This window comes from Vanellus vanellus (assembly GCF_965231255.1).
Source record: "Vanellus vanellus genome assembly, chromosome: 1".
Classification (NCBI taxonomy): domain Eukaryota; kingdom Metazoa; phylum Chordata; class Aves; order Charadriiformes; family Charadriidae; genus Vanellus; species Vanellus vanellus.
In genome coordinates this window covers 142053285-142161247 of record NC_138905.1, presented here as the reverse complement: position 1 = coordinate 142161247, position 107963 = coordinate 142053285, and the positions used below count along the sequence as shown (strand labels likewise).

Genomic DNA, 107963 nt, shown 5'->3' with positions numbered 1-107963 from the left:
CCCTTCCTCCCTTCCAAAATGCCTTCAAGGACCTAGACCTACAAGATTATTTCCCCTAGATTTCTTGTTTTCTTCAGATATGTGTTTCAGTGGATTTCTGAGCTACATCTGGGAGCACAGAAAATTACTATGTCTATTGAAGTTCCTGATGCCCGAGACCTTTGTTGCAACATGCTCCAAAACGTCATTCAAAAATAAGCTCTGTGACCTCCACTGGTCATAAATTGCTCTCTGCCTGACAAATGGAATAGCTACTTATTTGAAATGTTTTAAAAGTTCCTGTCATTCTACTTGTTTTTGCAATTAAGGTAGGTCTACAGATCTTTTGGTTCAAAGGTACTCCCCCTCTACTCATATATAAAACTTGTATATCTGATGCTAAAACATACTGTCGGCTATTGTGGCACTCCAGTTAGGTGAAGAGAAAAGAGTGGCCCTTTTTCACATTTATTGCTATTTGTTTGAAACTCTCCTGGCATTTTACAGGCAATAGAGAAAGTAATGAACCTTATTTTCTGACAGATCTGCAGCTTTAGGGGCTTTGTTTGTTTAAAAGATAGGTTAGTCCTTTGTAAAAGAAATTATAATCATACATCTTTTCTACTCTATTCTGGCTCTCCATTCTGACATACACGATGAAGAATCGAGATGTGGCAGAAACTTGCAAGTTACTAAAATTTTTCTTTTGAATTAAACCTTGCATTTTAATACATCACTCTTTGATGAAACTCAGGAACTGTTGGTCAATCAATAGATACATCATATCAAGCAGGAAACATTTTAGGAAATGTTATATACTAATAAAGTCATGGGATGTGTATGTTTCCAGAAGATGTTTGGATCAGAAAAAAATGCCATCCTCCAAGCAAGTCTTAAAACAATCTTATCTTGCCAGATGTCCTCCATCCAACCCTGGATATTTAAAACTCCTTTAGGAACCTAGGTTTTTTCAACTGAGAACTGGTGAAATTACAGAGTAGAAAGCTCTTAATTTATTAAATACCTGATAATTTTATCTCATCTGATTAGGCGCCGTTGATTCACGGTTCTGTATCCCATTTTCAGTTTATAATATGGTCAATGAAGTCCTCTTTTAAAATTATTTGCAATATCGACAAAAAATTGAAAAACACATTGTCTCAGAACTGGATGAAAATATATTAGTTTAAAGACACGGGAAATATGAGAAGAGGGAGCGGAGGAGTGACAAAGTTGACCAGGCACAGTTCAGTTGTTAATGCTGTATTTAATAGCACTCTCAGTTATTAAATTCTGGCAACCAAAGAGTCTACCTGTAAGTCAGCTGTGATCTTAAATGTGAAAAAATATAAAGAGGACCAGGTCTAAGTTCAAAAGTAGATCAGTACTATTTACCTGGAGCTGGCAGAAAATAGCATCAATAAATCTTATACTTCAGTTGAGTTAGCATCATGCCTTTCTTTGTGTCAAAAGGAAATGAGCTTTGTGAGCTACTTGGATTTTAAGGTATTTGGACATAAGCTTTGTTTCCCTGTTTTTGTTTTGTCTTCAGAAAAAGTTTTATTGTGTGTGTAAGTGTCTCCATATGAATTAAGTCAGGCAGAAAGTACAAATCAGTGACTTTGAAAGAGCAGCAGTCTCTCCTGAAAATGACAAGACCTGGGGACATATAAGTCTCTAAAGACACACAGTCATCTTCAAGCACTGCACAGAATTCTTTAATGATTGTTCACTGCAGTTATCATATCATGATGACTCAAAAGAATAATTTGGTGAATGGAAGAGTAGACTCGCTAAATAGACTGATAACGTCAGAAAATCGTAAGTTCCAAGGGAGAACATCTAAAATTGACTTGAAAGTTATTTGGCATGTTTCCTAGTACCATACACTCATGTAGGATATTAAAGAAATTAAAGCAGGGCAATTCATAAAATAGATTGTGAGTTTAAAAAAAAAAATCACAGAATTGTTGGGATTCTTGGCATTATGAAATCAATGTAAGCTATTCCAACACAAGAACTGCCCCAAACCTTTCAAACTCAGGGTGCATTGTGGGTATTCTCAGAGCATCCAGTGAGATTTTACCTTCTCAATAAATTGAAACATTATTAAAGCTCCACTAATTATCTTATGCTTTCTCTTGCATATGATTATACTCTTTAAAGCAAAATAGCAAAAAGGACACTTTGCTGTGTCAGGATAATAAAGTCTTCATTACGCTCAACTCTAGTCCAATTCTTTTTTTTTTTTTTTTTAATGGTGAAAGCTATAGCAATCTTTGCTAATGTTAATAGGCAGCAGAGAGACTTAAAATAAGCATGTACCCTAAGGATATGCATTAAAGAACAAGCTCATGCATTTTTTACCCTGGAGGAGGTGTTAAGTTTGTGGGTCACTGATTCAGCAAGACTGAGATAGAAACAGGTGACCTGGACACTGACTCTTGGAATAGCTAGAGAGAGAAGTTAAAGCGGAGATGGTTAACCTTTACAACACTAACTACTATATACAAATTGCTTTAACAAAACTCTGCTTTCTGAAGCTGATAGCATTCACTGCCTTTCCCATACCAGGGCATTCTCCTTCCCTGAAAAGCTGGAATTTTGGTCTCCAGCAATGGCTCAGAATTATTTTTTTTTCTTTTTTTTTCTTTTTTTTTCTTTTTTTTTTCTGCCTAAAGGCTGGTTTAAAAGGCTAACAAGAGGGAACAACCACCACATTGCTGCCAAGAATATTAATTGACTATTTATGGTTGAAGTGAGCACTGGGGCCTTCATGTCCTGGGCATGCTTCCCACAGCTTGCTTCTGTTTCTGAGGGTAAAAAAGCAGGGTTTTACTCACAAGTGTTTCCATGAATTCTACAGATTCCAGTGAGGATAAAGTTAAAAGCATTTCTTTTTGCCCCCTTTTATGTTAAGCTTCCTTTCCACTTGAGAAATTCACTTTTCTTCCCTTGTCCATTAACTTCCTCGGGTTTCCGAAAAGATGCTGGTGAATATATGACCGCAAGCTCTCCCCTCATTCCCTTATGGCCTTACGTGATATGTGAGAACGTATGTGGATGGTCTTGTGAGATATTCCTTCCTTAATGTCTCTGCTTTGGGGGCAGACAGACAATAAATAAAACTGAAATCTACCTATAGCTATTTTAGGTTCTTGAAGCCTCTAAATCAACATACACAATGGTCTGGACAATGCTTTTCAAGTAAAACTGGCTATTTACTCATTATGATCTTCATTTTTTCAGAAGAAAAAAATGGCTGGAAAATAAGTGAAGAAAAACCTTCCTGTCTTTTTCTGATCTTGACATCATAATACCAGGGGTGCTAACTTACTTGTCCCAGAGCAAAAAACAGTGGTTGGGGTACCATTTTGGAAGTCCTCACCTCTGAAGTACTGAAGATCTCTCTGAAGAGCCACAAGAACTGACTCAGAATCCCCTTGACTGTAGTCATCAGCAAATTATTTGTTGACAGAGCTTATACTGGAAAACTGGTTAAAAAACCCAACCCAACCCAACTCAAACCACTCTGCTGGTTGTGAGGAATTCAAGCAATAGTTTTGAATACCTAAAACATAAAAGGGTAAAAAGAGAAACATCTAAATAGATCATTCTGGTAGCTCCAAAATACTGTTTTTCATCTGTATAGAAGTGAAATGACAAAGTGAAATTACAATACTAGGAAATCTTATTAACCAATCTCGTCTCATCTTCTCCACTTACCTAACTCAAAAGAGGTGCTTTGACCAATTTTTCTCACTGTCTCAATGATTTCTTTTAATAGTAGTCTATACACAATTTTATATGAAGTAAATCCATCTCAACATAAGCTGTGCAAACAACTCAGTATCTCTTACAGCCCAATGGGTAGTTGCTGTAAGGAAGAAGAAGGCTTCAGACACAAGACAGAAAGATAGGCTTTGTACTGGGTCTAATAATAATCATTCTAATAAGATAATTGGTTAGAAGCAGAAAGACATATCAGCTCCATATTTCTGGCATGCGGTCTATAGCATTAAAATTTAACCATGTGGACCTCAACTTTTGCTTTTGCTAGAAATTCCTGGGGAAAAAAATTGCCATAAATCATCAGCTTTTACATGAGTTGATGATCAAGAAACAAAGTTTGGACTGAACCTGAACTGGTCTTGTTTTCTCTTTCATTCTTCTTATGTCTTCCTGAAAAATTTTACCATAAACCTAACTTATACCACCAGTAGTGATCATTCTAATTTTCCAGAAAGAAAAAAAAATCGATTATTTTCCTGTATAAAATTAACATATATTAAATCTGAAATTTTTAGGTCAATTTTACTTAAATATTGATACAGCTTCAACTTGTTTTATCATGGGAAACCTCAAAATACTGGGCTGTACATTTGGACTAGAAAGTGGTGAATCTTATGGTCTTTCTCAGTTTCTCCAGGCAGTGAATTCCATTATTTTATTTTAATCTCCAAAACTATGATGACTCACCTCTTTTCTCATGGAGTTAGGTAGTTAAATTCTGAAGGTCAGAGTAACCCTGGGCCTGCTCAGTCAGAGACTGGAAAACACTAGATGAAACACTAAATGTGACTCAGTGTTCTTTCTATAAGGAGCTAGTGCCAAGAGCAGAGCAGTGGGTGTAGGTACTTACCGTGTTCAGGCTTCAGTAAGCTTCGTCATGATAATTAATTCATGATATAAGGAAGGTATACATGATTAAGGTCATTTGATCACCAAACAAAAAGTGAGAAGTCGTCTCTTAGTCCTTGTGTTCGCGTATAGGTTGCTATTTATAAGTCCAGGTTCAGAGGGGAGTCTAGAAACCAAAGGCTGTTTCGATGATTTGTGCGACATGTCTTCAAATGAAGAAGCGAATATGATGGAAAGCTCCCTAGGGTTTTTCTTCTGCCTGCAGGCATAACCTCTTTCTTACTTGGATTTAGTTTCAATTAACTCCTTGTCAGCTATGTGCTGAGCTCAGCCAGGCACCAAACCAGTCATCAGCCTTCATAAGTTGTGACAAATAAATAGATTTAAATATAATCCGAATAATGTACTAGAGTGCATCATGTCCTAGCCTTTGTTTCATGTTTGGTTGCTAACCATGGGTATGCTGATTCAGCATGAGTCTGCATTTTTGCATGGTTATTTGTGCTCCCACACAGTGTCTGCAAAAAGGTACCTTCTCTAATCTGATCATATTTTGCATCCCTTTTTTCAATGGCAGTGAATGGATCTCTAGAAATTTGGATTATATGTTTTTATGGTCTACATTGTTGTACTTTCTACCTTTCTTTAGGTTTGCCAAGTAACATTTAACTCAGTGTATCCCCAAGATGTGTAAATCACTTATTACCTGTACAGTCAGCAACTATATCTATATTTATTGTTGTAAAAGGGTTTGACCCAGATGACTAATTTAAATGCATCCATAAAAAATGTTTATCCAGAACAAGGTACCTCTTAGAATGTGTTTGTAAACTGCCTGGAGCTGACCTGACAAAAGGAACATCTTTAAATATTATCTCTAGTCATGATCTGATATTAAAATGCATTTTATGTACTATCACTTGAAAGCCAGCTTCTGTTTTACTTTCATTGGGTTTTTTGGTATGTCAGAAACTGTGATAAAAGACATTGCCTAGGTCAAAGCTATCTGCCAAAAAAATCGGCATCTTATTCAAGAAGAACATAATGATGAGTCAAACTTTTTAAAAACAAGCCCAAAACTCTCATCAGGAGGGTGCCCTAGGCTACCTTGGTGATCCGGACTTATTCTAACTGCTTAATGGAGTGGGAATCTAGGCAGATATATACATATATATCATAATATAGAAAAGAGATCTATGTCAGAAATTACTTCAGTACTTCACTACTTTATTAGTGCTCAGTATTTTCATTAATAACCAGGACAGTCAAATAAAGTTATGAGAAAATGGTAAAATGACATTGGTCAGGAAAGCAACTCGGGCCCTTTGGCAGACAGTCACGGAGTTAAAAAGGATCTCTGCATTTTGCCATGTTCATCAGTTGTAAAGCCCTGGCGCTAATGATAATACCAAACGGACAGTACTTACTAGGTAGACAAGCGAAGGAGAGCGAGATTGCACTAAGAGGCAACTAATGAGCACTAGTGGTAATGGAAAGGTCTCTGCTGGGTATTATACATTGATTTCACAATGTCACTTAGGAAAAATTTGGAATCAAGATGACACCATCAAAATCACCAAAAAAAAATTTAGAAAATTTGAATGTGAAGACTGATTAAAGGAATTTGCCTCTGATTAGAAAAGGCTGCAACTGAATTTTCCAGTATAAAAGGTTGCTATTAATGAGCATGATCAATTGTTCTTTATGCCCCCTGAGTGCAGTACATTAAGTATTCAGCTTAATTTACAGCAAAGAAAATTTGGGTAGATCAGGAAAACACGCTTCTAACGATAAGGATAGCTAAAAGTCAGAACAGGCTGTTTAATAGGCTGTAGAAACAGTATAATTTCAAGCTTTAAAAGAAGTCACACAAGCTTCTGTTAGGGTCTGCCCAGCTGTACTTGAATTGTCTCAAAGAAAGGACATAAACGATCTTTTAAGGTGAGGGTTGGTTTGGTTCTTTTTCCATTTCTATACTTTTCCTCTTTAGGAAGGTTTGTACTTAACAAATAAAATTTACTTTTCTGCTTAATGTGTTTTTCCCACAAGCCCATGATGATTCCTCAGGTTCAAAACATCACATCCATTTTATCAAGCAATCTGGGATCTATTAGGCTTGTAGAAAATTCCCTCTATCTGGCTTAGCTATTCCTGACGCAGCAGTAATAATGAAGCCAACATGTTAAGCCAGGTTTCCGCTAGACCAGCTACTGGTAATCACTAATACATATAAAGATTCTAAATAAAAATATTAAAACAAAGCATACAGATGATAAATTGTAGAAATGGAGGCAAAAATTACTAGTTACTGGTATATTACTGTAAGAGACGACTTGTAAATTCCCTGAAACAAATGGTGAGAGACAAAAGCACTGGACAGAGCACTGGCACAGGCTGCCCAGGGAGGTTGTGGAGTCCCCTTCTCTGGAGATTTTCAAGACCCGCCTGGATGCAGTCCTGAGTAATGTGCTCTAGGCAATCCTGCTTTAGCAGGGGAGTTGGACTAGATGATCTCTAGAGGTCCCTTCCAACTCTGATAATTCTGTGATTCTGTGAAAAGACGGGGGAGGCCCTGAGGAATGTCTCAAACCCTCCCAAGGACTTTGAGATATGGCTGTAGCCAAGGGGTGGATACTGTGGAGTCTGGACTAAGTAGGCCTTGTGCTCAAAGAACTGACAAGGCTAACACCTTCTTATCTCGTGTGTGATCCAGGAGAGAAAACTCATCTGGACAGCACAGGATGCGTCGGGGGGGGACACGGGGGGGGGGGGGACACGGGGGGAGGGAGACAAGGTTTTCTGCTCAACTTGTGAAGCTTGTTAGTTTCTTTGTTTTCGAGGCCACCGTGTCCGATAATGACCTTTGCCTCATTATCCACGAAATGCATATTAAAGTTCACACCCCTGCATATGCTAATGAAGATTATCGAGATCATGCTAAACATACATGACTATAGGACTCGTCTCTCCACCCAAATCATGCTACACGTCACCTGGGGGGGAGAGGAACCTGAGCAGCATAACAGTGGGGCAGGTCGTACTGATACTGTGAACATAAAAGGGGAAAATAAGTGCCCCTGCAGACCGCTTTTTTCCCTGGAGAGAGACTTGTTTCCCTGGAGATCCACAGAGGAGCACTCCTACGAACCAGAAACCTCTGTTGGCTGGACCAACGCTGGAACCAGGACCAGTGATCTTTCTCTCTCTCTCTCTCTTTCTTTATCCCTCTGTTTCTCTTTCTTCTCTCTTTTTCTTTTAAAGTTAAGTATGTAACGCAAGGCATACCTTACCACTCGCTATAATTCATGGTATAATTTGTTCTCTATCTGTTGCGAAGTAACACAAGGTGTACTTTATCACTTGTCATACTTTGTTTTACCGTTTGCCATAATTTGTTATATACCTAACCAATTATCGTGGACGTAGTTAATACATATATTAATCACTGTGGGAATCTAATAAATGCTTTTGTACGGACCTTGAGAGTTCTCTTACCTTCGTCTACACTGTTGGGGATTTGCAAATCCGAGTCACTTCCCCCCCTCTCTTGTGAGTGGGGCGTGACAATTAGAAGCATTGAAGTGAATCTTAATGTAAAGATAATGTAGGATTGAGTGAAAAAGCTTTAGAAAACTATTTAAAAACTCTATGAGAACTACAGAACAAAAGATGTCAGCCTTTGAAACATTACCCGAGGAGGAATTATGTAGCCAGGACATCATGTAGCCAGAAGGTTATCAACAAAACCTGAAGGACATATCCAAGACAGAAACAAAGAAGCTTTAGAATGGCATGCAATTCTTACTTAAACCATGGGTTATGGTGAAGTTGTCAGAGACACCAGAAGAAAATGCAGATAGAGAAGAAACTATGAGTCTTCCATAATGAAAGGTAAAAAAAGAAAAGAAAATACATATTATCTCAAACGTGAGCAGATCAGTAGAATACTACAGATCAGTAGAATCTCTTCCATGGATGTACGATCTATGATATTTTCCCCAAATTATCCAAACCAGAGAAAATAACTGAAACCATTCAGATATACATTGCGTAAGCTGAAGTCAGTGTCAATTCTCCTTTCTCCTCTTACAAAAGACAACTAAGACCTCCTGTGGTATATTGTATTCAATTTTCATTTTCTTGCACTAAAAATGATTGAGATATTCTGCAGTTAAAGCATCCCCATTAATCTGGATATTATAGGAGGTTACTTGTGATGAGTGTTCAGAGGAGCTGTAGAGTGGAATTCTGTGAGACTGAGAAACTACCTAAATGTGCTATAGGGTTAAAAATAATGTTTTTTCATTATTTAAGGAACAGAAAACTGTATTTGGAAAGTCAGGATGCCAATAAATTTGACAGAATGCTAACGTCACGTGGAGCACTGCTGAGAACACAAGCATTCAGAGAAGTTAGTGAAACAATAGTAAAATATAGGCATGGACAAGTGTTTTGAGTTCACAAGAACTCTGAACCTAGACAATGTAGGCTGACAGGTATAATTATTGCTATGATAATTTATGAGTACTTTAAATGTTGTACCCGATCACATTGGCAAATATAAGTATAAGGAAGTAGATAGTGCTATACCAAAATCCACTTCCGAATAAATATTTTCTTCTAAATCACAGTATTGGAACATGGAAGAAGAATTTTTTTAATCTGTCTTGATTTTTTTCCACAGGTGTATACTGCTGAAATGCTAAAATTTCATATTTTGCAATAAAAATACATGAAAACAAAAGAAACTGAACTGATCTACTTAACTACATTTTCTTGAAAAACAATCTCTGTGACATTTTCTCAGAAAATCGCTTGCTTAAGTTTCTGTCCTATCATAGATCCAACTTGCCTCTTATTGTGCCACAACTATTACATTTTAAGGAACTGTGCCTATGTTTTAACATCCATCATTCTTTTATTGTTTTGGAAAAAAAACCTATATACAGAGCCTAAATTTTCAGTTCTTGCAGAAAAAACAGTGAGGACAAACTTAACAGAGAAACAAGATCCTCGAAGACAGCTACTGTAAACTGCAGGAAAGAAGGAAATGAAGAAAAAATTGTACAGCTACTTTTGGGTGTCTGAATTGAGAAAAAAATGAGCATATTTTTACATCAGAAAAATGCTCAGCACTCTCTGAAACATACGATATCTTCAGCTGAGCAGCAAGAAATCCTCATTGTTTTTGAATTGTGAAAAAAAAAGATTTTCTGCAGAAAAACTTGCACTTCTCCTTATCACATTTAAACAAGTCTTATAAAAATGCACATGGGCATCTGCAAAGGAGCAGAGCATTTCCTATCTACAACCTGAGTTCATCAACTTAGTTTAATATCAGAAGAGTACCATCTAATTACACTAGCTCCAGTCTAGGCAATAATTTAAGCCTATTTAACAAAAACAAAAATCTTGGGCTTTTTACTTTTTTTTCTACTTAAAATACAGGTGTTTTTTTTTATTATATTTAATAGACTTGTGTTTTTTATTTATTCTACCTAGTACGAGGATTAGATCACTCCTGTTGCTCCCCTCACAAGCTATTTTAGTATAAACTGGAAATGCGTAATAGCAAAGCAGTCCCGTTGTTGCTTTTTCATATAGGTGTATCCTTTGAATACGAACTGTAATCTTTCCGTATTCTCAGTCTTTTAATTTTATCATTTAACATCACTGAAATTCAATATGTAAATTAAAGGTATTAGCCACAGGAGAAAAGATGAAGCCAGCCAAACTCGGACTTAAAGCTTGAGGGAAAGAACCGGAAACATTGCACTTCATCTTTCTATAGGGCCTTACACGTTCAAAGTGCTGTATGAGCACTCATTAGCAAAAAATGTCTCCTTTCATCCTCTCATGCTAATTACTGAGAGAAGCAGCAAAATGGCAGCAGTGGTAATACGCATATACACTGCACAATATAGCACTCTGCCATATATTAGTTAGCATGAGAGTAGGAGAGAAAAATTTTATTGGAAATATTCCAGGAATGCAAAAGCAGCGGGAAGGGAAAATGCTCTTCCAAAGCACTTGAAGGTTACAAGATACAAAAGCCAAATAAAATAAGATAATCTGAAGAAAATAGCTGTCTGCAGTGTTTTGGGGTGCTTTTATTTGTCATAGTGAAAGGGGAAGTTACCTTTTTAATGATGAATCTCCATTCATTCTCGTTCAACCTGTTGCCTGTATTCACAGAAAAGAGTAACTGCCTGTTGACTGAATGTCAATTAAATATTATTAGTAAGTCATCTTCCATTATAGCCCTGTTTTTTCCTCATAGTGAGCTTGTAAATCATACAATTTGAGCACTGTGCCTTTCTCAGATGCTGTGCAGACTGTGATCTCTCAAACATTTATTGGAATTTCTCTCTTCCCCTAGGCAGTCTCTAACTGGAATTTTAATGTGATTTTCCACTGATTTGTTTTATTTTAGAAGTCTGTGGCAACATTTCTTTTTTGTTTTAATCAATTTTCCCACTAATTTTCTGTTTCAATGAGAAATGCAAAATTTCATAATACTTTTAAGAATAACATCTGTTCATTTCCATGGAGAAAATCTCATTTTGTCTGTTGTTTTCTCATTCCATTAGCAAATAACATGTGAGAAAAATTGAACTATCTTCTGGCAGTAGGGAGGGAAATAAGAATTATTTTTTCTCTCTATGTATATTAATCTAAAGTTACACAGTTGTTTAAAATTCTACCAGAGAAGTTGTATTTAAATACTTTGAAATAAACAAACAAACCCAAGAAATTATGACTGTTCAAAGATAATGGTCTAAATACTACCAAATATTTGGCTTCAAAGCAAGCATTTTCATTAAATAAAAATATTCATTAAGTAAAAACATCAATTCTTATATCCTTCAAAGCCACACATGGAAGATGCAGTTAAATTGTTCAATAACACGAATGCTTAGTCCAGTAGGAGGTGGCTTTTCTCCCCCCACCTTCTTTGAGGTTTGAAGTCTTTATAGTATGGAATACTACTTAAAAATGTAATTCACATTGGGCTTCTAAAGTTTTTAGGCACATGAGGGAAAACAGAATACGCTAGCAAAAGTCAGAGTTGATTAAGAGAAGAATGCAGCCATGTGGAAAATCTTATTACCACATGTGATTTAAAAATATAGATGAGGACTTAAAAAATGGAGTAATAATTTGAAATTTATTCACCCGCAGATGCAGAGTATACCTGAACATTGCAAACTGATTCACTGGATTAATATACTGTAGGTATTAGTTATGCACACTCCTTCCCACTGATTTGTCTGAAGACTTCTTCCCTGCCAAAAAAAGTTTCTCTTTTTCTATTTTCTATTTTAAACAGAGTCCATTTCAGCCTCCTTCACGTCTTTGTCAGCAAAAGGGTTAATTTCTGTCAATTGCTCTGATATGTTTTTCCCATAAGTACCTCATATTCTGTCTTTTATGTGCTGTCCTAACACCACAAATACACGGTATATTTTGGACAACCAAAGAGTTAACAAGCACAGTTCGTTCTCTGCAAAGCCCCATTACTTATCTATGATATTACATAAACAACTGATAAAAAGCAGATTTCACTAATAAATGCTGTTGAGCAATATCTCTATGCATTTCAAATAACTGAACTTAGGATGAAGGTCTCTGTGTTCTACAACTCCTAGGACTTTTTTTTCCCCTGCTAATTATGTCTTTCCCAAGAGAATGAAGAATTCATCTCCATTTTAGAAAAATACCAGATTTCATAGCAGAACAATACGATGAATTTAGAATTTAATATTCTACTTTTAAGTTTAATTCATCACACAAATCTTACACATTTTGCCTTCAATAATTAAAAAAAAAAAAGTCCCCTTTTAGACTTGCAGGTAGCAAATATTGAATTATATTTGAAAGTAGAAGAAAATTCTCAATAACAACAACAACAAAAATGTCAATTTGCAAGTAATTTTTTTCTATATAAGTAATTGAAATTGTGAATGATTCGTGAATATGTTTTGTTCTGAGAGATTAAAAACTAGTTATAACCTTCTAAAATCTCAGGTTTGTAATTCTCAGTTTTCTGCCTGCAAGGTGTACTGGTATGCTGCACTGACCTCTACGACTACTGTAGCAGAGTCATATTTTGCATGCAAGTGAAGCTATTTATTTACAGTACTTCAGACACTTTGTCAACAGTCAACTTTAGAGCTTGGAAGACACCAAAAGAAACAAATAAATGGAAATATTTAGAGGCCATAACTGTCTTCATTTACATCATATATTCTATACTCACTTGTATCTTATCAATACTACTAGTATGACAAAGCTCAAAATCATTTTCTTACCTGAAAGTGGACATTAAAAAGGGCCAGCCATAAATCAGGTAAAACACTAAAGATTTCTTCCTTGTTCATATGTTCAAATAAGAGAACTGTACAATGTAACTCTCTTGTGAAGGCATTGTTGGCTTGTTTGTTTTTATTTCCTCTTTTGGTACTTTAAGAACATTGTTTCAAAGCAAAGAAATAATAAAATAGATAGATAGATTTTATTCCCTGGTGTTTTCAGAGAAGTTTATTTAAAAATATATGTACACTATGAGAATATGGATACTGTTTTAAGAAGACTCAAGAGACACATTTAGGACTTCATGTAACCATCAGTCTTACTGCCCAAAGTATTAAAACCTGGACATTTTTATCTTTTGAAGGTGATTTTACTTTCATTGTTTCCACATTGACTTTCTCGGACTACGGCATTTATTCTATATGGATGATTCTGCAAAATACTACAGTTTAAAATACTTGCAAGGCACGGATAACCAGACACAACAGATGCCAACTAAAAGAAGCATCACCCATAAGAAATTGTCAGACAGGGAAATTGTCTGGAAACTAATATCATAAAAATCCACACAATTTTTATCACAAAGCCATTGAGATCTTCCGTGCATCATCCTTGGGATTCCAGCATCTGGAATAAAGCCAGTAGAAAAACCCACAGACCCAGAAATCATTAGTGTATTCTCCGTTACTGGAGACATTAGCTAGCAGTGACTTTGCTCCAGTTCTGTGCTGTGCCTTGTGCCAGGGTTTCTTTGCTCTATTTATTAAGCTGGCGACACAGGCAATGCTAACTCTGGCATTGAAATGCTGTTTGCAGTCAAAATTGGTTGTTCCGGTCAGAAAAGCCAAGCTGAGAAAGCGGCAGCATACTGATCATGTCTCAATAACTTTCCATCCAAACTTCCGTGGGGAATGTGAGGGAGGAAGTGGATTTTTCAGCATATAGCCGGTGATGAACTGTCAAACCAGAAAACCAAGCTTCATTCAGCTAAGTCTTACCACCTCCTTTTAACCTGGGGCTCTGGCAGGTCTAGTGTGCTGAGGTAACGAAGAAGCGGTGGCTACGGAAAGCTGCCTGTGGTGGGGAGAGGGGATGCTCAAAAAACCAAGCAGGCTGAGGTCCTGGCAGCGGAACTCTCCATGTTGCTATCGTGCTTCCATGTCCCCTTATGCTGTATGCAACTATGCAGAGAACTAAGGCGTTGCTCAGGATCCACTCAGGCTGTCCTAGGCAGGAGCAGTAGTTAATTTAGAGTTGTAGAAAACATGTAAATAGAGATATTTGGATGTCATCTAGGCCACTTCCTGGCCCAAAGGCAGGGTCTTCTGAGAGGATTCAACAGGTGGAGCTGATGTTGGCAATACTGAGCTGCAGTCAGCACGGCATGTATCTTCTCTGATATGAGGAGCTGAGACATAAAGGTCTAATCCCCCCCCCCCAAAAAAAAAATCAAAACCCAAACAAACAAACAAACAAAAAACCAAAACCCCCATTCCTGCTTTTCCTATGTTTTGCCCTTTGTTGAAAAGTCCAGTCCCTCAGCATATTGGTGAAACTCACTGTCACGACGGTTCATTGTTATTTACACCTATACCAGCAAATTAAATCTGGCTAAAGGCACGGTCTGAAGTACGGGCGTGAGAGCATCTCTCCTATGCAGAGGTGAACTTGCTTTAGGGCACGGCGGTGGCTTCTGCCAAATAACCCACTCCTCAACCCTGTTCAAGGGATAGCACAAGCCAGTAGACGCTTCCCAGTGTGCAGACAGCAGACCCTGGGGAAAGACGAGACTTTAGTTGCACAGGTGTGGGCTGTGCTGTGCCAGGGCCACCAAACAGGATGTGGCCGGGTTTTTTTTTCACTATTAGTACAGTTATAGCCACTAGGAAAATGAACCACAAATCTAATTCTCGTTCAACTTTTCTTATATTTAATGGTCAATCACTTCTTTCTTTTGGTTCAGATTTCCGTACTTCCTGTTGCAGAAGCAGGGATGCATCCTTGTCCATCTGCAAACGCCTATTTCCAGCATCACAGAATTCAGCAGTCATGGACTTTCAGTACTCAGACCAGACGAAAGGGAGGTTCACAGCAGGACCTGAGGCCGGGTCCATATTTTTGGAATTCTATCCCAAAGACTGAATCTCGGCACCCTGCTCTGTGCTGCCCAGCAAGCATTTACTGCTTCACCCTATCTTCGGGCATTTTGGTGAAAAGGTGATGTTACAGTCATATCCCAAATACTTTAGTGCCCTCTGAAATCTGTCAAATCAGTCATGTTTTCACATTCACAGCATTTCACAAACAACCCAGGGCAGTGTGGCTGCATGAATTACAAGCCAAAAAGGCACAGTGTAGTCACCACAGCGTGGACGTAGCAGTACTCCCAAGGTTACCTGTGACAACTGGATGCAAGTATAGGGAGGTGCTTATATCTTTTTCAGGAGAAAAGAAGATTATGCATTACAATAAGGAGACTGGGCATTACGTATACCTGTGCAATACCTAATTTTTAAACTATTATTAACCATTTCTATTCTGTTCCAAGCAGTTCCATAACATGCTTGAAAAACTCCTTTAAGTCTGCCAAAGGCCCTCTGAATACTACGTAATGTTGACTTACTCAAAAATCACATAAGCCACCCCACCATCAATATGCAATTATACAGTATTCCTATGGCAACTACAGCAACTGCTTACATGGAAAACTAATATTAAGAGACTAACATATTTTTAGCTATCTCCTGATATTGCTATCTTGATGCTGGAAATATCAGAGGAATGGTACGACTGTGAGATGGTGCAACTCCTTGTAGCACATCAAGGACTGCTCTTTGAAACTGAGGACTGCTATGCTAAGTGGGTGCTAGGAGCCTAATTAACATTTTCATTTAGTACTACTCTCCTAATCTGAGAGCCAAAACAGATTTGTATTCCAAGGCATTGTTTCTAAAACAATACATCAAACTGAAATATTCCTTGGCCATCTTCCAATAAGCTGCTAAAAGCTAGCTGCCTCCAAAAACTAGAAATCAGCATCGCTATCAATGCAGAAGAAAAAATAATAAAGCATAAACTGTAGTGTGTGAGTATATTGTCTCTACGTATCTACATTTTCCATTCTCTCTTACTGTCAGAGGCATTTTCAAATGTTCTGAAGCACTGTCGAAGAACAAGAGACAGACGAAGATCCCTTGTAATCTTAATTTAAAAGAAATCACTATTTTTCAGCGATTTCAAGACCTTAGTCCTAACACAAAACCCTATGGCAGCAACCAATGAGATTCTCTAGGTGCTGATTTGGCAGTGGTATGTCAATTTGCACTAACTGACACCTTCTGCACTACATTTTGCAAACTGTAGGTGCAAAATTCGGGTGCGTGCTAGCCAGGATGTTGAGTAGGCAAATATATGTTCCATATAACAAACTGTTGTCTGCCTGTATGGTTGTTTTTTTATTGCCTAGTAGCTAGGCAGGTCAGAAACTCAAGCATCTACACTATTATTTAGGAACAGCTTTTGAATTTGCTACAGTCCCTAGAGGATTTTGGGCCTTCTAAACTAATCAAGGATTTATGAGACATAAATACTATATTATGTCTATGATAGATGAATTTTTCTCCCCACTAATGATCCTCTGGCCAGTCTAAGAACTGAGGAATGTTGTTGGATGAAAAATAGATATCGTAATACTTTGCCTGAAGGGAGTTATACCAGAAAGAGAAATGAGGGAGGACCTTTTCCGCGGGTGGTCATACAACTGTAAAACAGACATGTGTTTAGATACTGTGATTGTGGAAGCTTATTTGTTTTGAATATTACTTGGATTTTAATGAACACAAAAACATTTTATGTCCAATAACTTTGTTAATTGCACAAAATTGCGCAGAATGTCTAAGGAAAAGATGAAGAGCTTAAATTAATATAAGAAAGCTCCACTGGCACGGATGAAGCCGCAGTGGTTTGTCTCAACTGAGAAGCTATCACAAAAATGAGATGTGGCTAATGGTTGTGAAGTGCACTTCTTTTTGTAAATTGTGGAAGACAAAAATGTGATATTTTTAGAAGCAATATTGTAAGAGACAACTTATGCATACATGATATTAATGGCATAAGACATTAAGCTCTGAATGATTGCTTTTCCCTGTTTGCATACCAATGCATTATTTTATATTTAACTGATATCTCAGATGCGTATCTGTTCTTTCACCTCCTTTATTTATGTTAAGATGTTTTCTCCTTTTTCTCTTTTACGCGTTTTGTTTGTCTGCTTTGATATTTTTAGGGTCTGCACATTTATTCTGGGAATAGGTTTTGTTTCTCAGAATGAGTCATGCTCACCCTCTTTCTCTCATCCGTACAAGCACACAAGCAGAACTGAAATATCCCTTATGTCTTCAGAGCAGGAAGGCATTCTCTTGATAGCATGTAATTTATTTTGTCTAATAGAGCTCTTATCATAGGTGTACAGTGAACAAGAGCTACTTTTGACTCCACTCCTTTACAGGTGGGTTTGGTTTCAGCTTGTTTTCTTATCAAACCCAATGGAAATAACCTTTACTAGATTCCCACTTCTTTTATGACCTGTGGGCAAATGCAAAAGCTGTTGGGTTCCTTACTGTTTAGTAACATACATATTTATTCCTACATAATTTTCCCCTGCTTCTCAGATTGAGGTATTAATATTCAGTGCATAACCATACATTGCTTTATAGACAATCTTATATGTCTCCTTTGAGAATTTTATCTTGCATGATTTTTGTAATAATACTGAAGTTTTTAGTACTATTGTGCATTTGTTTTGTATGCAAGAAATTTCCTTCAGTTGCATCCCTCATTATTTCCTTTGAACTGAAATGTATGCGTGATTGCTATCAGTTATCATAACAGTAATACCTCTTGCACTTAGGAGAGTGGTACTTTTGCTTCCTTGACATATGCACACGTATGGGATGCTTGCATGTAATGGACAGGAAAGTGGCTATTCCTAAAGACATTATATTGGAAATACATCTTGTTTTATAAGTATGAGTACCTATCTTAATCAGCATTTTTGCTTTTTTTTTTTTTCACAGATATATTTATGGACAAAACCTCATGTTAAAACTGTAGCTATTGACTAGAATTAGAAAGTAGGTTTCTTTGGATAATTAAATCAGTATAACCACAGTAAGCATAACTTACTATTTTTTTTTATTTCAGTCCTGGTCACAATATGTAAGATAACCTTTTTGTTCCACTTTCAACTCCCACGTTTCACTCAATTTTTCTTCTTAAATTGGATTAGAATCTCTTGAGTGGAAGCAATTATCCTGATTCCTTAAATTCTCTGACAACGAAATAAGGTCTCTGAAACAGAGTGGAAGGAACCATCTTCAGGTTTATCTGTCCTTTGTTGAGAAATCTGCTAACAGTTTTTCAGAGAGGATGTGAAAGAAGGAGGAGGTCATAAGGAGTAAAACAAACAAAACATCAGAAAAACACATATATTTCTGTTTGTATTTTACTTTTCTAGCTTCATGGTCATAAGACCAAAGCTATAATTGTTTTAAATTTGGGTAATTTGCAATCTTTTAGTCCTTTCTGTTTGTCTGCACTGCTCTTTGTGAGGTAGAATTACAAGGACATTATCCTCAGCTAACGTAAATCACAACAGCCCCGTGGTGGATGTATGAAGTTTGTAAACAATTATATTTTTAACCTTCAGAGTCACAGGCATGGAAATCACAGGCATACACAGAAATGTAGCTTGCAGCCTTCTTATCGTCTTCAGATTTGTTCACTGATTCTAACTGAACTTGAGAGACTGAGCTTGCATGAATTGCATGTGGAAGGATCGAGAGAGAGAGATGTAGAAGGGAAAGCAAACGTATAATGCATATGCATCAGTTCAAGTTCTGATCACAAGTGATCTGGTGAATACTTTATAAGCCTAATTTATAAGTGTGCCCTGATTCCCTCAGTGTGCATTGTTTACATTCAAAGTTTGTACATCCTTTATGGCACACTCAGATTGTATCAACATTTCAGAGTGTTTTGTCTCATTCCCAGCAATGGAATGTTCTTCTTGTACACATTTTGCAGAGCAAAATGAGCCCCAATGCTAAGACACACAAAGAGGATATTGCTGTGAACTTCCAAAGTGTCTTGGCTCATTTCCTTCAATTCTTCTCATTGCTTAAAAATCAAATACAGAAATGAATTTTTGTCATCTTAGTTACAGTGTTACTGTAAATCGCTTGATGGAAAATTGCAGATCTCATGCACGGCTAATGTAGGCCAAGACAGAGCAGCTCAGTTACAGGGACTACATCAGTGGATATATTATAATTTACACTTCCACTGCCTTCTTAAACCATTGTTCCTGCAATGTAAAGAGAAGGATGGAGATGAACTGCTTTCTTTAAGAAGTGACAGGGAGAACATGGGTCTTTATGGAAGAGTGATACTTTCAAAAGTGTAACTTAAAAATAGCTCCCTTAGGAATGGCATCTTCTAACCTCAGAGGAAGCCATCCCTCCTCATCCACAGATTACACCAACAAAAAAGCTTAAGCAGTGCCTGGAAACATACAGGGACAAAACCTTTAGCAGGCATGAGATTCTTAAGCGAATCAGTTGCATTCATTTTCAGGTCCAAAAGAATTAACTGCGTACTGAGAAGGATTCTTGTATGCTCAAGTAATGGTTAGCTGATTTGTAACTACTGTCTTCACAAATGCATAAAGTTAAGGACACAAAATATTATGGGCAAGTCTATGGAGCTGCACATTTGTCCAATGCCTGACTTTAGCTCCAGACATGTAGTCAAGGGAAAAACATCCATTAAAACTAAAAGATTACCATTAAAGGTAAGTAGTGTGTACACAAAAGCATGTATCCTGATCTGTCTAACAAGACATTCTACCAGCAAGAATTATCAACAAAAGTAATGACTTTTATTCATTGAAGAATATATTTTCCCAGATCTTTTCCAAATCAAATACGTCCTTACAATTTATTTTAGATTTACATTTTTTACGTCTCTAAGCTTGGGCATATTGAAAACCTAATTTCATTTAGCTTTCCGGTCAAATTACTTTTTAAAGTTTTCATGCCTTAGTTACGCTTTTGCTGTAAACTCTAAAAGGAAATCTTTATCTTAAGAAAACCTCAAACCCCAGGTTATCATTTTTACATTATTAAAAAAGTTTCACAGCAGGATTTTTTTCTTCCTCTTACAAAGTCTGTCTTCAACTAAATTTGGCCACAGAGTCTCTTATTTAAGGAAACATTAAGAAATATATATTTAATGGGCAAGATACTATAAACTCAAGCTCATATAATTACAATCAAGTATGTTTGACTGTAAATCCACATTGTTTTTTTCATAAAGTACCTGTAGAATTGTCCAGATTAAAAAAACAAACAAACAAACAAAACAAAACAAACCCAAAAAACAACAAACCAACAAAATTTAACTTTCTTGGATCAGAGTAAAGAGTAAAAAATTATGATAGCTATACCAGCTGTTGTATCTTTTAATGGCAACAAATGATCCTTTTTTTCCTCTCTCTTCACTTTGAAAAAATGAATAGCATTCCAATAAAGGGTTCTGTGTTTACATAGGGAATGTGACATGAGGATCCGATAAAATTATTTTAATCACTGAAACACTGTCTAACTAGTGGATATTTAACTGAAGGTTTAGTTAAATCAGAGGTATCGGGATCTATATCCTTCACCAGCAAGGGTGAATCTAGTGGCGGTGTTGCTAGAATGCTCTAAAAGAGTAAGCAAAAAAATGTCTGTAGGGAAAAGGAATAACAAACAAGAGGCAAATGTAAGGACATTTGCCGCTGTCGTCGTAAGTATTAAAAGCCTATAAAGGGAGACATTTGACACCATTCTGTGGCCACTTTTTGGATAGCACAGAGAATGAAATAAACCTTGAGCAGTGAGTTGATAAAGCTCCTACCAAGCAAAGGTACAGCCTGGGTCCTCACACCTGTGCAGGGTAACTTACCTGATTGCCAACACACAGCTTCAGATGTCAGGTCTCTCAGCTTAGGGAGCTGCCAGCAATGAAGGCCCTGTAACTGTTTTGGACCTATGAAAACTAAACCTGCAAATTCAAGTATCTGAAAAGCTGTACATCTTAGAAGATCCACCACAGAAAGTTCAATTTTCTGTTTCTATCGGTGAGGGCAGAAGCAATACTTTCTATTTTATCAAAATGAGGAGAAGCATCTCTCAACAGAGTATTTTGGAATCCACAGCCCTTTGGAAGAGAATGACATTTTCTATGGAACAACTGTGCTACACTATTAGGAGAATATACAAATTAAATTACATGAGGCAGGTACATACTCAATACCGCAATATATGCATGATGGAATAAAAAAGAAATGTCACTGTAGCACAAAGAAGTTAGCAGAGGTGATTCTCCTAAAATCTTTCAGATCTGAGGGAGGTGTGGAGGAAGGCTTCTTTTATACGAGAAGGTCATTTTTGTCTAGCAGGACAGAGCTATTCTGCTAGACAATCAGTTTTGCCCCCTACATTTTTTCCATTATTTCAATTCAATGTCTTTAGCACTCAAAACCAGGTGGAAGGAAATGTTTACTTTGGAATGTTAAGTGATTGTTTTTTTCATTCTTTTTCTTACAAAAAAGCGCCATAAATAGATATGTTATGAAAACGTACAGGTATATAATGTACACACATATGCACACAACATATTTCTTATGTTGACTTATAAGCTATTTAAAATAATGGTATATTAGTTTGATTAATTTGAAATCAACATGATGAAACTGATAAAATTTAGAAACAATAGTCCCCACTCATCAAACTTTTAAATATCATTATAGATGAGCTAGACAAAATATTTTCCCCTTCTCATCAACTCTGTTATGAGCATCTAATGCACTTTTTTAATTACATGCACTTTAATAGAAATAAAGGTTTGGGAGATTATTTTTAAGCAAAATATAGAAAATTATTCCTTGAATCCTTGTCTCCCCTCCTCATCATCACCCTTTTTTTTGTTTTTTTGTTAGTATCCTATTGTCATGGTTTCAGCTGGGATGGAGTTGACGTCCTTGCTGGCAGCTGGTATAGTGTTGTGTTTTGGGTTTGGGGTGAGAATGGTGTTGATAGCACAGTGGTGTTTTTGGTTCTTGCTGAGCAGTCAAGGCCTTTTCTGCTCCTCCCACCACCCCACCAGCGAGTGGGCTGGGGGTACACAAGAAGTTGGGAGGAGACACAGCCGGGACAGCTGACCCCAACCGACCAGAGGGATATTCCACATCATATGACATCATGCTCAGTATATAAAGCTGGGGGAAGAAGAAGGAAGGGGGGACGTTCAGAGTGATGGTGTTTGTCTTCTCAAGAAACTGTTAGGTGTGATGGAGCCCTGCTTTCCTGGGGGTGGCTGAACACCTGCCTGCCCATGGGAAGTGGTGAATGAATTCCTTGTTTTGCTTTGCTCACACACGTGCCTTTTGCTTTACCTATTAAACTGTTTTTATCTCAACCCACGAATTTTCCTTATTTTTTCTGATTCTTCTCCTTGTCCCACTGTTGGGGGGAGGAAGTGAGTGAGTGGCTGTGTGGTCATTGCTGCTGGCTGGGGTTCACCCCCGACACCTATTAAAAGCAACTGCAAAAGGATTAATATTTTCATAGAGTCAGCACTTGCATGAGATCACTATGTGGGCAACCCTTTCATTTACCTTGTTATTTCTTTCTCCAAACTGAAAAATGATGGCTTGTCTTTTCCTGAGGGAAGTAAAGTTGATGGCTGTATTGCCACCACTGTTCTCAACATTCTTGTGAGCAGAGGCATTTCTGAAATTTGTATTTGGATAAAAAAAAAAACCCAAACCCAAAACCCAAACCCATGAAAATTCGTTGTCAAGGCATTTCCTGAGATATTATGTTTTACATAGTCTACCTTTCTACCTTAAGAGATTCAAAGCCAAATCTAATTTGGAAAAGTGAGATTGCATTTTATAGTGAAATTTTCACAATACAGCCATGTATCTCTAATGCCCATTAAGAATGATGGTTATCCAGATAGCTATACTATTATTTTTAAAAATTAATTCATATATCTGGTACTAAAAATGCAAGAAATATTAAGACTGGCTGTTTTTTGTTAGTAAAAAACCTTCACTTAGCAGACTTGGACATTGCTGGAGCGCGTCCAGAGAAGGGCAACAAAGCTGCTGAGGGATCTAAAGAATAATTCTTATGAGAAGTGGCTGAGGGAACTGGGGTTGTTTAGCCTGGAGAAAAGGAGGCTGAAGGGAGAACTTATCAGTCTCTACAACTACCTGAAGGGAGGTTGTAGCAAGGTGGGGGTCAGTCTTCTCGCCAGTAACAAGTGATGGGACAGGAGGAAATGGCCTCAAGTTGCACCAGGAGAGATTCAGATTGGATATTAAGAAAAATTTCTTCACCGAAAGGGTTGTGAAGTATTGGACCAGGCTGCCCAGGGAAGTGGTGGAATCACCATCCCTGGAGATATTTAAAAGACAGGTAGACATGATGCTTAGAGACATGGTTTAGTGGTGGTTCTGGTTAATGGTTGGACTTGATGATCTTCAAGGTCTCTTCCAACACAGACAATTCTATGATTCTATGACTTAAAAGGAAGCTTCAGCTCAATGTTTCAATGGAATAAAAGACTGGAAACATTTTTCAGCAAGGACTAAAGATCTCCTTAAGCCCACTTTCACAGATTATGAGGCAAAGTAAAATTATGATCTTCAGATCTGACCTACTCCTTGACAGACAATGAACTATTTCCCTGCATTAGGTCTTGCATGAATTAAGCATACATTAAAAAAAAAAAAAAAAAAAAAAAAAAAACCAAAAAAAACCAATCCAAAACAAAAAAACAAACCTAAACCAAAAAAACTTCCTAGCTCTGATTTCAACATTTTGAGAAATAGTGAATTCAATACATCCATTGGCAAGTTGTCCAAGCAACAACATCCTGTTCCAAACATACTTTCTAATATTAATTTATCTAGCTTCAAATTTAAGACTTCTAGCTTACAAAAACCCTGTTAAACTTAAGAGCTTCTTAAAGTTTCCTTTCTCATAGTGGTGGCACCAGTACCGAACCCAGAGGCTACTCGGCTCCTGCTTGACATTTCTCTGGGCACGTGCTCAAGACTGGCTACAGCCCATCTGCTCATGGTGGCCCTGCTTCTTGTGCAAGCCAGGGGTGCACAAGGGACCCCCCTGAGCACGGGTGTCCTTCTGGACAGGGGAGCCAGCATGGCAAGTGCCTTCCAGCCTGGGGGCCAAGGATGTCTTTGCTGGAAATGGGGGCGCATGCAGGGGTAGATGGTGCGTTCCCAGTTCTGGCTTGAAACTTAATGTGTTGCTGGGTCCCAGAGCATGGATATTGTCTGACTGTGTGATAAAAACTCTTCTGGGGAGACTGGCTGTCTGAGCCCAGCTGCTGGAGGGATCCACATCATACATGTATACATATGTATTCTCGGTAGCCAACCCCCACCCTGCTGGGGCAGAAGGAGACAGGGCGAGTCCCTTGGTGCCACCTGTGGTTGTGGGAGTGCTCCGTGTGTCCACCTGTGTTATCTGTGCAGCTGGCGATTTACTGAACTACACTATACTGAACAACGTAGGTCATGCATACATGTGATCTGTGAGCAAGTGTTTCTGGAGCTGTGGCTTACCTGGACAGAGTTCTCCATCCCCTAGGAACAGGCTGCATTCATAAACACTTTGCTGAGAGGCGCAGTTAGTGACCTGTGAATATTTGTCCTGACCAGTACCCAGTCAGTCTTCTGCCTCCACGTGCTTGTTACCTCCTTCTGTAATTTGTGCATCATTTGAAGACTGTATCAGTAACTGTTTCCCTCAAGACATTCATAACCTCATTAAATAGCTTAAAGCCAAAAGCCGATCCCTGTGTATCAACCTCTGTAGTCAGTAACAGAGTCCTGCTCATAAGTACACTGCGCTATTATTCAGATAACTTTTACCAGACTTTATGTATAGCATGTACATGTAGACTTTTTTTATTGTTTCACATTATTTGTCAAGATACTGTGCCATATCAGGTCAGAATAGAAATCCAAGAGTATTACAGCAACAATACCTTTGCAAGTCAAATTTGTATATGTCAAAAAAGCCCACAAGTTACTTTGACAAGATCTGTTTTCTAGAAACCTGTGTTGATTTGCATTAATTAAATTACTCTCCTTTAATTCTCTATAAACTGAGTCCCATATTAGATGGTTCTTTTTTTTTTTTCTCAGACTGATTTTATGATGACAAGCTTATAACTAAATAGGTTATTCTACTTATTCTTTTTTAAATATTGGCACAACATTCATTTTTCTTCCAGATGTTTCCTGAATGTCCTCCACGTTTCAATACTTTTGAAAATTAACCTTGACAGTGTAGAGAACTCCTCTGACACTTATGTTATAATTCTTTGATGCAAATTACATAGACACGCTGATGGTACATCCAAGTGAGAGGGAGAAAGAGCTTAACATCCTTCAGAGTAACTTTTGTAATGGAAATTTTTTTATCATCGACTATGATGGGACTATATTGTCTGGATGTTTCCCAAAAGATACCAGAAATACCAAATGTCCAATAATAATCATTGTGGATTCATTATACTTTATTTTATTCCATGTTCAAACAGAAAGAAGACGAAACAGAGAATTAGCCACATATTTTCTGTGCCGGTTTGCTACCCTGGAAGCTTTGGGTCCATGACTTAGGACCTAGGACTAGGACCTAGGATTAGACCTTAGGACTTAGTATGTTGAAACATCTTTGCCGTGACGGGCATGGATGGGAGCGTTCCCAGGAGGCCTCCTGAACCTCCACAGTCACATTAGCCCACAGCCACCACATAGCAGGGAAAGGCACAGAAATATTAATTTCACTAAGCAGCTGAAGGGTTGCAATTACATTCAGCTCACTTCACTATTTCTTTGCTTTTACATTGTGGTTGGTCACATTTGCACTGGAACAAAACTGAAAAGGAAGCTGAATCAACAATCTAAACAAAATCCACCCAATGGGTATCTTAACCCTTCTCCATCCGCCCTAGACCTGAACTATGCATTACTCCTGCCCACAGCGTGGAACGACAGCTCAACTGCATTGCTTCCAGTTACCCTGACTTTACATAGGGAAACAGAGTTGTTTGTGTTTTTTTTTTTTTTTTTTCCTCAGTCTTTAATACTTTTTATTATTCTGAGATGCTAACTTCTTATTGTGTTGATCAGAGGAAGTACACATAGTAATCCCGGGTGATTAAGCTCCATATTTGAAGGGATAAAAGAGAAAGAGGGATAAAGAAAAAAGGGATAAAAGAGCTGTCTCTTCTCTTTGTAAAGAGAATGGATAGCTAGGGATTTATGTGTATTCTAGATTTAGAAGCCATTTTTTGTTTGCTATTACAGGTTTTACTTTATTTTATGTTAGTTTTTAATGTTAATCAGAAGTTCATCCTGAGAAATTTACAGCTATAATTAAAAATGAAATTATTTGGAATATGGGTAAAATACAGCATTTGGGTAAATTCGACATTTTCCTTTCAATGGTCAGTAAGTTGTGCAGTTACAGTTACAATATTCCTGGTCTTTTAAAAAACTAATTACAAACTGTTTGCTTAAAATATTATATAATAATATTAAAGCAAATTTCCTGTTAAAAAATCCAGATGCATCACTAATATTTTCCCAGTATTTCAAATCCCTGTTTGCATTCTGGCTTACCAGCTTTTAACTTTTATGACGCAGAATTATATTTTTGTGTGTGTGTTCTGTGATGAATTGCATCTGCAAAGCTCATGTCTGCTGATTGTTTACATCTGTAATCACCTGTGCAATCAGACAACTAAAGGAGTTGAATAACTCAACTAGTTTACACGCACTTCCAAAAAAACCCTGCAAGTACAAGAGGAGAAAAGTATCGTGTTATCATTACTGAACATAATCAAAGAGCTCACGGCTATGCTTGGGACTTTAGAAAGGGGTGCAACTCTGTAATGGTGACGATTCTCACCTCAAGCATTTTGGACACACAGACAATTCTGCTTTTCTGGTGTAAGGAGCTCTGTGCACTGAAGGTGGCTACTGATACCGAAGGGGGTTCAGCAAGGTCTGAATTGCCATCTGGCCGCTCTCCAGCCATCAGTCGATCACTGACCGTATGCACATTTTGCTCATGGCTGGTGATAACTTTTTCCCGACTCTCCCTTCAGAGAGCATGATTAACGGCTGCTCTCTTATCGTGAAGAAGCTCTTCTACCATATCATAGTCCAGTTTTTCACCCCGACCGCACACGGAAAATGTGGCCCACACAACGGGTTGGCTTTGTATTTCCAGGAGTCCCGGTGCAGTAGTTTTAATCTTCAACATGAAAAGTGATTTATGTTCAGATCACTAGGGATAACTATGCCAGCATGCCGGGCTGTAAACCGAGAAATCTGAGGATGAGATTCACTGTAAAGCAAAGATTTAGGCAGTGTTTCCCCAAAAGACCCCTTGATGAGGTGACAAATTTTACCTTTTGACAAATAATCCCAGGTGGTTTTTCATTCAATTAGTGGAATGTGCTTTTTCCCATTTCACATTTGAAATTGCTTGTGTTTTCCCTGGGTACCTTTTAGCTCAGAATCTGATATGAAATACAAGGTCTCTGTCTAACGCGTAAGCGCAAACAACTGTGGTTACTTGGAATTCTTGGAATCCTTAGTTTTGCATGGATTGTCTAAAATTTTATCAGACATTTCTTTGAACATTTTACTTACAAAGACATGATTTACTGAATAAAACAGACAAGAACAATAAATTTTTACTTTTTATACAGGTGCAAACCTCAAATATTACAAAAATAAGAATAATCTGGCAAGAATAGTTGAAGGGTTTTTAATTATCAAGGCAGGTAGGATATCTATCTGGATGAACATCCATACATTTGAGGAGAGCATTTATTGTAACACTTTTGATGTAAACCTAACAGAACTGAAAAATACCGTACCCAGGAATGATACCTCAGCTGTAGAACCCAGAAGGGAACATGGCATTTAATCACTAGTATTAGAATCACATATATGTTGATGACTTCTTACCTTCAATGATGAATTCATACGAGCCATAATGATCAATCATGTCAAAAGTATTGATCTACTGTTAGAAATTTAAAACTTATTTTAATCTTTGCATTTAACTTCTAGCACATACTAAACCCAAATGTTTATATGTGGCAGGGGGAGGGGAAGAAGAAGGTAACAGGGGAGAGAGGGAGATGGGTTAAAAGGAAATTGCCTGCGTGTACTTGTGTGATGTACAGCCCATTTAACAGAGGATTTTATGAGCTGCAATTACATGTACCTCTCATGAGAGATATTTTTCTTTCATTCTAGCCATCACAGTCAAACAAGAAATGTGTTGTGCGCTCTTTTAAGTCTTATCACTACCACTGATCCAGGTAGGAAGACAGTATCATGATTTTGCATAAATCGTCAGAGTATGCTGCATTGTTTTTAAATTTTCTATAGAATTGTATGAACAATTCTACAGTACATGCTAATTTACATCAAGTAAGTGTTGATGAAGTTTGCCTAGCATCATGGCACAAAGTGGATTAGACATTTAGCTATAGAACAAATTCAGTGCAAAGCAGTGTTGGAAGTCTTCCAGTAAAACTCAGCCCTCCTGGAGTCAGAGGTTTGTCTAGTCTCTGATGTTCACCTGCCCCTAACCGGGGCTTAGAACCACCATGTCTGAGAAAATACATTTTACTGTCACTTCTCTGAAGTCACTGCTTTGTTCTGCAGTTACTTAGCTCTTATAAAAAAGAAACACCAGAAAACAAAAACCAAAACCCATCCAAACCCCAAGCCCAAACCAAACCAAACCAAACAAAAAAACCTAATACTCTTGTGCAAAGATATCTCAATAACAACCAACAAGACCAATATTGTGGTAGTAACTTCAGACGGCTTAATGGAAGGGTGTAAGCAGAAAGGTTTATAAATTATTGAACTAAGAACGCAGGGAGTTGTATAGAAATCATAGGCAGACTAGAAAAAATAACTATGATAGTTCCCAATGGACGGTCTTGGTCCCCTTTGTGAGAGGATATCTCAGATACTCAGTGTGTAATCATTCACAGATACACTCTTCAAATCTGCAATCTCTGGTGTGGTCATTAATTTTTAAAAGCTGATATAATACACATCCAGATTATCTACAGAATAGCTAGACTGGGTACAGATACTACCACAGAAACACAGAGCTAGAGGTAGCTGTAAATCTTAGACCACAATTGAGGTAAATATTAATGCAGTTAGCTTGCTCTGAAAGGAAGGCTTCATGTTAGGTGCTGTTATTTGCTAAACATCAGACTAGGTAGTCTATGCCTGGTTCAGCGTTGCTGGAAAAGGGAATGTAAGCCTCCCTGCGGGGTGCTCGTACTGAGTGCATAGTCCTTTAAGCAGTCTCTCTCTTTAAAGCAGAATTTATGGTGATAAGGGTTTACTTCCATTTCCTGGGGAAGGCTGGTAATCTAAGTAAATGTCATTGAGAAATATCCTGTATTTTTAAAGCCCATGGAGTCTCAGCTTGAAAGAAGAAGAGCCAAACAAATCTCATAATCATAAATGTCTTCCACATCCAAACTGATGATTCATTTGACTGAGAAGGCTTGAGTCAACTAAGTGGGCAGTGTGCCATTCTGCTCCTCCCTTCTGCCCTCCCGTATTCCTTTCCTTCCTTCCTTCTTTCCTTCTTTCCTTCCTTCCTTCCTTCCTTTCCTTCCTTCTTTCCTTCCTTCCTTCCTTCCTTTCCTTCCTTCCTTCCTTCCTTCCTTCCTTCCTTCCTTCCTTCCTTCCTTCCTTCCTTCCTTCCTTCCTTCCTTCCTCCCTTCCTTCCTCCCTTCCTCCCTTCCTCCCTCCCTTCCTCCCTTCCTTCCTTCCTTCCTTCCTTCCTTCCTTCCTTCCTTCCTTCCTTCCTTCCTTCCTTCCTTCCTCCCTTCCTCCCTAGAGCTGGATTTCGCTGTTCACTTCCCTTCAGCAAAATTTCACACAGGTGTTAACATCACTAAAAATAAATCACTATTAATACTCTAAGGAGTATTAATTTCTTATCAGATAAGGCAATGGTTTTAAGCAGTTCGCAGATGACAGCTCCTTTCATCCAGATATCAAAAAGTCCTTTGTGTAGGAAGAGGTTTACAAGCTGTTCTTAAGACAGTTGTGTCTTTACTAGGAAATCAGAGCTGAAAGGACCTATGCCCTATATACCATTTCACAAACCCTCTTCCTTCAACCATTCCCACAAAAAATTAACAGTAATTTGATAAGATAGCTATGGAACTTGTTTAGTACACTCTAGAAAAAAAAAAAAAATAATCATTTCCAGCCACAAATTTCAGTTATGTATGTGCTCTGTAACTTTGATAAAATCATTACTAACCAGAGTTACATAACATAGGCTAAGGGAATATGACAAGATTAAATGATATGATTAATAAATTTCCTTACAGTGATACTTGCCTTAGACAGGGGAAAAAATCCACCATCTTTTCCTGCCTCATATTGCACTGAAGTCACTTTCCTAATGTATTTGGTCTGAAGAAAGTGAACGCCATGGGTTTTACAACGTTTCAGATGAAGCCATCAATAAGAACAACGTTGAGGGCCATAATCGATAAGTTTACAAGGCTGCAGTCATAGGCCACCAGGAAATCCATTTTGACTTAATCAGCTTTCCAATTTTTCAGGTAAAATATAGCCCTTTTGGATCATATCCAAGCAATGAAGACACAGTAATAAAATGATTCAATACAGTTTGCACAGTCTTCACAATTTTTAAATCAAGATGGTATTTTAGCAAAGATTAACACTTGGTTTCCCCCATCTTGTGTACCCCATTCCTCCCCCTTTTTTGGTACTGTAATGAAAACTGCTCTCCCTAGTTAAAACAGGCTTATGACGTCTATGCGTCTGTGGATATTTTGCAGAAGGTTACATGTGTGAAATATTCCTCTATGATAAAACTACCATTTGCTGAAATGACATTCTGCTACAGCAAAAAGACATTTCACAAGGTACAACACTATTGACTGACTTTCAGCATTTTCATTCCTTCCTTTCTTCTTTTTTTTTATTTTTTTTCTTGACTTTTTTTTCCCCAGCGTAGCACTTACCTTCTCTTTCTTGAGCTTAACTGCCATGGTCCAGTGCTTGAGGCGCTGAGTTTCTCAGCTAATTAAAGAGCATGAGAAGCTGCAGTCGGGGCAACCCCCGAGAACAGCGGTTGTACTGGCATGTTATAGAGATTCTCGCTTGCATTTCTGGCAACGTATACAGAGAATATTCTGCAACTGAAGCCTAACTGCCTTTCACAAATTTTTGTTTACCTCTAAAGTTCATATGCAATAGAGAAAACTGTGAGAACAGAGGTAAAATTTGCGTATCTGAATTTGTTATGCCAAAGCAATGCTTTCGTTAACAGATAGAAGAACTCCTCTCCTTTCCTTGGTCTTGGGCACCCTCGGGGACAACCAAAGGAGGCTCAGAATGGTTGATCTGTGTGTGTCTTCCTCTTGGCCCTGCACAGTTCTACCCTGCTTTTGGAAAAAGTCAATAGGAATAAAACTATTCTGTGGAACTATCATATTTACATTCTTCCCCAAACAAGCTGCACCTTTGTACGTGGAGCCTGTGGCGAGTGTGTTTTTCTGACTACCAGTTGTAGAACTACATGATCCCCTACTAAACACTTCCTTTTCTCAGAAAGTAGGAGGATGATGTGGACAATGAAACTCCAGTTTGAAGCTCCTAATTCTTTGATTTTATCACATTTGAGTGTAAGTTAGCAGTTTTTCCTGCAGTCATACAGTGATTTGGATTGGGTACTGTTACTATTAGACACACTGCCCACACCCTAGGTATGTAGGCAGTAGTAATCAACTAAATTAACAGCAAGACATCCAGATGATACAGTGGAAACTGCTTTGTCAAATCTACAGGAACTTAATTAAACCTCTATTCTCCAGCTTCCAAAGTTCTCTAAATGAGGACGAGTTGCTGGCTATATAGTGTTGTTTCTCTTTAAGACATGAGGGGTAAATGACACCACCACAATACACTTTTTTAAAGTAACCATGATATCATGGACAAAAGACAGTTAAAAGTACATTTCCAATATCCCCTTCTATGAGCAAATTGCTCTCGTTGACACAGGGGTGTTTTTGACTTCAAAGACATTAAGAATTCACTCAATCAATACACAGTTTGAGCTAAAGACGATGGAGAAAACTGGTATGCAGGATTTTTTTTCCAGTTGTCTTCAAGCTGATGGCATGCTCTTCCAGTTTTGTAGTTGTAGTTTTGTAGTAGCTCAACAAATCCAAAATTTTGAAGTCAAAACAACCAATTTCACTATCATCTGAACTGAGGCACCTACTGATATATTTTCTACATTTATTTGTCCTCTGAGGCTCATCATAGGTGACTTACACATCTTGATTTTCAATTCCAACTGCTTCATTTGCTTTGGACCTTGGTTTTAAGAAACGTGCTTCAGGAGGTTGACTCTTATCTCTATAAATCTATAAATCTCAGTGCCTCATAACAGAATGTCTTTGAACATGTTTTTGACCTGAGTTTTGCTTCTCTTAATGCAAAGATTTTTCATCCATAATTACTGGTCTAGCATAATCACTTTTGCTAAGGACAAGGACAAGTGGAAGGCTTGACTCTTCTGTTTCCTTGTCCTTCATTTCATTGGAGTGTTTGGTTCTAGATGGTTTATACGATGGGTTGCTTCCTTGACTCAGCTCTTTTCTTCTACCATTTCGTTTTTCTCCATTAAATAATGCCCTCTCTGCTATTTTTTGAATCAAAGAAACCTTGGATATTGACAATGATCCTGTTAATATTTCACTTCATGTTCCAGTTTCACATTGCAGACATTCTGGGAAAAGAGCTGCAAAGAGAGGGGTGAGAGCCGAAATGCTTTCTCCCTGCTGAAGCTTACTTTTAATCAAGCGAGCCAACTCCTAAAATTTTGAGTATGATGGCTTAGAGCACATAGGTCATAAGGCCGAAGAACAAAAGAGACCAACAGCCTTACTCATGCTATCTCCTGCCATCTAAAATCTATTATTTTTGTTGTACTGAGCTACCTGGTGTGGACACCACCACCAGCACTCAGTGAGCCCTGCTGCAGGGCAGGCTCCTCAGCTCTTGGAAGTTCTGGTAAGGGCTTTAGTTTGAGTTCTCATCTTTCTCCTATTCCCTACTTTAATAAGGTGATTAGACCCACAATTTGTGAAGTGTCAACCAAAGGGAAGGTTAACTTAAAGTGTGGATGACGGTCATGTTTCTCTTGGGACAGAGAAGTGTTCTGAGAGAGCTCCTTTTTCTCCACTCCAGTCTTTCCATTTATTTCCACTGATTTGGCAAAAAAACAGTTCCACCTTCTCAATGTCAAAACACAGGAAGTTTAGTGAAGCTACAAAGTGGTAAATTAGTAACAAATAAATGGAAACAAATTCATTAGAACAAAGGTCTCTGTTTTTTTTTTGTTTTATTTTATTATTGTTTAATGTTATTCTAATATTAAAATATTAGAAACAAATTTTTCATGTAGACTATGGAATTATGGAATTTAATGTCTAGCGAGTGGTTTTGGAGTTTAAATTTATCAAGATTAAAAAAAAAAAAAACAAAAGTGGATTTCTGTATGGATAACCAATATCTGGAGCCAGTAATAAAGCAGAAAATGTCAAGCTTCATTCTCTAATTGTTAAAGATATGGATGAATCTTAATGCAATGGAAAATCACTTCATTTTGTCTTACTATGAAGCTTCTTGCAGCTTTTTCTGATTTATGCAGTTTAGCTTCTGCTGAAGACATTTTTTGGAATATATGCAACGTGATGCTTGATTCTGGGTAGAGGCTTCTATGGTTTAACGACAGCATTCTTTAGAAAGACATATAATCCAAATGAGGAATGAACACCTCAGCTTTTTCTGATCTTTATTTGCAGAAGGCAAATGCCAAGCTTCACAGAAGTTGGACTGCATTTTGAAACGAATCCTGAACCAATGCAATGAATTTTCACCCGAATATATTTGATGAAACTCTTGTTTATGTATATCTTTCAACCTGGAAATTCTATCAAGATTATCCCCATTGGAGTTCCAGTAAAATGTAAAACCTAATTCACTTATGAGGCAGAAAGGAGTTTAACTTCCAGTACACCACCTCACACATCACTAACTTGCCTTTTCCTTTTTTTTCTTTTAATATCTGTATTTTCATGGTTCAGTTTAGCTCCATCTTGCTGCACTTACCCTATATTCCAATGGTAAAAACTTGGTCATGAAATTTTGCCTGTATTTTGTGGAGGCTGGAATTCTTCTCAGGATATGCCTGAAGCACATGTTCTACATTAAGCCAAATAAAACGAAACATACCCTTAAAATTAAGCTGGTGCTTACTTTCTGTGCTTAATAAAAATGAATGAAAAATGCGCTTCAGTATTTGTTGGGACTGAAGTCTGTTTGCTGAGTTAGAGGATAGAGTTTTTGGATTAGTTTTTAACAGTCCTCTTCATGCAAACACAGATGGAGCATTCAAACGTCCTGATTGCTCACATGTCCTCATGATCTGTAGCCAGGATCTGGTATGGATTTTTTTTAGTTCAGTCAGAACAGGACTTCATCTGCAAAGCAGCAGATGGAAGGAAGGGATCCAAGTATTTAATCTTTCTTTTTTTTTCTTTTTGAACAGATGTTGTTGAGATGATCGAGCTACAGAGCCACAAATCCAACCAAAAAGTGGGTAAAGAAATTCATACAAACATATGTTGATATTTGGTATATGGTTAATCAGGCCACCTACTGCTGACATGAATATCCACCTCTCACATGATGGAGATGACAGGATTTTTAAGATTACTATAGAAGAAGAATTTAATTTTGCACATTCTTTTGATTTCTCATTCAGTCAACAGAAAAGCTAACCACAACACCGACGCTTACTTTAATAACAGTCAAATGGTTCAGCACAGGACCAGGAAGTTGGTCAACAGCAAGCAGTAGAGTACATGGAAGGGAATGTTACTAAAAGGAGGGGAAGGTTATACCATATGGCCCAGGTTCACAGATTTCAGTTTGGGGCAATAATCTCACCGACAACTGTCAGGTGGAATACTAAATGCATGAAAGAATATTTGTATGGGATAGCATTTACTATTGAGTTAAGAAGTGATAGTTTTCTGACTATTAATTCTCAGAACAAGATAAGGCTACCTAATTAGAATTGCAGGTTATGCTGATCTCATCATGGTAGTCATGATGAAGTAATTCTGATTTTGTCAGTGAAATATTTATTAATGTCTCTACATCTTTAAAAAGAAAATTCAAGACTTTGCTGACAGTTCCTTCGCAGTAAACTGTAAATGAGACACGCTTAATTTTTACTTTTTGTAAAACTCCTCAGTTAAATTAAATATATGCAAAACTTTTTCAAAGTTACTAATTACAGCTTATTACAGCATGTTCTACCTAGTAGCTTCCCTGTTGGAATTCAGTAATTATGAACGAAGGGGATCCCAACAGGCACCTGTTTTACACTTGAAAGCTCAGAATTATTGCTCCACAGTAACACTTTGTGTTATGTAACATAAGTCAAAGGAGGAATTATACAGCCAAATTCCTGTTATCTTGTCTGGAAAGACCAGAAATGGAATCCATATTGCATGGGACAAGTTGTTGTCACTGTACAAACACTACTGCAATATCCATGGGCCTAAAGAAGTAATATTATATGCAAAATACCTACACTGAAACAATATTTACCCTTTCTTCAAAAAAAATGTTTCCAGATCCTTAGATGAAAAGCATTTCACTGTAAAACATTATATTATATGTAATAAAAATCTTCTGGTACCATCTAGGTCCGATTTGACTGACCATATGGAGTAACATTTTCTTATTTTTGGAGGTATGAATAGACTACAGTAACAGAAAATAATAACAGTCTACATAGAAGATGTAAAATTTTGGGTTTTTTTAAATCCAGGAGCAAAGAAATGTAAGGAAACTCACCGTGAATACTGAAGAATCTATGATTCATTATTTTTTGTTCCTGACCAAAAAAACCCTTCTACCTAAAACAGTTAAACACCAGCAATGCCTAGAAGAGATTTTGTGAGGAACATCAAAGATAAACAGATGACATTAAAAAAAAAAGGACAGAGGACTATTCTCTTAATACACGGAAATTCTCTTATTTGACATATTTCACGTTCCTTGACTTTATGGAGTTTGATATTTTACCAAGATTTTGGAGTATCTTACGGACACTCGATTAGAAACTTTTTTTTTAAATGCTGAACACAATCATTCATTTTATAAAGCAGTCATAAACCCTGCATAATACAGTTTTCTTTAGACAAAGTAAAGGACATTGCTTCCACCATGTCGTACAAGTACTTGTGGATTCCACCAAAACCTGTCTACATGTCTAGCATTTTCTAAAGAGACCACTATGCTTTTCTTGATGAGATGCCAGAAACAGACAGAAGTAAGAGAGACAGATGGCAACATAAACATTTTGTGGAAATTATGGTAGCCAGGAAAATGAATTTTAAGTATTTAAATAAACCAACACTACAATTTCCCTACTGTCTCTAGGTAATGTGGCAAAAAAAGGGCTCAAGAAAGAGGTAAGAATAGAAAAGTCAGGATGGCCTAGAGAAAGCCATTTGGATACAAAGGAGTTAAGGCCATAACTTTATCAGAATTGAAGCAGTGAGGCAGAATGGCTTCATTTTACAAGAACAAAAATGAAGGCTACATGGCAACACGGAAAATGAGAAGAATATAAGGAAATGAAAGAAGGAAGATGCAAAGCATTTTGGTTAAACTGTTGGATCACATAACCTTGTATAGCTCCTAGCAAGTGTTCACCGTGCCAAAAAAGATAATGACAAAATTACAGAATAATGGAGGTTGTAAGGGACCTCTGGAAGTTGTCTTATTCAACCTCCAAGAAGAAAATAAAATAAGAAAACACAGAAAGTACAACAGGAGCCCTGCAAATAACTTGGAAAAAAAAAAAAAAGACAACAGGATACAAAGGGGAATAGATGGGCAATTACAGGATGAGGAAATGGATAAACATGTTGATAGCAATAACTGCATTAAAAAAAAATGTAATGGGATAAAAGCCAATCCAGAACAGATTTCTGGTTAAGATCTAAACAGTAAGTCATTGAAGTGGAAAAAGAACAAGAAGCTTCTGTGATGTGCAGATGTATTGGGTTTGCATGGCAAGGTTTTGGTAGCGGGGTAGGGGCTACAGGGGTGGCTTCTGTGAGAAGCTGATAGAAGTTTCTCTGTATGTGTCGTAGAGCCAATGCCAGCTGGCTCCAAGATGGACCTGCCACTGGCCAAGGCCAAGCCCATCAGTGATGGTGGTAGCACCTCTATGATAATGTATTTAAGAGGAAAAAAACCTGGGCAACAGGAATAGCAGCTGGAGAGAGGAGTGAGAATATGTGGGAGAAACAACTCTGCAGACAGTAAGGTCAGTGAAGAAGCAGGGGGAGGAGGTGCTCCAGGTGCTGGTGCAGAGATTCCCCTGCAGCCTGTGGTGAAGTCCATGGTGAAGCAGGCTGTCCCTCTGCAGCTCATGAAGGTTAACAGTGGAGCAGATATCCACCTGCAGCTCGTGGAGGACCTCACACTGTAGCAGGTGGATGCCCCTGAAGGAGGCTGGTAGGCTCCTGGTAGGACCTGTGGACCCATGGAGAGAGGAGCGTACACTGAAACAGGTTAGCTGGCAGGACTTGTAACCCCCTAGGGGACCCACACTGGACCAGTCTGTTCCTGAAGGACTGCACCCTGTGGAAAGGACCCATGCTGGAGCAGTTGATGAAGAACTGCAGCCCATGGGAAGGACCCATGCTAGAGAAGTTCATGAAGAACTGTCTCCCATGGGAGGGACCCCATGCTGGAGCAGGGGAAGAGTATGATGAGTCCTCCCCCTGAGGAGGAAAGAGCGGCAGAGACAATGTGTGATGAACTGACTGCAACCCCCATTCCCTGTCCCCTTGCACCACTGTGGGAGAGGAGGTAGAGAATCTGGGAGTAAAGTTAAGCCTGAGAAGAAGGGAGGGGTGGGGTTGTTTGAAGGGGTGGTTTAAGATTTTGTTTCTCATTATCCTACTCTGATTTGATTGGTAAGAAATAAATTAATTTCCCCAAGTCAAGTCTGTTTTGCCTGTGACAGTAACTAGTGAATGAGCTCTCCCTGTCTTTATCTCAACCCATGAGCCTTTTGTTATATTTTCTCTCCCCTGTCCAGTTGAGGAGGGGGAGTGACACAGAGTGGCTTTGGTGGGCACCTGGCACCCAGCCAGCATCAGCCCACCACAGCAGAGAACAAGGTTGGATTCACTTCACAAGATGAAACGCTGCTTTAATTTATCATTTATCATGAGGACAAATCATAAACATTCCAGTCAACTTTCAAAGGTACTGTGTGGAAGACTTGGTGTTAACAGGATTTTTGTGCTCTAATTTTGAGGAAGAGAGGAAAAGATGCAAATCAATCATAAAACCGTAACAAAATTTCATTCCACTTTGCCGATCTGCAGTCAAGTGCATGTTCATAGACATTAGGCATTAATCATATGCTGGTAAACCAAACAGTTCTGGTTTGAAATCCTCCATGGAGTTCAGCAGTAGTGTTGCCTCCTTTTTAAGATCTGGATTTAATTTTTCATCTGGAATCATAACCACTTGCATTCCTGCTGCCAGGGCTCCTTTGACTCCAAGGGGTGAATCTTCAAACACAAGACACTGAGAAACAAGGAGGTGAAGGGAAAAAATTAAAGAATAATGTTACTATGAACTTTTAATCTTTTGATTTAAAATAGAGAATGATCCCAAATAAAACTTAGTAGGAAAGCTAAATTCAATTCCTGGCTTAGACAACCCTAATGAAAACAAGGGCTAACTTGTCAATTTGAACATCTGCCTGGTAATTAACCTTAAATTCATTTAAATTAAAAAAAACATCAACACGCATACTTAAATCCCAGCGAGTGGTTATCCAGATGTTCCTAGGTGATTTGCTTCATAGGCATGGGTTTAAGCACAAGCTTAAAGTAAAGTTAAGCAAGTGCCTAAATATCTTTATAAGCAGGCAATTTAATTCTTCAAGACCAACTTTACAAGCCGCAAAATGGCAAAAGCAGTGCTTTCACTTACAGATGTGGCATTTCCTACATACACGAGAGGGGGAAGACTACATTACATAGGTCAATATTAGGACTTTGGATGTGTAGAGAGTGAGACAGAAGTCACTTGTCAGAAGAGTCCTGTCAAATTCACGCTCTATTTGCTTAATTCTTCCAAAGCAATGGTAAGGAAGAAAATAAGTGATCATATGGGAATGCTACTTTTAGAGAAGAGACAGTTTAGTCAGGTAAAAGTTCCACGTCTTACAATAGTCACAATCATTCAAGATCACAGTTTGGAAGCAAAGGTTTTAAAAATAATTAATACATTATTTATGTGAATTTTGTAGTTTAACATCAGAATATTGAATAATAAGTATGTACAAATCATCTAGTCCGAACTTTTATATAATAAGAGATAATGCTTCTGGAGCTGATTTCAGAATGCGTATAATAAAATATCTCTTCCTGACATTACTCGATCCTGAGTTTGAGTTTCTGGTTGTGGACAATCCAAAGGAACCCTTGGCATTTAAGCATCCAAAAAATTCTGACCCACACTGACAAGTGGTTTCTAACACTTCTGCAATTCAGACTGCATTTATTATCAATATTATTAGCACTGCTACTACTACTAATACCAAAATTACTGCCACAAATAATTCCAGTAATTCCTCATAGATGTTGGGATGGTTGGTCCAATTTTCCCCACACCCTTCAGACAGTGCAACTCTGCCTTATCACAAATTTGTCCCTTATGCATTAGGCCCTTCTCTATAGTCATTACTGATCAACCAAATCCCTTTCTACATCCCCAGGATGGATCTTCTTATCTTCTTCATAATGCAATAGGCTGTGGCAATTAATATCAAAAGGGTGAGAGCAATGATTTGCTAAACTTAGTCTGAATCCAGATACAACACACTGGGAGAACATACAATATCATACTGCACCTTTTAGGCTCTCTAACACACAACTGTTTCACCAGGGAAGCTCAGGGATACACAACATTTGTACATTCTGGTTGTGCTCTAAGAGAACCAAGCTGTAACCTCCAAAACTTTATTATGTTCAAAGAAAACATTTTTGCAAGATGTATTAAATGTCCGCTCTGTATATACCCATCTGTATCAGAGACTGGAAGAAGAGTGAATGAACCTTTTCTTTCTGCTTTGTTTTCTTTTTAAAATATTGATTCTTGCCCGTCAACATGCCAGCAACCACTGGGAGACTGCCAAGAGAAAGTAAGAGGTGCTTTCTACCTTGCATGTAACAAAGTAAAACTTAATTCATGTTTTTTAGTGAGCCAGTGGAATCACACCGATCTATTTTGTGCTCATTTCCTTTACACAGCCACTAAATTCCAGTTTGAACAGTGTTATATTTTCAAATGTTGATCATTATCACTATTACTAACTACAATATGTTATCAGCAGATCCTGCAAAGCTTGGAACAATTGCTATTAGAACGGAAGCACAGTTCTGCCTCTAGGTTTTATTCTTAACAGTACCTTAGTTTGTGACCCTAAGCACTGTGAGGATAGTAAACGAAACCCTGACAGGCTTTGCCTTTTGAAGAGTAAGCTTAAATGTTGCACAGAACAGCATTATCAAGGTCTTTCAGAAACCTTTTCTAATCCAGCCCATACAAAGAAATGTACTTCACTGCTCTGCCTTGAAAGACCTAATCGACTTCCATGATGTCACAAAGCTTACTGTACGAGAGGAGCCGATGATTATGGAAGGCAATATGCATAATGAAAAGCTTAACAAATTCCCTGGAACTAGAAGCAATTAAAACTCTGAATTACCAAAGAAGCAAATGACCCATAATTACAGTGGCTTTAATATTACAGGAAATAAGTGTACGAGGTCTTCCTCCAGTCTTTCTTGCTACTGATGCTTATTGTCAACAGCACAGCAACATTTTTAATGGATGATGAAAGGTTTACAGAGGTTCACATACAAAATGGATTTACTAACTTTGCTGCACCGAGATGTTATAAACTGTTCACTGTCCTGGCCCACCCACATACTAAATTTAGAGATATGAAAGCAGCCAAGTTCTTCCCATTTTGCATAAGTATTGCAATATCAGCACCACTCCAACTGAGAGAGACAGATGAGATTTATACAGACTTCAGCTGCTTCTCTGCATTATTTCTAAAACTTGTGTCACTGATCAATACTGCTGTATGAGATCTCTCAAAAGGTCATACTAATATAAGACAGTTTTCACTTTGGAATGAACTAGATGCTTAAAAAAGTAAAGTAGTAAAGCGTATTAATTAATATTTCACTCTGAATCTAGAAAAGAAAAATTAATCACTTAATCAAAGGAAGAAATAATAAAATCATTGCAGCACCTCATTACCTCATCTTCTTACATGAAATTTAAGAACATCAGAAAAAAGCGTTAGGTACCCTTGGTATGTACAGTAGACCCTCTCCAACCTACATACTAAAAATGTCTGGATGGAATATTTATGTAATTAACAGGGATATCCATAAGTGTTATTGCTTTTAGTGATAACCAAGAAGTATGGAAGGATAAAAGATTAAAATCAGTTTTGAAATTAAGATTTTGAAAAACCCGCATAGATAATATATATGCACAGGGAGTGCTTATCAAATTAATATCCTTGACCACATATGACACTACCGTATCGATTCTAAAACAGAATGATGAGACTAAAGATGGTGTAATTGATACACATAGAACTCCTCTGCACATTAAACACTACAACCTATTGTTCTATATAGAAAAAATGAAATTAAAATTTTCATTGTCTTTAAAATGGGTAAACATAGCCTCAAATTCTTGCATATTATAGTAGAATCACAGAATCACAGAGTCAGAATGGTTTGGGTTGGAAGGGACCTTAATGATCATCTAGTTCCAACCCCCCTGCCGTGGGCAGGGACACCTCCCACTAGACCAGGTTATTCAAAGTCCCATCCAACCCAGCCTTGAACACTTCCAGGGATGAGGCATCCACAACTTTTCTGGGCAAAAAGATTTTTCTTAGAAAAATCTTCTTTTTGCTGGTTCTGGTCCGGTCTGTTTAGGCCCTTAATCTCAGTGAAAACATTTGCAGACATGGTGACTAAACCACACGTTTTAGCACTTTGTCTTTGAACCAGAGTCTTATTGGTAAGAGTATTGAGTATTTCATTCCTTTTGACAAAAAGGAGAAGAAAAGGAACTGAATATTTGTTCCTTGTGGTCTGTTCAAACTGAAGCCAACATGGTTAAGTCTTTCACTGGGCAAAATATACTTAAAAAATCCTAAAGTCCTATTAAGCCTTACAGAGAATTAAGTTAAAACCACCCTGTCTTCTGAGGAACTACTGACAGAATCACTCTCCCACCGTACATAAAACCCCACTTCAAAACCACTGCATGTATGTACCCTTACTTAAAAAAAAAAAAAAACCAACCAAAAAATCCAATCAAAGGCATTCTGGGGAAGAAGTGGTTAAAAATTAAAGACTAATAATTCATTTTATTCTTCCTTTCTGCTGAATGAAAGCAAAAAGGGAAAACAGTGGAATTTAGAGGTTTCAAAAAGGGCTGGAAAGAACCCTGAGAGGTCATCTTTGTGTTCATTCTCCAGATTCTGAACAGGACCAGTCTCTTCTCAGAGCTTGGTGAGAAGGGACAGTAGAAGATTATTGTATCTTCTGTCGTCCTCAAATGACAGAGAAACGTGACATATTATGTTTGGGCCTGCTTATAGATTGCATATTATACTTCTGTAACTTCTTTATTTATCACTGATTTTTTTCCCACGTTGAAATCCACTGATCAAAAGTGTGACGTGTTATTTGTAAAATTTGCACTCTGGAAAAATTTGGGAATCATACATTAATTTACGTACGTATACATGCACAATGCAGTCTTCTATAAGCATTTAAGGTCTAATCCAAATTCCATCATATCACTAAAAAAATCCCCATTGATTTCAATAGGCATCACAGTGAGCCTCAAATCAGGCTGCAGGAAGAAATCCATCAAGTACAGCCAGCTCACGTTGAGCAACATTGTACATCTCTGAGAACCAGCAGGTGGTCAGACCTTTCATTTCTACAGGTAACTTGTTGACTGTTCACTTGCAAAAGTATTTTTACTTTCCTCATTGTGAAATATAGCTCATACTCTGTGGTCATAATTAAAAACTAAGTAGTATCTAAGAAATAAATTATCAGTCTGAAAGATACTACTACTGCAATCATGGGTTTTGCTTTGTTCAAGAACTTTTACCTCTTTTTCCTTGCCAACTCAATTTTTTCAGATTTTCAGATTTTCAAAATAATTCCACTACTGACCAACTGTGTTACTAGTGTGAGTTACCCAGGAATTTTCAAGAAAAATAATATAATTCAGAATACAACACAGAGCCATCTATATAGTTTACAAAATGATGGGATGCTGAAAAGACGCTGTTTATCATTTACGGGGGGTTGTGGAAAGTCATAAAAAGAGACACGACACAGATACTGGGCTATTTTGTAAGTAACTTGCGTTTTCTTTTTTCCTACACTTTGATATACCAAGTATCTAGGAACAAGGGGAAAATGTATTTCTGGGTCACCCATTTACCACCAGAGTTAGTTAAACATTACAGAATAAATACATTTTAAGCAGCTACAGTATTTGCAATTTTGGCCTCCCACTGTGTTAACTCTCTGAAGAATTAACAAAAAACAATAATGAAATAACTTTATTAATGTTTCTCTCTTAATCTTTGGACTTACACTCTTTCCAGAAATAGTTGGGAAAAGTGTCAGTAGCAATAATGAATTACACTTCACTTTATTTTAAGAACACATGCCAATTTGACGAGCCAGGGGTAGCAGAATCATACTAAATATGCTGTTTAAGAAAGTCACGCAGCTTACAGTCCCATGACTTAGTTCCATTAAGGAAAATGAGGAGTAAGCCAAGATGTTTTTAAATCGTATAACAAATGAACAAACAAGCTGGAAACTTATAATCAAATGAATTACGCATCAGAGTATCCAGAATACTAACTACCGGCCACCATTCTTTATGATCCAATGATACATATGAGAACTGTTTGGAAACTATACGCAAATATGCTTTTTAATTCAATTTTTTATTAACTCACTACTAGGAGTACATTGCAGACCAGTACAAGAATCAAATTATTTACCAGAAGACCTGTAAGATAAAGCCAAAAATCACTACCATAACTAAAAAAAAGGGGGAAAAAAAGGAAGTGTGTTACATCTGCACTTTCCAGCTTTTGCCTAAAGGTCACTTTACATTTCAGCCTACGGCAGCTGCTACTCTCTCAGAAACCAGTTCACAGGATGTTATCTTAAGGTGGGCCAGAAGGAGTAAAACGGTTTGGATGGGGAAGAAGGAGGAGAATTTTCTAATTTCTTGCTTGTTTTCAAGACTCGATCAAGTGAAAGAAAGTGCTTCTGTGAGTGACAGTCGGACCCAGACACAGCGGCTCTGTGAGGCAGAGAGAAGGTCACATTTACATGCGGGGTTACTCTGATCATTCCGGATGGCTGGAGCACCCTTTTCACAGAGGACTGTGTGTTTAGAGGACAGCACACTGGAACTTTGTAACTTGTGTTACAGGCCTCAAGAAATTCCCAGGCCTTTCTGAAACAGCATCCGATTATCCTGGCAGCAGAAATCTAACTCAATCAACTGCGGCTTGGATTAGCCATAGAAGAGTATTGTTCTTTCACGGAGGACACAATGCAAATACTCAAGATGCTCTCTACTGCGACTACTCATACTGCGTAACATGCTGGGGTTTTATGCCTCTTATCTCTAAAAGTGGCCTAAAAAGGAATGCTGTGCAATGAAATAGTTAATCTGTGCTGCCTTCCCTTCCACACAGAAGTACCTTTACTAAAACCACTGACTTTCTTGATCTGTAACACACAACGCATTCAAGTAACTGGACCTTGCATGCAGGGCTCAGAACTGTAGGATAATTTACACTTGAAGGGATCCCTGGAGGCCACTTAGAAACACCCCTACTCAACACACATCCAGCAAGAGCAGGCTGAGCAGCCTTGACCAGGTGAGCTTCGAGTATCTTCAAGGATGGAGATTCCACATACCTCCTGCGCAACCTGTTTCCATATTTCACTATCCCTATGATGAAAATGGTTTTCCGAGCATCTAAGCAGGAGTTTCTTCTGTTCCAGATTGTGCCTGCTGCCTACTGCACGATCACTCTGCACCTCGGAGAAGAGGCTGGCCCCATCTCATGAGCAAACACATCAGAGATATGAACCAGGTATACCCAAAGCAGGAGCTGTTTTGATGAATCCAAATTCTAATTCTCAGATTGAAAGTGGAAGTAGGTATTTCCGTAATAAATAGTATTTCCGTAATAAATGCAACAAATGTTTTGCCACAGGGAATGTCTACGAAGTCGCAGGCACAGGACAGCAGGCTGAGGATGGCAGGTACCCTGCCTGGTTTGTGTAACTGGACGCCACCACTCGCCTGTAATCAACCCAGCAGGTGCTGCAGAAGGCAGCTGATTCTCATGGAGCCACTCAATTTTTTCAAGCGACATAATTTTTTGGCAATAGTTACTTTTTGTTCTATAATGTCTCCTTGACCAGTGTTATTTTCCCGCACAGAAAGATCAGGCTGCATACTGAAATGTACCTTAATCTGATCTAAACATCATCTTAATTATTGTATAATCTTTGACACAAGTATTAATACTAACCCACATATGCTTCAGACATAAAAGTAATTTCCTAATTTTTCAGTAAAGAAAGGAAGGATGAGAAAAGGCATTCACCTTTAAACAGGTTTTCATTGGGAATGAAAAAAAGTCATGGAAAAGGTCTTTTTTTTTCTATTCAGTACAAGCTTCTCATTGAACTGTACACAACACAGTGTCACCGGTCTGGAGTGACCTGGTGAGATGTAGCTGTGTTACACTTTAACTCTTCTTGATCAGGAAGAAGAACATTTTTCTTTCAAACTTCGAACAGTTGAAAGTTATTTTTTAGAGAATATTTAATATTAATAGCTCCAAGCACAAAGCCACAAACCAGCATATTTAAGTAAACCAAACAAAACACTAAAAAAGTTTTAATTATAATTTTCTACATATTTCAACTACAGGAAACAAATACTTATATTAAAAATGGCAATCTTCTGCTCTGAATATAAATTTCCTAAGAGGAAGGTGGACTATAAAGTACAAAAGTGAGGTGGAAAAAATATTAACTCCTTGCTTATTGAATTTCTGTATTTCAATCAGAAATAATGTCCAGATGTCAACAGGGTATAAAGCTGACAGATGGCAGACTAATTTAAAAGGAAAATTACCACCTATTTACCTATAAATCAACCTCTCATGGGCAAAGTCCTCCAAACACTGCAACAGGCCATATGCTTAAGTGAAAACTACTTGCCCATCCAACACAATAATGATTTTATATTAAAAGTAAGAATCACCACTTACCTAATGAATCCACTGATCTGAAGTATCCTGTACTAGATGACCTTCAACAGTTTGAGTGAGTCTTTGGAAGAGGGATGAGGGTTGATTTCCCATTTAAACTGAACATGTTCATATCTCTGTGGCTGTTGGAATTGTTACTCAGAAGCTTGCTGCCATGTTACTGTGCTACTACGATACGTATTACAGATGCTCACACGTAGTATACACACATGCTCACACAGAAAATAAGAAAATGCTACATAAATCTCACATGAACTCACAGAATCCCAGAATGCCAGGATGACTGAGGTTGGAAGGGAACTCTGGAAGCCACCTGGTCCACCCCCATGCTCAAGCAGGAACACCTACAGCCTGTTGCCCAGGACCAGCTCCAGACAGTGTTTGAATACCTCCAAGGAGGGAGACACTGCCACCTCTCTAGGCAATCTACACCAGTGCTCATTCAGCCTGATAGTAAAAAATTGTTTCCTACTGCTCAGAAGGAACCTCCTGTGTTTCAGTTTGTGCTCATTGCCTCTGGTCCTGTCACTGGACACCTGTGACAAGGTGAGAGCCTGGCCCCATCCTCTTTGCACCATCCCTGCAGGTATTTATATACATCTCCCCCTAAGCCTTCACTTCTCCAAGCTAAACAGTGCCAGCTTGCTCAGCCTTTCCTCATACAAGAGATTCTCCAGTCCCTTAATTATCTCTGGCCTTTTGCTGGTCTCCCTCCAGTAGCACCATATGTCTCTTGTATTGGTGAGCCCAGAACTGGACACAGTACTCCAGGTATGGGCTCACCAGTGCTGAGGGACAGGATCAGGTCCCTCGACCTGCTGGCAACACTACTCATCATCAACTGCCTTTGCTGCAGTGGCACATTGCTGGCTCACGGTCAACTCGGTCTCCACCAGCCATCATAATTATCTTTTTTTTCTGAAAGCATTAAATCAATTTGCTTTTCTTTCCTGTTCAAAAGTGTGCAACCACACTCACTGGTGCAGAGACAGATGGCACCGTAATGGAACTTCTAAATTTAAAGGTTTGAATGACAAATGTGCAAAAAATAAAGACAAAACATATTGCTAAGTGACCATTAGAGAACCTATGATAAGAATATAAAACACTCCATTAGGAAGCGTCTCAGTCACCCCAATACTGATGCAAACACATTTCTTCACAGTTAAGTCAAAGGCAAATTGCCTTCTCTACAAATGCTTGTAGCTAACTAACAAACAAGCACCTGAATGAGAGTTAATGGGCTTACAACACATCCTTGTTTTGGGAAAAAAACTAAGTCGTCTCTGCCTAAGCACAGGCCATCCCTCTTTTATTCTTTTTAAAATCAAATTGTGTGTATTTATATATTAGTAAGACTACCACGGCATACCACTAACACTGATTTTACATTGCTCTAACCATCACAACACATGACCTGAAAGAAACCACCTCTAACGCAGCAACAAAATCAGTTCAGAAATAGACGCTGCCACAGGTATTGCCAAGAATCCGGATAAATTGACAGGCAGCTGAGTGCTACAAGCAGCGTTTTGCTGATAACTTGGAAGCTTCAGCTCCCAGACAGTATATATAAGGATTCCCTGGGGAAACCAGACTGCAGCAGGTATGTCAAGGTGACAAAGTATCACTGCCACACAATCCACTGAAAGAAATGTTCTGGCTACCAGGTAAAATATGCTGTGACTACAAAAAAAAAGGACAGGCTGTCAGGTGAAGAAGTAAAAGAGAACCTCAAACACCATGATTCAGTATACAGGAAATATCTCAAGTACTTTTTCCTCCATTTTGGGGAAGTTGTAGTGTGTTCTCTCTATTCTGTTTAAAAACTCTGCTAATTGATTTCAACTACTTCTAGTGAGATACAAGTAGGATGCATTATTGAATAAATAAAATTTATAAATCAGATGGAAAATATGACTAAAGAGTGAGGACTGAAATTTCTCATCCATACATAAGGATTGTCTTGGGGATATATGTTCCAGGTTTGCAGGTCTTGAAGGTGTAAAACCTAAACACATCTGTTTTGTATTCTTCAAAGGTTCATAAGTTCTAGTCTTAGCAAGGAAAACAATGTGAGAAAAGACACTAAAACTTCTATCTTCTCCATTGACACTGCATCTGCAGATAAAACACTTCAGTATTTTCAAAGCCACAGAGAAGAGTCTCCTCATTGACAAATAAAGCAGTAATTTAACAAGTAGTTCTATGGAATATCAAGAGATAAAGAGTTAAAACTAGAAAGAAACAACTATTCTATCTAGGACTACTGTTGTTATAATCTCAACCAGGTCAAGTTTTAACTTTGTTAACAAAAGAAACAGGAAAAACATCTTACAAAATCAAGTGACAATTGGTGTTTTGAGCTTCTTCAGACTACCAGCATCTCACATCTAGATGGAAAGCAAAGATGTTGCTCATGACACTCTAAATGCTTTTCTCAATCAAATGTTCCTGCGCTCAGCAGTGGCAGTGCTGCAGGCTGTCAGCTGAGGTTCTTCACTCCTACGTGTTCTCCTACTTCCCTATCAACTAAAAAAGTTTTTCTCCCTGCTTTGGGTGCCTTCCTAACTACTCTTCTTGGAGAAAAGGAGGACAGCTTAGGTAGACAGTTTTTAATTAGTAAGAATCTTTCCTTCCCAATCTTCTGTGGTTATGAAACATCACATTACTAAGAAGTCCAAAGAGCATCTATGGAGCATTAACAGTTAAAATTGCCAAGTATGTTTCTGCAGAGAGACATCTATACATTTTCATATATAGAAATACATATATATATATACACATACAGACACACACACGTTAGTTTATGGGATAGGAGTGCTTGTCTTTGTCCAGAGGAAGAAGCATGGCAGGAGCAACAAGGGCATGTGGGGGAGCCTGAATCACACCATGTCCGGCTGCTCGCAGGCCCACCACAGCAGCCTACTGGAAGCTCATCCTTGTGCTGCCTGATGGGGCAGGAGGCCCAGGGAAACAGGGAGCCCAGCAGTCCTGGGAGGGCAGTGTAGTCCCCTGGCCCAGCCACTCCAGGTGGCACCCAGGACAGGGCCAGACTCACCTGGACATGCCAGCAGGAGAGGCTCCACAGGTCAGGGCACCTGGTGGGAATGGGGGACAGAAGGGGCTGGTGGGGCATGAGCATGGTTCACCAGTCCACATGCCCATCCTGCCAGCCAGCGCAGTCTGTCCTGTCTCCTCTAATTAAACCCCATTTCTGATGGTTCTGCTAGGCGAGGGCTTACTATTGTGCATACAGACATGTGTGGAGGTCTCAGTGCCGGCCCTGCCATGGGAGCAGGGGTACCACATGCCCACAGTGCAGCACCTGCACCGAGGGTGGGTGTGCAAGTGTGCATGTGAGCACTACTGAAGGGCACGCTGGACTAGCTGGCAAGCAGGTGAAGTGGCCTGGGAGTGGGGCGTGTCTGTACAGGCGAGAGCACAGGCAGCGCTGGCTCTTGTGAAACAGGGTACGCATAGGTCACCATGGCCAGCTGCTGTAGAGACCATGGCCTCCAGGGCTGTCTAAGACACCCGCATGTGTGTGCACGAGAAACTCTCTGTGGGAGGTGAGTGGGGGGAACACAAGATCCAGGACCACCAAATGGGCCGTGTCTAAGCCATCCACTGCAGAGGTGTGGGTGAGAGGAAGGGAAAGGGAAGGGGAAAAGGATCTGCACTGAGGACCAGAGTGGGGCTGTGGCCTTGGGGGCTCATGCCTCCAGGTGCCAACAACTGGGGAGACTGAGATCCGGGACCAGCAGAGTGCCTAAATCCAGCTGCTGGAGGGATCCTCATTGGACATACATATACATTTTGCACTAACAGACCTTCATCCTGATCAGCCAGAGAGCGGAACAGGATGAGGCTGTCAGTGCTCTATGTGCTTGTGTGAGTGCTCAGCGCTTCTGCTGTGCTGTTCTGTGGTGCTGGCACATGTATGTGCATATGTACACACGGTATATCCTGTGGGAGCTTGTGTGAGTACTGGAAATATGTTCTCAGCCTCACTACTGGCTGGATTTGGGGCCACGGAGCTGCAGCAGCCTTGCTGCTACCAGGCTCCTGGTTTCAATGCATTTACGTAGTATATATAGTTTAAAATATGTATCTGCATATATCTCGATACAGATATATATCTCTACATATACAGATATAAAACTACATGCATTTATAAACTTAACATCAAATGCAGTAAAATGTCAAGAACAGTAACTCAGGAAGGGCTGGGGAGAAAAACCCAACTTCCACAATGCTTTGTCAGGACTGATTCAAACTCCCAGGATGACGGGGAATTGACAGGAACAAAAAAATGTTCTTCAATTCAACATAAAAGTGCCACCAGCACAGCATCAAACATATTTTGGGAAGCCATTGATAAACCAAAGTTAATAGTCTTAAATTCTGTATTATCTGATATTTCATTGTCATTAAATGTTCAATCTAATTCAAACATATGCAATGACACTTTGACTGTCTGAATGATATCTAATTGGAAAATGCAGTGGGTAGCAAAATAAGCAGTGATTCATATCCCACACTTCTATGTGACATTGCTGATAGATACTAAAGTATCTCCAACATGACTGAATTTATGTATCAGACACAGTACACTGTACCATTGACATTTGTGTCCAGTTTCTTATTGTCTCCAATTGCTTCCATCCCAGAAACTGTTGCTGAGTCTGAAGAAGGCACAGAGGAAAAAATAAGACAAATTTTTTTTTTTATTCATCCCAGTGTCCCTCTGCATTCTACTAAAAATCTGTTTCTAAACAACTTATAAATAATTTTCCAGTTTTTAAATTAACCATGACATCAATAGCCAAGCCCTAAATACTTTTACGATACTGCTTCCCAAGCCTTTTATCAAAAGATACCCTAGTCAACTGTTGTTGCAGTTAGAATATATGGTAGATTTGTCTTGCATGTCTCTGCATGAAAATGACAAAACAGATAAATCCACAAGATCAACAGAGGTGTAGGTTTGAAAAGACAGATTCAAGTTCTCTAAAATTCATAAGCTTATTGATACTAGCAAAAGCTTATGAAGTCAACAGATGGTTTGTCACTGCATTGTCTGCACCATGAACATATCTATTTGTTGAAGAACCACAGCATTTTTAACTTTTTGCCAATTAAGGTGGGTTTTGGTTATGCTTTCCAGAAAAAAAAAAAAACAAAAAAAAAAACAACAAACCAAAACCCTAAACTAACTGTGTGGAAGACCCATAAATAGAGGCATTACAAATAAAACGAGAGCCACAGTCAACTGGAACAGTACTGAGACCTTTGCTGTATTCATAAAGAAATGCAAGAAAGTGGTTGGTTTCTTTGTTTTTGTCAGGCAACACAAGCTTTTAATATCTCTAGTCATTCAGACCTTCGATTGAGATTTATTAACCTGTCAAACAAAAGAAATTTTACAACATATACAATTGCAGTTCATTTCAGAACATTTATTGCTCTGTAAACAGAAAATCCAGATTCTCCTTAAACAATCTGTCCCTTTTCTTCGCCTTGAAGCAAGAAGGAAGGCATAGCAGAGAAAGAAATTTTAAGTGAAACAGAAACATTCACGAACTTATTTACAGGGAGATAAAAAAGCATAAAGTTAGAAATTAAAACAGACTTACAGTGACTACCTCTACTGAAAAAAAAATAAAATCTTTGATGTCAGTAACTTACATCAAATAAAAACAAATAGTGGAACAGGAACGAGAAACAGCTTAAATTAAAGGTGGCCACAATACTGTAGGAGAATGGCCTCTGCTCAGGAGATGATGTAGAACTCCCCTCCACATTTGGTCAATGTGAATGAGAGGGGAAGGGGAAACAGCACAGCTCCCGTGTTTACTTTGTGTATTTTGTGCTATGCAACTCCCTAGCCATGAGTTAAAGCTAAAAAGTGTCAGGTTTCTATATGCTCTTCAAATCTCTAAACACAGAACAAAAGGACAACTCCAATGAAATTAAATACTTGTGGAAGGCTATTTGGCTCATAATTTAAGTTAATCGTATCTGTAGAGCAGAAGCTCGACTATAAAATTCTGTTACTATTTAGTATCATAATTCTCAAACATGCAAGGATTATGTTTGAAAAGTTCACTAGTCATGAAAATTAGGAAAGAAGTAAAAACAGAAGGATGATGATAAACTTCAGGTAGACCAGCAGAGGGTCACCAAGATGGTTGGGGTTGTAGCAACTTGCCCTATAAGGAAATGCTGAAGGAGAGCTTGGCTTGTTCAGCCCAGAGAAGACTTCAGGAGGGCCAAACAGCAGCTGCCCAGTATCTCTGAGGTCATTACTGAAAAGATGGAAACAGTCTCTTTACCAGGGTGTGTAGTATGAAAACGAGATGATGGTCCTAAGCTGAAATAGCGTAAGTTCTGTCTGACTAGACATCAGGCGAGAAGGGGGGGGGGAAGGAAAACAACAACAAAAAAAATCACAGCAAGAATTAAGCACTGGAAAATGTTTCCCAGAGAAGCTGTGTGGTCTTCACCCTTGGAGGCTTTTAAGACCTGACTGGACAAGCCTGGAGCAATCTGGTCTGAATTCAGTATTGACCTGCTCTCAGAAGGCTGGATTAGTTACTTTGCAAGGTTCATTCCAACCAGAATGACTCTATGGAAGAGTTAAAACAATGTACTAAGTATCATTAAGCATTCCTCTGCTTCAGTTTTCAGTCCTTCAAAGCATTAAGAATAATTTCTAGAATACTACCAGTACACTGGATACTGACCTTTTGTACCTACTGCATCTTAGAGCAATTATTACTGAAAAGAAGCCCTTCCTGCCTGGCCAAAGGGAAATATCTTCTTTCTCATACACTCCACTTCCTGGAAACTCCGCAATACAAAGCAAAATCAACAGACAGCTGAACGACTGAAAGATTGTTCCTACCATAAACTGATTCTAGGATAATATAATCGATATTAACTTTAGACATTTTTTGATCTCTTAGTCTATGTCTAGATTATGAGAACATCCCATTTCCTGAGTCAGGGGGTGGGGACAGTAGGTAGAATAAGGTGATGTTCCCAGATGAGAACAAATGGGGTAAGACTTGTCCAAGCAGAACTGCAATAGAAAATATGGGAGAAGATACGATATTATAAATCTACTGTAGATCCAACGGTAGAAGCCAGGAAACTAGGGTGGAATAGCTCAAACAGCTCCGAGAGGTGTTTAGAAAGGAGAGGGGTTTATTAGGAGACTGGAAGAGGACTAAGATACCTACCTGGAGCACCCACATCTGAACAGGTTATCTAGTCTCCCTTTATGGGGAGAAACGTGATCCCAGGGAATGGGGTTACTGCTGTTTGGGAATAGGGCCTGATCTGGTAGCCTGACAGAGGGGAGGCAGCCGCAGCTCTGTGCCCCTGGTCCAAACAGTAGTGAGGCTGAACGAGTATCCCCAGCAGGCACATGTGCACAAACACATTCATAAATATACGTATATACACACAAGCGATCAATGCCGTTGCATTCGGCACTCACATGAACCCATGGGCTGGTGCAGCTAGCTCTTCACTAGCATGTGCACACTCGCCCGCACTCAGTCTGGTCACTGGCACTGCAGATGCACGGGCCAGGCCCCCGGGACCCGCAGTCCCACCCTAGGGGCTGGCACTTGGTTTCGTCTCACTGCTGGCACCCAGACCCTCGCTCGCTCCAGCCTCTGGCACCACGGGCACGTGGGCCTCTGCCCCGGGGTCTGACTCCAGTTGCTGGCCACACTCACACACACAGAACAGATGCCCTTCAGTCAGGAAAGAGTTAGAAGTGGAATCTGATACAATTGCACAGACTGCACTGGTCAGGAGCAGGGCATGGCCAGTCAAGCGTGTCACCTATTTACATACATCCAGCCCTTTGCGTTCCCTTACCCCTCTATTTCCCTGGAATGAATTCTGAGCAATCCCCCAATGCCCTTCTCTGCATCCCATACTATGTGCCATGCCCCAAGCAGCATCTCCCCTCAGTCCAAAAGGGGATCCGGTGTTGATTCACCCTGATGGGTCTCATGGCTGGATGATTCACTTTGATGGCTCTCCTGGGACAGCCCTGGGAGGGCCCAGACAGGCCGTCCCTCTCTCTGAGTCCTTTATCTGGGCTCCTATCTGCCTTTGGGAGTGTGTGCTCCCCGGCCTTGTGGAGGTGGGCCCCTGATGGGCTGGTAGCTTCTGTGGTGGGCCTGGGAGCAGCTGGGCAGGGTGTGATTTGGGAACCCCACCTGTCATTGCTTCTCTGAGCTCTTTGACGGGTCTGCAGATGAGCTTTTATCACACAACCTAACACTGCATCCTGTGGCAGATCTTCCTCAGGATCTATCCAATTCTATGCAAGTTTATGCATCACAAGCTGCTTGATTTCTAACATGCAAGACCAGGAATCCAAGTAGTTTATTTCACAGGACTTTATAACTAGGGCCTTGAATACCACACACTACACTAAATATAGAAATCAATAAGAGAAAAAGAAATGCTCAAATCATACATCCTATTTTTCTTTTCTTCTTGATGCCGCTGTTATTCCAATGTTCAGTCTGATCCTAAAGCAATACAGCACAGCACGTCACAAGCATTATTATTTCTTCATACTGCCGAGTAACTGAAATCCTTTTATTAAAATACAGCATTCTGTGATGGATTTCTTCATCCTTGGACTGACATTGAGCCTGAAGCTCTTACCTAGTAATCACTTTACACAAAGCCAGATCACATACTCAACTCAGACAGAGAAACTAAGGACTCAATTCACAGATTTTTAAAAAATAGTGTGAAAGCTGGTGAGACTGAATTGTTCCTGCAAAGAAAGGATACATTTCAAAATTTCTAAGAGAAACTACACTGAAGGCCTTTTCTGAATAATCGACTTAAGGAACATTTTACTTATCCTTCATTACCATTGTATTATTAAAACAAAACCAGTTCCCCAAAACACCCAACAAACAAGAAGAAAGTTATTCCACTGAATATTAATCATCTTAAAGAAATTTAACGCTCTCATGTACTAACACCGCAGCTGTAAAGAAGAGCTGTAAATAGTAAGGTATCAGTAAAACAGTCTTCCACGATCCTACTCAAAGTCAACCATCATCTTTCATGCATACTTCCTCTTCAACTGATTGCTAAGACAAGAAATTCAAGTGACAGGAGAAAGGGACAGTAATAAATTGTCCAAATGCCTTAGAATTACTAGTTAATGCAAGACAGAATAGAATATGAAACTGACATCAGCGTTTCTAAAGAAAACCTCTTTGCTTTGAGAGACATGCCAAAACACACATTTGCAGCTGACTCTTCTTTCCACTATCTTCATGAGGTTTTAAATTTAGACATGTAGCATCCTAAATGTTTGAAGAGTTTCTGCTGTAATGTTAGCCCTGTCACATCATCTACCAATCCTCTTGAGACAGAATGCATAGCCACAAAACAGTAAATGCTTTTACTATTTCAGTATATACATCATTAACTTATCTACTGTTTCCTGACTCTTCATCTACACTCCCTAAAAAATGTCTGGGAAAGCGTTAAGGACAAATGGGCTACTGCACACTATTAACTCTTCATCATTTATAATGACGCTATATAGATTACTTAATGCAGTCACAAATTCAAGTTTTCATTTTCACCTTCAAGGCCTTATATTATCTTACCCACAATTACTGTATGGCTTGCTTTTATTTCCCTCTACTCCCTAGACATCTTCTATCCTTTCACTTAATTGCATTCTTTATCTCCTTCTCCCACTTTCAGCTGTATGTCTTATATCATGCTGACCTCTGTGCCTTGTACAATCTCCATGCCTACACTCTTCATCCTTCTTCAGCAGTATCTTTAAAAATACACTCTTTCAGGAATCACTGGTACATTCTCTTCTTCCTACCCTTCTTATTGCTGAGCTATTAACTGAAATTTGTCTTGCTTAAACCGCTGTTGCTCCTTTCTGGACCAGGGCAGCAGAGAATACAGCTGAAAGCTAATGCAGAGCTGGCTGATCCACTTCTTAATTCTATCAGAAATGACTTCTGTTAACTCTAACTCTGAGGAAATTTGAGGGGCAATACTTGTCTGCCATCTAAAATAGGAACTTGGAACCTTGTTCACTAAAAAAATCACAACATTCATTAAATAAATGCCAACCTTGTGTGTGTGTGTGTGTGTGTGTGGTGAATAGTTTTTACTTCTTATAGTCTTAGATAAACCCATAGAGTTTATCGTGTACTTAAATATAACACACAAAAACATCAGGAAACTCAGGAGCATTCCCAGGTCTAGTAATGATCACAGTACGGTAGAGTCATAGCATTATTCCTGACTCCTAGAACACCTGACTGCAAGACTCTCAGCTTCCCAAACTTCAACACTTGCTTTGCAAAATATAATGTTTCATGGAAGTTACCACATGACCATTGTAACAGTTATTACTATAGTTCAAAAATATTATTGTCTTCTGAGGAAAACATTAAAATAATTGCAAACACTTGCTGAAGTTTAAGAAAAAAAAAAAAATCTTCTCAATGAAAATTTTCTGCCTGGAAAGTTAAAAACTCACAGCAGAAAGCAGTCTTCAAAGCATATATCATAGCTAATCTTAAAACTGCAAATGCATTCTACCTAAGATACGTGATCGTTCTTCGTAGAATAAAAGGTTCTGTTGGCATTCTCTTGGGATAACTGCATTATTGAAAGTGGAAAGCAGTAAGATAAGTTACATACTATTGTGCTCTCTGCCCATGGCACTTTTTTTGAATCAGTAATATTTTGAGCCTGTACTAGCTTTGAAGCTCCGGACAATAGGCTGCAACCTCTAATGTTTCCACTCTTCAGTCTCAAGCTGCAGAATGCAATAATGTGTTCTGGAGACAGCAACTGAATGGATCACTGTGACGAGGTAAAAAAGAGGACAATTTGCTAATGGAGGAAAACATGTTCTGTAACAGAAGATATTTTCAGTAATGGATGAAATCTCATCAGCTAGTCTTTGCTAGTCATCAAGACCCCGAGTCTTTGAAGCAACTAAACTATGAAGTGAAGCAGTTACTAACATTAAAAACCATTTCTCATTAACATGCTAATAGTTTAGAAAGTAGTTGTAGACACATTTTAAAAGAACTCTGGTGTTACTCAGGGAATTATTGACTGGCAAGCCCTATCTCTATACTTGGTAAAATCTGCTGATGACACAAATTTATGTAGGTTAGCTGGGATAAGAAACAGCTGTAAGAAACTTGGAGTGACAAGGTAGTCTACTGGGCAATCAAGTGTCAAATGAAATAAAATGGTCAAGAAGTGTAAGCAATACACATTAGCTGGAAAAAAATAAACGACATGTACATCTTGTAACATTCAGTTTAAGTATTGGACATCACTGTAGACAGGTCAGTGAAAAGTCAGAGCTTGGGTGATATTGTATATATTCATAGACATATATAATGCTGCCTCATCTGGAATAGTCTATGTACTGTATGCCACAGACATTATTCTGTGTTAAAATGTTTTTGACAGGAAGGGTCTGAAGAAATGGAATCAGAATGCTTATGAAGAAAAAAAACAACAACCAAACAACATGCCCCACCACCCCCCAGAAAATCCCAAACACAACCCTTTCAGATGGTGAGAGTCTGAACAGATTGTGAAGTGTTTTACTTAGGGACCAAGAAATAGAGAGGGATGTGAGGAGTAGTACTTAAAATACTGAGTGGCAGATCAATTACTTCTTATCTTTCTCACTCATAAGATAAAAAAAGCTGATATTCAAAGAAGTTAAAAGGTGAGAAATTCAGAACACATGCAAAAGATTTACAGAATTCATTGTCCCAGGTAGTCATTAGCATCAAGAAAAAAAAAACAAATACTGTGTAAGAGTTACTAAAACCCTTTTTTTTGTTAAAAAAGAGCCTTCAATTACTTGATACGGAAGCAACAGAATTTAAGTGGATAAATTAATGCGCTCTAGCTAAAAGGTGATCATATTGAGCCTCTGGTATTAGCTACCATCAGAGATGGTACCGAATAACATGGACATTGAATCTGAGCGTGAACAGCAATTCCTGTATTCAGTACTACTTAGATAAAAACAAAAAGCTTGCTTTGATCGAAAAGGAGGACAGCATTTCTACCACTGATTGGAATTGTTTTCTACTTTAAATCAGAATCACTTCAGTCTTACTGAAGCTTAACTTGAACCATTTCCTTCTTGGCTTTGAATCACACTATTATTGTAAGATAAAGAGATGCTGGAATGGAAATGTTAAGCATCCTTTTTTTAGCAGATAAAGCTGTCGCATCTTCAGCTCTTGTGTGTGCTACAAGGTCTTTTATCTTTATACCACCAGTCTATCACAATAATAACAAAAAAAAAAATCTCAAACATTGCTTTATGGAGTACACTTTGTAATCATCTTGTAAGTGCACTTATTTTGTGATACAGCAATCAGCCTGAGCAAAATGCTTTGCCCTGTTTAGACTATAAACAATTTGTCAGTGTTAATTGATGGTCCTGTATGTAGGTTTTCTGCAACCGTGCCAAAAAAACCCCAGTCTCTTATAAATTCCTTGCCACACAACAGAATAAGCAGAACCCTACCACGAATACCAGCTCTCTGTACCTACAACCACATCTCCACAAAGAGCAAGCAACTTAATAAAGAAGCAAACAAATGAACTCTCCCTCCTCCACCCTTAGTGCATTAAAACAACGCATAGTTGACCTTAGTCTTCCAAAGGTTTCAGGAGGTCTCCCCATGACAATAACTTACAAAGAAGCAACCAAAAAATAATGCTAACAATGCAATTCCTTGTTTCATTCTTCATTCTTTGTCCTGAAACTGTTGAAAATAATTGTTACAACAAGCTCTGGGGTGATTACAAAGGTAACTTGAGATACAGAGAGGATCAGTGCACTAGATCTTTTTAAAAGAGGATTTATTCATGCTTTCTATAACCAAAAGACATTAAAAACATTTTTTTTGGGGGGGAAATTCTTGTTAATTAAAATCTAATTATTCAGTGACTGCTCTGTTTCACATCTCAAAAAAAAATGCTCAAGGTCTTGAAAGAAAGAAAAGATAACTCAGTGAGCAATTTATCATAAAAGAAGGATTTCCCCCCCTCTTTTTTACTACTCACCATGCATAATTAATATGTGATAATACCCATAATGAGTTCCCTAAAACAATTAGCAACGCATCTCCAGTGACCTGCTAATCTGAATATAATGCTTTTAGAATTTGGAGGTGTACCAGTCTCTTCATGCTTACACACTCACCTCACGTAGAAGCAAGGAAAGCTGCAGAACATAATTTATTATTCTGCATCACATTTCATCAAGTCCCTTAGCAGCTACTTGATACATTATCAAGACAAATGCAAGGAAAAAAAAATATATTTCTTCCTCCCCATCCCCCAAGTAGGGTACCCCAAAGACTAAGAACAAATTATAATCCTTCTTTCCTCTTCCAATCAGATAGATTAAGTGAAAGCAAACCTTGACCAGGTTATTTTTTGCATGGAATTTCAATAACTTTTTTCATCTCCATAAGACAAATACATCCATAAATAAACATGCACTGCAGTAACAAGGGCAATGTCTGGAACACTTAAGAGCTAAATTACTTTCAAGTCATGCAACATCTCATTTTTCTTCCACAAATATATAATAAAGACTGCCAGCATAAGGGGGAGGGGGTTGTGCACGTAAGCACACATGCCTCAGGAAAAGAGGGAAGAAGAAAATCAACCATGTGAACTGAGAGCATGATAATTGAGAACAAAACAATACAAACAACTTTACAACTGTCTCCTTCTTTTCATTGTCTTGTAAATATAAAATAGTGGCCTATTATGGATTTAGGGAAAAGGTGCATGAGTATAGCAGATCTTCAGAAGTCCTGGATCATTAGATGTGGAGAAATATCTCATGTTCTTCTCTTTACAGCCATGTCCATTACACTTAAGCTGGAAGTTGAGCTTCATAATCACAGACTTCATCCAGCCTGGGAGACACAAGTAAGGGCTACATGCTCAGACAATTTAGAAGCTGAGGAAGGTGCAGGATTCAGCAAACAGACTGTCCAGCAGCATATCACATAAAAAGTACATTCCACTACAGTGCTGAGATCTTTGTATCCCAAGCTGTAAAATTCTAGCAGTATTTCAAGATGGAGCTCTTGACACATAAAACTCTACATTGTTCAAAAACTACTTACTTTAAATTGCCTAATAGGAAATTTCAACGTATAATTTATCAATAATTTATTCCTCTAAATTTCTCCTGTGTCTATCTGAAATCAATAGCTTCTCCAGCCAGGGTGGAGGGGAAAGGTAAAAAAGAAAGTTATGCTGTTTATCATTTTGTAGTTCCCCACAGTAGCAGGAATTCAAGAGCTAGGCCAGCAACACATACTAAATACTCAAATCACAACTTGCCATCTAGAAATAAGTCTTCAGTCACACTGCAGAGCAAGAATAGTAAAGGCTTTACGAATTCACGAAAAAGTTCTAGTCAAGAACCTTCCTGAGCAAACAGCTGGTATACTGTGTAGTAACTAGGACAATCCCCAAGGAAACCCAAAAACTGGAAGACTGAACTCCTCAGGTCGAAAAGTGCTCAGAAAGCTGTTTTCCCCAATTTCTTGAGGAAGTATTCCACACAGTGGACAAGATAAGGACAACCCTCTCTTCTGATCTGATTTAAAAAGAAAAGAGAAGTCCCAGATTGCTGTTGTGTTTTCCATGGACCCAATTTTTCTCGGTATCTTAGGAATATGCTGGAACTACTCTTCCAATGATGCTTTACAAAAGATTAACTGCAAGTGATGTTTAGTTCCTGAGAAACAGACACAAGCTGTTGAGATTGGGCGATTTTGGATGCACACATGAAAGCAAAAAACACATTTCTCAAAAAACTATAAAGTCAGAAAGGGAGGTTCCTACTGAACTCGGCACCTCATCTTGGTTAGAAAGAAGGCAGACCCTTTCAGATTTCACTTGCTACCCACTCTTAGCGCTTAAGGGTATGTCTGCATGGAACAACTAAACAAATCTGTGTACACACAAATGATGCGACATACATCATTCACCTCCCAATCACCCCATGTACAGTAACAGTAAAATCTTCCATTTGTAATCTAAATTCATCAAGGTGAACTCTGTTTTTGTTGCACGCTTAAGCACGCCATCTATACACAGGACCAGTGGTTTCAAGCTCCTGTGGCACTGAACCAGTTGCTCAGCAGTCCCACCACCTCCCAGGGAGCACCATCTCCACCACACAACACACTTCTGCCAAGGAATAGTCTTCTCTGCTCCGTCTGGAAGCTGGCCACAGCACAGGATGTGAGGCTAACAGGAACACTGAGGGAGCACAACCTTGAAGATAAGGGACTCCAAAGGAGCACCCTGTGCATGTAGAAAGGAAATTATCGCCCAAAATCCCAACAAGAAACCACACACACCAGAAACACTCAAACATCCCAGACCTTCAGTCAGTGTACTAACCACCTGACTACACAGGAGCTGGAACCAACAAACCAGATGACACAGGAAGTTCCTTATTGGCTTTAACCAATCAACTGCATAATTTGAATTACTTAATGAACTGTAATTACATCCATCCGTACAAACAAGAAAGTCAAGTGGCTTCTGAAAAGAAAGCCCAAATTCTGCCTTCTACCTCCAAATGCACCAGCAGCTGTGAAAAGTTGCGGAGCAACACTGATCCCTCTTCAGACAGTACGGGGCCGCTGGCAGGGGCTGTATCTGCTTCTGTACAGACCACAGTGTGTGTGAACAGTGATCTGCTACACACTCTTCTTCGTCTGCCCCACTGACTGCAGCTAACGCTTTAAAAGTCAGGTGTACCGTGACGATTACGATTGCAGGCTATACCACCAGGAGAAGCAAATACCTAGAAATATGCTAAAATAACTGGTAAAAATTGAAAGTCCAAGGAGATAAGACAGCAAAGCATGGGTAAATTAGGATGGTTTATACCATGAACAGCTGTTTCAAAGGGTTTCTCAGCTGAGGAAAAATTGGGAATGTAAGCCTATCCAAAAGACAGACTAGAGCTAAGGTTGAAGAGACAGTCATTGATGTAGGTTTGAACTAAGTTGAAAAATGTCTATGTATTTTTACATTTAATGCTTTTGTTATTTCTAAAATAAAATGTCTGATTTGTGAATTGTAAACATTCAGTAAAGACTGCAAGTCAATTTATTTATAAAATGGAAAAGAGGCATATTTATGATGACTAAAACACATGATTTCAACAGCAGGGATTCCAATTTACAGCTCAGTACACCACCTAGAACGGCTGTTCATGCCTTTGTAATTTCTGTACCTTATTTAAAGTACTCCTAATAAATTCAACCTCCAGGTATACATAAAGAGTAACAGAAACATCACAAATAAAATAACTGCGTATCTGAAAACCATAGTAAGTAAAATACCTACACTACATGCGTATGCTAACAGTGGTGAAATTGAAGGGGGGGGGGGGAGGTAGAAAAAGGAAAAAAATGAGAGGAGATAAGAAATAAAAACTAGATTTCGGCATCCTTTTTACATAAACACACAATAGCGATGGTCACGTTAAGTGCTAAATCAGCCTTCTTCACCCAGTTTTCCTTGTACAAGATAGACTAAAACTACAAAATGGTCATAATGTTCTGAATCTCTGCTACTCTCACTACATCTTTTGTAGCAAAAAAGTCTCAGAAATTTTCTCTTTGAACTTCTCTTTTCTGTGACATAAAAAGTCCGCTGAGACTCATAAATCCTAATGCCATTTAATCAGTATGAAAAATTTTAATGAGCTCTCACTAGATTTGGTACAGAGATTATTCGTAACTATGGGATCAATTAATTAATTAGAAATGGAAGAAACGGCAAAGAAATAGTGTTTTAAATTAAGGTGATATTTTACATCACTTGGAACTTCTTAAATAGAACAGATTGAATATTCACAAAGAGTTACAATCATTTGTATTATTAGAACCTTTTCCTCTTTTTAAACAATGGATATAAATTGTATTTATTTGTTTTTAAATTACAGTATCACTAAGGTCCTTTATTTTACAGAAAAGCTTCAGGCAAAACGACTGAAATACTGGAAAGAAAGGCCTTGACCTGCCACATTCTATAGTAGGTAAATAATTAATTCATGTGTTTTTAATTAAATGAGTATATTGGAAGTATGTATAAATGTTTGCATGGGAAGGTCTGAAACAGTGAGAGTCATATTTGAAATAAATTGAGTAGCATAACATTTCTGTTACTATGAAACAAAATTGCTTCAAGATAACACTGAAAAGTTATAGTTGATATATATCTTGTATACAAATACATACAGAAACACACAAACAAGGTCTTTATGAACTCCTTTAAAGAAAAAATTAACATTCCAATATTTATAAATTCCAAAATAATGATTTTAAATAATTTGAGACCTTTAAATCAAAATGGAACAGAAAAATACTGTTTAGCAAAAGCACTTTTGTTTCCTTATTTTTTTCCCAGATTAAATCTGAGAAACGTATCACTACATCACTGGATGATTGAGGTTGGAAGGAACCTCTGGAGCTCATCTGGTCCAACTCCCCTGCTCTACTAGAGCCACCTACAGCCTGTTGCCCAGCACCATGTCCAGATGGCTTTTGAACATCTCCAACATGGGAGACTCCACCACCTCTCCGGGCAATCTCTGCCAGTGCTCGGTCACCCTCACAGTAAAAAAGTGCTTCCCTGTGCTCAGACAGAACCTCCTATGTTTGTTTGTGCCCATGTCCTCTGGTTCTGTCACTAGGCACCACTGCAGAGACTCTGTCTCTGTCTTCTTTACGCTTGCCCCCTAGGTATTTATATACATTAATAAGATCCCCTTGAGCATTCTCTCCTCTTCATCGGCAAACTGCCCCAACAATCAGGTCATTAATGAAGATATTAAATAGAACTGGACCCAGTACTGACTTCTGGGGCACACCACTAGTCACTGGCATCCAACCAGACTTTGCACTGGTGATCACCACCCTCTGGGCTCAGCTGTTCAGATAGTTTTCAACCCACCTCGCTGCTCATCCGGCCCATACATCAACAGCTTCTCTATGAGGATCTTATGAGACAGAATGTCAAAGGCCTTACTCTAGTCCTGGTAGACAACAGCCACTGCTCTCTCCTCATCTGCCAGTCTAGTCATTTCATCATAGAAATTTATTCAAATTGGTCAAGCAAGCCTTCCCCTTAGTGAAGCCATGCTGACTACTCCTGATGATTTGCTTGTCCTTACTGTGCCTGGAAATCGTTTTCAGGATTAGTTGGTTCACCACCTTTCAAGGGATTGAGGTGAAGTTGAGCAGCCTATAGTTCACTGGGTCCTCCGTCGTGCCCTTCTTCCAGGTAGGAGTGACACTTGCTTTCCTCCAGTCTTCAGGCACTTCTCCCAATGGCCATGATCAATCAAAGATTATCAAAAGTGGCCTCGCAATGACAACTCAGCTCCCTCATCACTCAAGGATGAATCCCATCAAGTTCCATGGACTCACTCATGTCCAGTTTGCTTATATATCCTCTTCCACCAAGGGCACATCTTCCCCCGGTCTCTGGGACCTGACTTTCCTGACTTGCTACATTCAGTACTGCAGCCTTTTTCACGTCCTGTGTAACCAAGTCCCCCATCCCATTCAAGAATGGGCACACATGTTCCCTAGTTCTCCTTTGTCTCCTATGTACTTACAGAAGCCCTTCTTGTTGCCTTTTACATTCCTTGGCATATATAGCTGAATTTACCAAATTTCACAGTAGTGACATCAGTGAAACTCTGATTTTGCCTCTGCAGAGCATTTTAAAGGTTCCCTTAAGAGGAATTCCCGTTGTAAAAATTTGAAACATAGCAAAATACACATAACTAATTCTAGAAAAACATGAAACAACTTATCTGCCAAATTATGATCATACAAAGATAGAAAAATAATTGAAAATCCCAAACAAAATAATAATTTGATTTTTTTTCCCCAATTGTCTAAATAAAACATATGGTAAAGAAGACAGTTGTCCTGGTTCCGGCAAGGATGGGGTTAATTTCCCCAAGGAGCCGGCAGGGGAGGCAAGTATTCCATACCACGTGACCCATGCCCAGCTAAAGGAGCTAGCCGGGGAGCGGGAATCAGTCGCCACTCGGGGGCGGGCTGCGGCGGTGCGGGTCTGGTCGGTGCGCTTCGCGGCGGTACTGTAATCGCGTTCTTGTATTCCTTTACCGGTGTTATTGTTTTTCTTTTTTTTCTTCCCTTTATCTGTTCTGTTAAATTATAATATTTCAACCCACGAGTTTTGCCCTTTTCTGCTGATTTTTCCCACGGCTGTGGGAGTCGTGCGAGCGGCTGCGTGGTTCTCTGTTGCTGGCTGAGGCCAAACCACGACAACAGTGTTTTGAACATTGTGGCCTGAAATGTCTATAATATTCAAGCACACAGTTTCTACATATGTACAGCTCCAGCTGGTTTTCATACAAGTTGTATCTCTGTATTTGAGAGCAGAATTTGGCATATATTAAAAAAGAAAATATTGAATTTTAGTAAAGACAAAATTTCTAGTTTTCAATCTGCAGATCACAGTTTTATTACCTGACTGATATAATTAATTACTCATATGATAGTGCATTGTTACTAGTGTTGGAAATTTATATGAAATTTCATGCATCACAAGATAGTAAGACCTAGGATGAGTTTGCAGGGTGTATCTTCTTTGAAATTCCTGTGCTGGGGTTTCATCATTATGCTTATTAAGTTCCTAGTTAACCAGAGACTGCAAACCAAAAGGTCAACATTTAAGAAATTCCCAGATGCACAATAATGACATCCTTCAATAATAGTAAAGCAGATATCATATGCAGTTTTAGATCATTTTAGAACTGCCTACTTGTAGACATATGCGACAGGCTGGTATGCCACTACAGCTTAAATTCTGGATTTGGCCTTCTATGGCTACATTGTATCTTTTGCTTGAAGCAGCAGTGAAATTTTGAAGCAAATCTGACAGTCCTCAGTTGCTACTAAGTAGTTTTGCTGTGTACCAGGTTGCTTTAGCAGGGCACTAAAGTGGAAGTCCTCTCCAGGTGCATGTCAAGCGACCTCCAAACATAAAGCTCCAAAGAACCTTACACAGCTTGCAGCCAGGGATCAGAGTAAATCTAATCCAACAGCAAACATTCAAATCACATATAGCATAGATATATGGGCCTAAGGACTAAACACATTGCTCTAATTACCCTGTTTCTCTTGAGTCCAATTGCTTCCTTATACAGACATTGCCTACACCTCCTGGTATTTTGCTGCAAACTTGCACGTTACTGACTTTTAGCATGCAATCCAAAACTGTAGCTCTATCAATTCACCGCCTGGGACTACACACTGCAGGTGCCATCACTACACCATGGCCATGGACATTTCAGGTAGTTTCGCATGTGAGATCATGAAGTCATAGAGTTCAACTCTTCAAGAACCAAGGAGGGGGGTCAGGAGAACTGCCACCTTGGACTTCTAGAGGGTAGAAGACCAAAGTCCCTTGGGAGGCAGTTCTGAAGGGCAAAGGAGTCGAGGAAAGCTGGACATTCTTCAAGAAGGAAATCTTTCAGGTGCAAGAGCAGGCTGTCCCCATGTGCCAAAAGATGAGCCGGAGGGGAAGAAGACCAACCTTGCTGAACAGAGAGCTATGGTTGCAACGCAGGGAAAAAAAGGAGAATTTACAGCCTTTGGAAGAAAGGGCAGGCCACTCATGAGGACTACAAAGATGTTGTGAGGCTATGTAGGGAGGAAATTAGAAGGGCCAAAGCCCAACTAGAACTTAATCTGGCTTCTGATGTTAAGGACAACAAAACAAGTTTCTATAAATACATCAGCAATAAAAGAAGGACAGAGGATAATCTCCATCCTTTATTAGACGAGGGCAGAAATATGGTGACAAAGGATGAGAAAAAAAGCTGAGGTACTTAATGCCTTCTATGCCTCAGTCTTTAGTAGTAGGACCAGTTGTTCCCCAAGTACTCAGCCCCCTGAGCTAGTAGACAGGAGTGGGGAGCAGAATAAAGCCCCTATAATCCACAGGAAATGGTGAGGGACCTGCTACAGCACTTAGACACACACTAGTCTATGGGGCCAGGGCTGGCAGAAGTGCTCACCAAGACACTTTCAGTCATTTATCAGCACTCTTGGCTAACCAGGGAGGTCCCAGTTGACTGGAGGTTAGCAAATGTGATGCCCATCTACAAGAAGGGCCAGAAGGAGGATCAGGGAAACTACAGGCCTGTCAGTCTCAGTGCCTGGGAAATTTATGGAACAGATCATCCTGAGTGACGTTATGTGGCACATGCAGGACAACCAGGTGATCAGGCCCAGTCAGCATGGGTTCACGAAAGGCAGGTCCTGCTTGACAAACCTAACCTCCTTCTACAACAAGGTGACCTGCTCAGTGGATGAGGGAAAGGCTGTGGATGTTATCTACCTAGACTTCAATAAAGCCTTCAACACCATATTCCACAACATCCTCCTAGAGAAACTGGCTGCTTATGGCTTGGACAGGTCTACTCTTTGCTGGGTAAAAATCTGGCTGGAAGACCAGGCCCAAAGAGTGGTGGCGAATGCAGTTAAGTCCAGTTGGCGGCTGGTCACAAGTGGTGTTCCCCACAGCTCAGTATTGGGGTCAGTTCTAGTTAATATCTATGACCTGGACGAGGGGATTAAGTGCACCCTCAGTAAGTTTGCAGATGACACCAAGTTGAGCAGGAGTGCTGATCTGCTTGAGGGTAGGAAGGCTCTACAGAGGGATCTGGACAGGCTGGATCAATGGACCGAGGCCAATGGTATGAGGTTCAACAAGGCCAAGTGCTGGGTCCTGCTCTTGGGTCACAACAACGCCATGAAGCACTACAGGCTTGAGGAAGAATGGCTGGAAAGCTGCCTGCCAGAAGAGGACCTGGGGGTATTGGTCAACAGATGCCTGCGTATGAGCCAGCAGTGTGCCCAGGTGGCCATGAAGACCAATAGCATACTGGCTTCTATCAGAAATAGTGTGGTGAGCAGGATTAGGGAAGTGACTGTCCCCCTGTACTCAGCACTGGTGAGGCCGCACCTCAAGTACTCTGTTCAGTTTTGGGCCCCTCACTACAAGAAAGACATAGAGATTCTGCAGTGTGTCCAGAGAAGGGCAATGAAGCCGGTGAGGTGTCCAGAGCACAAGTCTTATGAACAGCAGTTGAGGGAACTGGGGTTGTTTAGTCTGAAGAAAAGAATATTTCAGAAGAAATAGTCATTACGTATGTATTTCTGTAACCATTTTTTCCTCAATAATCCTACTGCGAATACAGTCATCACAGTCTAATCCACGTAAAGTTATTCCTTAAATATCAGTATGCAATGCACTTTTCTGCAGTAATGAAACTCCAAAACTTCAGAAATTAAGTTCCACTCAGGACAGACAGGAAGTGAGAAAAATATTTTAAGGAGAAAGGTAATCTAACTTAAAATAAAAGCAAAGACATTATTTTAATTAAGTCTCAATTTATCTTTCAAATATTCTCCTTACAGATTTTTATTTCAGAATCAGGTTTGGAAAGTTTTATATATAAGAGAGAAACTAAACACCTCTACTATTTGAAAAAGATTGCTCAAACTGATCAGTTTTAAATCAGAAAAGAAGAATTACGATCTCGGAGATTTAGAACGCAGGAGGAAAGAGATGGCTTAGGAAAAATATATGCCCTCTTTACAAAGAAGTATCTTTATTGTTTAGACACTTATGAGGTAAATCAGCCATGAATGTATGAAAAATAAACTGATCTATGTTTAAATAACTGTTTCAAAACTTTGAGTACTGAAGTTAAGATTGCAGATTTATGCAGAGAGTGGAAAATCATTACACTTTCCTATTCCTTTACAGTACCATGTAGTAAATCAGAGCGATCTGCATTACAATATTACACACACTGGGGGGAAATGATATTTTCCAACAATCTCTTGCTTCAACAGCATCAACGTCTTTGAAAATAGAGGTTGTTGATTTTTATAATGTTCATATTAAATCTCAATCTAAGTATTTATCACATTAAAAAAAATAATAATCCAAATATACCCCAAACAGAATAATCCTAACTTTTCACTTAATTTTTTCCCTCCCCTTCTTACCTTCTCTGGAGGTGGAGGAGGTTGAAATCTCTTTGCACAGACTAGAAATGCATCAGGCTGTGGCTTGCCACACTTCACCTCGGGGTCATCTCCCAACACAATATGATGAAAAAGACCAAAGAAGTCTTTGTGTCTGGCTGTTTTCATCTGAAATGTCACTTCAGCTGAGCTGGTGGCAACAGCTATGGGTATGTTGTGTTTGTGTAAATGACGGATCAGCTTATCAACCCCTGCAAGACAAATGTATAATTTTTTTTTTCTATATATATGCATATATGTAGGTATATATACTAATATTTATATCTACTTACAATATATTTAGCAGTACTTCAACTATGTTGTCTTACTGAATATAACAACCTATTTCAACCAGTTAGTGTAGAAGAAAATTCTTGCTATGTCTGACACATTCCTTCTCCACACAAAAATCATGGAACGTTCCTCAAGGTATATACTTGTTCTGTCATCAAATGATGCTTTTCTCAAAATATGCCAAAAATGGCTTCAACGTCATTGCGAAGTACACCCACTAGAAGTTTATTAAGTAATGTCTCCAACATCATGTATGCTTATTATTTCCAACTCTCTGTAAGTGAGATAAAAGCACACAGGGGAACGTTTTCTTTTATACACAGTTATACTTCTGAAAATAAAATAAAATAAAAAATCAAAGTCAAATATATTCTTCTCACGGAATGGTATAGTTTTAATTTCTGAAGCAGGTATCCAACTGGCTTAAACCAGCCCTTAAGAGAGCTCAGTTTCTCTCTTTTGCAATTACTAAAGCAAGTAACACTGGGCAGAGGAGGGGAGTTGTCAGTCACAGTTGTTAATACCAGAGCTTTATCTATTGATGCTGTGAACCCAGAGTAATGAACACCACAAGCCTAATGGGTAGAAACTTCAATCCAATCCAGTCTTCTAGGGAAGGTTAATGCAGGGAACAGTGAAAACACAGGAGTCTGTGTAAGAGGAAAACATACTTCATTATTCAATGTAAGTTTTGAGTTTCCTATGCAGAGGTTTCAATGCTCCTTTGCTGCAGCATTCTACACGCTGGATGCCCCTCCCAGACAAAACAATTAACAGTGCCTAATGGAGAATGAGAGTGGAGGTCCAGTCTTTAGCAATTCACAGGATAAAATCCCTCCATATCTGTAAAATCATTTCAGCTCTGCTTCTTGGCGTGAATCCAAACTATGCTGGACAAAGGATATTAGTTTCAGGTAGATAAGCCTCCAGTTGACTTCTGGCTCTTTGAATCAACTTGAGAACAATTCTTTGCTTTCATCTTCCAACTGCATGAATTCCTACCCTACTTTTCATGTCTGGCTATACTAATGTAACCTTATTCCCTTCCTCTTGATTCACTGTCATTCTTACGTCTGGTCCCTGCTCCCTCAAAACATTCCTACTCCTCATGTGCGTTTCGTTCTTTCCTTTGCCACCCCAGCATCTCCAATTTGCATTTCCCATGTGATCCAGCCTTTCTGCTCCATTTCTCCATTTTCACAATTCTATTAACAACAATCTTATCTGCAATACATTTTTCCTAAGGATAGTCATTCCATTTTCACAATTCTATTAACAACAATCTTATCTGCAATACATTTTTCCTAAGGATAGTCATATACCCAACTTTGAGAAGTTACAATTACTACCGATAATAAAGCGTGCAGATTAGTAAATAGGTGCATTAGATGGCTCATCTATCTGGAAATACGACCTGTAGATGTGGCCCTCCACAGATTTCTTCTCTATTCTCCATAATCAAATCAACCAATTAGTAACTCACATTTCCAGCTCCAGCCTTTAAATACATGTACTTCTGTGAAGTTAGATTCCAGTTGGACAGAAATAACAACAGAGTTATTCCTCCTCTAATGTCAATGCATCACCCATTTAAAAGCCTTCCTATGCCCCCTTTAATGGCTATATTAATAATAAGCAAGTGCACTTTTTCCCAAATGATGCTACTCTGTCCTCTCACTGAAACATGATGTTAAACACAAGTTAATTTTTTATTCCAGATACAGATTATAACTTCATTCTGAAACATGTGAAGAAAGTCCATATTGAATTAACAGAAGTACTAAGATCTCTTAGTGCTCATAGATCAGTAGACTAAACGCCTCTTTTAAAAAATAAAATGCATTAATTCAAAGAAATTTATTCTAAATAATCTGCAACATTTAGCAAGGCTAGTATACCATGTACATAGTAACTTAAAGAAGTCTAAAGATTACACAAGTAAGAAGACTTTTCCTATCGCCTCTGCCCTTGCTATGATATAATTAGTTTTCTCTAAAGTTGTGCTCTTTTCAAATAGCTAATTTTCTACAGTCCCACTGCATCACAGCTTCAGTTCATCTGTCACTGGGTATGTTTCTTCTACATTACTGTTGGAGGTAGCCAGCCACAGAAAAGCACTGTTGCAGAAAAGATATTTTTTTCAGGGTTCTCTCTCATATTCTCCCAGCACATCATGATTTCAGTGTGTAGATCTGTGTGTGTGTTTACTTTTTCTTTTTGTCTTTCCTTACTACAAGGGAGCTAAAATGCAGCTGTCCCTAATAGCTCCAAGGAGCAAAGATTTGCATTATTCAGGAAACACACTTTAATAAAAATATGTTATTTAAAAATGATTATTTGCATATATATAAACATAGCAAGATAAATTTGAAAAAAAAAAAATACAAGGGGAAAATCAGATGGGTGGAAAAAAATTAAATTGAATATGGAAGAATAGCTAACATAACAAGCTCAAGATGATATTTTCATTCCAGGTTTGTTATTTCTTTGTAAAAGCTATAGATCAACAAGATCCTTTTGTTTGCCTCAATTACCACCAGTACAGCTCTAGACACTTTGCCACCACATCAAATTACTGACACAATTATTGTACTAATTCAGCACATAATTCTTCATCATGAAGATAATACCTTTCTTAGTATCTTTCCTGTGCTTCTTTTTACAGAAAACATCAAGAGAAGGGGAAGCAGGGAACTGCTTTAAAGATCTGTAAGAAACTTGCCCTGGCATATACTTTGTTATTACATGCCCTGTAGCTACACAGATTTTTTTCAATCAAATGAAGACTTCAGTTACATCAAAAACAACTAATTAAAAACTCAATGGACATGAAGAAGTATGGCAAGTCCTGTGAACTCGCTAACTTCTAGTTCTAGCTTACTTGTAGCTACCATGGAAGGGACAGAAGCCCATTCATCACAGGCAGATCTATCTGCTGGGCTTCCTGGGACCATCCTCCACCCCTCCTACTGAAAGCTGATCCACATGCAGCAAGTTGTTTTTTTTGGTTTTTTGTTTTTCTTTTTTCTTTTAGTATCTCTGAATAAAAACAAAAAATAAAGAAAGATAAAAAGAAATGAGGATTTCCGTTTTCCCAGCATAAGGGTACGCTCCTAATGTGGTACACATGCAAAAACAATCTTAGGCAGTACAACATAAAATCTTCAAGTAATCAGCAAAAAAGTCAGGAATAAATATCCCACGTCGCTATGCTTTATTTCCAAATGTATTCTTTCATTTCAAATAATCAAAAAGGTAAATACTGTTTCTTTCCTCTTTAAATATTAAGTTTTAGAACAGACACCGAAGCTTACTATATTCCAAATGTAATAGTTAAATACTGGTAACTGCTGGAAAGAAAAACAGGTGAAAAGCATTATAAGCTGAGTTTAGTTACAGAAGCTGAAAAGAAGGATCAACTTTAAATGTCAGCATCTTTAAAACCTGATTAATCACAAATGTCAATGAAGGTAACAACTTTATGAAAAGAAAAAAGAAAACTAAACCAACAGAAATGAGTAATTTTTTCTGAGACCACAGACACATTTTAAAGGAAGAGATCATCACTTTTTTGTTGTGAAAGTTGCAGAAAAAAAGGCATATTACATATTTATTTTTTTTTAAAAAGGGAAGTATTATTCCTCTATTAGACTCCAAATGTGGTGTTTGTTCTCTTTAGATTCAGCTGGAACCACAGTGACTAATATATTGGATCAACTGACAAGCTAAAATTAAGACTTATACCAAACAACAAAACCCTTGGGCTAACTCGCATTTTCCTTTTCATTGACTAATACGACCATGTACAGCAACAGTTCATGAAATCAATAATGCTACACTAAAATGATCTAATGATAGTCCCTATCTAATTATTTGTATGCTATTATAACACTATTTTCTACAAGATTTTTTTTTCAGTTATCACATTTTAAAATCAAATGTCATTATTCATTATGAAGTGAGAATTAAAAAGATGTAACTCCCAAGAGCTAATTCAAATTTATGGAAAACAAAGGGAATTTTTATTTTCCCTTTAGCTTTACATAAACATGACCTCTGTGTCATATAGAATACTTCAGAACAGTGAACATCACATAATTTTTTGCTACATTTTATTTGATATACTTTCAAAGTTTTATACTATCCCTTTTCTTGTGTTTGTCTACCACTGAACAGAACACTGTTCTTAGATTATATCACTTCTGGAACTCCAGCTTCAGACATATTTCTTGTGAAATGCCTCCAGGCAAATAAGATGATAATCATATCATCACAGAATCATAGAATGATTTAGATTGGAAGGGACCTTAAAGATCATCTTGTTCCAAGCCCCCTGCCATGGGCAGGGACACCTCCCACTAGACCAGGTTGCTCAAAGCCCCACCCAGCCTGGCCTTGAACACCTCCAGGGATAGGGTATCCACAACTTCTCTGGGAAACCTGTTCCAGTGCCTCACCACCTGCACAGTAAAGAATTGCTTTATAACAGCTAATCTAAATCGACCCTCTTTCAGTTTAAAACCATTACCCTTCGTCCTATCACTACACTCCCTGATAAAGAGTCCCTCTCCATCTTTCCTGTAGGTCCCCTTAAAGTACTGGAAGGCTGCTATAAGGTCTCCCTGGAGCCTGCTCTTCTCCAGGCTGAACAACCCCAACTGTCTCAGCTGTCTTCATAGAAGTGCTCCAGCCCTCTAATCATTTGTGTGACTCTCCTCTGGACTTGCTCCAGCATGTCCATGTCTTGTGCTGGGGGCTCAGAGCAGGATGCAGTACTTCAGGTGGTGTTGAGACTCCAGGGCAGAGTAGGGGGGCTGAATCACCTCCCTTGATCTTCTGGCCACGCTTCTTTTGATGCAACCCAGGATGTGGTTGGCTTTCTGGATTGCAAGTGCACATTTCTGGGTCATTTTGAGCTTCTCATCCACCAGTACCCCCAAGTCCTCCTCAGCAGAGCTGCTCTCAATCCATTCTCCACCCAGCCTGTATTTGTGCTTGGGATTGCCTCCACCCACATGCAGTACCTTGCATTTGGCCTTGTTGAACTTCATAAGGCTTGCACGGGCCCGCCTCTCAAGCCTACCCAGGTCCCTCTGGATGGCATCCCTTCCCTCCATTGTGTAGACTGCACCACACAGCTTGGTATTGTTGGCAAACTTGCTGAGGATGCACTCAATCCCACTGTCCATGTCACTGACAAAGATGTTATACAGCACTCGTCTTGATAGTGGCTTAGAAACTTCATCTGCCAGTTCACTCAGGACCCAAAGATCCATCTCATCAGGTCCCATGGATTCAGGTTCCTCAGATGGTCTTGAATCTGGTCTTCTCCTACAGTGGACAGTACTTCCCTTCTCCCAGTCCCTGTGTTTGCCTTCTGTGACTTGGCAGCGTGGCTAGAGCACTTGCCAGTGAAAACTGAGGCAAAAAAGTCATTGACTACCTCAGCCTTGTCCATGTCCCGAGTAACCAGGTCTCCTGTTTCCTTCCAGAGAAGGCCCACATTTTCCTTATTCTTCATTTTATCAATGACATAATATAAATTTCTATCTTTTTCTAACATAACTCTCCAATCAAACATTTGTTTTACAAAGTATTTTTTATTTTTCTCTTTTCCTAAAGTGAAGTTTCTATGAAAATATTATAGCAGACTATAAGAATGCTTTTCAAGACAGAAAAGAAAGTGAACTCCATGGTAAACTGGGTAAACATATGAGATAGAGAAGAGGATTATTCATACCACTTCAACACTGAACGATAATTTCAGTTTCCTCTGTCCATCAGTTGAATGATTTCTGGTGTTCATATTTCTACTTGCAGTCAAGTCATTTGAAGGCATAACCACACCATCAGACAGACAATTATACAGCTCTGCCAGTACCTTAACCTGAAAATCCACTGTTTGATGGTCTTATAAGCATGGACAAAGTCCTACAGTCTTACAGCTTCAGGAATACAGCTGGCTTGTGTACTACCAGCATGGAGTGCAGGAACAAGGTCACATAAATGCCCAGGCCTACACAGGCAGTCCCACTGTCTTTTCTAATGCCTGTTTCAAGATGAACAGTTAAAAAGATGAACACAAGCTACGTAAGAAAAAGCCCTTGAAAAATTAATGGAACTCCCCAAGGCCTTCTCTTAAGCAAAAACATACATTGTAAATAGGACCACATGAAGTTAATATCCTAAAATTTACAAGGCAGCTTTTATGAAAGTTAAGCTTCAAAATTACATTACAGGAGCTCCTACCTGGCTGAGAAGGCCTCAAATAAACAAACATCGGTATTTCCAGTGGCAAATCCTTTCATGAACATCATAGTGTACCATACCTCTCTTGCATTTCTTTAGTCCTTTCTTGGGTGCCACCTATGTACTAATTACATCTAATTTCTAATTAATACATTTAACCATTACACAATCCCAGGAAGGGAAACAGGAAATCAGTGGGCAATAGAGAAGACAGTATGTATGTTATGTCTTTTTTAAAATTTGTTCTTTGAAAGCTAACATGTTCTACTAGGAAGAACATTTAGCAGACGCATCCCCATTTTTTATTACTCTTAAAAAAAAAAAAAAAACCCTCTTAAGACAAAACCAAAATAGCAAATGGCTATTTTAAAACTGATATGACAATGCCTTTCCATGCCCAAAAGCTTCTCCACAGTTCAGTTGTTTTAATGAAAGACATTACTTCTCATTTAAAACCTTTTCTCACATAGGTCTCAAATCATTGTGATTACAGGAACAACATTACTGCTATCTACAACTGCTGTGTATCCTTTGACATAGATTTGGGGACTACAGAAATACTTTAGAAAAAGTGAGTTATTTAGGACATTTTACTTATTAAATTGTCTTATTCTTCTCCCCCGTTAGTTACTGGTTATTTGATTATTCATCCAGTTAAATTCCCGTGCTATTCTTACTTTTTGTCTGTATTGTATAATTGCAGTATGTAATATGATCTCCAGTTAATTTTAAGTGTTGAAAATTTTCCTTACCTCAATAAGGCACAGAGGCCACTATCACTTGACAATTAATCTTGAGTACTATTAGGTACATTTATGTTATTGTCAACTGTAATTATAAGCCAAAGGAACAATTCTGTCCCTAAACTTTTTGATGAGGAATGTGTTTCTCTGAAAAATGGTGTGGGGTATTGAAACATGCCACAAAGTTCTTTTTAATTAAGAAAAAAAAAAAACACAACGTATTTCACAGGCAACCAAGAAAAAAACCCCAACAATCCCACATAGAACAAGAAGCAGCTGTCTGTTCACTTAAGTCACAAACTGATTAAAAAATATTTTTTATGTAGTTTGGTGTGCTACAACAGTTGCAAGCCCATCAGCACAGTGCTATTCATTATCTACACTTGCTCTCAAGCCTGAAGTGAAGTCAGCATTGCTGCTGTGAAGGTGACAGTGTGACAAAGGGGGGGCTATCCGCCACTTGGTATTAAAAATGCTATCTGCAATGGTATGTTATCCTTTCATTGAGCTACAGAAGTGGAGGTGGAAACTAATAACCTACTTCCCAATTTGGAAGGTGTCCTGGTTTCAGCCGGGAAAGAGTTAATTTTCTTTCTAGTAATTGCTGTGAAAGGAATGTCAACAATACATATTGTTTTAGTTGTTGCTAGATAATCGGCTATTAAAAAAGAATTCTATCTTCTCATCTTGTTGCTCTCTAAAAAGTACCAGAGATCCTTCTGGTGGCAGACTCCCTCTTCACTAAATCGATAATCTCATTTTTGTCTGGACTTACTGACACATGCAAGGCTATGGAAAAAATATAAGTACTGAATTTTACACAATTCAGAACTTCTGTCAACTGTGTTGCTGACTTCCTGGTAAAAGCATTTTAGGATTGCAATCCTTTAGGACTTAATGCAAAAGCCAAATATTTGAAATCAGCCAAAAAGACAGCATCATCCCAAGCCTGCAGCTAACTGACTGATCTCTAGGGGTTACAAGCTCACTGAGCCCAGCATGGACTCACTGGAGTTTCCTACCATTAAAACAATAATAGCAAGGAAAAGAAAAGATAACATGGTAGGAAGTCTGTTTAACTGTTAAGGGCACAACATGAATCAAGGACTAAGCAAACTAGACTGCTGGTTGAGTGGAACTGTTGAAAAAAAAAATTACTTTAGAGTGAGCTGACATTAGAACTTGAACTGTTTTTCTTTGTTCTCTTTTTGTGATTTCTCACTGGCTTCATTTGGTACTAAAACTGAGCTATGAAATTACCTCCTCGTGTCTGCAAGAGACAGTCAACTATCCCTGAACTGGAAAATAGTTTGCACATCACATTCTGCACTGGCTGAACAGAAGCTGCAACAAAGAAATCCCAGTTATCATGAAAACGACTAAGAAATGGAAAACGTCTGGATAAAGGTATGCACAACCACACAATCCTTAAGGATCTGCGCTTTGTGATGATGATGAGCCAAAAAAGAGACTGCTATGTCATTCATTTCATAAACCAAACATAATTGTAGTAACTGTTGACAGCTGTGTAACTTGGGAGTTACATTCTGGGTCTACGTTAAGCAAAAGCACGCCTATACATGTATAGGTAAACATACACATGCATGGTTTTCTTCTGCTCCACTTGTCACTCCTCATTCTTTTGACTATCCACTTCCTTGCAACATAGTACTGTATTTGGAGAAACAGAAAGTCTACTATATTACTCTTGCAGATAACAACGGCTGTACTCTGACAGAAATATTTAGAAAAGCAGCACAAGTGGCAGCCCTGTCATTTTGTCAGCGTTGTCTTGGATTAATTCCTTTCTCCACTGAATCAAAACTAGCCTTCCCTAAGATTTTTTCAAAACTAAAAATAAATCTAACTCTGAAAACCTCTCAGTTATCAGGAAATTCCACATTAGAAATGGATATATCCTCTTCATAGACGAAATCTGTATTTTGACCACAGCCTGATATATTGAAGCTTGTCAGTCAGTTAAGCCACACTGAGACAGTCAAAATTCTGTCTTCAACCAATAATGCCTGAGAGCTGTTGTACATTAAGTGGCATGGCTGTGATATATACAAATATAGTATATTCGTACAACTTCCACACCGTCCTTAACCATCACTGATATACCTGTCCATTACTTGATTTGGGAATTAACAGAGTTATCATTATTGGTACAAACATCTGCATAGCTCAATGTATGTCCAGAAACAAGTGTGACTTTGCTTGAGCCACTTTTTCAAACATCGTTGGTCATCATTCAGCACTGCTCTCCACCAAACCAAATTTGAATCTTATTTTTTGAAAACCTGTAGAAATTGACTGAAAAATAGAACCTCACCTACCTATTAACTGCCAAAAGATGGCTAGAGAATCAGCATGTCAGAGTCATCTTACGCCATTAGTAAATATGCCGACTAACTTTCACTCTCCTGTATTTACCTATCACTATCTAAAAGTTTAGTCAGAGAACATTGAAAATTCAAAATGTCAGCACAGTCTTACATCTTATACAACACCAGCATGAAGTCCATTCTTAATTAAAGAATAATAAGAGGTTGTAGAATAAATCCATAATGATTACATTAATAAATAACCTCAGAAGATACAAAAGGACAGAAGAAAAGTATCAGATTAAACACCAGCCCTTAAAGCAACAGCCGGAGCCACTTCTTACTAGATTATTAGCTGACAACAACCTGGTTTTCTCAAAATTCATGGCAATTCAGATTGTGTCTCATACGCTCCTACCAAGTAAAGTACAGATCCCATTACTTCAGTGACCAAGGCTGCCTGTGCTCCCCACAGTGGCCCTTGAGCATAAAGTATTTAAGTTCACATCAATTGTGCTTTAGAAAATAGCCTGAAGAAAGTTATTGTACGTATTCAGTTGAACTGAAAAGATAATCAGTTGAACATTTCTGGCAATGATAAAAATGTTTACTTCCTTGTCCCAGTAGGAATTTTGCTTGTTTCATCTATAATAGACCAGCTTCAGCAAACCCAGAATTCACTTTCTGAAGGCAGCAACAGCTCAAAACTTCATGTTCCCTTCATCTAATCTGTTCCATCACCTCTCTGCAACTCTGTTCAGGCCAGCTCAGCCACATTATCACAGTCCTCAGCAGGCACAGAATATCCACTTAATGGCATCTATTGCCTGTGCTGTTACATTACAGCGACTCTTCTCTGTGCATCCTAACATTTCACCCAGTTTGTCCATCTGGCATTTTCTAAGCCCAGACTATAGTTTTTTCATTTGTCTTGCAAAAGATATAGCTGCAAAGTTAGTCCCAGAAGTTTGACATGAGAAATTTAAAACACATCCCTCCATCTTTCTTGTTTTCCTGGAGAGTTTAACCAGGCTTACAGTTTTAGGTGGATCTATAAGTGAGAAATATGCAATTTGAAAAATCTTGCATATAAAAGACACCAATGAGATAACTAAATAAGTTGGCTGCACAAGATATTCAAGTTTTTAAGCTGCCTAAAAAAAAAATTACACCTTTATTTTTGCTGCTTGTTATTTATTCTTAAGATACCACGTTTTTAACTTTCATCCTCTTAATGCATTATGAAACTAGGTATAAAAAAGCATCTAAAAATTAAACCACCATTAATGTGCTGTAGAGATTGTCAGCACAAACAAGCATACATTCAAAGAGAAAAAAAATATAACAGACTCGTTATAGTGACATGTAGTTATTTCACTTTTAATACTATTTTTATTCCTCTCCCCCCCCCCCCCTTTTTTTTTCTTCATAAATTATTGATATTTGCTCCAGGAAGTTTAACATTGTACAAAAAGTTCATAGCAATCCTAGCTTTAGGTATTGCTTGTCTTGTGTGGCTAAGGATTTTTCTCTAAGCATTCCAGATGTAAATGTAATGGAATATAGAAGTTTGAGTTCATACCACAGATAAGATTCATCCTCTTGCCTATCTTGAGGTACCTGGTTTAAGCTACTTGTTCAGGCTTCCTGCACAATCACTGGTAAAAGAAATGTCTTAGGATAAACTGAAAAACCCTCCCTCTCCTTTGGCACACAGCTGGCTCAGATGCCATGCTTAAGTTTCAATTGTTAAGGTTAGGTGAGATGAATCCCAGCTGAAAGAACCCATGGGCTCATGTATTTGCCTGCAAGTGTATTTGTGCTTAACAAAGTCAGACTATGCTTATACCCAGAGAAAACTAACTTGTTGAGTTACACAGATGCCTACAGCAATTATAAAAACCATCTGATTTACAAAATACAATTCATGCACATTTACCTAGTCATTTTTTCTTCTTTTAAAACATATAGAAAAAAAGCTGTTCTCCAAGTAAACAAGAAGAAAAAGGTTTCAGTACTCTAACAGGTAAAATATCTCTTGAACAGGCAAATAACAGGTAGAGTTGAGTAAAACTTGCTAAAACAAGAATGATGAAACTGAATCTGTAAGAGAGACTGTTTTGTGGAAGGCAGATTAAAAATTTCTACCTTGGTTAGCATTTAAGTAATTCCATAAACAGTTTTATAAATATTGAAGAGAAACATACCTGGCATCAATTCAGCAGTAGGGAATATCTTTTCCTGCTTCATTTTACTTTCTTGTAATAACTCTTCTTTAGTTATTGGAAGATCTAGAACATCTCGAATAATCTGTGCTCCTTCTAGGGCTTTTTTACCCATGACCAAGGATTTCACATCCCAGGTATAGGTCTTTCCAAAACGCCCGCAGATCTCTTCAAACACTACTGTATAGAGATGCTCTGTATCTGCAAAAAAAAAAAAAATTAAGAAAAAAAAAAGATTAAACCCCTGTACAACTAGCTGAGCAGCCAATCTTACACGGAGTACCACATAAATGGTCACAGACTGAACTGCCAGGAGCCAGAGGGCACATGAAAGTGGACAAAATTGCCTCCCTTTATTTGCAGAGAGGAAGATAGACTTGTAAGATCACCTCAGAGGTACCCAGGTTTTTCAAGTTGTCATTTCTGCATTAAGAAAACATTACTGAGGGTCACAACAAAGAACCATCTGGATCTGCTCCTTCATCACTTTTCTTTACTATACAGGTTAGCAAGCAGCATCTTCATTAAAATACTGTTATTTACTCTTTGCATGAAAAAGAAAAAGGAAGGAAGGAAACCTGGTACTTGGGGGATGTAATCTCATATTCCATGTAAATTGAAAAAATAAATAAAAAAAAAAATTTAATTACTTAGAAGTGTCTTTGAACAGAAGCTTCAGAGTGCCTTCAAAGACACTACAGTCATTATTACAGTGCTGCTAGCACCTCTGCATTTACATGTGATTACTCAAGCAGAACACACCCACTTGTATTTCCAGGGGGGTTCTGGCAAGAGTAAACTTCAGGCTGAATTTTGCCAGTGAAATTATCAGCTTCCATGTCAAAGGTGTTTTGTTTTGTTTTTTTTTTAAATACAAACAATCCTTCCTGTCTTTCCCCCCAGACAAATCTTTGAAAGAGAAGGTCAATAACATTTAATTTAACACCAAAACAAGGAAGAAAAATCCTTTCAACTCTTGACTTCATTTCAGCAAAGATCCTGAACAGTGGCTTTTCTACCAGTCTGTTTATCTTTTTAAGTAGTCTCCTTTGAAATGCCAGCTGATGTTAACCATGCTTTAATTTCCTTATCATGTATATCTTTACCTTCTGTACCTCTAAAGGTATGTTTATTATTATCACTTTAGAAACAAAAGGCAAAAGCAAGGAAAGAAAGTAGTTGCTCTTATGAGACTTATTTAGAGAAATTAGGGACTTCACTTAGCAATGTGTCCTTTGCCACGTACAAATATTTTTTATAGGGATAATAAAATAGTGAAATTATTCATGCACACATTGCCTTACCTTCTGAATATATAAGAATTATGCAACAGAGTTTAAGCTTTAACATAGACACTATGAAGACAGACTGAAGAAAGAGCAAAGCCCATGACTACAATATATGCGAAGATCTTCCCTGCAGTTTGACAAATGCTTGCTGCTTAACCACAGTAATCTGCTTGTCCTGAGATCAGCAGATGATTCTGATCTGAAATCAAATGAGAAACATAGGGGCTGCTTCCCATCATCGCACCTACAGTCATGTGAACACACAGCAGTTCAAAAGACACGCTCTGCCGCCTGCCAGAGCCCTCTTCTCCAGGTTCCCCTTCAGTAACTAGAAGGGACATTGAGCCAAGAGATCAGCTTAAGACCCAATGTACTTGTCTGTGCAGGGCAGCAAATGGCTCATAAAAACCTCTTAGCTTAAAAATAAAAGAAAAAAGCACCTGTACTATTCTTTGCAATGCTTCTTAAACACTGACACTTATGGGAACAAGTTATGAATAATCCTGGAGACCCATAGAACACACAGGAAAGGTATCACAATGCCATTTTGAATCTGCAATACAATAAGAAATTAAATTTAATGCGCACACATGAATATAACGTGTCAATGAAATAAAACAAGCAAGAAGAATTAGAAGCTCAATTCAAGTACGTAATTATAGGCACCTACTGATCATCTCAGACACCCTAGTATGTCCAAGACATCCACACAGAGCTGACGTTAAAAAAAGTAATCTGGGTGAGACTCACACCTTACTGCACGAGCAGCCAGATGCCCTACAGCATCCCAAGTGGTAATAAACACACACATTTCAGCAACCGAATCGACCCCTAGCTGCTAGCTTCCATCAGGAATACAAGCTGAGAACACAGCAGGATGCACATGGCAGTGGCCTGTTCTAAGAGGGGGAAGGAAAAGCAAGACTTCTTAACTCCTGCAATTTACAGTAAATGTATAACCTTAGCTTCATCCTCTTCCGCCTTTCAAAATACTCTTCATCTTTCTAGCTCTCGTTCCTTGATATATCTTTTACATGGACATTATCAGCATGACATACTGTCCATCCACTCGCTACATTTCACTGGGAATGAGTGATATTGATTCCCTAGCCACATATCATCATCTAGTCATTTTTATAGCAGCCCTTCTTTGACATAAAAAGTACAGTCAACTCCACTGGTGCTGTTTACAGTGCGTAAAGGCAGTCACAATAAATACAAATAATGTGACAAGAATGACAGAGTCACTGGATTACTCAATTTGTGATCTGGCACAAAAACATGCTGACGCATATTCGGAAAAACCTACAGGTCACTTGGCATCAGACCACAATGCCTAACTGGAATGTAGGATCTGCTCAAATCACTGCAGAGTCAGAATCAGAAGTGCAGATCTACCTAGGTTAGGGGTACAGCAAGCTTCAACGCAGTATCTAAACCTCAGCTTTATCAACCACTTCTTACACATGAAGACAGCTTAAGATAGAAGATTATGACTTCATTAATTAATATGGAACTTGAATTTATTAAAATTAGGTTATTGCAATTCTAAAATAGTCTCTAGTTTATCAAGGATATGAAGTTAGTAGGCATGCAAGCTCATAAATATAACTATAAACCAGAAGATAATTATAGAAGTGGAATTTTTTTTCTTTGTTTTCTGCGGCTCAATTGGTGACATTTAGCACAGTATGAAGTGTTAACTTGCAAAAAAATGTATGCAATTGTTGAAACGGAGGGGGGAATCAACATTCCAGAGAGTATTAGATATTTCTTCTACTCATGGACCTATAACAATAGTAATGACGTTTACATTTTCCCTCATTTCTGGATTTAAATGTAACACAGGCCTTTGTGTTTTTATTCTCCCACTATATCAACTGAACAGTGTTAAAGAACACAGGATTCAAACACAGTAATGGCAAAGCCAAAATAGTGACAGATTTCCCATCAGAAACACTAACTTTGTCGAATCTTGAATATCACACGCAGAACTCAGTCAATGGTCGTCATTCCCACCTACTTCAACATCGGCAAAATCACGAACTCACGTTCCCCTCTCTCTGTCTCCAGCATACAAAACACGGCTGACCACCTCACTGACCAGTTGTGTCAAGTCTGTGAGACTCAGGAGTATAACAAATGCTGCAGCCCTGCATGAAAGCCGGGGAATGGATGTCTCTCAGTAAGGCTCTGTGCTCAAAAGAGATTTGTCATCAAGCCTGACGGTCTACAAGCCCTCTCCCCACAGGCAGTACATGCTCTTAGCTTGTTCGATTACACAAGTGAACCAATTCTTAAAATATCCATATAACTGAGGATATCAATATCAAACACTGGTACATTCACCACATTTCCAAATGATATGTGGACTATCACAGAACACAGGAAACACCATTGCCAAGATGAAACCCACATAACTATCCACAAACTTGCAAGATCCTGCTGGTGGTTTTGGTAAGAAAAAAAAAAGAAAACAGTGGGAAAACAATGGCCTCTGAACAGCAAACAGAACGGAACAAGGAACATTCTCTCAACCCAAAGAATAATTCAAGATATAATTTTATGATATTACCGTCCACAGTTCATCAACTACAGCTCCGTCTCAAAAAAATTAAGAAATAATACATTATGATAAACTATTGAAACATAAAAATACAACAGCATTATAAAAAAAGGTCACTGAGAGATCAATAGACGATGCCACTGAATAAAGCATGGTGCATAATTCATAACCCATTCTTTTTCTGTCCTTACTATTTGTTTCAGTGGAAATCTGAGACTTTCCCTGTTAAGATATCAGCAGTCAAACAAGACAGACAAAACCAGTATAAGCAATGCAAAAGACTAGCAACTATACAACTGTCATGGGAATAGGTCTGAAATTGAAAAAATTAGTTTAAACCACCCAGACCCACTGAAGAATTAGTGCTGAAGGTTATGGAGTTAGCAAAACAATCAGAAAAAAAAGGAAAGGAGAATGTGAGGATTTTTTTTTTTTTTTTAAATAAACGATCTTCAGTGGACAACTATCTTGGAATTTGTGTCAAAAGGTCAATCTTGCAGATCCCTCTGAACATCCTTCCATTCATACTTTCACTACTGTGAAAGCTAGTTTAAAAATGCATGACTACTGTTACCCACAATGGCTAAGAGGAGAAAAAAACAGCAGTTTAACAGCTGACCTCAAAATCACTTACAGCAGCTTAGCAAGAGTGGGAATGAGGAAGGCAAGCAACAGAAATTACTTTTTGCACAATAGCCTAAGTTTTACAGCACTAGTCCTGAAAATGAGACTCAGCCTTTCAATATACCCTAAGGGCCTAAGTCTACTTCTCTAACATCCCATGAGATTTTTTTATGCTATTATGTTATATATATACACATACATATAAACCATTTATATGCTTGTATATATACATCAAGCATATATACATACATTTTTATATACACATAAATATTGTGTGTCTGTGTATATATAGTATTGTGTTTTAAACGCAAAAGCTGCCTTTTAAAGGATGAAAATCGGATGAGTTCTAGCCAGTGAACACAAATCAACCTGGAGCCCATTCCCTTAAGGGCTTATTAAAGGGATATCAGTTCAAACCCCTTAGCAAAGAGGGCGTCCTGAGATGAAGAACTGGAATGTTCCATTCTTTGCTGTAGTATTCCCCCTATTCCTTCCAAATGAACTTGCTTATGAAGAAAAAATAAAATCTAAATTTATCACCTTATAGGGACAACCCCTTCAGTCACAGTCAGAGAAGGAAATATGCACTGCTTTTATGCATGCTCAACCCAAAATATTTGAGCTATGCCTAAATTTCAAGGCATGTGGTGCTGATGTACCCAATCAAGCAGGCTGAACCTAAATGCAGTGTGGCCCATCAAACCAGTCAAAGGAAATGCTGCTGCAGTATTCATATCTTAGACCTTTCCACTGATCTACTCTCATAGCCAGTACCATTTAAATTCATCTTATTGTTACCTTGAAGTTAAAGGAAGGTAAAGCCTCTATTAAAATAAAAAGCAAGCACCAAATAATGGCTACTTCAAAATCATAAGCTAGTTATAAAGAGCAAGTTATTCAGTAAACCATTTTACATGATTGATAAACCATAACTTCTAAAGATAAAGAAAAAATAATGATTATAATTGCCAAAAATTAAAATTACTGCTTCCAATTTAATTGAGTAATGATTTGCAAATCATCCTATTTTTGATTAGCACTGAGAAAAATTCACCGAAATGATCCATTATTCATTTTAGTAGGGAGCAGGTAGAAGTCTGTTCTGGAGCTTTAATTTTTGCATATCTATTTCTTTTTTCCTGTTGTACTAGAATATTAATATAAGTACACTCCACGATATAAGAATATGCTACACGGTGATTACATCACTAAGTCCAGAGAAACACACTGCCACTGGCTAACTCAGAGCGCTGTCAGTCTGTTTGCCCTTCTCAGATATGAGACATCCTACCGTGAATTTAAGTTATTGCTAACAGGTTTAAAAAGAAAGCAAGTTTGGTGCTCAAAAAATAATAGCTGCATAGAACTGTGCCCAAACGAGTATCACAAAGTTGCCCCTCTGGGCTTGTATTACTGGGAGAATTCTTCAATGGCAGCTACAGAGGAAGCCAATTTCTCATTTTATATGCAAAGAAACATTTTACTTCTAAGGGGAGGGGAAGAAGCTTCTGAACAAATTCCAAAAGGCTTTTAGTTTACAATAATACAGCAGACACATCTTAATGCTATCTTGTATTCACATATGCACCTTATGCTTCTTTTTAATGCCACAGGGAAGGAAAAGTAACAGTTCACGAATAAACCATGCAAACACTCTTCTGATGTGGAGCTGTGAACAAATGCTCCACCACCAATATAAAATCGCAAACGAAAAGGTAAAGAGAAGTCTGTATTTCAATTCTGGAGCATGACGGAACCCAACTTTGAAATAGCAGGCAATATATATGACAATTCAAAACATTCTAAAACTGTACTTATTAAACATCAACTATGTGACAGTGTCTCATTAGTTTATAAATAGAAAAACTATTGATTCATAGAAACTACCTGACATGCTTTCTTAGGTATTTATGCAGACCTTTAACCATCAAAAACAGAACTATGCAAACAGCAGTTAATATGATGCCTACACAGTCCCGGTTGCTGGGCCAAAACCTATGGCTACGAGAAATGAAGCTTCTTCAAATGTGTATGACAAGGCCCAAGTCAGGTAACAGTTACACTGTCATTAGCATATGAGCTACTATAACAAGGCAATGGTATAATACAGGGACCGTTCTCATCCAGAGGAGCAATTACTAGCTCTGGGAAGAACAATTTATAGCATGTTCACAAGGAAGTCAGCCTTTCACCAAGGGGGTGTCTCTTCTTCTCGATAAACTACTGACAACACATGGCAGCAGTTCACTGACCTGAGGAATGCAAAACATGCTTAAAAAGTTGTTTTGAAACGTGATGCTCCAAGGCACTTGGATAAAACTACTACACAAGGTACATGAAACCAAAAGTGTCATTATGTTATCAAAGTCAGCAGAAGAATAATCAAATATATCTTCTTATTTAAGATATACTTTCTCCAGAAAAAGCTATAAAAAACATAACCTTCTCTGAACAGACATCCCAGAGCTGTTCTGTTTATCCCACAACCTAAATCACCATCAACAGAATAAAAGAGAGTAGAAAAAGAGTCAGAAAACTTTATTCCTCCCTCAAAAAAAAATAAAACCCACCCAAACAACAAAATGAAATCAAAGAGAAGATTCTCTTCAGCAAGCCACAGTTCTCTTCTAATACCGATTTCCTTATTTTCAGAAAGGTTTTGCTTGCCTGCGAGACTACATAAAGACTTAGCCAAGTTGCTGATTCAAGTTGTTTGACTTTCAAGTGTTACATGCTTCTATCATCAAAAATCACTTTCTGTAAAACCCACCAAAAAGTCAGTTTCCTGAACAGTGGAAACATTTTGAAAGACAGAGTGACTTTAATAGAAAAAAAAAAAAAACATTATTTTTCCACTGTGGCCTCAGACAATGTTCCAAACTTAATTGCAGCAATGTGTCAAACATACTACCACAAAGGAAGTGTAAAGAATTACAGATTAATAAAGCTGATCTCTTCTGTCAACTCAAGAGCACCTACAAGTTTTGAAGTAAATCTGCTGATGGACTAGTTCCTCTGTGGTGGTAACACTAAGAGGAAAAAAAATCAGCTATCATCAATGTGCTTGATTTTCCAAGAGAAAGGACATTTCATCATGGCTGATTGCTTACAGTCAAGAGGAAAGCATCAGAAATACTGCAAGACCTGATCACAGTATCTCTTTAATAGCTGTATACCAGGAATTCCTAATCCTAACCAGAATCTAAAATACAAAAAAGAATCAGACCTTTGAGATTCACATGGCAAGCGTGATACAGCAAACTGAAAATTATGTTTCACGAGCTGTAATCACCATTTGTTTGAAAACCGTAGATGAAACCTCAAAACCATGGTACAGATACCAATTTAAAGGACTTCCAACACCACACGACAAGTGGGCAAGTCTTATGAGGAGCTGCTGAGGGAACTGGGGTTGTTTAGCCTGTAGAAAAGGAGGCTGAGGGAAGACCTTATCACTCTCTACAGCTACCTGAAAGGAGGTTGCAGCAAGGTGGGGGGTCAGTCTCTTCTCCCAAGTAACAAGCGATAGGACAAGAGGAAACAGCCTCAAGTTATGCCAGGGAGGTTTAGATTGGATATTAGGAAAAAAATTCTTCACCAAAAGGGTTATCAAGCCTTGGACCAGGCTGCCCAGTGAAGTGGCTAAGTCATGATCCCTGGAGATATTTAAAAGACATGTAGACGTGGTGCTAAGGGACATGGTTTAGTGGTGGACATGGCAGTGTTAGGTTAATGGTTGGACTTGATGATCTTAAAAGGTCCCTTCCAACCTAAATGGTTCTGATTCTGTGACTTCTACCTAGGCGAGTGTCACAGAAGAAGATCAGAGATCAGAGTCAGAGATCAGAGTCAGAGATCACTCAGACAGATCTGAGCTAGTAGTTAGTTTACTGAGTTCTGATCAGTAAATTTAGGTATGTAAAATATTTAATAAGTACAGATGGACTGGCAGTCAATACTCTACTATTTACTACACTTAAAGTTAGTATGGGATACAAAGATTATTGCTTAAGCTTGCTATACATATCTTTAATGGTACATGCACATAAAAAATGCCGCTTACTAACCCATCCAAGTCTGGTGACAGGTAAGGGATCTCTGAGCCCCAAGGGGTAACCTTGAGAGACGTCCCTGCTCAAGGGGAGATCACCACCATGCAGTCAGCTGCTATGGAGGGAAAGCTCAACGGGCCCTGATGGCTGCAGATATTTATAGTGGAAAGTGGTTGATTTGTAGTCAGCTTTTCTGCTGTGTTAATGCAGTTCTGGCTGCTTATCAGCCCAGTCTCCAGCCAAACCATTGTTTTGTTTGTTTGTTTGGGTGCTGAGGTCTCACTGACAGCCTCACACAACAGGACTAACTTCGGTTAGGCCTACTTGCTGAGCATCAGCCTGGACAAAAGTTCAGTTAGCTCAAACAGGAGGAGCGCATCCATCGCAGTGCGCCACAGGCCTCTCTCGAGTCACATGACCACAGCCCTGTACCAGTACTAGACTTTTGTATTAATATTCCCCAGTAAACTGCCACTTACAGAGTTCAGTATGCAATAACAATTGTTTAATAGGATTCCTTTATTTTCTTTGTGAGTATTTACACACCAATTCTCAGTTCTGCTGCTGAAGAGCTGTATAGTTTTCCTCCCAGTACATATTTGAAATTTTGCTGATAATCTTTGGCCTCTCTGCATAGATGTAGTCCACCTAGTAATACCAGTATATACAATCACATCAAAAACAGAGAATATGTTAACCTTAATTAACTGTAAAAATCCCATCAGCAGTTATTGAGCTAGGCTTCTGTTGTGAAAATTGTTGTACAAGGTTGTGTGATCTGCCCAAGAACTCTACCTCCCATCATACAAAGTCTCTGCTTAATATGGCAGATGCAGACTGATTAGGAAACCTGAAAAATAAACACAAATACAAGGCATCAACTACAGTTCCTGTAAGATGCAGAGAAGAAGCTGCAAAATTAAACATTCAATGCAAAATACCTGTGAAAGGGTTTCAAACCACCTCAGTTTGAAACTACCTCAGGGACCTCCATCCGGAGAAAAAAATCATCAATTTCTTCACTGCACACAAAAATTATTTTATTTTAGTAGAAGTGCTACACAGAACACTTAAAAATTTGGCACACATTAGGTACCTAAAGGTGGAGGTACTGGAGCCAGTCCCAACTTTCAAATAACATATTTTAGCTTTTAAAGCTTTTCTAACAGTGGCATTTCCTGGCAGAGAGGAGACAATTGAACAGGATCATCTCTTAAGTCCTGTCCTTGCAAACTGACCTAGTATTATTTTAGCACATGATAATTTTAAACTAGCATAAGGTGTTCAAACATCAAAACCCATTTAACCTAAACTCTGCTATCTCTTGTTTAAAACAAGGGAAAAATAGCAAAACAGTACCAGGGGCATTTTATAAAAAGACATAAAACTTATCCACACTACAATCCTGGAAGAATACAATGATTACAAAAAGGTTCAGACAGAGATTCTCACTAACACATCAGTGAAGCCAATTCACATAAGGACTACAGGAGAAATAAAGACCTGGAAGAAGACCCTCCAACAGTAGCTACTAAGGTTATATTTTCAGCTATCTCAAAGGGGAGAGGCTGAATATTATTTTTCTAGAAAGTGTTTCTGGACATAATGGAAATGTTATGTTATGACTCTGTCTTGAGTGCGACAGCTTAGAGTTATGAGAAACACCGCTGTGTACCCTACTAAATAAAATAAAAAACATGTGTTCAGAGACTCAAAGAGTGCAAGAAACTTTAGTCCATCATTTCATTCTTCCATATGATTAATGTGTTAAAAATAAAAATAGATATTGTGAACCGAACTAGGAGTCATTCCACTTTCACTCAATCTTTCTTCCCTGCTACCTCAGTTCTGCAAGCCGAGGTCAGAGTTTACATCTTGAGACACAAGCAGCTTCAGTCTCCCGTGGTTGGAATTTAATAAGCCTGACAGATGAGTTACTTCACTGGGCTATGCTTAGTTCTACTGCAACAGTACTTGCAACAGACAGGCTGGCAAAGTATATGCTTGATAAGCAGATAAGAGGAGATTTTTTACTTTATTTCCAAAAATAGGCCCAACTTCTTCCCTTCACCCAAAACCTAACAAAGGAAAAAAAAAATCCAGTAGTCTTTATTTCACTATTCGGAATTAGGTACAAATCTACTGAAACCAATTAAGTCACAATGGTACAAGCAAGAGACAATCAACCTCATATTTTCTGATTATAAATACATTAGATAAGGTATGCATTTCCAATTCCACAGTAAATAACCTGAAATTAGATTTACAAAAAACTTTTCTTTGCTCCATAGCAACAATTTGCCATCATTCTGCTTTTAAATGTGAAAATTGTTTTTGCAGGCAGCTTCACAGTTAGAAAGGGGTGAGAATTTTAAGGAAATTAGGAAAAAAATTAGTCTCTGATTAGCACCTGACAAGGTGTGGCAAAATTAATAGCTAGAAACGACTAACATGAGCATCACTTATGCAACTATATATAGCAACTATGAAAATGATTATGGACAGCCATGTTCAGCAGTATCCAAACAGATCTGACACACAAAACTGAAAATGACGTAGAAGTTACTAACACCTGAATATGAAATAACTCTGCAAAATGCCATTTGTAACAGACACTGTTAAATAAATAGCTTCCCTGACTCATTACAGTAATTTCTTTTTGCTTGACCTAAAAATCAAGCTTACAATCAACAAAATAAGAAGTGTCTGCTTCATTTGCTGAATACACCAAACTGAGCCACTTGAACATAAATTACTTTTAGCAAAAAAGTCCTAAGGCTATACCTTTTGATCCATTATGTTTTGAAACTGTTAGGACTACCATGTCCTAGGCATATAGCTACAGCTGCACATCCAGTTAAACGTGGTGACTTAGGTGTTTCCTAAATGTAAGGAAAAAAGATTTAGAAGGTATACAAGTTGCAATAATAATAAAACAGCTCATCACCAAAGGCCTCTCTCTTCTGAAAATAGGCAAATACACATAGGCCACATCTTTCTAATCAACTCTAGATAGTAGTTTTCAAAGAGACTGAAAACTGCACAGAAATGCAAATCTGGTGTTCCATTAACAAGCTGAAAAGCCTTTTGTGTTTTTCTGTTGTCTGAAGAGCAAATCTAACTATCAATATAAGAACCCAATTGTATGAAAAGCTGCAATCAAAAAAAACCACAGCTGAATGCTACTGAACATGGCTGCAGCCTACACTCTACAATGTAAAGGGCAGTTTTAGTCACCAAGCTTGTCATAAGTGAAGAGGTTGGAGGTTTTTTCTTGTGTTAGGTTGACACAGTTCACAGTGGTATTGCTACAGGGCTGTCGGCCTGTCATTTCTTCTGTTATAAACTTGTATTTTCTAGAGCTTTACAGCTGGTAAAAATAAAAAAAAAAGAAATTATAGAAGATTTGAAGTTTTTCTCTTTGGGAAAGGGATTTCTTATGACAGTAGCCTCCATCTTATTATTGTTATTCATTGAATAACAGAATAGTTTCCATTGGAAGGGAACTTTAAAGGTCATCTAGTCCAACCTCCCCTGCAATGAGCAGGGACATGTTAAGTTTGATCACGTTGCTCAGAGCTCCGTCCAACCTGACCTTGAATGTTTCCAGGGATGGGGCATCCACCACCTCTCTGGACAACCTGTGCCAGTGTTTCACCACCCCCATTGTAAAACATTTCTTCCTTATATCAAGTCTAAATCTTCCCTCTTTTAGTTTAAGCCATTACCCCTTGTCCTGTCATAACAGGCTCTGATGAAAAGTTTGTCCCCATCTTTTCTGTAGGCCCCCTTGAAGTACTGAAAGGCTGCTATAAGTTCTCCCCTGAGCCTTCTCTTGTCCAGGCTGAACAACCCCAACTCTCTCAGCCTGTCTTCATAGGAAGTGCTCCAGCCCATCACAGAAACATAGAATGGTTTGGGATGGAAGGGACCTTAAAGATCATGTAGTGCCAACCCCCTGCCATGGGCAAGGACACCTTCCACTAGACCAGGTTACTGAAAGCCCCATCCAACCTGACCTTGAACATTTCCAGGGATGGGGCATACACAACTTCTCTGGGAAACCTCTTCCAGTATCTCACCATCTGCACAGTAAAGAATTTCTTCCTAATAGCTCATCTAAATCTACCCTCTTTCAGTTTAAAACCATTACCCCTTGTCCTATCACTACACTCCCTGATAAAGGGTCCCTCCCCATCTTTCCTGCAGGACCCCTTTAAGTACTGGAAGGCTGCTATAAGGTCTCCCTGGAGCCTTCTCTTCTCCAGGCTGAACAACCCCAACTCTTTCACCCTTTCTTCAGAGGAAAAGTGCTTCAGCTCTCTAATCATTTGTGTGACCCTCCTCTGGACTTGCTCCAACAGGTCCATATCCTTCTTATGTTGGGGGCTCCAGAGCTGGATGCAGTACTCCAGGTGGGGTCTCACCAGAGCAGAGAAGTGGGGCAGAATCACCTCCCTCGACCTGCTGACCACGCTTCTTTTGCTGCAGCCCAGGATGTGGTTGGCTTTTTGGGCTGCAAGTGCACATTGTCAGCTTATGTCCAGCTTTTCATTCACCAGTACCCCCAAGTCCTTCTCAACAGGGCTGCTCTCAATTACTTCATCTCCCAGCCTGTATTGACACAGGAGGTTGCCCCAATCCAGATGCACCCTGCACTTGGCCTTGTTGAACCTCATGAGGTCCACATGGATCCACTTCTTGAGCTTGTCCAGGTCCCTCTGGATGCCACCCCATCCCTCAGGCGTATCAACCGCACCACTCAGCTTGGTGTCATCTGCAAACTTGCTGAGGGTGCACTTGATCCCACTGTCTATGTCATTGATAAAGATACGAAACACTACTGGTCCCAATACAGATCCCTGAGGAACACCCCTGGGCTCCAATATCCATCTGGGCGTTGAGCCATTGACCACTACCCTCTGGATGCAACCAGCCAGCCAATTCCTCATCCACTGAACAGTCCACCCATCAAATCCATCTCTCTCCAATGTAGAGAGAAGGACGTTGTGGGGGATTGTGTCAAAGGCCTTACAGAAGTCCAGATAGATGGCATCCATAGCTCTTCCCTTGTCTACCGATGTCGCCTCTCCATCATAGAAAGCCATTAAGTTGGTCAGGCAGGACTTGCCCTTGGTGAAGCCATGCTGCCATCTCAAATCACCTCCCTGTCCTCCTCCTTCACATAGTTTCTAGGAGGATTTGTTCCATGATCTTCCAGGCATAGAGGTGAGGCTGACAGGTTGGTAGTTCTCAGGGTCCTTCTTTCTACCCTTTCTAAAAATAGGTGCAAAGTTTCCCTTTTTCCAGCCACCAGGGACTTTACTTGACTGCCACGACTTTTCAAATATCATAGAGAGTGGCTTGGCAACTACATCGGCCAGTTCCCTCAGGACTCTGGGATGCATCTCTTCAGGTCCCATAGACTTCTGTATGTTCATGTTCCTATGAACCTGGTCTTCTCTTACAGTGGGAGGGACTTGCTCCCCCAGGCCCTGCCTTGCAGTCCCATCCACTTGAGTGGTGTGGGGAGTAATTCTTTCTGAATTATATATTTCTATGCTGTGCTCATCTCTAAAAAAAGAATGGCATGAAAAAACCAAGGTTTTGGGGAAAAGTTATTGATAAGCACTACGAAATCAGCTACCAAGTCAAGAAGACAGATAAGATGAGAATTTCAAGACTTTAGTGACAACAATTTCTAGGAAGGTCAGATCAAATCTCAGTTGGGCCTAAACTTACAGAGTATCATTTTCAAAAGCAAGCCTGTTTTTAATTCAGCACAAGCAGACTACTTTTTAAGAAACAGGAGGAGAGAAGTAAGGTAAATGCAGGATCCAAGCCAGAAGGAATGAATGGGTACTGGAAGTATTTTTCTTAGAGTAACTCTTTTGAGATATACTTAGAAATAATGTTAGAACATTATGAAACGTAATGCCTTGTACATACAATTAGAATATGAAGCAGAGAACTCAAGGCCCCAATTTCAGTATGTAAGACACTATGAAGAAAAAGGTAAACGAAATATCTACTGAAGAGTACACAGAGGAAAAAAAGTATTCTGCCTTCCTTTTCTTTGTATACAAATACGGAAACATTTGGGCCAAACAGGAATATTTGGTTTAGTCCCCTGAAAACTGCAATAAAAACAGAAGAAAGAAAAAGAAAACATGAACCTATACCAGGTGGAACTACAGTATTAGAAAAGGGAATGGATGAAGAGGGGAATAACTTCCATGGTTTTGCTATAAATCTTAGAATATAGTTTTTATTTTTCCCCTCTTAGTAGAAACTTCTAAGAACATATAGCCATTTCTCAATTAACGAAGGCAATGAGGAGAAAAAAACCCATGCTAATACACAATATAATCACCTTGTACTATTGCCTGGGGAAGAGGCAAGGGGAAACAGAAAGATTCATGTAGAGAGCAGCTTTAACCAGTATAATGCAGACAGGTACCAGCTGCAGCTTCTGAAATGCCAACTCTTAAAGCCAAGAGCTTTGATTAGGGAAAAACAAGGCCTAGTTCATTCATAAATCATATAATCCAGTTTTACTGTTAACTCTCCATCATGCAAAGAGAATTCTTCAAGAAATTTTTGACATATTTTTAAGCCATTTTTCTTTCAGAGTTTCTAAAAAGCCACTCATTATCTTAATAATTATTTTAAATGGAAGAAATCCTTTCGTTTGCATATATACCCACACATGAAAAGGCATCCCCTGTATCTCTAAAGCTTTATCCAGGAATTGCAGGGTTTTATACAGCACTGGAAATTTCCAAACTGAAAGAATATTATTTGAAAGATTCTGAAGTCTGTAAAACAAACAGATACCTAGAAAAAAAAAATTAGCATATCAGAAAGCCTAATACTATGATGAACACTTCACAAACTTTCTTTATTTATGAAATATATTTGAGATAAACGCAATACAAACATAATGTACCCAAAGAATGATATGCAAGGGATGGAAACTGCAGAATTTAGAGCATAGCCTTAGAAAAAACTTATCAACAAAAATAAACATAAAAGAAAATTCACAATGTTATGACACTTCCCATGATGCCATCAAAATTCAGAAGTTTTCTCAGAGATGTCACATGAAGACTGCTACGTAAAATATATTCGCAATACATGTATAAACGCATAAATACTGGGATAAACTCTTATGTTGTTAACACTGCCATTAATAAGTACAGTTACTTCTGTAGGTCCATTTTGGAACTCATAGGCTATTTCTAAACCCTGGGACCTAGAAGCACTCAGGCCATATGTTATTTCAAACCTTGTCCCAACATACATGTAGACTGCCTCCTCTCTCCACCATCCTGCTTCCCATAGGAAAAAAATGGTCTGGACAGCAAACAGCAACAATGCTCCACAAAGCTCTCCTCTCAGGGCAGTTCAGGGACCAGCTTGGACAAGGGAGGTTGTGTGTGACAGATCACAGCCACCCAGAAATTTTGCTGTGGTATAGTGTGAGGTTTTTGGGAGATGCAGTTGTCTCTAAAGGTATGAAGGCTCAGGTAACAGACAGCTAAAAAGCAGATCAAATGTTCTTTAAAACTTTGAATACAATTAGCAGGTAAAAGCAAAACTTTTTTTTTTAATCTGTAAGAGAGAACTCTAGTTTTTTTTAATAAAAAAAAAAAAAGTAGAACTGGCATTAGTATAACAAGTGGTATAATGATGCAAAACTTCTTTTTCTTTAAACCTAACCCTTAGAACCTAGAATTTCAACTTTATCTTGTTATTCTACAGTGCTTCCAAGTGCACACACTAATTACCTGCTCTCTGTACCAAATTCCAAAAGAGGGAGGGGAATAGTTCACTTCCTTTCTGAAAAAGACAAAGCCATGATAAACAGTAAACTATTCAAAGTCAACAGTGAGTCAAACATTTTAAGAAACTAAATTTTACAATACTGTACAATTCGCAATCAACTGCTATATAAAAAGTTTAAAGTTCTAGAACACACAAAACTGGAACAGCAACGCTACTTCTTGCTCATTACTTTTAGATGTCTTCATTCATGGCAAATGAAGACATTCAAATTAAAAATGGGAGAAGGATAAATATCACAAAAATATTATCTACAACAATAATAACAATGCAAGTTATTAGGCAGCAGAAGCAATTAGTCATACTACAATACCTTAGTGGCCCAAATATTTTCATTTTCCTGAGATATGTTCCCCATGAAAGACGGTGTTTAATTTTTAAAGACTAGAAATTTATTGCACTGAGATACACTCTCTGTGGCTCCATCTACCATGAGGCACAAAGCAAAAAAAGGTTTTGTTAGTCCAATAATATAATGCTATAGACAGGATTCAGCCCTAGCATAAAAAGATCCACCATTTCACATGGTGTAATTTTTTTCCAGTAACAGTGTTGTAGCAGAATGACGATATTATCCAAGGTTATGTCACTTTACAGGCATACATGGGTCTACTCTTATGACACCAAAAAAACAGGTTAAAGGAGCTTGCTGTATGTAAATTACAAAAACAACAACAAAAAAATCTTTACCATAGAAGAATTTATTCAAATGAAATTATGTCTCAGTGTACTCAAGCTCCACCTTAAACCCATTAATTTCTCCCACTTCAGCCCTTCTGATACACTATAATCCAAATTTTTTCATTAAACACACTATCTTTCATTCCATTCTTCTTCCAGTATTAGTGCAATTTTTTTTCTCTTCATTAGAAATGAACAGTACCAGCGTCAAATTCATAAAACATCCCAATCCAACAAAGACACTTCCTCTCATGACTGGTCATAATCAAATAAGGGTTTATTAGTTTGAATACGTACTCTGTGGCAGTTTGCATTACACCTAAATGGAAAGATTAAAACAGAACACAATTTTAAAGACATAACATTCACAAATATGTCCTAAGCAGGCCATTTTCAGTATTGGGTGACACTGTGAAAGAGAACCTGAGTGAACTAATATGCATGCACAGCAGACAATCAATGTCCAGGAGTGAACAAGAAGGCCGAGCTGCTTGGCAGCAAACCCAATCAGTTCAGCACCTGCAAGCGCAGGACTGCTGCAAAGGACTAGCACGAATATATCCGTCAGAGAGCAAAGGTTACACGGGGGCTGCTGGAACTATTACGCTAGGTCAGAGAACATGTATTAATGAGCTGGGAGAATGAGACACTGTGTAATGCCGTACATATTATACAATGACAAAGGTCATGAGTAAATTCCTACAGATGTTAGACTGAAAGAATGGGCTGACAAATAATAAACTAGGCTTTCCTCCGAGTTGAGTTGCATTGTCCTGAACATAAAACTTGTCCAAAAGAAGCACACACAGTCACAGCAGAGGGAAAAAGCAATATATGGAGTGCTGATACATAACTGGTGCCCAAAGGAACGCTTTCAAGTACTAGAAATAAACCTGTTTCATCAGAGACACACAGTCTACTAGAAGTAGGGCTTATTTGACAACTTTTACAAAAATACTTCATGTACCTCAAAAGGGAAGTAGGAAGAAAATAAGAATACATTTTAAAAAGAAACCAGCTATTATATATAACAACAGAAAAACTATACTTGGGAAAGAGAATTATCCTCTTAGATGCAAGTTTTTCCAAATTACAGAATCAGATTTACTGCAAAACTACTATGGAAAATTATAAGATGAATTTAAAATTAAAAGCTGCACAAGAACAGGAAGTGTACATAGAGAGAGCAAGCATCAATACTGTCAATACCGAAAAAAAAAAAAAAAAAAAGTTGTCAGCCATCAAAAAAAGAGCCACAAGAAACAGAGACAATCATTGCTTACTGGTTATTGAAGGAGAGGAAGTCAAAAGTGAGATAAATAAAACAGGATGGTTTTCTCCTGTCTAAGTACCAAGAAAAGTCTTCATAAAAGTTGGCAGTACTTTAAAGAACTTTGGGTTGGAACACTGATTTTATTATTATTATTAAGGGGAAGGAAAATGATAAATCAAGGTCAGGAGTCTCTGTCAGAGAGACTGTCTCTGTCATTATAAGATATTAAAATGATCTTGGTTAAATATTTCTTGGTAGTCTCGTGAAAGAAATGAGGATCAATACAGGGAGATACAGAAACACAGAAGCAGCAACAATCACAAGCAGTCTCTACATCATGCAAAAGAAAATCAGTTGCCCATAATCAAAGCAATAGATATCAAGTTTGAAGGGAGAAGATATTTAGCTTAATTGCTTTTGTGTTGCTTGCTTACATAGTTCCTGGTCTTTAAAAGGGCAATGATCATAGTCTAGAAAATTATTATCACCATTAAGGTCTGTTGCCAATTAAAAATAATAACAAAAAAAGGTAAAAAATTAGTTACAAATAATAACACCACCCTCCCACCCCCCAATATTAGAAGTATAAATGCAAGTATTTAAGAATAAGATTGTCTCTTGGAGAAAACACACCAGCAGAACACACAAAGCAGAATTTTACTGGTAAACTGTCCTACCCAGACAAATTAGGGCATCCTTAAAAATTCCCCTCTCAAGAGTTCAATTATCCAACTCACAACAAGGCTACATGAATGAATTACATCTACGCAGAACAAGAGCTGCAGTTGGGCCCAAGTAACCACTGCCAGTATGCAGAATAATAAATCCAGGGTTGTTAATGTTGTTTTTTCTTAAGTAAAAAGAAAATTGGAATGCAGCAGCTAGAAACAGCATTATTATAAGGGAAAACTCTATGCACCTTTTCTTTGTGTGAAATTCTGTTCCATTTATGACACTTTATTATTTACATTCAAAGCAAAATAATTGGAACTTCATACACAAAACAGTGTGCATAGCCAACAAATACAAAACCTTATCATCTACAAACAGATTGGAAAATCTACATTTAGGCACAGAAAGAGAGTAATTTTTATAAACGGTCAAACTGCTGTGTGCATCTTTAAAATCACTAAACAGAACCTTTAGACTCCCAGCACCTTCAAAACGTACCTCTCCACTTGCTAAAGGCCTTTTATACAACTGAATTAATGTAACAGAAAACTAAAGCCACATTATTAACCGTGGAAATTTGAAAACTCTTGGGATTATTTATTTAGTTCATTTTTTTTTTCTTTTAAAACCAAATGTTTTGAGTTTGGTGAAACTAATAAATAAATAAGCACCAAAAATGCATTGATTTTTATGTAATTTACATGCAATATTAAAATAAAATCATGTCTCTTTCAGCTTGGGAGCATTCATCTGTTAATTACCCAGGGAGAAAAAAAGATCATTACTAATGCTGTCCATGGCATTTTGAAATGTGGTAACCATTACAGAAATTAAGAAAAAAACCTGTTCTACAGACGCTGAACTAAGCTCCAATTCTGGATTATTCTAATCACAAACAACAGGCAACCGTGTGGATGGACAATTTGCAACTCAATCATGGGATTAATAGAAGTTAGACTCTAGGTTAGCACATTTGTTATGTCCTTGCCAAAATTTTCCTTGCTGTTAAATTAAAATGTTAGCTTTCGAGCATATGACAAATCTTATTTACTCTACTTATGGTTAGTTAATTCTTAATTAGGAGCTGTTTTACTTATCTCCAAAATTTGCTCATGAAGCATTTATGAGGTATTTTAATCTAATAATATCCTTAATCCCTTTGTTTTTGCAACAAGTACAGAACACAGGGGCAAGACATATTTTTGCTTCCTTCTTTGTTCCCCAAAATCAGATGGAAATGGAGAATGGCAAGCAAGTAAGTTTCCACTACCTAGAAGGCTTACAAGATTGCCAGTTCATAAACTAAAAAGATTAATTCTTCCACTTAAGCCATAATAAAGGACAATCTAGAGAGAACTGATGTTTAGTTGAATTGGTGCTATTTGCTCTAATGCAGAAGAAATAGGAAGCTGTTTTAACCTCCCATTCACACTGTAAAATAAAAGACAGCATGTACATAAGCAAACTCCTGCATGGAACTCTTACCGGTTTTCTCGTAACAGCAATCTCCTAGGCAACTTGTGCAATGAAATGAAAGTAAGAGTACATTTTTGACTTCTGACCTTGTGACAATTGGTAGGTAACACTGGGGAGAAAGAAAACATGCCAAAACCCTTGTGAATCTCACAACACTGCAATGAATTTAACTGCAAGTTAATTTCTTCTATACGATAGACCAGAGATTACCTGTAAGACTAGCCACCCAGGAGTTGCTTAGAAGCAGAATACAAGAATCCAGCAGTCTTCGCCACACAAAGGAGACAGCGGCTGCAAAAGCAGCAACTTCTGATCCCGCTTGCCTAAACTACTTCATGCCCCTCTGTGAACGGTCAGAACAAGCTGGCATACTTGTGCCTGTACAGTCCAACGTGACCTTGAGTTATGGCGAAGGTATCTTGCAAAACTAAGCTGCTTTAGAAACCGTCTCTCTTTTAGATCTATTTGAATATGCTGAGTTATCTTATGTCAAGATGCTGTTTCACAACACTAAGGGATACCAGCAAGGATAATAATTTACATATAACAGTCACCACTAACACAAATTTAAAAAAAAAATGAATACATGACTAAACTTTCTATACTAAAGTGTCATGTGCTCTGCATATTCATTTAGCTTTACTTAAGCTTTAAGCACAATGCTAAGAAACATCTTATCTTTGCAGCAGTTTTCCTAAGTTCATTTGTCAATTAGGAGAAGTTAATATTACAGATGCAGCTTGTAGAGAATATAATTTCTAATGTAAAACATTTTCAGCCCCTTACAAGTTGAGGCACAGATCAAAGACAACATTCAATCCTATCTGTGTTCTGGAAGTGGGGTAGCTATTGGCCACAATAACATAACAAAACCACTTGTCATAGCTCAAAATACAACCTATGCATTAAGTTGAGAAGATAGATGCTAGGAGGCATTACTCTAGTGCAAATTCAATAGATTTTTCCTTCTGTATCTTCAGCATTGGTTTTGTAGGTTTTTAAAATACGCTAAAATGCCAGGATAGGGTATTAAACAGTACAGCTATAACAAAAATATTTCTTTAGGTATCAAAGATCTCTAGCTTCTGGGTTTTGTGGTTTTGTTTTGTTTTAGCCAGGTAACCCTGTACTCTGTGTGTTGGATAAGCGCACACGTAAGTAGGATTAATAGTTCTAATTATACTACATACTAGCGGTTAGAACAGTAGTCTTCTGTAGGAAAAGACTACAGCATTTTAAGAAAAAAAAACATCTACTGTATGAGTTTTGAGCATTTATTGTTAGGATTTGCTGTAGGCAAGCAGGAAGAAATTTAACACTACAAAATTGTTGTTTTGTTTTGTTTTGTTTTTAAAGTACAGCAGTACACGAAAATTAAAATCTAGTTATTCCTTTTCCTCTAGTTTATACTACACAGTGAAGTGAGCACCACTTATAAACTGCGTTACCTAAATCTTGCTGCATATGTATAATAAAGCAGGATGTAACTGTAGAACAATAGCACAAAGGCTGTTTTTCTTCTGTTACAGCTGAAGTTCCCTACAAATAAAAGTCCTTGAATTAATTTTACCTATTAAATAAAAAGCTGTCTAGAGGTGCTGTTCCCATATTTTACTTTCTAAACGAGAGCACTATTTTTCAGTGTAGGAATTTCCTGGCAACTGGAACAGCAGGCAAAAAACCTAAGATGTCACCCAACAGGTCAAAGGGAAAGAGAAGGTAATCCAAAAAGAGAAAATTGCAGAAGATGGGTGAACCCCATTGATTATAAGTGCTGAAAAAAGGGCGTTAAATAACACTTCAAATAATGATACCAGAAGGACTCCGAATGAAAGGGATGAAGTACTTCCACCAGCAGTTCAGAGGCAAGAACTTCCCTATTGAAGGTACGCTGATATCTCAAGGTGGGACTCAAGGACAACTTAATCAGTCTCAATTATGTTAAGGAGACGGGGGCAGATAAAATCGCAGATGATCACACTCAGCAATGCTTTAACATAGCCTAGCGCTAGGCACTAAAGTATACAGACGCAGGTTCTATGGCGTAACACTTGGATTGTTTCCAGAATCAAGAACCTTTTAAGTGCCTCATTTCAGAGTTTTACACTCACAGTTATGAAGTATCCACAAATGTTTTGGAAATCTTCCTATCAGAAGATATCCTGTCTTCCTTAATCAGAAGCAAGTATGTCAGCTATATAAAGCAAGTGCATGGCACATTACATTAGATCAATTTAATGTTCATTTTTTCATCATTTATAGATCAATTAGTATTTGGTCTGTAAAATCAGCAAGGTTTAGGTGAAAACTTCCAAAACCAGTCACGTACTTCACACACTACTTCGTTGTGAAGATTACTGCAAAACCTAAAGCTTCAGATTCTGAAAAATGCAACCAGCTATGACAGTACTTTAAACAGTTACAAAAGTATAGTTATGGATATCCAACACCGAAAAATTTGTTTGTATGCTTTCAAAGGAGGTAATTTTATGCAGATTTTGATAGATTCTAGAAATATGTAATTCATTTTATCATCTTCTATTAATACTATGTGACACATTAAAAATTTAATTAAGAAATTAAAGGCGCTCTTATTCCTCATATAGGTTTACATTGATATAACCATTTCTCTTACTCAGAAGACTTACAGCAGACAGGTTGGGCAGCAAGCGTCTAGCCTGTCTGCCCCTTATTTCATTCCTTCCCCCAAATTATTCCAAATGTCTTGAAACATTTAGGAATCTTGGGGAAGTCCAACCAGTCTCCTGACTGCCTTTTTGCCTCCTAAGGGTCACAACTCACCATGACACTAACAGGTTCACCAAAAATTATGTTAAAGTTGTGACATAACTCAAAGTATTTAGAGGCTGAAATATACTACAAGTCCTCTGAAAGAAAATGTACATTATGAAAATCATCAAGGTGATGTCCCTTTTATGCCTCTGTACTGGAAGACACTTAGGAGTATTTTAGTTTCATTTTGTACATAATTATGGCTTTCATCACAGCTGAAAGATTACTGAAATACAAAACATTCTTTCTGTGTAACTTTTTGAAATAGAAGAAATCACATCCACGTTGTAGCATAACAGTAACTGGAGGAATGGAAACACGACACAACAAATATTTATCAGTGCAAAGGATGTCCCATATATAGGGATAAAAATAAATTATACCAGCATGCATAAACTCTTCATGTAAGTATATTTTATATACAAGCATGCACACAGCCATAATTTATGTCTGCTATTTTATTTGAATCCATAAAGTGACAAAGTATTTCTCTGGAGCTGTACTTTACAATAGATAAATTTAATAACAGCAAGGAGTAGGTTTATACCTCAAGTGTCTCAATCTTGGCAAACTTAGGTCCAAGAATTATGGCTCCTTTATAATTACTTTCCCAACATGAGGTGCAGTTCATAATCTAGAGTATTTTTAATGCTTCTTCACTGTATGAACCCTAGGAGTTTGGAGAACTAAGCATGACTCAGAACCTCAATTTGTATTGGTTTTGCCTGTTTGGAATGCTACAGAAAGGCAATCTCTAAATATAGGCAGGACAGCATCTGAGAAAAACGTCTTTAGTTCCTAGCTAGAATAGTATCCAAAGCTAAAGCACCTATCCTGTAAATACCTGTGCATAATAAATTCACTCAAAACTGAGATAGATATCTTACATATCCATATCAATCCTAAATACTCATATTGCTTACCTAGACTGTCCTGGTCAGGTAAGTATTCTGTGTGAAGCAGATTTTTAAATTTTACTAAAACCCGGTACTAACTAAAAAAGCTTTCCAGAAACTTCTAAATAAGAACGAAATTAAAATAACTGGTTCTGGATTTAAAAAAAAAAAACAAAAAAACAAAAAAACAAACTCAACCAAACAAAAAACCCCGACAAAACCAACGCATAACCCCAGGCTATCTGAGACTCCCGTGGTGAAACAGAAAATGAAACTAAAACAACTGATCTTAAAGATCCCTTCCAACTTAAGACAACTCCATGATTCTATGATCACTGCTTTGCATAGCATATTGAGAGTGCAGATGAAACAAACCGAAAGAAACCAAAGGCTCTAAATGCTTGAAACTATTCGTGTTACTGCAAGGAAAATTGTTTTTATTTTAAACCATAACCAAATTACATTCACCTGCTACAGGCGTGAAGGAGGGAAAAGTGCACATTTCTTGGAAACAGAGTAACTCATTAGACTTCACAGCAGTCTTTCCAGAAACTGCAACAATTTGGGTTTTGCAGAAGGAAGGCACGTCTCAGGTTCACACTTTTATTTAAGAGTTCACCCACATCCAAAGCTGCTTCCTGTGCCATAATCCACGCAGACTATTTCAAAAACCAAGTCACCTTCAAAAGCATTCCATTATTCTACTGGAGATGTGCAACAGAAGGCCCTGATTCAGTGAACATTTAAGAGCAGACTTATAACAGTGTTCTAGTCATACCGACTATCCAAACCTCAAGACTCAGTCTCGCCATAGCACGAGGGACAGATGGATTTCAGAATAACCCTGCAAAGCTCAAGGTCCATTGACACAAAAATGGGAATACGACAACTACAGTGGTTTCCAGACTTCTCAGCTGCAGGCTGCAACGCTCAATGCTGAATCAGGCTCGCCTGTGCCCTGCGCAGCACAACCAACCCCCGGGCTGAGAGCCTGGCTGCTCTCGGCCGCCTCCTGCGGACCCCCGGCCCTGGGGCTCCTTCGGCCCTGGGGAAACCCGTCTTCCACACCTGCCCCTCGCCTCTCTCCCCACGGCCACCCTAACCCCAATCAGATCTCTGTCGCCAGGCGACATTTGCCCCCGGGAAGGCAGAGGGTGGCAAGCAGGAAGAGAAGGAAATAAATCTTTTCCTATTGCCTTAATCCCTTCAGCCCGTGCTGCCCCGGCTGCCCGCCCGCAGCCAGGAGGCCGTGGCCGGGCGGCCTATCCCCGGCCCGCCCCGCGGCCGCTCGGCCAGCCCGGCCCCGGGAGGTGCCTCGGCTGAGGGGCGGCGCGTCGCGGCGGGGAGGGGAGGGGGCTGCCCACCGCCAGCCACGGCCCCCCGCCGCCCGGACAGCCGGGCCGGGCCGGGTCGGGTCGGGGGCCTCACGGCGCGGTGGGACCGGTCAGGGGGCCGGGCGGCGGCGGCAGGGGTGAGGGGCGAAGTCTACACACCCAGCAGGAGGCCGTCCATGTCAAAGATGAGGTGAGTGACCGGCCGCAGCGCGGCCGCAGAGGAGGAGGAGGAGGAGGAGGAGGAAGCGGACATGGCGAGGCCGGAGCAGCCCAGGGGCCCGCGAAGCAGCGGCGGCGCAAGCGCGCTCCGCCGCGGCGGCCGGGGCCAAGGAGGCAGCGGGGGAGCGGTGCCGCCGCCGCGGGGCAAGGCCGGGCCGGGGCGGGACGGGCCGGGGCGGGGCGGCGGGGGCTCGGAGCCGTGTGGCGGCTCGTGCCGGGAGAGCCGTTGGGCGGGAGGGCGGCCGGCGGGGCGGAGGAGCTCGTTGTTGTTTTTTTTTTTTTTAAAAAAATCCAAACACCCGAAACCCAAGAACCAAAGTTCATTTCTCTTCGTGGGCTTCTTCTCGTGGACTTTTCTTTTCAAATCCCGTGTGGTACTGGGGAGTTTGCTCGCCTTTCGACATTTTGGACCTCGTTTCCTCGCCGTCTTCGGCGGGTGATGCTGACCGCTGGGTCGGAATTGGAGCCATAAACGAAAAGGCGCAAGTTTGTGTAAAGCTGTGAGGAAAGGGCAAGGCAACGGTG

The 107963-nt window shown here is 38.7% G+C and overlaps 1 protein-coding gene across 2 annotated transcripts; it reads right to left on the bottom strand.

Moving 5' to 3' along the window:
• Positions 1–38474: 38474 nt before the first annotated feature.
• Positions 38475–107583, bottom strand: PUDP (pseudouridine 5'-phosphatase). Of its 2 annotated transcripts, none has more exons than XM_082493149.1 (4): positions 107379–107583; positions 81701–81919; positions 69863–70092; positions 38475–38812 (listed from the first exon to the last, which is right to left on the bottom strand). In XM_082493149.1, exons 1-4 carry the CDS (start codon positions 107470–107472, stop codon positions 38636–38638), a joined length of 720 nt encoding a protein of 239 aa, XP_082349275.1. In that variant the 5' UTR covers positions 107473–107583; the 3' UTR covers positions 38475–38635. The 2 variants fall into 2 exon arrangements, with proteins under 2 accessions (XP_082349275.1, XP_082349274.1); XM_082493148.1 differs by lacking the exon at positions 38475–38812 and adding an exon at positions 65781–66204.
• Positions 107584–107963: the final 380 nt, after the last annotated feature.

Bases quoted from the DNA above. Each gene is read 5' to 3' on its own strand.
- PUDP (XM_082493148.1), bottom strand. From the start codon at position 107,472: ATGTCCGCTTCCTCCTCCTCCTCCTCCTCCTCCTCTGCGGCCGCGCTG. The intron at 70,093-81,700 runs GTATGTTTCTCT...TTTGTCTTGCAG, and splicing joins TACTGCTGAATTGATGCCAG to GGGTTGATAAGCTGATCCGT. The intron at 66,205-69,862 runs GTAAGAAGGGGA...TCTCAAATACAG, and splicing joins CTCCTCCACCTCCAGAGAAG to AGATACAACTTGTATGAAAA.